Source organism: Arvicola amphibius, chromosome 3 (genome assembly GCF_903992535.2).
Source record: "Arvicola amphibius chromosome 3, mArvAmp1.2, whole genome shotgun sequence".
In the NCBI taxonomy this organism is placed as follows: domain Eukaryota; kingdom Metazoa; phylum Chordata; class Mammalia; order Rodentia; family Cricetidae; genus Arvicola; species Arvicola amphibius.
In genome coordinates this window covers 61,212,813-61,356,991 of record NC_052049.1, presented here as the reverse complement: position 1 = coordinate 61,356,991, position 144,179 = coordinate 61,212,813, and the positions used below count along the sequence as shown (strand labels likewise).

Genomic DNA, 144,179 nt, shown 5'->3' with positions numbered 1-144,179 from the left:
AGAGAGACAGAGAGACAGGCGTGTACACGCCAAGGGACAGGGAAAGAGAAGAAAGACTCTTCCATGATTTTTTAAAGATATATTTTCTGTGCCTTTGAGCAGGAATTCTTCTCTTTCTTCCATCTCTATTATTCTTAGGTTTGGTCTTTGCATGATGTCTCAGTTTTCCTGGACATTTCATGTTATGGCTTTGTTGGCTTTAATGTTTTCTTTGACTGATGAATATATTTCCTCTGTCATATCTTTAGCATCTGAAATTATCTCTTCCTTCTCTTGTATTCTATTGATCATCTGTGGTTCCTGTTCATTTACCCAGATTTTCTATTTCTATAATTCCCTCAGTTTGTTTTCTTTATTGCCTCTATTTCAATTTTCAAGTCTTGAACTGCTTACTTCATCTGTTTGATTGCTTTTTCTTAGCATTTTAAAAGAGATAAATTGATGTATTCCAATTTATGTTTTGTTTTTATTTTTCTTGATTTCTTTAAGGGATTTTATTTCCTTTTTAAAGGTTTCTAGAATCTTCATAAAGTTATTGTTAAGGTTTTTTTTTCTTCTGCTTCTGCTTTGGGGTGTTTGGGTCTTGCTGTAATAGCACTACTACGTTTTAGTGGTGCCATATTACTCTTAGGTTGTTGACTATTGCACTGATGTCTACCCATCTCATTCTCCAATCAGTGCAGGCTGTGTTTGTGTCTCTTGGTCTCATCTTTGCAGTCAGTGTCTGTGTCTCAGAGATCCTCTGTTGGACTTATATGTTCAGTCATCAAGATTGCAGAGGATGGGTGGGTTTGGAAGCAGAGTGAGACTTGTAGATTACAGGGTCTCAAGGAGGGTTCATTGATCAGCCTGACAGCAGGAGCATTGCCTTCTGGCTAGTATAGCTGGGATGGGTTGGGGAGGGACCTGAGGTTTTTTCCTCCTGGGATGTAGGGCCCAGATACTGGGCTGTCCAGCAGGGACTCCAGTCATTTATCTCTTAGTCCTATGGGCATAGTTGCTGTCTATGCCCTTGCATATTTCTTACTATTGGAAATTAATTTGGATGAACTTTCTATTCCTTTTGATGAAATTAACATATGAAATGAAGTTGTTTATATCTGCTGTTTGGAAACCATTGTTACAGTTTCTAAACAAACAACGATGGATGTGACCTTTAAACATGAATCTCTAGACCAGCAAGGAACCTGTTGGAGTTATATCCTGAGTGGACTTACCACACATGGTAGGTACTAAGTAATCACTTCTAAAACTAGCAACTATCTGACTTGACTTTATTTTTAATTTTTTTCTGTTAGCATACAAAATAATGAGTTTTTAAATGACATTTCATACATATGTATTGATACATAGCATGAAAGCAACATGGGTGCTATTTGCGTGGAGAAAGGAGATGAGTGGAAAAGGCATTGGAGGCAAGAAGATACAATGGGGGCATGAATGTTCAAATTCACAATTTCATGTACATATACATATTATACATATATGTGTACTTAAATCTAGATCAAACACATGAGAGAAAAACATTTATTCCTCCCTACCCATCTTGTTTTTACCTCTACCTTTCCTTTCGACTGTCCTCTTCCCATGTAATTTTCTTTCTACTTGCCATTCAGCATATATACATATGCATATATATTCACTATATATACAACATATACTTATATTTTGCCTAAGATAAAAGCAAGTGCTATTTGTCTTTCTTGTTATGGTTTATTTGGGGGGACTTCTAGGTTGGTTCCATATTACATTACAGTAAGCACTTAAGTGCAAACATTGCTTGCTGTTGATTTAAATTTCATTACATATATACCAGAACTGATATTGCTGGATCAGAGGATAGTCATATTTTCAGTTTGTGTAAGGACTTCTAGTTTGATTTTCATAGTGTCTGCATTATTTTACATTTTCTCCAACAGTGCAAAATGTTCCCTTTCCCCACAGCTTCACCAGCACTTGCTATAATGTTTGTCTGATGATAGCCATACTGAGTTGGGTGATATGGAATCACAATGTAGTTTTAAATTGTATTTCCTCAAATGCTAAAGATTTTGGACATTTTTTGTGTACTTATTGATCATTTATTGCTCTTCTTCCGAGAGTTGTCTATGCAATTCATTTGTCCATTTACTGACCAGAAGACATTTTGGTATTTATATTTTGCAGATATTTAAATATTCTTGGTATCAATCCCCTGTCTTATATATAGTTGGAAAGATTTTATGTCATTCTGTCAATAGTTTCTATACTTTGCTGTGAAAAAACTTTTTAATTTCTTATTATTCTTATCATCTCATTTGCCAAATCTTATTATTATTTCCTCAGATAGTAGAGTCCTTTTCTTTTCTTACTATGCTATTTATTTAATGTGAGTGAGCTAGTGTGTGTGTCCACACACATGCATGCACATGCATGCCCATGTGGCACATGGAGGCCAGATAACAGCTTGAGGGATTTGGTTCTCTTCTCCCATCATGTGGATTACAGGATTATAACTCTGACCCCAGGCTTGGTGGCAAGTGCATTCAGTTGTGAAGCTGTCTTGCCAACTCTTCAGTCTTTTCCAGAAGTTTCTTTTCCTTACCTCCATCTTGAAGTGAAGTGTTTTACTTAAGCTTTATTCTAGCAGTTTCAAAGTTCTGGATCTTATATCAGATCTCACACTAATATCTTTGGTCCATTTTGAATTGATTTTGCACATGATGAGAGACCAAATTCTAATTTCATTCTCTACCTGGGTATAAAGTTTGCCCAGCACCATTTGCTGAAGAAGCTATTTTTTCTCTAATGTGTATTTCTGCAACTTTTGTTGAAAGTTGGGTATCTTTTGCTTTGTGGCTTTTCTTTTCTTTATTCTTTTCCCTGTAACCTCTATTATGTGCCATTGGTGCATTTGTTTTGGGGACTGATGGTGTAAATCACAAACAATCCCACACCAGTTTGGATTATGATTAATAGAATGGCTATTTATTTAAAGGGGAAAAACTTATTGCTCTCTCTGTCTTGTTTCTCTTTAGATATCTTCTGTAACTGGTTTTTGTCCTCTTCATATAATGTGGATAACTTGTAAGTATCAAGGATCTTATCTATTCTTGGCTTTCAATCCTCATGGAATGCAGGTTTTCAAATTATTTCCCAATGGCTATCTGGTTTAGAAGCTGTTGTAGTGTTTCCTTTTCCATGTCTTATGTTATTAATTTGGGTCTTCTCTCTGTTCCTTTTCTTAGTTTGACTAAAGGTTTGCTAGTATTATTCTTTCTTTTAAAGAATAAACTCTTTATCTCATTGCTTCTTTGTATTTTTATTTTAGTCTATCTTCATTTCATTAATTTTTGTCTCAATCTTTGGTATTACTTTTCTTTACTTATTTGTCCACTGACTTAATATTTTTTAAAATTATGTTTTAATTGCAATGGAAGTACAACACTTTTACCCCTTTCATTTCTCTACCCCTTACTATCTATTCTCCCTTGAGCTCTTCCACACCCACTCCCAAGTTGATATTCCAAGTTGAATCCTTTTCTTTGATTATTGCTGTTACATGTACATGTACATATATGAGTGTCCATGTATATATATGCATGTATGTATACAATTGCCCAAATATATATAAATGAAAACTACTGAGTTTGTTTTTGTTGTCTGTATATATATGATTTCTGGTTTAATCACCACATAATGTGGGTGCTGGGTACTGGAATTGGGACCTCTGCAAGAGCAGTAAGCACTTTAACCTCTGAACCATCTTTTGAGCACAATTGACTTCTTATTTTCTGAAATCTTCAAGTACATCATTATTACTAATTGATTTTAATGTAAGCATTTTTATGTATAGACTCTCCTCCTAGAACTGCCTGTTTAGTTTTCCAGTGCTTCTTAGAAGATATGCTGTTATTTTCATTTGATCCTGTGAACTTTTCAATTCGCCCCTCATTTCTTCAGTAGTCTAGTTTTCCTTCAAAGTTATATTCTTGAACCTGTATATATCCACTCAGTGCCACTGATTTTCGTCGCTGAGGAACTGTGCGGTTGTAGAAGTGCCATGGTGGGTTGTTTTGTGTTTCCTTTGTTGTGTTTCGTGCACCCACTGGGATTGATAAGTCTTCCTTTTTTATTTTTCCCTTTGTTCCCACTCTTGCTTTTTGTTTCTCTCTATGTGACATTTTTGGATTTGGGTTGTTATTTATGGGAAGGAGATGGCTACGGTTTCCTAAAGTTATTTTCCCAGCATTATCTTTTGCATCCACCCCACTTGTATTCCCCGATAAAGTTCAGAGACACTTTTGCTTGTCTACTGATTGGTATAATACAGTTTATAGATTTTATTTTTAGAGTTATCAGCATTTGGGTAGTTAAATAAGAAGCAATACAGAAAACAGGATGTAAAGTATTAATGGGACAGAGGTCTGAGAGTAGAAAGACAGAAGTGGGGAAAAAAGATATTTTTTGTAGGTGTAGAAGAAGGGCAGCTATTAAATTCTTTTAAGGGAGATACAAGCTAAAAACAGTGGCATAATAACCACAGTCCAAAATTAAAATTTTAAGTAGAAATAAAAATGAAAACAACTAAAACAAAAAGTAACCAGTAACATGAAATGCCTTTGGTTACTGTTTTTCTATGTTGTGATATGTCTTTTCCTTCCTATTGGACTGTCATTTGAATAGTCTTGGGAGGCATGTGTCAGGGATGGGCATGCTTGTCTTAGCAAGTTAGCTAAGTTAAGCCATTCTGCTCTTTATAAGAAGGCCTTCTGTGACTGTAGTCACCATTCTGGTAGAATCCACTGAGGATCTGAAGAGATGAGGAAGGACCTCCCACTGCTTGAATACCTTTGTGTGCCTAGGATGCTGTGATGAGTCCCACAGCACAGTTTCAGCAATCTCATGTCACCTGCCCCTGGCGATGGCAGAAGAGGCAAGGATTGCTTTTCTGACTGGCTGTTTAGTTTGGGTGGTCACACATTTACTTGCGCTCATTCTTACCCTGCTTCTCTCTGCTATCCATATCTGTTTTATCAACAGACCTGACCCCCTTTCTCTCTGGATTTCCAAGTGCTGCTCCTATGAGCACTTAACCAGTGGGCTGGCAGCTGTATCTCAGCTGGGCACCATCGTGAGGCAGACCAGGTCCTTTTCCTACTTTATTGCACACTCTGTGCATGACAAACCCAGCTTTCTCATTGTGGGTCATAGGGTATGTTGAGTAAATCTGTAGCTAAAGCTGGTTAGTAGATCAGGGAGGTAGCAGCAGCAGCATGGTCTGGTGGCCTGGTAGCTCAGATTTTCTTCTAGCTATATCGATTCACTCACTCGCCATATTTTAATCATCCACCGTCTTTATTACATTTTAAATAACATTAAGCTTCTCAAAGTTTAATTTATGGCATAGGCAAAGCCACTTTAGCACCCCTGGAAGCATCAAGAACACACCTATCTTGTGCATTTTTAACTTATAATTACATTTTTAGACTCAGCATACACTATAATGTGACTTGGGGAAGTTCTCTTTCTTTTGTGTGCCCATTTCTTTCCCTATACTTGGAAATTTGCTTCTACAACTTCTCTCTTTCCTCCTTCTTAGAGACAAGTTCTCAGGTTGACCTCAAATTCGCTATGTAACCAAAGTCAAAGCTGGCCTTGAACACTTGATCCTCCAGGTCAGCCTCACAAGTGCTCGGGTTACAAGTGTGATCCATACCACCCACCTACTAAACTTCATTGAATACATTTTTCTATTCCTTGGAATAGAAATATTCCTCCTGCTCCATATTTATATTGGTCTCTTGGTTTAGTCTCAGAGTTCTTTAAAGTAGGAGTTCTTCTGGTTGCCCCTCTCAACTTGTGTGTGTGTGTGTGTGTGTGTGTGTGTGTGTGTAGGACAGACATCATCCTCAGATGTTATCTATCTTTTTTTTTGAGACAGAATACTTCATTGGTCTGAAACAGGTTGAGTTGGCTAGACTGACTGGACAGAGAGCTGCAGGAATCTTCCTGCCTCTGATTCCCCACTTTTGGAAGTATAAGTGCATGCTACTATATTGTAGTAAATTATTTATGTTTTAATAAATAAGGCTTGACTGAAGATCAGTGCAAAGCAGCTATACTAGTCAGCCATACAGGGCAGGCAGCGGTGTACACACCTTTAATCCCAATACTAGAGAAGAATGTAAAATGGGAGGAGGCAGCTCTCACACACAGTCACATTCTGAGATTCCTGGAGGTAGGATCGCCGTTTTCAGTCTGAGGTAGAGGTAAAAGCCATTGAATGGCAGCTTTGCTTTTCTGATCTTCAGGTTGAAGCCCAGTCTCTCTGTCTCAGGATTTTTATTATTTGTGTTACACTACTATGCCTTGTCTTTTAGTGTTGATTTTTGGGACTGAGCTCAGGTATTCATGCTTGCCCAACAGACGCTGAACTGATTGAGTCTCTCCAGTCCTTCCCTTTGCTTCCTTGTCTTCCTCCTTCTCATCCTCGATTTTTTTATTGAAATATAAATATAGTATTTCTTTGACCTTGTATTAGAGATATTCTTTTTCTGCTTAGTCTAGTTTGTTGGTGGTGTTTTTTCATTGTGTTTTTTGTTTATTGGTTGATTTCTTTTTTTAAAAAATTGTTTTCATTGAGCTATACATTTTTCTCCACTCCACGCCCTCCTGTCTCCCTTTCTACCTTCTCCTGTAACCCCACACTTCCAATTTACTTAAGAGATCTTGTCTTTTTCACATTCCTATGTAGATCCTTGTATGTCTTTCTTAGGGTATTCTTTGCTGTCTCGTTTCTCTGGGGTTGTGGCCTGTAAGCTGGTTTCTCTTTGCTTTATGTCTAAAAACCACTTATGAGTGAATACATATTATATTTGTCTTTCTAGGTCGGGGTTATTTCACTCAGTATGGCCTTTTCTAGATCCATTCATTTGCTTGCAAATTTCAAGATGTCATTTATTTTGCCGCTATGTATTACTCCATTGTGTAAATATACCACATTTTCTTTATCCATTCTTCAGTTGAGGGGCATACAGGCTGTTTTCAAGTTCTTGCTATTACAAATAATGCTTCTATGAACATAGTTGAAAACATGTCCTTATAGTATGATTGAGTATCTTTTGGGTATATATCCTACAGTGGCATTGCTGGGTCTTGAGGTAGATTGTTTACTAGTTCTCTGAGATATCGCCACACTGGTTTTCAAAGAAGCTGTACAAGTTTTCATTCCAACCAGCAATGTAGGAGTGTTCCCCTTACCCCACATCCTCTCCAGCATAAGCTGCCATCAGTGTTTTTGATCTTGACCATTCTGATAGGTGTAAGATGAAATCTCAGAGTTGTTTGCATTATTCTCATTTAGGTTGGTTTCTTTCTTTTTTTTTTTTTTGACTTTTTAAAATTTACTATATGTTTTTTTATTTTTAAAAATCACATTTTTTTGGTGAATTTCCCTTTAACATTGCTCAACTCTTTTTAATTTTTGAGTTTCTTGTCCAGGTTTTGACCTTATTGTCTTACTCCATTCACCTACTTATTTCTTCTTTGAAATCATAGATACATTTTATCATCAGATTTTGATTTTTTGTTTAGTGTTACAATAATTGCAGTGTCTTTGTGACTAGTAATTGAATTATAATCTTTGGGAGACCTTGTGTTACCTTCCTCTTTTTCATGTCTTGTGCTTTTGTTAATTTGTTAATTCAAGATCTCTTTCAGTATTAATTGGGCATTTTCCTAGAAACATTTTATTCATGCAGGTTCAGTCTCCACTACCACTGAGGTGAGGAAATAAATCACTGTGTAGCAATAACACCCAATGTAACAAGATACAGAAATAAAACAAAAATTAATTAAAACCAACAAACACACTTCTAAGTACCATAGACAGAACAGAAAATGGCACAAGTAATGTAAGCCTGCTTTAGAGTTAGTAATTATTTAGGATAAAATCAAGACTGAATAAAATAAAGGAAGGGACGGTAAAAGAGAAAACGAAAGAATTGCATGATTAAAGGAAACAAAGAAAAACAATACATTTTCATTATGTAGAAAGCAAGAAAGGAGCAAAAGTTAAAAAAAATGGATAAAACTTTTGTTTTCCTTCAATATACCTTAATTTAAATGGTTATTTAGTGAACCTTAAATTTTTTGATTATCTTTTATTTTTGAGATTATAACATAATTGCATCATGCCCTTCTTCCCTTTCTTCCCCATAATCCCCTCCATATGCCCCTTCTTCTAGGTCTCTTACAAATTCAAGGTCTCTTTTTTCATTACTTGTCTTTATATGCATATATGTGTTTGTTTATATGTATTCCTACATACAATCTACACATTTTGTATAATGCTAACTGGATGTATATTTTCAGGATTGATCATTTGGTATTACTTCCACTCTTAGAATTCCTAGTTGCCTAAGTTTGTAGTGTGGGGTTGAGGTCTTACGGTCCTTCTTTGGTTCACTTTGGTTGGGAGATTGTTCTTGTTCTTTTTCAGCTAATGTTTAGGCAGTTATGCGGGTGACATTTTCTGAGTAGAGTTTCTGACTTTACCAGGAGACACAGTCTCATAGCAAACTCTCTGTTTCCATGACTCTTAGAAACATTCTGCTCCATCTACTGCAATGTTCTCTGAGCATTAGTTAGGAAAGTTAATATATGTTGGAGGGAGAGGGCCCACTTGTTCGGTTCCTGGCTGCCCGGCTAGCTTAGATCTAAAATAACCACTCAGAAACTGTATTAATTAAAATACTGCTTGGTCCATTAGCTCTAACTTCTTATTGGCTAACTCTTACATTTCAGTTTAACCCATTTCTATTAATCTGTATATGGCCATGTGGCAGCGGCTTACCAGGAAAGACTCGGCACAGCTGTCTCTGGTGGCTCCATGGTGTCTCTCCCACTCTGCCTTCTTCCTCCCAGAATTCAGTTCCGTCTATCCACCTACCTAAGTTCTGCCCTATCAACAGGCCAGGGCAGTTTCTTTATTCATTAACCAATGAAAGCAATACACAAACAGAAGGACCTCCCATGACTCTTAGAAACATTCTGCCCCATCTACTGCAATGCTTTCTGAGCATTAGTTGGGAAAGTTGTTTTATATACATACATATATATCTATATCACATATGGGTGTGCATGTATTGGGCTCCATAACTGTTCATTCTGATTAGTTGTGATATTGTGTAATAGCCTCCATCTGTTGTAAAGGTAAGTTTTCTTGATATGGGGAGAGGACTATACTTATCCTTGGGTATAAAGAGAAAGATTTATAGCATAGTTGGGGGGATTACATTGGTTTGATAAAGTGGTGATTGTATATTCTCTTCCAAGATCCATGACCTCACCATTCCTAGGTTGCTGATTAATTGCCTCTTGCTGAGTGGGTCTTATGTCCAGTTAGAGAGCTGATGGTTACCACCGTGGTACACATGATGCTACTGTATCAGTAGAATTATCATTCCATACATCACTGTTGTAGTTCATAGGGGTCAGGGCTGCATAGGCCTGTTGGTTCCCTACTTTGGAAGCATGCATGGTAATTTTTGGTACCATAAAAACTAATTCTCAGGGAGGAAGCTTTCAGATTGCCTTCAGCTCAGGAGTCTCTGAACTTTGTGTTTGAAATACATGGTATAGTCCTCAGTAGGGACTTAGCTTCCACCTCTGAGGGCAACCAAAGTCAATAGACATAACATGTATGTCTGGGGAGTCTCTTGAACAACCCTGGGCAAGGACTCAAAAGTATATTTCCATGCCTGGTATTGGGGTTTTATTAGGTAATATTTGATCCATGGGAGGGACACTGTCAGCCCAGATGAGAAAAGTTCATTTAAACTGTACATGTATCTTTATACATAGATTTACATGTACTAAAGTTTTCTTACATAATAGTTAATAACATGATTCCTTTTGATGTTTTCAGACACCCTTACTATTATTTTACCTTTCTCCCTCCTTCTGCATTTTTCTCCCTCCTAGCTTTTCCCATTTATCCAAATAAGGTCACTTATTCCTGCTATTCCCTTCTCTTTAACTCTCCCACATATCAAATCCAGGATAGTTCTCTTTTCCTCTCCTTGTTTTTGCAGTTACCCCAGGGTATGTATTCACATCTGAAGATTTAGGACAAGTAGCCTCATGTGAGAGAGAACATGTGATACTTGTCTTTCTGTGTGTGGGTTATATTACTCAATATGAGCTTTCATAGTTCCATACATTTACCTGTAAAGTTCATGTTGTTATTTTTCTTTATAGATGAATAGTATTCCATAGTGAAATGCACCACATTTTCACTATCAATTCATTAGTTGAAAGACATTTAGGTTGTTTCCATTTTCTAGCTATTGTAAACAGAGAAGCAATGAACATGGATAAGCAAGTATGTGTGGGTGTCAAGCCCTTTAAACATATGCCAAGGAGTGGTATAGCTGGCCCATATGGTAAATTTATTTTTAGCTTCTTGAAAATTGTCCACATTGATTTTCATGTTACTTTACCAGTTTGCACCCTTACTGACAGTGTGTGTGTGTGTGTGTGTGTGTGTGTGTGTGAAAGAGAGAGAGAGAGAGAGAGAGAGAGAGAGAGAGAGAAAGAGAGAGAGAGAGAGTTCCTTTTCACTACACCCACTCTGTCCTTTGTTGTCAGTTGTTTTGTTGATCATTGCCATTGTGACTGGGAAAAGATAAAAATTTTAAAGTTGTTTTTGTTTGTATTTTCCAAATCCTTAGAAATAATGAACATTTTGAAGTATCTTTTAGCCATTCTGATAGTTATTCAGTCTACTAGGCTGGATGTCTCTGCCCGTCTTCAGTCTACATTGAGACCTGAGGAAGTAGGTTCTAATACCATCAAAGTAGATGGTAGATAGATGAACTTGCAGTCAAGAATAAAAGAAAATAGGCAAAAAGCAAAAGCTTCTTCTCTCATGTTCTTTTATGAAGGTTGTCACCAGAATGTATGGCCTAAATTTAAGGTAGATCTTCTGATCTCAGATGATGCAGATTTACCAGGTGTCTTCTTACCCCTTAATAATTATACCTTGATTTCAGTGACTACTTGAAAATTCTTAAAATTTTTTAATAAACATTTTATCATTTTTATTTCCCTAAAGTTTAAGTAAAAATATTGATTAATGTTTAATTCATATAAGTAAATATTTGTTCATAAATAAAGGATGAAGCTTCTATGGTGGTAGCTCACACCTTTAATCCCAACACTCGGGAGGTTTCTCTTGTGTTCTTTTGCTATAGATAAGCACAACACCAGGGAGAGTACTGCTGAATCAATAAATTTAAGGATATGGTACAAGTGAAACGCTCTGTAACAGAAACTTTCATAGTTAAATGGATCGGTGAATCAAACTTAATAAAGAGAAGTATAATTCGCAAACTTACTTAACCAAACTTAGTCAGGGGTGAACTGGCTACTATTTTACATGCGTTTAAAGTGATAGTAACTCTTTACCCACAATTCCCGTTGACATTGCCCTTTATTCTGTCTTTCTATGTTCTTCTAATTACCAGCTCTAGTGAGTCCACATGAGTAGAATTCAGGATCTTAAGAAAGAGGATAGAAAGAATAACAGTGACGTCTGTAAGCCGCCTCTTAACTCTCGCTACAAGGAAAACATACGTCTTTATATATTTGAGTTACGGTGCAGTCATGGTGATGGTAATTATTTCAGTCATGCTGGTAGCTGATATAATAATCAACTATGTTATATTTTTCAAAATGTTCTGAGATAGCTTTATTGATTATATTGCTGCCTCTCTATGTCTTTTGCATTCTTTTGACATGTGAGCTGCCATAACATAGCACAGAATCACGCATAACACTATCAACTGGCCAAAGTTTGGGATTCATTTCCTTAATATAAATCTTTGATCAGCTTCAAAATCTGAACGGCCATTGAATTAGACACACTTCCTGCAGATTGTCACAGCTTATGTATGATGTTGTTAGACACTTTGTAGGGAGCTAAAAGTGAGGAAGATCTACTCTGCCTCAGAGAATTTGTACTCCAATTCCAAATTTCGAACATAAAAATAGAGTTTGGTGCTTGGAAAGAAATAGGGGCTACTGTTTGGGGTAAGGGTAATGTAAATTCTTTATGGTTAGTAGAGAGATAGGGTTATGGTATATAATTTTATAATTTTAAATTTTATGCTAGAATTTAAAAGAAGGGCATTTACATATTCTATGAAAACTTTTGATGGTAGCAGAGGCTGCAGTAATATGGTTGGTAAAGAGGTGATTATTGGAGATGTTTACCAGCTTATAGTGTTTGGTAATCAGAGTCAAAATCCACAGATTCAAAGGGCCCAGGAATGCTGAAGAGTCAAACTATTCCCATGAAAATTTCCATGGTTGACAAAGAAATGAAGAAATGAGACTTGAATCTAAACTTCTATGTCTCCAAAGTCCAATACACAAAGCACTTTTGCATTTTGATGGCAGCCCACTGATGTTATCACATGCCACAACTAGGAAATAACAAGTGATAGTAACGGGGGTCAATTCAGTTTGCTTATTTTCAAAACTTCTACACATGATATAATAAGTCAAAATGTTAATATAGTAAGTAGTTCATACTATATTTCAAAAATATGTTCAACTTACTATGTGTGAAAATACTTGTTAGATATAAACCTTACTTTATATAAACCTTACTTTATATAGACCAGTAGCACGAAATCCCACGAAGGGGCTGAAGGTTCTCTGGTGGGGATTGCTATCAGCTTGGAACGGCTCTCCTGAACACGCACATGTACACGGACGTCGCTGTTATCTCCCTCTGCTCTTTCCACCTCTTTCCTGAAGGTTCCCTGGTGGGGATCGCTATCAGCTCCAAATGGCTCTCCTGAACACGCACGCATACACTGACGTCATTGTTATCTCCCTGTGCTCTTTCCACCTCTTTCCTGTTCCTCACCGAGTGTAAAGTTCCCCGGTCATCACTGTATAACGTAGGTTTCTGCCCAACACCTTCACAACCTCGCCTATCTATAACTGACATAGGTTGAGGCATCCGTACAAGAAATAGCATCAGGGCCATGGTGGTGCACGTCTTTACTTCCAGCACTCAGGAGGCAGAGGCAGGTTCTGCAAGTTTGAGTGAGGCCAGTCTGTTCTACATAGTGAGTTCCAGCACAACCAAGACTGTTACACAGAGAAACCCTGTCTTAAAAAAACAAAAAGAAAAAAAGAAAAAGAAAAGGAAAAAGACGCAACATGAGGGTTGAGTGAGCCGTCTTCTCTCTGCCTGCCTTGACCGGGTGGGGTTATTTAAAAGTGTTTTCAGGTTGGTAAACAGGATGGTGTGCTTCTGATTTCTTCCCACACTTGATTTTTTTTTCCAGTTCTGGAGTTTTCACAGGAATCTCACAGCAGTATGAGGAAATCATAAGAACTATACAGAACTGCCCATTTCTAATTGAATTATCAAATGGAGTCTGATGGTAATATGAAACATGGCTGCATTTATTTTGCTCTTGATGTTCCTCAGTAGGTAAGTTCTCATACACATATTTCTCTTTTTCTTATTTTTTCTCAGAATATCACTAGTCATAAGAAAATAACAGCTATTTCATGCCAAGAAGAATGGAAGGGATTTTGATAATCTTCTAAGTTTGATAATCTCCTGAAATATCATATGTTTGAAATTGCTTTAGCTGATCCCCAATCCCCGAGGCAGATAGAAATCACTGGCATTTAAAGTATAATTTTCTTCTGTGTTGTAATGCATATTTTGTTCACAAGTCCGATAATGAATTCTATATTAAAGGCATCGCTTATTCAGCCACAAGTCACTGGCTGTCAAAAGTGTCAGATTGCTCCTCTGAGACAAAGATATGAGTTCCACGTCTGAACGCAGACCACTGTTGGAATTTCAGAGCTCACACCGTTGGGAGCAGTATCATTAATTGGAAAATGCCTTAAGAACCATCACAATTATGCTTCAACAAGAGAAGATCCACTTACATTTTTTTTTGACAGGAAGAATAAAAGAAATAATGCGAATTTTCTCTCAGGACCAAACAAACTGGTGAGAACTGATTTCGTATGTGGCAAGTTTCCTGCCAGTCTAGCTGTGGTGGAGATGGTGCTACTCTGGACGATTCCCCACTTTAGTAAAGTCTTTAAAAGTGAACTCCTGCTGAGTCCCGCCACCTGCCTATGTCTTCATATTGAATGACTTAAAGATAAAAATGACCTCTTCCAAAAATGCCGTAAGGCCTTCTCAGTTCAGAAAGGGAGAGCTTGGTTTCCTCTGAAGGCTTCCTTCCAGTTGGTCTAACCAGCCTGCCTGTTCTGAATGACAGACAGTTGCTGTCCTGTGGTAATAATTCTGATAAGACTCTCTCTCAGATGGTGGTAATGAAGAATGCCTTTAATCCCAGCACCCTGCAGACAGAGGCATGTGGATCTCTGTGAGTTCGAGCTCATCCTGGTCTACAAAGTGACTTCCAGGACAGCTGGGGCTGTTATACAGAGAAACCCTGTCTAGAAAAACAAAAAAAAAAAAGGGAAAAGAATTCTCTGAATTAGCTTAGAATCATCATCATTTCAAAAGAGAAGTACTAGTGACCTATCAAAAAAAAAAAAGTTAAGTTCAAAGAAAAATCAGAAGACTTGGTAACTCTTTTCTCCCCCACCAGACGAGCTGAGCACACCCAGGGGAGGAAAGAGTTACCAAGTCTTCCGATTTGTGTGTGTGGAGCAGTTTTTTTGGCCTGAGACTCCCACATGTCCCTGATTAGCTATTCCCAAATGCTGTGCTTTGTATTTACCAATTAGAATTCAGTAAACAACCCTTTTCCTTGCCAAAGAAATCTGGGTGTGTAGTGGTATCTAGCTGAAAAATCAGTCATGGTGCAAATTACTAAGTAACACACGGTTTATGTGTTTAATACTGTAGAAATACTACTAAAAACTGACATACATATTTTCACTTCAGAACATGCAGATATAAAATATGATTCGGTTACAACAGTTTCTGTGGTGATCTTTTAGTCGTCCCTGATTTATGGGTAGAATCTTCTTTTTGTCCTTCACAAGAGTGATTGCCATTAGAATACTGCCCACTCATTCTTTAACAGGCTGAAAATTAAAAAAAAAAGAGATGGCGTTGCTCTCTCCTGAGTTTTGTCCTGGAGTGAAGACCTGGCAGCTCAAGCATTGCTTGTCCTCCCACTTTCCTTCGGTGGTCACTCAAGGTCTCAGTCAAAAGTGTCCAGTCTAAGACAATAGAAAACTAAGAGCATTTATCCAAAGCCTAACAATGTATCCATCTTGAGTTTTGCTGACTGAGCAGATTGCTTTTCGTGCTTGCAACTTTCACAGAACAGTCCCCAAAAATGAGATCCATGGCAGATCCTATAGAGTTGAAAAAAACCGAAGAGAGTTAGTGGGGAGCATTCAATTTGGCCAATAGGTAGAGTGAGACTGAGGACTCAGTTCTCACCCTTCCGAACGGCGCCTCTATCGCTACATCTACCCGAGTTCCCTCCTTGGCTGGGTTTTCTCATCATGCATCCACTCCTGCGCATAGGGCCTGGATCTCCTCCATTTAGTTATAAGTTCTAAGAAAGCAGGATTTTTGTTGCTGGAGACTCTCACTACCCTGATACTCACTATTTTAGTTCAGGCTGGCTTCAAACTCACAGCAATCCCCATGTTTCAGTTTCCAATGTGGTAAGACCACAGCCTTATATCACTATTTCTGTCTAACGGAATTATTTTTCTTTCATTATTTTCCATTATTATTCAAAATGTACATATGCTTGACACTGTGAGAGGAAAATGTGAAGTAAATCTAGAGCAAAAACCGGACTGCTGTGCCAAAGTAAATATAAAGTGTAGCTAACTGCTCTTAAGAACTGCTGTGGGACAATGGTCTTACACCCTGTAAGGTTTGTCAGTTGTATTGGTTTAATAAAATGCTGATTGGCCAGTAGCCAGAAACAAAGTATAGGCGGGGTGGCCAGGCAGGAAGTATAGGTGGGGCAACCAGAACAGGGGAATTCTGGGAAGAAGAAAGGCTGAGTCTGCAGTTGTCATCTAGATGCAGAGGAAGCAAGATAAAAATGCCTTGCTAATAAAAGGTACCAAGCCACGTGGCTGACATAGACAAAAATTATGGGTTAATGTCGGATGTAAGAGTTAATAAGAAGCTTGAGCTAATAAGCCACCCAGTTTATAATTAATATAGGCCTCTGTGTGTTTCTTTGGGACTGATCAACTGTGGGACCAGGCGGGACCAATAAAGCCTGTTAACAAAGAACCTGGGGAAGATTGTTTTATAGAGAAAGGAAAGTTATTCAACTAGGGGTTTGGTCATTGACATGAGACTGCATTCCCAATGACAAAGAAACAAAGTGAGCAAAATCAGAGAAGGGGAGTGTGCAGGACTTCTCTCATGTGCTGAGCCTGACTCAAATGTGAAGTTTCTGAGGAAGGAAGGAAGGAAGAGTACTGGAGAAGGTGAGGGACCGTTTGCAGAGATCCTGCAGGCATGCTAAGAAGGTTGGTATGATGCTATACTGCTAACTCATAACATTTCCAGACCACATGCCAAGTTGTTTCCTCATTTCAAAAGGAGAAGCAGTAGTGCTTAATAAGCAATTGAACAAGTAGGTTTAGGGGATGCATGTGAAGACCTTTTAATGTAAACTAAATGGAAATTCCTGATGCTACTCATGTTAGCTAACACTAAACCAAAATCAATCTAGTTTACATTTTACATGATAAAAGAGAATTCAGTGTCCCCTTGTACTGCTTCTTGGCATGTTGGGTCAGATCTGGAGTAAATGAAACTTGTGTTAACTAGTAACCATAGAAGCTATCGCATATTTCGTAGATTCAATTTTTCAGAAGCTGTTGATCTTGCTTTGTGGGACAAGGTTTCTCACTGGCCTAGAATTACCAAGTAGGATGAACTGTCAAACCCCATACATTTATCTGCCTCTGCCTCCTCAGTACTGGGATTATAAATAAACACAACTGCACCCAAATTTTTATGTGGGTTCTAGGATCAAAACCCAGACTCTCATGTTTGCATAGCACATTTTTTGGTGATTGAACCATCTGCCTGGCCCTGATATATTTCATTTTACTTTTTACTGTTCATCCATTCCCCCACTACTCTCTTCATCACCCCTTCCCTCCTCTTGCTGGTCCACTACTGCCTGCCAAGTAGAGCCACTTCTGCCCTCATGTCACAAGTATTCCAGTACTCTCATCTCTTTTGTTATCCTTACCCCTTAATTAAAATCCTTTCCTCCCCTCTCATCATCCACTTTCTAACCCCCCACACAAAGTGCACTTATTTCTAGAATCTGCATGAGTGAAAGCATGTGTCTTGGGCACTGCTCTGTGGCTATAGAGACACCATGACCAAGGCAGCCTACAAAAGAAAGCATTTAACTGGGGACTTGCTTACAGTTTCAGGAGCCCATGACAATTATGGTGGGGTGCAGGGGGCACTGATGCCCTAGCTGAGAGCTTACCTCTGATCCACAACATGGCAGCAGGGAGAGAGTAAGACTGGGCCTGACCTAGGTATTTGAACCCTCAGAGTTCATTCCCAGTTACATATCTCCTCTAACAAGGTCACACTTCTTAATCCCGCCTAAGCAGTCCACCAGCTGAGAACCAATTATACAAATACACGAGCCCAGGAGAGTCATTATCATTCAAACCACCACATTCTACTCTCTGGCTTGTAGCCATATTCTAATGTAAAAGCATTCAGTCCAATTTCAAATATTTCCACAGTCCTTCACAGTCTCAACATTGTTTCAAACTCAAAAATCTCTTCTGAGATTCCAGACAATCTCTAAACTGTAAACTCTATAAAAATGAAAAGTAAATTACATTCACAGATTCTACATTGCCATTCCAAAAGTTAGGAAAGGGGACATGGTGATGAAATACTGGACCAACGCAAGACAAACCCATCATTGAAAGCTCTAAATTCTGACTTAGGTGGCTCCTCAGATCTTCCACTTTCATCTTTGATGACTGCAAAACACTTCTCCCTCTCAGGCGAGTTCCACACCTTGTTGACTACTCTCCTTGGCAGTATTCCACAGCTTGGCATCTCCAGCATATTGGGGTTTCCAGTCCAATCCAGGCTTCATCTTCATAGTTTCATTCAATGGCCTCTCCAGGCCTCCATACAAAAACTCCCCTCCCCAAAGCTGGCCTCAGTAGCTTTTCTTAACCGTAGTAGAAGATTCCAAAAACCCTTTTAGTACTGTATCTTTCTTGATAAAGCCAGAAACACATGGCCGAAGATGCCAAACTCTTCCACTTGCTTGAGATGGAGTCTTAGCCCTCTCCTTGAATTACCCTGCATTAGCTTTGACTTGTTGATAGCTTCCCTTGCTACATAAACTTTATCTTTTACAACTGTGAGATTACCTGGGTGGAATTTTGTCCTGAGAATGCACCTCTTCCTTTGTTCCATTTCCCTTTAAGCCTTTCTTTAGTTAAACTTATATCCCTGGGCATGAGTTTACTGGTGCTCCTTTTCTATAAACTTCATTTAGTATTTCCATTTTTGCCCAACTTGCTCTTGACCAGGATTTGTCCCTACTGTTTGTACTGGTTTTTTAGAACCCATTCTCTTTGGAGGGATACCTTGCTCAGCCTAGATATAGTAGGCAGGGCCTTGAACCTTCCCCAAAGCAATATGCCTTACCTTCTCTGAGGAGTGGATAGGGGTAGGTGGGGTAGGGGAAAGTTGGAGGGAGTGGGAAGAGGGGAGGGAGTGGGAACTGGCATTGGTATGTAAAATTAGAAATGATAGTTTTTAAATATTTTTAAAATAAACTATCAATCAATAAATTTTAAAAAAGAAAAAAGAGAGATCATCAATAATTATGTGATAGAGTCAATCATAGACTAGACTGATTTGAAATCTTTGCTGATGGCATTAGTCTCAAACTCTTCAACTTAGCCTCCAAAAGATTTGGGTTTTTTTGTTTTTTGTTTTTTAGAAAAAGGTCAGAATGGTAGCAAAATTCATAGCCAAAATATCACAAAATGGTCTTTAGGACAGTTGCTATTGTTCCCCGTGAACTGACTTGACTTGGGCCTCCACAGTCCACATCACACTCAACACTACTGTCTTTCATGCTCCTATTGGGGTGGCCCATTAATCCCTCCCTGCTTACAGAATTCAACTGCTTTCTCTAATCCAAAGAACCAAAGTCTATAAAAGAAAACTTATCAGGTCTGTTGCAGCAATACCCAACTCCGGGTTCCAACTTCTCTCTTAGTCACTGTCTTATTGCTGTCAAGAGACACCATGATCAGAGCATCTTATAAAAGAAAGCATTTAATTGGGGGCTTGCTTACAGTTTCAGAGGGTTAGCTCATGTCCATTAAGGTGGGGAACATGGCTGCCTCCAGGCAGGCATGGCACTGTAGTTGTAGCTCAGTTCATCTGATTCATAAGATGGAGAGAGAGAGAGAGAGAGAGAGAGAGAGAGAGAGAGAGACAGAGACAGACAGAGACAGAGACAGAAAGAGAGATACGAGCCTGGTCTAGGCTTTTGAAACCTCAAAACTCACTACCAGAGCCACACTTCCTCCAACAAGGCCATACCTCCTAATCCTTTCTAAACAGTTCACGAACTGAGAAACATTCATATGAGCCTAAAGGTGCTATTCTTACTCAAATCCACCACAGTGGGTGCTTTGCCTTTCTGGGTCTGACTTATATCACATAACAGAATGATCTAAAGTTGCATTCAGGTTGCGTTGTTCATATTCATGTTAGAACACTAATGATGGAGTCAACAGTTTGATTAGAGTCCAATCCCTGACACTTTCTTTATATTTAAAACCTTTGAAAAGGAAATTTATCCATTCAATAACCCAGGTGCCTAACCTATCCAATCATAAGTCTTCACTAAATAGTCTATAATAATCTTTTAATGCCTTGTGTTTGGTTATGCCCTAATCTACTCATACGGTTTTACAGACAGCTGTGAGCCACCGTGAAGGTGCTGGGAACCTAACCTAGGTTCTCAGTAAAACCCACCCAGTACTCTTAATTACTGAACTATTTCTCCAACTCTATTACCCTCTTCTTAAATAAATTAAAGATCCCAATTTCTATTTATATTAGAAAAACAAAAATGGCCTTTTGCTAGTTTCAGAATTAAAAAAATGATTAATTTGAGGTCATTGTTTGCAATTGTTCATACTTACAGAAATGTGTGTGTGTGTGTCTGCGTAGGCTGAAATGTTTATTGAACAAGTGCCAAATTCCAGGCACTATGATCCCTTTTATGGAGGCAGTGATGAAAAACCACAGTGTCTCTTCTTTTGGATCTCCCATTCTGTAAAGGTAAAGAAGAACATCACAGTAACACCAAAAGCACAGACAATGCCTCTCACCCCAACCCCCTCAAAAAGATAATGATAAGGCTTTGGAGAGAATAAAACAGTCATAAGATTGTATTAAACAGGATGCACACACATATCATACCTGTCACACACATACAATGAGATTAAAAACAAAGATAACACATGGCAATGACAAAGAATCAAAGAAGACCACAAGACATCCCAGAGATCACCAAGAGTAAAGGTTATTATTACAACTAGGTTTATTGGGAAAGGTCAGATTACCAGATTCTCAGGACTACATTATCTGAAGAAACCTGGAGCCACAGAGCCAATACAGACACTTCTAGTCACAGAGTCAAGGCGAGAAGAGAAATTCCTAACTGTCAGCATGAGCACGACAACCGACCACATGTAGCAGGAGCCCAGATGACATGCCAGCATTGGCAGTGTAGCCTGTATTCACCAGCCCAACTACTAAACCTTTCAACAGCAGGTCAAGAAGGACCAGACCTAAAGTCATATAGTCCCAGACTAGCTTAAAAACAGAGGGGGACCAGGAAGCTGAATATTGATCGCAGGTGGTCACACCATGAGGTGGCACTTGAATGGAGACATGAACATGTGGAAGAGGCTGCGGGGGTCTGAGAAGAGTGTTGCAGACAGGGACAGTAAGGATTGGGCTATAAGTAAGAAAGACCTGGGAAGTCTGAACACATCTATGAAAACTGAATATAAAAGCATTAGCAAGTCTCCTTGAGAGTGCCCATGCTAGAGGTTCCCACAGTAAGGAATACGAGACTGATTATTATTTTACTAGTTTTTACTTTTGTCTTCTATATGTCCTATAGGTCCTTTGGAAACTGAGCATACTGCCTCAGATTTACTTCCAAATGTAGACAGAAATGGCAACTCTTGTATAGGGAGAGCACTGGAGTATGTCCTGCTACATCCCTTACTGTGTGCCAGCCTCAACCTTACCAATACATATGCTACATTAAGTAACTTTGTGAATTATATTTCTCTTTATTTGTTTAAATTGGATAAGTTTAGCAACACTTTTGGAAGATCAGTAAATAGAATCAAACAAAACAAAACAAAACAAACGTCCAACCAACCAAATGAACAAATAAAAAACAAAAAGCAAACAAACAATTGTGTTTCAGGATGAAAACTTCCAGTTTAATTCACTGATCAATTTAACTGTGAAAATTTCACGCATAGAACTTTCAACTTGAACCATGCACCTAAATTTATTGATTCAGTAATTACTCTCTCCCTGGTGCTGTGCTTATCTTTGGGGATAGAATACAAGAGAAACCTTCTCTTCTAGCAGCTGACTAAATTTTGGGTGAAAAAAATAAATCATCAAGTTATTCATTCCTTATTTTTTATTCTTAATTTGTGTGTAGATGATGTGGATGTGTGTACAATGTATATGCATGTGTGTGTATGTGTGTGTGTGTAGTCCGTGCCATACTAGTTTGGAGGTCTGATGACAAGCTTCAATATTTCCACTTTCTGCCTTGTTTAAGATGCTGTGATTACCATTAATGAATAAAGAAACTGCCTTGGTCTGTTGATAGGGTAGAACTTAGGTAGGTGGGGAAAACTAAACTGAATGCTGGGAGAAAGGAGGCAGAGTTGAAGAGAAACCGTGTAGGACCGCCAGAGATAGATGCCGGAACTTTTACCAGTAAGTCATAGCCGTGTGGTGATACACAGATTAATAGAAATGGGTTAAATTAATATATAAGAGTTAGCCAAAAAGAAGCTAGAGCTAATGAGTCAAGCAGTGTTTTAAATTATATAGTTCCTGTGTGATTATTTCGGGGCCGAGCACCTGGGAACTAACTAGCAGCCTCCTTACAACATTTTCTCATTGTATACACCAGGAAGGCCCCCATTTTCACTCTGATCTTCAATGAGCATACTATGATTATAGATGTTTGTGTACATGTTTGGTCTTAACACTGGTCCTGGGGATTCAAAGTTGGGTTCTCCCACATACACACGTTTACATACCAAGCCATCTTATAGCCCTGGAACGTATTCGTATTGTGGGTAATAGCATCTATGTGCATACAACCTTTGGTGAGTGTTACCTGGTGCTACGCCTTCCACTCTGACCTTTCTACTTCCCCAGGCTAAGGAAGGAAGGAAGGTCAAAATCCAGGGCCTCCAGAAGGAACAGACAACTCACCTACTTTTCCAAAGAAAATGGAGGAATTGTGTAAATATGACAGGATTTCCACACAGATCTGAAGGCAGATGTTTAAAACACAGGAAAGTATCAGTTAATGGTATAAAAGAGATACAAAATCAGAAAGAAGGAATATATTTTCAAAATTAAACTTGTATACTTTATAAAATACAGAACTCTGAAACACTCTTACCTTCCATTTTTGTTTAGAATTGCTAACCTTTTCAACAGAGAATATAGCTATACCAACACCTGGATGCTGGACAGTTACCTTGACTTTCAGCAACGGGATGTCTATTGTCAGAACACCACAAGGTACTCATAGGATAATGTTAGGGGGGAATACACACTTGAGGCATGTGAACCACAGCTAAGTGCAAATGGAGAGAGACAACGTGATAAGTTATTTTCGACCTTAAAGCTAAGGTCTAGGGTAAAAAAAAATGTAGATCTACTTCATTGCATAAATGTTTGTTATTACACAGTACATTCCAGTTGCCTGAGATTCTTGCCAGTGGGCAAGAAAATGGCTTTCTCCCTAGGATATATTTGAATCTTAATAATTGGATTGAGAACTAACAGGTTAAGAATGTTGACACGAAGGAGGCCATTACAACCAGGAGATTATAAGAGAATGGTTAAGACTGAGGTAAGTCATGGTGAGATATGGAACTTTAAAGGCAAATGCTGCTAGGGTGAGTACTCACAACATCTTTAAAAGGGAGCAACTGGAGAGAGAGAAAGAAAGTCAGAAAAGAATGGCATCATAGAAGCCACGTGGGTGGGAATTTGGTTAACCTGAAGTGTCAGGTTAGTCAGATCTGGGAGCCATCCCGTGGCTGAGCAATGAGCAGGTTATTAATGACCTGAGAGGAGATGGGGACTCAGGGAAGTAAAGGGGCATCTTTCCAGCAAGGAGAAGACAGTAAATATATCTGCTCCTTCCACGAAGCACGGCTATTGTGGGAAGCAGAAGATAGATGTGGACTTAAGAAAGTCCTGTTAAAAAATACCAGATTAAGAATGAACTAATAGGGTCATTCATATACAGGACAGGAAGTGGATAATTTATGAGATAGCATTCCTAAGTAATTTGTGGAAAATGGAATCCAGGGTGCATATACCTAGAAATTTCTTCCTCAGAACTCTGAGAAATGAAGCCTGAATTTGAACTCAAGTGTGTCTAGGGAGAATACAGACGTTATGGGTAGATACTCCTTGTGGTTTCTGCTTTTTTGAGGGGAGGAGGATCAATGAGAATGAGGACTTATGACTGAGGTCTTCTAGAGAATTGTGAACTTGTAAACTGAGTGCTGGGGAGGGAACTGCTTCCAAGCCCACCACAAGACCCACGGTTGATTTTGCAGTCCTATCAAAGTCAGAGAGACCAGTGTGATAGTGGTTCATTCCCTTGGCCCTTTGGATTTTCTCTGGAGTGCTTATGATCTGGAGGTGATCTGTTGTTGAATATAATGCTCTAAGTTGAGGGGAGGTTGGTCGCAAGACTAAGGGGTGAGAAATTCGGGATAAAAATTGTTTGTTAGATTTTCTGAGTTTTTTTTCTCTTTAACATCAGAAACCAAAGCCTGGAGCATTTCCTGTAGCTGCTGCACACTGACGTGCAGAGGTGAAATGACCTTTCAGAAATAGCACTGACCCTGTGTAGCTTGAAGCAAACAGAGAATCAGGGCATCAGCCCCAGTTAGATTGTTCTACAGATGTGTTAGGTCACCAGGAAGAGTGACAATTAAGACTTCCAGCTTTTCTCTTTGTTTCTCCTCTCACCCACCTTTCTGTCCCACCATTCTGTGACAATTTAATTGGGACTTATTTTAAGGAGGACCTTGATCTGAAACAGGGTGGTTATTTAGTGCTAAGACAGCTATAGGGATCGCTGCTAAAAAACAACTTTTAAGACCATGCGTCAGAAAGGAAGGATGAACTAAATATTGCTCAGAGCAATCTACATATATTCTAGTTCTTTCGGTTGAGTTTCAAGCGGTGTGTGTGTGAGCATGCATGTGTGCATGTGCGCGTGTGTGCATGTATGTGTGTGAGTATGTGTTTGTGCACGTGTGTGTGTGTGTGTGTGGTAAAGACAGGGTCTCTCACTAAATTGGAAGCTGGCCTGTCTAAGTAAGCTGGGAAGTGAGCTCTCAGATGGGCTTACCCAGTGCTCCATTACAGGCATTGACAACCATATCTACTTGTCTCATGGGTACTGGTGTCATGCATGAGTGTAAGTACCTGTACACTGAGCCATCTCATTAGCCACAATCATTTTTTAATTAAAATTTTTTTCTAGTAATAAACTGCGAAAGTAAAATAGTAAAATCTGACTTTTCAGATGTTCCTTATTATAGATAACTTCTAGTGCTACAGTTTCCTTTCTGATTATGTAAAATAGTCCACAGCATCGGAAGACCATCATGTTCCATCATGAAGGTATGTAGCTCATATAATCTCTGAAGATGATTCTAAGTCAACATGTGCTCATTGAATGCTTGTGCAGAGAGCCTGGGGTCCTGCTTGGTCCAGAGTTTGAGTTCCTCTAATGTGGCCTCTGCTTGTTACTCTGCAGTGTCTATATAAGCCACGTTTGGGTAGAATGGATTTTGCTTCCCATCTGTTTTCTCTGGAGAAGCCTCAGTGATTACATGTTATCCCTCTCCACTATGCCACACTTTATTTAAAAGATTTATTTTTTATCATTTTTAATTATGTGTACTTGTGTGGGTATGTGCATCACTGCATACCTGGAGAGGACAGAGGTATCAGGATTCCTTTGTAGCTGGAGGTAGAGGGAACTGTGAGCTGCCTGAAATGGGTCCTGAGATCTAAACTCCTCTATGAGGCCAGAGTATCTTTATCCATGAGCCATTGCTTCAGTCCCCAACCACATTTTAACTATCCCTCCTTTCTTGTATCCTCTTTTTATTTCTTTTGTTGTAACTTTGTCCAGATTGATTAAAGTCATATTTGGAAAAATTGTGGCTTCTCATTGTTAAGAGCTTGATGCCACATGCTGGCTGGTGTTTTTCAAAATTTAATTTAGCAACTGGAAGGTTACATTCTGAATTTTCAACAGTTGCAATGTAGTATATAATATGTTGCTAAATTGCTAGAAAAATAAAAATTTCAGGTTATTTACTTCAGTATATATGCAGATACAGATAATCTTGCTTCTTGCTGTTCCAATAAACTACAGCCATTCAAGATGAAGTGTAATAGGCTCCTTTAAAGGATTTGAGGATGTAATTTTCAAAACTGTATTTGTGGCAGAGGATAAACTCTTCAAATCTGCATATGGGTGAGATAACTTAGAAATGTGTCTATAGACATTTGAACTAAACTTTCACAATGTAGAAAAATAAAATTCTTAAAGTTGTACTCATGTTTAAGTAAGGGCAAAAAGGAATTTTCTGCTGTTGGATCTGTGTTAAAGTGAAACCACAGAGGAGAACTAGTTTCAGAATGCCCCTTGGAAGCAAAGATGAAAGAAAGTCAGAATGCATGATAAAAAAGGGAACTATCCCTGAAAAAATTGGCACTCCAATGTGATTGACTATATCCACCTTAAACCCGAGAAAGCTAGGAAGCAAACTCTAGATACAAAAAAACCAAAGTTTAGTCGCATTTTTTTCAGTTGGTGGTTTGCTGCGACTCACTTAAGAGAGGTCTTCCTGATTCAGTGGTAGAAAAAAAAAGAGGCTTCCTGGTTTGCCAGCAGGAATGGCTCTGGCTCTTAGCTATGGAGCACTTGAATGGGGTTTGTGAGCCCGGGTGCTTGTATACCTGCTTGGGAAAGTAGCTGAGACCATGTCCGCAGCTCAGCAACACCCACCTGGGCAGGCAGCTAGATCAGGTCTGCTAGGAGTGCACAGGCAGGAGAGCATGACGGATTCATTGCCAAACACAGAGATATTTCCATGCTGTGCCGTGCTCTGTATGCTGTTATTCAGATAAAAATGTGTAGGCCCATATTTCTGTATGGTGTGGCTACCAGGCACAAAAGCCTTAGGCCCGATCTGAGGTGGTCACGTAGCTCTGCAGACAAGCTGTCTCTTCCTAACAATAGCCAGGATGTGCTGCTCCTTCCACTTTTGTTATTAATGTAGATCTCCTGAGGAGAGGTATTAGCTGAAGCTGGTCAGGATGTTTGGTGCTTCTTGTTTTGTAATTTGGAGGATATCTCATAGAGATGCTAATTCAGGCCTACGGACAGCTAGCATACTCAGCAAACAGGTAGATGACAAAAGGTGATTCACCTGGTTGCCTAGGAGACAACCTAATGTATTTTCCCTGCTCAATTGATGTGATGATATATAAGCTGTTTGGATAATAAAAAACGAGGAGATCATCAGGAGAAAAGACCGTGAGATGCCCTTCAATGATGACCATGTAAGTTGTGTTTGATTATTCCTTGCATCTCCATACCAGTCTAGTTAGGAAAGACAATTTTTCTGTGTTGGAGCAACATGGGTTTCAACAAAAATGGTTTATATGCTTCACAGTGCTACTAAGAGTTGAGGTGGTGAGGATGGCTCCCACCAGGCAGTCTTAAAACCTGTGGTGAACTACCTCCACCATATTTAAAGCCCGAGAGAGGCAGAGGTAGCACCCAGAGCTACTGAGACCAGGCTGCCTAGCATTTTAAAAAGTACTCTTGGTCAGAAAAGGATTACTGATACACAATAAAGACAGATTCAGATAAAAAAGACCACTAAGTGGGTCACAGTGTTGGATAAATGTACATAGGCTTGGGAGAGAGAAGAAAAAAAGTGTAGGCAGTTATAAAGGGAAGTAAATGGATTTAAAAAATAGAACAAAGTCTTTAAAGAGACAGAGTACAGATAGTCATAGATTAAAGGAGTAAAGATAATAAAATAAATATTAAACTTGTAGAAAAAGTAATAGAGTAAAAATAATAAGCCACATAAAGATGGAAAATACACAGAGAGTCTGGATTATGTATATTATTGTGTTTTCTTTCATTTTTTGACTGTTAAAGAGCTACATAACAAGAGATATTTCATTGTATGGACTGCTAAGATAAACCAACATAAAGGCATTTTAATTTCAAAATTTGGGTCTAAGGATATATTGCTTTGGAAAAGAGGTTCTTTTGTTTTCATAGAGGATGAAAACCTTTGGAATCCTTCCAGACTGATGTGGTTTGATGGACCAAGAGCCCCTGAAAAATTGCCTTGAACACCCCTCAAACAGTTATTTCACTCAATAAACAGCAGGAAGCAGTTTGGAGAGAATTATACCCATATTACCAAATAGTGTTTGTAAATATTTATTTACATTTAAAGGGGGATATGCTATAGAGATTTGCATTGGTATGGATCTTAGTTTATTGATACAAATTTATGGTCAATTTTGTTATATGTATATTTCTGCTATTGGTTACAGCATTGTGTTTGTGCAGTTCATTTAAAATATATAATTAAGAAATGTAGGATAATGATCTTTAATAGTCAAGATTGTAGTCATGTTAGTTAGGTGTTCTAGGTATATAGAGATATATTTCAGTTAGATAGGTATTCTTCAAGTCTTTTAGAGACCTTCAGAATATGGCATTTAAAATGTTTAAGAACTTAGGACTTTTCATGACAATGAGACACATCTGCTTCTGGCAGCACCAATCTACTTCAAAAGGATGACAGGCATTAAAAGGGCTCCTTATGGAGTTGGCTAGCGATTTGGGCAAGAAACTGCTCTTGCCTGGACTGCTTGATATTATGCTGTGTGAACTAGACATGCAGGACCCACAGAAAATGACTGCTAAACTTGCTTAAAGGTGAGATGTTCTTTTGAGGTTTCTGCTTCATGAAAGGCTCTGCTAGACATTCTGAAAGACACAGAAAAAAGTGACTGACAAACTGCCTATATAGACGGAACTGTCTTTGAATTTTCCTGTTTCATGGAAAAGCCTGCTGCATATTATGGGTCTGTGGGCTGAAGACTGGATGCCCCAACAGTACAGAAGAACTTTGGGTGACTGTCCAGGCAGTGAGATGTCTCTGTCATTTCTAAGGTTTTGGAAGCTGCTTACAATGTACTTCTTGTTTACTTAGGTAATATTATATTCTTCTGGTGTCTTTGATGGCGTTGAAGAGTAGATAGTAATAATACAACTTTTCTTAGTTATGATAAAAGATAAAATAGATATAAATATTGTAACTGTAATTCTTGCTTGATACCTGCTTTATTATATGTAATTTTACTATGTTAAAGTTAAAACTTTCCTTTTTGTTTAAAAGAAAAGGGGAAATGGTGTGTGAAGTCCTTCTGTCTATGTGTTTCATTTATTTGTTAATGAATAAAGAATTGATTTGAGCCTGTGGCAGGGAAGGACAGAACTAGGCAGGAAAAGCTAAACTGAATGCTGGGAGAAAGGAGACAAAAATCAGGGATCTGCTGCTGGAGACAAACACGCTAGAACCTTGCTGGTAGGCCACGAGTTTTGAGTTAAAATATAAAATATTGGAAATGGGTTAAATTAAGATGTAAAAGCTAGCCAATAAAAAGTTAGAGCTAATAGGCCAAGCAGTAATTTAATTAATACAGTTTCTGTGTGGTTATTTCAGGAGATTAGGTGACCGGGAAATGAAAAAGCAGCCTCCTATAACAGCGGCACATCTTAGAATCTCCTTAGATGCTTATTCTGAAGTATGGAGGTGTAATATCTGTTGTTGTTAACCTTTAATTCCTGCCCATTTAAATCTGCTCTGTGTCATTTTAGAAGGATGTATTCAAATTTGAGAACACTGTATCATCTCTTATTGCTAAAGGCAGAAAACTTAGTCATTGAATTTATCTTCCCAGGATAAAATCAGAAGATTCAGCAGTTGTCATATTAGAAGGTTAGGAAATGCACCAAACAATTCCTGCATCTTGCTTTTATGTCATTTGAAAAAGGTATTTGTTTGTAACTACTGTGAGGAATTCAAAATGACTATTATGTGTTTTTAAATGATTCAATTTATATTAAGGTTGTAATTAATATTGAGATGTTCAGAGATTATACCTTCCTGTCATTCAGAGGTATGAATTCTCAGGACCTTTCATATTATTAATTTTGTGACAGACTTGAATTTTTCCCAAAGAAGAAGAAAATGACAAAAAAGTTCAAGAAGTAATGATGAGAATTCATGTGTCACTGTTTGACCAGGTAAAGGAAGTGGTTACATCGTGGAAGGTTCCCTCGCTTTAAAACAGTGCAGACACAACTTAGTGCACCTCGTTTATCTTGGATACATATTTAATGCACAGAATTAAATATATATGACTGTCTTTAAGTCAACACCAGACACAGGTTTAAAAATGTGTTATATTTCGAAGGGAAGTTTTTCCTTACTAAGCTGCAAGAAGCTTCTAAGCCTGGAAGCCATTAAGCTAAGTGTCGTTACTGTTGGGCCTCATGAGGCCTGGGCATGAGGCCCAGTGTAACTTCCAAAGCCTAATTTGAGTTTGATGAGGTCTAGTGTAACTTCCTGAGCTTAGCTCGAATTTGGAGACCTGTCTCTGGCTACTCAACCTAGGCCCGCCCCTGCCCAGCCACCTATAATGTGGCAGAATATTATTGGCCCTTGTTCCTTGCTCCGCCTTGGCCCATCCCAGGCTTCTCCGCCCCATCACAGCCCTTCTTGATACCATTAAATGACAAAAGTCTCTGCTTGATACCATTAAATGAAATCCTGCTTTGACAGACTCCTGACTAAGTGGGTGTGTTTCTCCTCTGTACCCAGGGGGAGGGGGCTGAATGGCGACACTCACCATCCCGTTCAACCCCAGGGAGAGTCCAGTGGTTCCAGCTCTGCTCCCGCTCTTTCTGCCAGAGACACCGGCAGTTGTGATTCTTTATAAAATTAATGACCTTATGCCTAAGAATCTGAGACTGTCTGAACAACTCACTTCTTACCTCATCTTTCAAGTGTTTCAACAATATATCCAGGATCTCTCTTTCTTCATTCTTGAAGTAAATCATCTTACTCATCAACTTAATTCATATCCTTGAGGTATCTGTTGTTTGTGTAAAGATTTAGGAATTTATTTATTGATATGTTAGTTAAAATTAATCAAATGAATACTAATGACTACTAAAATAATGTATAATTCTGGTCTTGGGTATTAAATCTACCAGAAGGTATAACATGTGTTCTGAAATGAATGTAATCTTACAAGGAAGCCAGTGCTTCCACACAGAGGGGGGCATTATTCAAGGGGTTCAAAAGAGGATGAAATTGGCAATCTGCTGATCAGTACTTAATTTCTACTCATCTCTTTGCCTTGCCCGCAAGAATCAATGAGAAGTGATTTCTTTAGAGGAAGAAGATGTTCACCTTAAGTCTGAGTAAGTGAGATTTTGTTTGTCAAGCAACCTCTGAGTAATTCTTGACTCTAGACACTTTGGTTGTCTCTAGGTATTGAAACCCAGATGACTTCCTGTGTCTTCTTTCAGAAGCCAGCTTCCTCCCCTGTGCAGTGGGGGAGGTGACCTGTGCAGTAGAGGGGGTGACCATAAGAGTTCATTCTAGCACCTACCTTAGGCTTTCTGCATGAATGCACAGAACTTTCAATACTGCCAGGATCTTCCCAAGGTTATCGTGGCAGGTTAGGTTTAAAATCTATAAAAGTTATTTTTTATACATTTCTGAGGATTTCAAAAGGGAATTATAAGGTAAAATAAATCCTTAGAAACTTGATGGAGCTAGTACCTTTTCTTAGGTTGCCAGAGTCCTAAGTATTGGGCTTCTCTAATCAGGTCTCTCTATGAGCTAAGTATTTGACCTCTCTAAGATCTAAGTATTGGGTAATTAAACTAGACTTCCCTAAGTTCTTATTGAATCTACTTTTATTTGATTCTTGCTTTCCCAGCATCATCTTCTTCAGTTCTCTCATGATGATTTACACCTGTGAAGGTGCTAGGAATATCTGTGCTCTCCATGACTATGACTTCTTCCCACTGCATCAGACTGATGGTTCCATCTCTGCACTGCTCTCTCAGGTTGATCACAGGCATGGCTGCAATAGGAGTTGAGAGAGTTGCCTCTGTCTTTTTACCCTCTGGTCCACGGTGGATGTTTTTTTTCCATGCTACATTTTCTTTTGTCTAATTGCACTAATGGAAACAGTAAATACACTTAGTAGTAATCCATAACTTGGTGATGGCAGACACTTGCCAAAGCAAATATTTATTTTCCCAAAAAGTAAAACCCAAACCCATATTGAGAAAGTGGACATCTCTTTAACAAGCAAATCCCAGTCTTTTCCTATGGAATCAGCTTTTCTTTGATCATAAATTATATCAAACATAGAGAATTGAAATAGATTATGATGCTATTTGTTGGTAATTTGGGCTGAGAAAATCTGGTAATCTTTTTCTAGGCCTCACCCCATACCTGCTGTCAGCTGGTATTTTAAGAGAGGTAGAGGTCAAAATGATTTTACTCACATGTCTTCAGGTTAACTTATTGTTATCTGGGGGATAGGACTGGGTTACATGTCTTTCATCACCTTTTCAACACCTATCTCTATCATCCAGAACATGTGTTTGTTTGCATGGCTGTACACATTTCTCAGCAAGCTAGCTCCTTTTTTGCAGTTCATCTATGTGGCAGCTAACAGTCCCCAGAACATGAAGAAGGCAAGAAAGGCTCCAAGCACAAAACATTTTCAGGTCTATCTTGGTGTCCCATTAACTAAAACACCACTCAGTAGTGAGAAGGCCATCACCAACTCAGTTTCAAGGGGTAGGTTCTTCTATGGATTAAAGGATCTAAATCAGAAATTCTCCTCATGTGGGTTGTGACCCCTTTGGGGAGGTCAAATGATTTTCACAAAGGTCAAATATCATATATTTACATTATGATTCATAACAGTAGCAAAAATACAGTTACGAAGAACAATAAAATTAATTTTATGGTAGGGAGTCATCACAATGTAGTGTGAAGCAGCGGGCTGTGTCCCACCACCCGGCTAGCTTTACCCGAAATAATTACACGGAAACTGTATTCTTTTAAATACTGCCTGGCCCATAGTTTCAGCCTCTTATTGGCTAATACTCATATCTTGCTTTAACCCATATTTAGTAATTTATATAGCACCACGAGGGGTGCCTTACCAGGAGAGATCTTAACCTGCGTCCATCTCGGAGAGGAGAAGCATGGAGACTCCTATGGCGACTGCCTGAAGCGTCTCTCCAACTCTACTTCCTTGTTCCCACAATTCTGTTCTGTCTACTCCACCTACCTAATTTTCTGTTCTTAAAGGGCCAAGGCAGTTTTCTTTATTAATTAACCAATGAAAGAAACATAGACAGATAACTCTCCTCCATCATTTCCCCTTTTTCTGTTTAAACAAAAAAGAAAGGCTTCAACTTTAACATAGCAAAATTACATATAACAAAACAGTTATCAAGCAAGTATTACAGTTACAATATTTAAATCTATTTTATCTTTTATCATAACTAAGGAAAGCTATAACTATCTATTTATTCTTCAACTCCATGAAAGACTCCAGAAGGATATAATGCTACCTAAGTAAACAAGAAATAAGTAACTTATAAAACTCTAGAAATGACAGAGACAACTCGCTGCCTGGACAGTCACCCAAAGTTCCTCTGTACCGTTGGGGCATCCATCTTCAGCCTTCAGGCCCATAGTGTCCAGCAGACTTTTTCATGAAGCAGGAAATTCCAAAGACAGTTCAGTCACTTTCTGCTGTGTCCTGCAGAACGTCTCGCAGACTCTTTCATGAATCAGGAACCCCGAAAGACCATCTCACCTTTAGGCAAGTTCAGCAGTCCTCTCTCTGCGGGTTTTTTGTGTCCAGTTTATGGAACAGTCCAGCCAAGAGCAGTTTCTTGCCCAAATGGCTAACAAACTCCATAAGTAGCCTCTTCGATGCCCATCTTCCTCTTGAAGTAGATTGGTGCTGCCAGGAGCAGACGTGTCTCATTGTCATGAAAAACCCTAAGTTATTAAAACATTAAATGCCATATTCTGCAGTCTTTGAAAGATATGAAGAATGCCTATCTGAAATATATCTATGCACATCTAGAAAATGACTAACATGACTACAAGCTTGACTATTAATCGATGATTATCCATTAACAACCTATATTTCCTAATTATACATTACATTCTTTAAAATGAACTACAATCACAATAGCTTAATCAAAATCAGAAATACATATACATATAACAAATTGACCTTAAAATCCATACCAATGCAAATTATTCATATCTATATCATATCCCCCTTTAAATGTAAAAGAACATTTATAAACAATATTTGGGAATGTGGGCGCAGTTATTTCTCTCCAAACTGCTTCCTGCTGAGTGGGGGCGTTGTTATTTAGGTCTTTCATGGTATAACCTGTGTGCTAGGTTCCTCTCAGTTGGCAGTTGAGTGAAGTAATTTTTTGAAGATGTTCACAGCAACCTTTCAGGAGGGCGTGGTCTATCATACCATATTGGGATAGAAGCAATCCACAGAGTCTCGTCCTCTGTGAAAACAAAAGAAGAAACTCTTTTCCAAAGCATCATGTTCTTAGATCCAAATCCTGAAGTCATACCGTTAAGATGTCCATTCTGGTCTAGCCTGGCAGCCCATATAATGAAATGTCTCTCTGTACTTAGCTCTTTTACAGTCAAAAAAATCAAAGAAAACACAACAAAATACATAATCCAGACTCTCTGTGAATTTTCCATTTTTACGTGGCTTATTTTTACTCTATCACTTTACTTCTTTTAATCTATAACTATCTGTACTCTGTCTCTTTAAAGACTTTAACCTTTTCTTTTTAAGGCATTAACTTTATTTTCTATATTTTTTTTCTCTCTTTTAAGCCTACGTGAGCCATTTAAAGGCCTTCTATGTCTGAATCTTTTCTATTGTGAATCTGTAATTTTTTACTATCCAGGAGCACTTCTTAAAAGGTTAACCACTTCTTAAAATCTTAAGTTGCGCCAGGTAGAGGTAATACGGTACTGCCTGTTTACAGCCAAGTCTAAACCTTAACTGCGCTGTTATTGTGGTAATTACGATAGATCCTGCCTGAGATCAGTACAGTTCAGCGTGGCGGAGCAGAGCCAAAGCCGCTCCTGCCTCAGTCATTTGGTGCCCCTGAGCCGCACACAGTTCCAGGCACACAGCAGTCGACATTGGAGCCGCACTCAGCAGTTTAATTCTAAGACTGAGCGTGCAGCACAGAAACTCTTTTCATCCAAGTTACAGCCAAATCTGACACGCAGAGCACCGCGCAGTCTGAAAACATCTCTATGGCGGCAGGAATCCGCCATGCTCTCCCGCTCGCCTAAGCCTGATTCCGCCATCTGCCCAGGTGCAGGTGGGGAGCAGTGAGCCATTGGCATCATCTCAGAGCACTTTCTTTCCGATCCCAAGCAGGCACACAAACATCCAGTCCATAAAAGCCATTGAAATTCTTTAAAGCCAGAGTTTGCACTGGCAGCACAGCACAAGGAAGCCGCGTTTTAAAATGACTCAGCTTTTTCTCTGTCGCTATTGCCGAAACAGGAAATCTCTCTATAGTACGTCCAGGCAAACAGCAAAAAGCTGTGTTAAACACTCTCTCTCCTTTATTTGAAGCTTTTACAGGTTTTTACGTGGATTTAGTCACCACGTTGGAGCGCCAATCTGTAGTGTGAAGCAGCAGGCTGTGTCCCGCCACCCGGCTAGCTTTACCCGAAATAATTACACGGAAACTGTATTCTTTTAAATACTGCCTGGCCCATAGTTTCAGCCTCTTATTGGCTAATACTCATATCTTGCTTTAACCCATATTTAGTAATTTATATAGCACCACGAGGGGTGCCTTACCAGGAGAGATCTTAACCTGCGTCCATCTCGGAGAGGAGAAGCATGGAGACTCCTATGGCGACTGCCTGAAGCGTCTCTCCAACTCTACTTCCTTGTTCCCACAATTCTGTTCTGTCTACTCCACCTACCTAATTTTCTGTTCTTAAAGGGCCAAGGCAGTTTTCTTTATTAATTAACCAATGAAAGAAACATAGACAGATAACTCTCCTCCATCATCACAACACGAGGAACTATATAAAGGTCACAGTGTTAAAAAAAGTTGAGAACCACTGTTGACAGAGGTTTCTGTCCCACCAGGTCCCACAGTCATTCAGTCCCCCAAAATACACAGAGGTCTACATTAATTATAAACTGATTGGCCTAGTAGCTCAAGCTTCTTATTAACTCTTATAATTTGTATTAGCCCATAATTCTTGTCTGTGTTAACCATGTGGCTTGGTACCTTTTTTGGCATTCACATCTTGCTTCCTCTGTGTCTGAGTGATGACTGTAGACTGACTTTTTTCTTCTTCCCAGAATTCTCCTGTTCTCCTTGCTCTGCCTCTACTTCCTGCCTGGTCACCCTGCCTATATTCCTGCTTGGCTACTGGCCAATCAACGCTTATTTAAAATACAAGTGACAGGGTACAGAAAATTGTTCCACAGCAAACCCCATCTCTAAATGATCTACAAAATTATTGACAAAGCTGTGGGTGTAGGGAGGGAATGAGGTTGTGACCATTAAAAATTCAGGAAGACCCAGTGCTGTGCAGAGTAGAAACTGTTTTGTTTTGCTTTTTTCTGCTTAGTGTTTATCAGAATAAGAAAACGAACACATTATAATTTAATGGCTAGCCCTTTCTCTAGTTGTGGAAAAAGCCCAAATGGATAGTTTTTTACTTCTCCAAAATTTTCCTTTCGATGAAGGACAGGGAAATTAGAGACAGAAGAGTAACAGACTTGTTCTCAGCCACTTGTGCTGATAGAACCACAGCAATAGAAATGCTAAGACCAGACAGTGAGAGTGTGTGAGGCTGTACATGTGACGGTCGTGTTCACAATCACCCGAGTTAACACTGCACAGTTGAAGTCATTCAGTGGAAAAGAGTAACTCAGTCTGATAGTGACTCTCTTCTTTCATTTAAAAATATTTAGGTAAACCACAGACTCATACATAGAACACAAACCATAAGTAACACAGAAAGTTCATACAATTTGAGAGTCCCAGAATGCTTGTGTACGAACTTCCCTCCTAAAACATTTTTTAAAAAGGTAAATGCATGCCTAGAGAGTGAGGATCTAAGAAATAAAACACTAAGATTAAAAATGCAAACTTGAAAGCATAGAATCCAGTTCTTTGAGGTGTGTATGAAGGATGTAGAGGAGACTATAGTCTTGGAAGTCATGAGGTCGTAGGAGCTACGGGGGAGTTCTGAGAAAGGAGGCAGTAAGCTTCTCACTGCTGCCTGTGTACTCTCATGTTATCAAACCCTGCACGCATATTTCTCTACATTTGCCATTTAGCTTTTATCTTTCAAAGAGTTTGTGACAAATACAGGAGTAAAAAATATGTTGCCAAATTGTGCCAGAGCATGTAAGCTTCACTAATGAAACCACAATTTTTTTAAATTATGCTTTTATTGAAAGGAAATTAGGATTTACTCATTTGAATTATTTATTTTGAAAATGAAAAATCTATAAGACATACAATAATGATAGACATATAAGTATGTCAAAACCAAAAGAGTGCTATTAGATAGTTCCCTGTCAAAGTCAAAAGATAGTATTAGGGTGTGTGTGTGTGTGTGTGTGTGTGTGTGTGTGTGTATGTGTTTGTGTATGAGCAAATGAGACTGTGTCCAGTACTTTTGCAGTTTATAATTTGCTGATGTCCACACAAATCGAGCAGGGTCAAAGGTGAAGTAGGAAGCAATAAATGGATAGATGGACAGGAACTAACATGCTTTATGGAGCTTTGAGTTGGAAGGTTCAATCCTATAGGCACATCTGGACCACCTGTGTGCAGAACAAAGTGCCAGCTTTCTGAAGGAAAGGTTCATAGAAGAGATGGAATTTCACTACTTCTTTCTGTGAAAGACAGAGCAAGGTTTGGTTCCGACAGGAACTCTGGGGTCTTCTTTCTTCTGATATTGTGTAGAGCAGCCTTCATCTGATGCTCAGGATTTTTAGTGTCTACACGTTGGCATGAAGTTGAAAATGAGTAAGTAGTAGTGCAGTTGGAAAACACAGCGTTCCGGCTAAAACTGAGACTGCGGTGCTGTTTCTTCCTCTGCAGCTGCCTCCCGCACAGCTGCAGGTCTCAGATACCTGCCTGCCTTTCCAACTGTGTGAGTAACACAGGGCCCTTTAGAGAAAACTGCCCAGACCACCCTGCTGCTCAGGGAGTCTATCTTTGTGGATTTGGTTTCCCTACACATCTGTATGCAGTTCTTGCTTTTATCTTCTCAGCTAAATTAGTTCCTACTTGTTAAAAAAGGCGGGGCGGGGGGAGAGGAAGTGGTGAACCACCCCCACGGAAGACTTTATTTGGCTTTTAAATATGGGTTTGTTACGATCCTGTTGTGGTTATTATCGGAGACAATCTTAGCACATTGAGCTATGTGTTTTTCAGAGGAAGTGCTTAAAGGCGAATTCTGCAAGACTTGAAGGTTGCGCTTAAGCCCTATGCATTGTTGTTAAAGGTCAGGGTACGGTTTTGTGATGAACTGTGAGAGAATTCTTGGGGAATCCAAGTGGCAGGGATTAATAATATAACCAGTGCATGTATGCCCACACTTCCTTGTTCCTAATACTTAACTATCCAATCATCTCTGAATGTTTTCTACGCTTCGTTTCTTCAACAGAATTCTTGTTAGAAACTCCCGAAGGGCTTTCCCAGTGATCAGTGGGTACAAACAACAGCACAGTGTTATCATAGTGCAGACTGATGAGCGGCTTCCTACTCCTCCCTAAGTGACAGATTCTGGGACTTATATTTCCAACACACAAAATTCTTCAGTAAAATAAATATTAGTTTGTCCAGGCCATGCGTTATTGGAGTAAACTTATCTCTTAATGTTATATTTTAATTTGAGATCCCACACTGTTTTAAAAAGTCTAAATAGGTCTATTGGTGTTTTGACCATAAGAATGATATTAGTTGATTGAATTGAAAATTTCATAATTTGGCTGCAATGATTAAACACATTTTTCATTTGAGATTGTTTTTGTTTGTTAGTTTCTAACACTTACTTTTCATTTAAAGTTGTTTTTGTTGGTTAGTTTCTCTTCAAAGGACCATATTTTATTTTTACCATGAAAAAAAATCAAGTCATTTAACAACATGACTTCTTCAGCTCCCAGAACTGAGCTAATGTTCTGCTATGTTGTGGAGAATATTGTAGCCACAAAACTTACTGGTTTTTTTTTTTTTTTAAAAAAAAACTACTGATATCAATATTTCCTAAAATGTCTATTCCAAGAGAGTGAAAGAAAATTGACAACCTGAAATCTCCAGTAACTAACCAGCCTTTACAACAGCCATCATCACAGAACTAAACACACAGACCACCAGCAATGCTGTTCAGTGTAGGAAGAAGGCCATTTGTTCTTGCGTAAGCAGGCAGGAAGAACCCCTCCCAATACTGTAACTATATTACACTTAATAAGCTCTTTATTGCCCAGTCAATGTGCTAAGTGACTTACAACTGGAGTCTTAATCAATGGGTCACTGTGGTGGATAATGACATGATCTACACTTCACAAATTAGGCCATTTGAACACAGTGCGATTGACTTTCTTGTCTTTGAAATAATGATTAAACACAGACAGTGCCTACCCTGTGTATTTGATTTGCCGTATGATAGTAAAAGTTAATGTGCATAACTGTCAAGTTTTGTGTAGCTGTACTGCAATCTCAAGAAACTGCCTTGGTCCTTTAAGGACAGAAAATTAGGTAGGTGGAGTAGACAGAACAGAATTGTGGGAAGAAGGAGTGGGGAGACACTTCAGGCAGTCACCATATGCGATCGCCATGCTTCTCCTCTCCCAGCACTTTGTGGTGCTATATAAATTACTAAATATGGGTTAAAGCTAGATATGAGAATCAACCAATAAGAAGCTACAGATAACGGGCCAGGGGCCAGGCAGTATTTAAAAGAATACAGTTTCCACGTAATTATTTTGGGTAAAGCTAGCCGGGAAGCAGCCTGCCACAGCCCCGCCGCTCATTTCTACACTCACGGATGTTCTGCAGACCTCTGCTCCACTGCCTAAGCATATAAGCATATAAGCATATGCTTATTCCTCCTACATTCTATGAAGTCACCGTGCTGTTTATAGAGTGGCTTCAAGTTGTTTTACTATTGATGCCTCCTGATCCGCCCTTCCCAAGCTGCAAATCTGAGAAAGTAGATTTGTGCCTGTTTCAGATTTTTCAAAAAATTTCCCTGTTGTAAAATGTTCTTTAACAACTCAAACACGGGGTATTTTTCAAGAATCATTAACTATGACAATTATTATTATCATTCTTAATTTTTTTTTGAAAAAAGAGAACAGAAAGTGCTGATGAGGTCTCTGGTCTTTGGCAGGAAGGCACTTGGAAAAACAGAGTAATGGTTATGGTAGCGAACAGGGAAGGCGGCCTCTGCTTCCTTACAAGCCTCTGGGTTTGAAAGCTCCACACCTCCCTCAAAGGCAGGCTTCCTCTGCTGCTGCTCATGTAGATTTGTGCCCCACACGGCCTCTTCCGCAGCTCAGCGTTCTGGCTATAGCTGACTACATGCTCCCCGCCCCCACACACACACCATAATTCAAAATTCAGCATCCTGCTTTCTCTTTGTGACATTTTACACCACTACTCTCACTTCCTGTGTTATTTCTTCATTTTCAATCTGTCAGTGATAAAAATAGCATTTAACTTATTATTAGTTTCCTTATTTTATTAATATTTAATTTTATTTATGTTTGTATTTGATTTTGGTTAAATTATCTAAAAAACTCCTTAGGACAAAAATAACATGTCTTATTTGGTGGCTATAAAGGACAGATCTGAGTGCCAACAATCAATCACTGTTTGAATTATAGCAAATATAGAAGTCCTTACAGACTTTCCATTCTAGGTGGTTTCCCTGCTGTGCTGTCCCTATGGAAAGGATTGCTGGGGTTCTGTTTGGTATTTTCTTATTGAGATGTCGCATCTTCTTATCTCAGGTTCTTATCTTGACCCCCTTCCAAGAAATGAGTGGGCAGAGAGTGAAAAGCAAATAATGAGAAGTTACTTTCATTTGCAAAACAGGACCGGACAAAACGGGAAGTGGAAACTCAAAAGACCACCAGTGGAAGCAGAGCGGCCACCAAGAGAAGCGGGGACAGTTATAGCTCAGGGTCAACTTGAAGGTGCCAGCTGAGAGACTGCCAGCCAGTGTCACTGCTCTCAAAGAGTCTTGAGAGGCTGAAAAGGCAGAAAGTACCCCTGCCTGCAGTTGAAACCCAAGGCACGAAAAGCAGATCTTGAGTCAGGAGCAGTGCATCCCGGCATAGGAGCAGCGGGGACTGGAGTGAGCGCCCTTACACGTGGTGGCTTTGCTGCCAGTCTCCAGGGGGCGGGGTCTCAGTAATATCTACCTTTGAGAGTGTTTGGGAGCCAATCTCCATCCCCAGTCAAAACCAGGAGTAGGCAGAGATGACTCAGGACCAGGTCAGCCCTAATTCTGTGGGTCTGAATGCATTCAAATGAGATGTGAAATATTATAAATCAGAAATCAAACCAGGAAGGGAAAAAGAAAACGCGTCAAAACCTGAGCTATTCTCAGTCAGGGCCTCTGCTCTGTCCCCTGTCTCCATCCCTAGAAGGCACAGCTGAAGAGGGAAAGTGGGAGGAGAGAAGAGGGAAAGTGGGAGGAGAAAGCCGGGACAGACTCTGCTGGATTTCCCATCAAACAGCCTGTGGAGCCTGGAGGTTTGAGCCGTGTTCTTCCTGAAGGCAGCTAAGATGAAAGCTCTTGTCTTGCCCCTCCCAAAGTCCAGTTGAAAGTGGGAGGAGTGAGGATATGAGCAAAGTGGTCAAGACCACGATGGGGACGCCAGCTGAGACAGTCAACCTGAGCTAATGGGAGCTCACCAACACCAACCGAATTGGGAAAGAACAAACATAGGATGAAACTAGTTCTTCTGAATGTGGTTGACAGTTGCATGGCTGGGGCAGACTGAGGGGACACTGGCAGTGGCACCAGGATTTATCCCTACTGCTTGTACTGGCTTTTTGGGAACCTATTCTCTTTGAATGGATACCTTGCTTAGTGTAGACTTAGTAGGGAGGGCCTTGGACCTTCTCCAAAGTAATGTGCCTTACCTTCTCTGAGGAGTGGATGGGGTGGGGTGGGGTGGGAGGGTAAGTGGAAGGAATGGGAGGAGGGGAAGGAGAGGGAACTTGGATTGGGTATGTATAATGAAAAAAAGTTTGTTTTCCTTTTATACAAACAAAAACAAAAACAAAAAAGAAAGCTCTTATCTCTACCTGGGGTCCTCCAATGCCACAGCAGCCTATGAGGGGTACCTTCATTTTACTCTCCGCCTATTCCAAACTCACCTCTCTCATTCCCTTGACTAATCTGGGGAATCTGAGACTGTCTGGGTTGCCAGCCTTGCCCTGTACTTTAACTATACCTCCCCATGCCCTTCCTGAATCATCTGGACAGTAAGTGACAATAGGTTATCTTTCACAAGTGTGTATAGGATAACCATGCATTCTCTAACTTAACTCTTAATTATTTTTAAATTTTTGTATGCCTTTGCCACCTTCAGCATGTAGAGGCCAATACCTAAGTGTTCAGATGGGATGTAATCTATTATGTAGCTATTATTTGGTGTCGTAGAAGTATTCTATTTCTCATTTATTGTCTTCCTTACTATCAAAGTCTTCTGCATTTTGATAGCAGGAAATAATGTTTAGTCTCCCAATGCTTGGTTTGACTTTTGATAAGTGAAGAGGAAATTCTGGCCAGAATGCTAAGTCTTTAATTCCCCCTCTTTTTAATTCCTTTCCCCCCAGTTCCGGTCATAAATAAAATTGCTAAGAGTGACTCATAAACTTCTTTATACATAGGAAATACCTCTCCTCTGGTCAGATAATGCTACTTTAAAGAAGAGCACCAGCTAAGTCAAGTGCAAGGTTTGCTAGGAGTGTAGAATTCCAGAAGCCTGTCCCTAGATTTCCGGAGCACAACTCTGGACAATTAAAATACATCAAAGTGGGTTAAAAGGGCAGAAATCTACTTGAGTTTCCTTCTGACCACCTGCGTAGAATATTGTCACCATTGTGGGGTCACTGGCTTGTGGCTTCCTTCTCTGTTTAGTGGAATGACTCTGGGATGGGTTTGGTATGACTTTGTTCATTTCCCTTTGTCACCTCCAGAAGCCCTGATGTGTTTGTTTTATCTGAGACTGTCTGCTACCTTGCAAAGCCCGGCTTCCTGTTTGCAGTTGACCTCTTGTCACCTGGACTGAACTCAACTGGAGGAAAGTCAGCTGAGAGCCTAAAAGTCTGCTGAGGTTTTAATGACTTCCTCCAGCATCTCCACTTACTCTTCAATGCTGACATCAGCTGGAGCGCAGAAGAATGGATGATGAATGTAGGTATGATGAAAATAGTGTTCTGAGCATGGAAACAAAAGTCCTGCTCTTGGTTGACTTTCACAGACACTCCCGAGGGAATAACTCTTCCTTATTCTCATGAGAATTTTGAAGAGTTTTCTTTCCTACCCATGCCTAACCTTTGTTACAAGTGAGTCTTAAAATATGTTTTAATTATTTGTCTGAATAAATGTGTGTATTCATGTGGGTAGGCACACTTAAGTGTGGGTACTCACAGAAGGCAGAGGTGCAGGATTCCCTGAAGTGAGTTAGGGCAATGGCTGCTGGGAACTGGACTTGGGTCCTCTGCGAGGACTGCACGAGCTCTTAACCTCTGAACTATCTCTCCATCCCCAAGAGATTGCTTTAGGAGGATTGGTATCTGTTGGAGCATCATGGTGCTGGAAGTACTTTTTGAGGATTCTCCCACACACTTACATCTCTGAGACATCACAGGCAAACTCAGACACAATGGGCCAGGCTCCAGGGATTGGAGGGCAAACCAATCCCCCAGGAAAACAATGTGTGCAATATGAAAGCAAGAAGCACCTCACATACACAGATGCTGCCACACCCCCATCAACTTGAGAATTGCGTCTAAAGTTTGGGTTCAGGAAATTACAAAACTACTACTACTGTTGCTGTGACTCTACAGCACACTGACAGCTGAATGTCAAGTTGCTTTACTCATTGTGTGAGGCATTTGTTCCTTATGGATCAAAACTCCTTAGCATCATTCATCTGTTTAGTCGAATTTCCTGGTTTCTTTCCAACAGAACTGCACATCAGAGCTCTGGAAATCTGGCTTTTTTCCCCCAAAACCATAGTTCTCCCTCCCTCCCTCCTTCCCTCCCTCTCGTAGCAGAGTCCTTATATTGCTTTTATGGCAAAGCAAAGAACATACACTTACCTTCTGTATCACTAACGGCTACTTAACTAGGAAATAATGCTGTCTAAATTTATGGCATAAACAACTCTAGCTCTTAAGGTTATAGGTGTGTCTGTTCACCCAAGGAGTAAGCCTATGATAACAGTGACTCTTTTTCTATTTTACAACATTTAAGGCAGAAAATAAATGATGGGAAAATGTTCAGTATAATCTTAGGCAAATACAATGATATAATATGTGGATATTTTAATATGGAATATGTGTGCATTAAGAGCTGATGGTCAAAACATGAAAGCATATGCACTTTCGAAAGTGTTGTTTTGCCCTTAATGACTATTTAATACTGAGCCTAAGTATGCTGAAATAACTTTTTGAGGTCAGAGGCCTTAGAAATAGTGGTGATCCAAGAATTTCTCAAAGAGAAAAGAAAAAGAGCGACTAGAAAGATGTTTACATGCAATGTATAAGCAGCTGCAGTGTTAGCAGAGGCCAATACAGTGCCAAGGTTAGCAAAACCCTTAAGACTTTAGTGTAGAGGTAAAACAGAAACTTCCGGGCTCAAGGCCCACTCTTTGAAAATGTGATAAAAAGTTCTTACTTCAAACGATTAAGGGGGATGAAATGAGGTTGTATATGCAAAGTATATCAAGCAATCCTTGACCTCGAGGGGGTGGGGTGAGGAGTAGCAGTTCTTACCTGTAAAGTACGTACATTGCAAATTAATTTCCTGTAGTCTGTTTACACTCTCATTAAAACATTCAAGCATAGAGGGCACGGTTCTTAGCTTCATTTCACACATCCTGTGAGAAGGCTCAGCAGGTGAAGGCTTTCCCTGCAAGCCCAGCAAGCTGAGTTTAACCACTGGTCCATGGAAAGGAGGAAGAGAGAACCAGCTCCACAAAGTTATCCTCTGAGCTCCACACACATGCCATGGCACACTCCCCCAATAATAAATAAAATACAGACAAGTGAAAGTGTAAAATTTATAATAATGCCAAAAGAAAAGGTAATAAAAGCTAAATATGTGAGTTGTCCAAATGCCTTGGGAATAGGGTCTGTGCTTTTGTTCCCTTTCTTATGTGTCCTTGTAGCTCCTTGAGATCCACCTGTGCCCACAGCCATTTGATTCTGCACGTCATCTTAGTGTTCTTGTGAGAACAATCAACAATCCTGACAGCCTTTACAACTGTAGTTCATCATGAAAGAGTGTTCTGGGGAGTCATGGCCCTCTCTCATCTCTCCATTTTAATGTTTCCTTCGTCTCTCATCTTCTTAACTTTTCTGTGTTTAAAGTGAGAATTCTTTTCAGCTTTTTTTTTCTGTAAATAAGACTCATAAAGCAACAAGTACAACAGAAACAGAGTCACTGCAGGAATCCTTTTTGGCAACCAAGTCTCCTCACTAAAGAGATATTTTCATTTTAAATATCATTTAAAACACCATCACAGATGCTGTTTTAGTCCTCAATATCCTGACTCTCTACTGATAAGCTCATCGGTCTTTGATCTGGCATCACTTAATTTACCTGAATGAATAAAACAGACTTCAGGACCCTTTCTTGTCATTTGACACAATAAAGAAATGGTTCAAAAGTTTACAGTTACATATGCATTAATGCCATGATGTTAAAGGGGTAATAAAATTCTCAAATTGGTATAAGCGTACAGTGTATGTTCTTTATTATATATATTATGAAGTCTTAGGAGAGGCATTTTTTTTCTTTAAACTAGTGACAAAATGCCGATCAGCCTTACAAGGTTTGTAAGCTTTAAAGCTTAGTTCAGACATGTGTTACAGTGTCATGCATTAAATTACAGATCTGGAAGGTATTCCTTATGGTTCTTCTGAACCATAAGAAATAAATGTGCTAATGAAACATTGTGGATTCTGGAATGTTGTGTATTGATTCAATTCAATTCAATTCAAGTTGTGTATTGATCAACTAATGCTAAGGAGGTCCATGTTTTATGAGATCTTCCAACTGACTTAGAGGTTGACATTGCTATCTTGCCTGGGATATTTTACTGCTTCAGTGCCCTGTGAACTTTTTCACTCCTCAGTCTCCTTTGGGTTTTTTTTTTTAATTTCAAAGTTCTGTTCTGAAATATTTCAGGAACCACACTCCATTTAGACATTTAAAAATGGCATCACACTAGAGCTTCAGTCAGGAGGTCGCATCCCAGGGCATCTGCAGAGTGTGGCCTTTAGATAAGACTGATTGGAAAATAGCTGAAAATCCTGAATATTGCTTGTCTTAAAGAATAATTAATATGCTTTACATTTTTAAAAAATAAATTGATTTTTCTGGTTTAGGGAGATGATTGCCCTGCCAGTGATGTGCTTACTTTGAAAACACAAAGACCCGAAATCCATTCCCAACAACCTCGTGGAACACAGGGTGTGAGGACAGTGTGCTGTGGTCCCTGCTCCAGACAGATAAGTCAAGAGATCCTCAAGGCTCTCCTGCTCTTCCCTAACTAGAGATAGGTCCCAGCGAGAGGCCCTTCAGGACAGCTCCTGAAGAAGGATACCAATGGATGGTATCTAGTTTCCACATGCAAGCACACGTTTGTGTAGCTTTGTATGTGTGTGTGCATGCACATGTGCACACAACAAAATTTTGGTTGTTTCCACATCTTCATTATTGTGAATAATTGTACAACATAGAAAATAGTACTAAAACCACTATATTGTACACTTGAGGTTTATAAAGAGAGAAGATATTCATTGATCTTACAATACACAATGACATATGCATATACAGGCATTAGTAGCCATGTGAAACTATGAACACATTAGACAACTTAACCCTAGTAATCAGCTCACTATGCATACATGTCAAAATTTTATACTGTTTACTTTAGAAACATATGCTTTTTATTAAAATATATTCCTGCAGAACAACGATCTATCTTTCCACTATTTTTAGTATTTGTAAAATTCTTCTACTTTTTAGCCGGGCTGTGGTGGCATATGCCTTTAATCCCAACACTCGAGAGGCAGAGGCAGGTGGATCTCTGAGAGTTTGAAGCCAGACTGGTCTACAAGAGCTAGTTCCAGGACAGGCCTCAAAGCTACAGAGAAACTCTGTCTTGAAAAACCAAAACAAAACAAAACCCTTCTATTTTTTAATGACTGTATAGTATTCCACTGCATAGAAGTACTAGACTTTTCCCACCCTGTTGATAGTTTAGAAAATTCTAGTATTTTGAGCTTACAGTGCTTCTGTGAATAAACACGGTTTGTCACACACAAATGAGCATAAATCTTCAGAAGTAGAATTTCTGAGCAAAAATTACCTAAACAAACAAACAAACAAAATTCCCAATTTCATTTTTCGGCCTGACGCCTTGTTATCTTACAGTCTCAACACCAGTGAGCAGTATTTTCTTATCTTTCACACAGACTACTTTCTGAGGCTTAGTGGTTTTCTTAATTTACTAGGCGAGAAGCTGATTTTCCTTGTTTTAAGTTACTCTTCCTATCATACACTTAAGGGTTTTTTGCATTTTATTTTAGATTACCATTTATTAGTATATCCTGATAACTGTCTATCAGGTCACCATATCTTCTGACTGCTTTTTAGAATGTTCGTACTATGGATATTGATCTTTGATACGTGTTGCAAAGTATTATTTTGTCATTTGTTTTGTTCTATTTATAGAATTAAATGTTTTCTCTTCCTTCTCTTCCTTGTGCACGTACTTACCAGTATTCTCTCTTCCTCTTTCCTCTTTTCTTGCATTATTTGCCATTATGTCTTCTTCATAATAAGGTAAAGGAAAACATTTTCCTGACCTAAGATTAGGAAATTTTGTTAAAAAAGAACCAAAATAGAGACCCCCAAAGAAGTGAATAATGAATTGACTGTCACAATTTAGAGCATGCACTATGACAAGTTATACATATATAATCAGTATGCCATGTAAGTCTTAAAATTGTGCATAGTTTTTATATTTCATGTAACATTAAAAAATAAAAAGTGATATAGAAAAAAAACCTGCCTCATATGAAGTGAATAATATAGTTGTCAGAAGCTTAAAAGAATTTTAAAGTAATAAAATATGAAAAAGACCACCAAGTTTTGAAAAAAGTGGACAAAGATTTGAACAGGCAAGTTCAAAAAGGAGGAAATTCAAATGGACAGTTAATGTAAACATGGGTGAACCACACTGACCTAGAAATGCAAACGTGAGCACATGGGTCAAATTTCCACTCAGTTTGCAAAAATGAAAAGTTTGAAAACATCACATACAGGATGTCTGATATTCTTGTGAATGCCACCAACATCAGTGTGAGCTTTGATTCCCTTATCGGTGTGTGGGGAAGCATAAGCCTTTCGCTGTGCTCCAGGTAGATATTTGTGAGCTACGCAGTTGTGAATGTCACTGTTTTTATCTGAGGCGCACTCAGCTGCTCTAACACATTGATTAAGCAATGTTTTTCCACAGAGACATGAGAGGTTATTGTTGGGTATATTTAGCTCTGTTAATGTAATGCAGGCCATACAGTTTTAGATTGTGTGATAATATTCTGTGTGCTGAGGATAGCTACTGTTGTTGAGTCATGGGGCATTCATTCCTAGGCAGCAGCTGTTTTCTGCTGGTCATGTTCTGGCTAAGCAGAGTGGGTGGTCACCACACAGGATTCTCTGGGCTGTTGCAGAGGCAGACTGTACCCACAGATATTCCTTCCAGTACTATCCTTCTGTGAGACCCCTCACCCATTACCCACCATGGCCGTGACTGTGCCTTGAACTGTGGCTGGCTTGCTGAGCACCGTTCTTCTGCTCCTGTGCACTGTGATTAGGGTTTCTCGGGTTCACGGCGAGTCTTCTCTCCTCTTCAGAAAGCTGTGTTTGGGCTAGTGTACTTTATGGAATGCTCAGCAATCCCTGCTTCTGTGACTCCTCATTCACTCCTTCAGGATTTTTGCCTCATCTTATTATTTTTCTCATAATTTAAGATTGTATTTGGGAGTCTACAACTTACATGTTTTATTTTTTTTGAAATATAAAAATGGTACTTGTAAACTCTGGGTTGGTGTACACTTTGGAAGAGCAGGCAGAGGTGAGGAGAGAACGTTCACTGGAAAAGTCAGCGTAACTCTCTGCACAATGTATTTATTTCAGGTGGCAGGGATTTCAGGTTGGAGTGTGGAATGCTTCACTGCACTGAATGCTGCTTGAGGCCTTGCCATGCCTGGTCTCTTTCTGCAAACCTTGTCCTGAGACTTTCTCCCTCACAAACACGTGTCTGGAGATCTTTGTGAACAGTACTTTTTTGTTGATGCTTCCCTCACTACCGCAGCACCTGACGTTTCCTGGGCCAGCACTACCCCACGGTTCTACTCGAGCTTTCGTTGTCTTAGACCATAGCCTCTGTAGCAGTGCAGCAAAGACCTTTGCGAATAGTGTGGTCCTTGAATGTTTCCCAAAGAGCCAAATGGTGAAGGTTTGTTCACCAGGCTGAGGTGCCACTGGGAGGCAGAAGGTATTTTAAGAGTTGGTACGTGCCTTTATTCCCAGCACTCAGCAGGTAGAGGAAGGCAGATCTCTGGGTTCCAGGACAACCTGGTCTACAGAGTGAGTTCTAGGCTACACAGAGAAACCCTGCCTCAATAAACAAAACAAAGCAGAATAGAACAGAAGACGACTTTGGACCTATTGGATAGAAGTTAGGTCACTGGCGCTCTACCCTCCAGGGAGAAGTTGTGGTCCTTGACATTTGCTTGTCTGTTTCCTGACTGAGATGAGGTGAACAGGTAGTGTAGGGAGACGTGGATATAACCTTACCAGCCGAGCCTTTTCAACGCCTCCCTTCCCCCTTGAAGTTGACCTCAGGCATTTTGTCACACTGATAGGAAATGACCATCGTATTCTCCTAAGATGCATTACTACGACTGTGCCGTCGACCAAAGGAAGCAGCTGTCACTGCGAGTGCGTTTGTTGGTGTCCATCAGAAGGCACAGACGCTCTCGAGAACAATTCTGCTAACACCGATAGAATCCACAGTGTGATCTGTGGTAACATTTGCTTGGAGGTGAGAAAGGAAATGTGGTTCTGCGGTGCTTCTGGCAGAGTCTCTAGTCCTCAGCACGGCACCAGGCTGAGCTGCTCCTGTGTGCTGTCAGATGGCTTAGCCGCTCTCCACACAGCTGTGATGCTCAGTCACTGGGGGACAGGTTACAAAGAAGGTGGATTGGAAGGATTATGATTGTATAAAATGGAAGGCTCTGAAGATCAGCTTCTCATAAACTGGATTCCAAGATCTTGCATTATTTCTGGGGAGGGAAACACTTATCAAGCAAAGAGCATCTAGAGAGGAGTGACAGGATGTTTAAGAATAGTGATTCTCAGATTTCCTAACGTGGAGACCTTTTCATATGGTCGCTCATGCTGTGGTGACCCCCCCAACAGTAAAAATATTTTTTGCTACTTCATAATTAACTGTAAATTTGCTACTGTTATGAATTGAAACAGAAATATCCATATTTTCCAATGATCTTAGGCAACCTCTATGAATGGGTTGTTCTACCCACTAAAAGGTTGCAACCCACAGTTTGAGAACCACCACTTTAGAGGGCTTGGGGACTTATACAAGAAAGTTGTGAAATATTTCAAATATTTAGTTTAGAGAATAAAATCCTAATTGCAAATAAGAACAAATAACTAAGTGTCTTATTAGTTTCAAGTTCCTCAGTATGGCCAAAGACATAGATTCTAGAATAATAAGGTCAGTGCCCTGCTGGAGTCCTTGGAGTCAGTGTGAAGGGTGTGACTGCTTTTGGGTAGGAGTGGAGTTGTATGTTGTGTGGTGAGGGACCATCTCCGGGAGGAAGCATTGGAGCAAACACAGGGATGAGCATGTGCAAAGTGTAGGATTCATATTCCAATACATTCCTCCTTTGAAGAAAGACCAGGTAAGAGCTAGGAATGGTCCTCTTCAACCACATGCACAGGTACTATACACACACACACACACACACACACACATACATTCATACACACAGATAAATACTACATGCACACATATACTGTATACACACATATATAGGTAGTGTGGGAAGTTTTTCTGTGTATGTGCTGCTTTTATTGGTCAATGAATAAAAAAATCTATCCTGGCCTGTGATAGGGTACAGTAGAGCTAGGCAGGGAAAACTAAACTAAATGCTGGGAGAAAGAAGGCAGAGTCGGAGCAATGCCATGTAGCCACTGCCAGGGACAGATGAGGTTGAACCTTGCCTGTAAGCCATGAACCTTGGGGTAAAAATATAAAATGGAAGTGGGTTAAATTAAGATATAAAAGCTAGCCAATAAGAAGCTAGAGCTAATAGATCAAGCAGTGATTTAATTAACACAGTTTCTGTATGGTTATTTTGGGGCTGAGTAGCTGGGAACAAATAAGCAATCTCCAATAAAAAATTGGCATTCCAACATGTGTTAGATAAATCCACATAAAAGCTGAGAAGGCTTGGAAAGGAATTCTAGACACTAAAAAACAAAGTTTAGCTGCTTTTTTTTTTTGGCGGGGATGGGCTCTGCTTGCTGGCAGTGTGCCACAGCTCCTTTAAGAGAGGTCTTCCTGATTCAATGGTAGTAGCAAAAAAAAAAAGTGTGGCTTCAAAATGGCTTCCTGGACTGTGTGGCCAGCATAAACTCTGGCTCTTTCAGGATGGGGTTTGTGATTAGCATATTACAAACTGCTTAATGGTGTGACATAAACCTGCTACATACCTGGAACTGGGAAAGTGTACATGGCTCGCAGAAATGGTGAACATGCTTATGCCATGTTGGATTGGGCAGAGCCAAAAGGCAAGGCAGCCTTATTCCTAGTAAGGCTGTTTAACATTTTAAGAAGTGTTTCTGGACAGAAAAGATTTCAGATACACAATGGGACAAATCCAGACATAAAAATCCTCTAAACAAGACACAGTGTGTTTAAAAAATGTACAGAAGAAAAAGAGTAAAGAGGCAGTAAATGTGATATAAAAGAGTACAGTCAGTCATTAATTAAAGGACTAAAGATAATAAAATAAATACTAAGCTTGTAAAAAAAGTAATAGAGTAAGAAAAATAAGCCATGTAAAGATGAAATATACAGAGAGAGTATGGATTATGTATACTATTGTGTATTTTTTTAATTTTTTGACTATGAAGGAACTAAGTACATAGAGACATTTCATTGTATGGGCTGTTAAGCTAAACCAACCTACATATTTTAAAGATATCTTGATTCCAAAATTTGGGTCGAAAGATTTGTTGCTTTGGAAAAGAGCTTCTGCTTTTGTTTCCACAGAGGATGAGAACCTGTGGAAATCTCCCAGACTAATGTGGTTTGATGGACCAAGACCTCCCAAAAGGTCACCAAGAATATCCCCCTAATTATTTCGCCCAACAAAAAGTAGGAAGCAGTTTGGAAAGAACTATGCCCAAATGCCCAAATATTGTTTATAAATGTTTGCTTACTTTTAAAGGGGGATATGCTATAGAGATTTGGATTGATATGGATCTTGGTCTATTAATACAAATTTAAGGTCAATTTTGTTATATGTATATTTCTGTTCTTGATTAAGGTATTGTATTTGTGCAGCTTATTTAAAAATGTAATGTATAGTTTAGAAATATAGGTTAATAGATAGTCATCTCTAATAGTCAAGCTTGTAGTCATCAAATCTTTCAGAAACCTTCAGACTATGGCATTTAAAATGTTTTAAAGAAAAAAAAATAAAATGTTTTAAAGAAGTTAGGACTTTTTAGGACAGTGAGACACATCTGCTCCTGATAGGCATTGAAGAGGCTTCTCATGGAGTTTGTTAGCAATTTGGGCAAGAACCTCTTTTTGTCTGGACTGCTTGATGAACTGGACATGCATGACCCACAGAGAAATGACTGCTGAACTTGTCTAAAGGTGAGACCATCCTTAGGGGTTTCTGCTTCATGAAAGAGTCTGCAAGTCATTCTGTAGGATACAGAAGAAAGTGACTGACAAACTGCCAATATAGGCAGAACTGTCTTTGAAATTTTCTGCTTCATAGGAAAATCTGACAAATACTATGGGCCTGTAGGTTGAAGATGAATGCCCCAACAATACAGAAGAACTTTGGGTGACTGTCCAGGCAGCAAGATGTCTCTGTCTATTCTAGAGGTTTGGAAGTTTCTTACAATGCACTTCCTGTTACCTTAGATAATATTATATCCTATGGAGTCTTTGATGGAGTTGAAGAGTAGATAGTTATAATTATAGTTTTCTTTAGTTATGATAAAAGATAAAGTATATATAAATATAATTGTAATTCTTGCTTAATACCGGTTTCATGTAACTTTCCTGTGTTAAAGTTAAAACCTTCCTATTTATTTAAACAGAAAAGGGAAGGTGATATAGGATTCCCCTCTGTATGCTGTGAATACTATTGGTTAATAAAAAAACTATCTTGAGCCTGCACAGAGCAGAGTAGAGGTAGATGGGGAAAGCTAAATTGAATGGTGGGAGAAAGTAGGCAGAGTCAGGGAGATGCCATGTAGCCTCCAGAGGTTAAAGACGTGAGCTGCGAGCTGGAACCTTGCTGGTAGGCCACAAACCTTGTAGTAAAATATAAAATAATGGAAATACATTAAGTCTAGATGTAAGAGCTCGCTGGCAATATGTTTAAGTGATTGGCCAAGCAATGATTTAAATAATATAGTTTCTGTGTGATTATTTCAGTTCTGGGCAGCTGGGAACAAACAAGCAGCCTTCTACTACATATAGGTATATACATATTATAATATATTAAATTGTATACATTACACGCATATGCATTATATATATATGTAAAATATAAAAATAAAGCTAACCTAGCATTTGCTAAGTGCATTGTGAAAACAGTGCGATGACCAAGCAAGTTGAGAAATGTTGTGATTGAGACTCCCTGTCTTGGAATGTTATTGATGCACTCAGTAAGTCACCATTAGAGAAAACTGATTCTCTCTTTGCCAGGGGGATCATTGCAAATTAGATAGGGGTGCAAGTTTGTGGAATCTTACCTTTCTCAACACTTCAGCTGGGCTTTTGTCTGTTTTGAATCTATGCAGGTCTTACGTGTAAATTCATATGTGCATCAGTTCTGTTGTGTCTGCAAGACTATTTCCTTGTAGTCATTTACCACCTCTGGCTTTTAAAATCTTTCTACCTCCTCTTTTGTATCAATATCTGATCCTTAAGTGCGTGTGGGGGTTGGTGGGTGATGAAGACATCCAATTTGGGACTGAGTGCTCCAAATACACTCTGAATGTTCCAGGTTATCCAGTTGTGGGCTTCTGTGTTAGTTCCCATCTACTGCAAGAAGGAACTACTCTGATAAATGCTGAGTGATGTTCTTGTCTATGAAATAGCAATATATCATTAGGGGTAATTTTATCGTTGTGTTTATTTAGCAGAAAAATTGTAGTAGGTTTCCCATAGGCCACTAACCTATGTAATCTCAGGTTCTTGGCTATTTTAGCAGTGTAAGATATTGATTCCATCTCATGGAGTAGGCTTTGAAGCCAATCAAAACTGGCTGATTACTCCCATAACATTTGTGCCACTTTTGTACCAGTGTATCTTGCAGAGAGCTTGCTGCTGTAGGCTGCAGGGTTCGTAACTAGGTGATATTGACAATTACTTTTTTACTTCAGTAGCATGAAGAATAAATTCCAGCACAATGAATGTTAGTCAGTAGGTATGCTTGCTAATTTTCATGTTAGCTTGACACAAATCAAAGCAGTCATAAAGGAGCAAACTTCAACTGAGAAGATGTCTGCATAACATCTGGCTATAGGCAAGCCTGAAGAACATTTTCTTAAATAGTGATTGGTGTGGGAGGGGCCATTCCATTGTGGGTGGTGCTACTCCTGGCCTTGTAATTGCAGTTGCTATAAGAAAGCAGGCTGAGCAAGCAATGAGGAGCAAGCCAGTAAGCAGCACTCTGCCATGTTTTCCACATCAGCTCCTGCCTCTAAGTTCTTGCTCTGTTTGAGTTCCTGTCCAGACTTCCATCTCTGAAAAACAGTGATGTGGAAGTGTAAGCAAAATAAACCCTTTCTTTCCAGAGTTCCTTTGGTTATGGTGCTTCATCACAAAAATGGTAACCCTAATGAAGACAGTAGGGGTGAAGCTTCGAGTTGGGTACCAGTTTGATTTCTCCATGCTCAATGGCATAAGGAAGTGTTGTGAATTGGGCCTTCCATCAGGTTGCAAAGAGTGAACAACAGCTTTGGAAATAGCTTATTGTTGTTGTTGTTGTTATGGTGGGCTTTTTGTTTCTTTTTTTGGTATTTTAAAAATTATTTTTGCTTGTTTGATTCTCAACTTTTGTTTATTTTTTAAAACAGTGGGGAAGGTATAGAAAGGTGGGGTGTACCTGGGAGGAATTGGGGGAGAGGAAAAACATGACCAAAATATATTGTCTAAAAAGTTTTAAATTAAAGAAAAATTTAAAAAAGAAGTCAAAGAACATAATCAAGGCTTGTAAATATGCAATAAAAAAATCTCCATGCAGACTTGTAGAACATAGCTACATCATGCAGTTATCCAAGGTAAGCAGCAAGGTGTTAACAGCTAAAGAAAATGTGATGAATCTTCCCAAAGAACTGCTACTAACCACAAAATAAATCAAACCACTCCAGGACAATAGATAGAAGAAGGGATCCCCAAGTTAAATGAATTAAATCAGCCTACAAATGGAGATGGCATATGCTTTTTCTTGTACATGCAATATATTCACATACATTTATCTGCTCTACACTTTATTATTTTGTTATTCAATTTCATACATGATATAAATGCATTCTACTTTCTTTCTTACTCCCTCTCCCTCTTCCTCTTCCTTCCTCCTCCCTCCCCCCCCCCGTGTGTGTGCGTGTGTGTGTGTGTGTGTGTGTGTGTGTGTGTGTGTGTGTTTGGAGAGTATTTGAGAAGAAATACTATGTGGGGGGGGTGGAAGGGACAGGTAATGGTGGATTGGGTGAATGTGATAAATAGGATAACAGCACATTGTATATATGTGTGGACAGGAAAAAATGAAACCAACTATGTTGTATGATTAATAAATGATATTAAAAACTTTTACTGAAAAGGTGGTTATCTTTCATGTCAAACTGTCATGTATTGTTAAGGGAGCTGTTTCTATTACTTATGTATTGACAGCCTTTGAGCTGTGGCAGAATGTAGGGTAGAATGGCACAAATGCAGGGTGTTTTTTAAATACTGTCTTCCTAGATACCTTAGTTGCTGTTCTATTGCTGTGAGGAGACATTTTGTCTAAGGTAAAGAAAGCATTTAATTGGGTGCTTGCTTACAGTTTTAGATGGTCAGTACATGAGCATCATTGGGTAGCAGACAAAAATAACACTGGCAAAGTACCTGAGATCTTTACATCGGTCCTCAGACTGCACAGAGTGATACTGGGCCTGGTGTGGGCTTTTGGAACCTCAGAATCCACCCCTAGTGACACACCTTCTCCAGCAAGGCTATAACTTAACTAACAAGGCTTTACTTTCCAATACTTCCCAAACAGGTCCTATTTCTGGGTCCACATATTCAAATACATGAACCGTTGGGAGCCATTCTTATTCACATCACTGCAACCGTGCATCACTGAACAATAAACCTATGGGAGCCATTCTCATTTACACTACCACAATAACCCATCACTGAACAATGAGCCCATGGGACCCAGTCTCATTTACACCACCAGAAAAATGCATCATTGAACAATGAGCCTATGGGAGCCTTTCTCATTCACACCACCAAAAAAATGCATCACTTAACAATGCTTTTTGTTGTTTAGGTTCAGCAGTGACGCACATGGTTCTGTTCATGATGATCTGTCCTTCTGTGGTGATTTTTTTTAATTTATTTTTATTGGAAATAGATTTTCATGTAATATATTATTATGGTTTCTCCTCCTCTGACTCCCATCTCTCAGATCCTTGTACCTCCTTACCCACCCAAATCTCTCTTCTCATTAGGAGACGAAGAGATATCTAAAAACAATAATAAGAGAAAGTTAACAAACAAACCTGTATAGGACAAAACAAGCAAATGAATGTAAAAACAAAGGGTCAAAGACAAAGTACAAGAAACACATACAGGCACAGAGCCACACATATTGGCAAACACAGAAAGCCCACTAAAACACAAAATTGGTAAGCATAATATATAATCAAAAGACTTGTACAGTAAGAAAAAGAAACCTCCAAAAATATGATTAAGTTTGTTTTGTGTTGGCTTTCTACTGCTTGGCATTGGGTTTGGTCTTAAAGAGTGGCTTGTATACCCAGAGAGATTCTGTTAGAGAAAACCACATTTTCATCTGTGGGTGTTTATCAACAGGGACTGGCTTCTGGGTTACAGGGGGTGGGCCTGTTCACTTCACCTCTCAGCACTGGGACCCCACATGGCCTAGAGCAGTGCAGTCTATGCTGCCACAGACTCTATGACATCATATGTGCATCAGCTCTGCTGAGTTCAGAACGCCCTGTGTCTGTGTTATTCTGGCTCTCACGATCTTTCTGCCTCCTCTTCTGCAAGGTTCCCTGAGTCGTGAGGAGAGGGACTTCATGGAAATGCTCACTTAGGACAGAGTGTTCCACAGTTTTTTATACACTGAACAATGTCCTGCTGTGGGTTTCTGTACACATTCCCATCTACTGTAGGAGGAAACTCCTCTGATCCATGTCTGAAGAACTCTGATCTATGAATACAGCAAAATGTCACTAGGAGTCATTTTGTTGCTGTATTCCTTTAACAGAACAGTAGCATCTGATTTTTCTCCTAGCTCTCTGGCAGATGTAGTTTCAGGCTCTTTGTCACCTGAGCAGCATTGAGAACGGGTTCCATCTCATGAAGTGGAACTTAATCTGATCATATATTAGCTGGTGTCTTTGGGTTTCTATTCTTGTGACAAGACACCATGACCATGACAATTCTTATACAAGAAAACACTTAACTGGTGGCGTCTTACAGTTCAGAGGTTAAGTCCATTATCATTAATGTGGGACATAGTAGTGCGCAGGCAGAAACGTTGCTGATGAAGGAGCTGAGAGTTCTACATCTTACAGACAACAAGAAATAGTCTGAGACTCTGGAAAGTATTTTGAGCATATATGAGACCTCAAAGCCGACCTCTACCGTGAAACACTTTCTCTAATGAGACCACATCTACTCCACAAGGCCACACCTCCTAATAGTGCCACTCCCTTTGGGGGGCCATTATCTTCCAAGCTTCATGGTTGGTTACTCTTCACAAGCCTTGCCCCATGATTACACCAGCAAATCTTGAATGCAGATCACCAATGCAGTTTAAAGGGTCTGTAGCTGCATTGGTGCTTACCGTTCTCTTTTGGTAGGCTGTGGAGTGGCTTCCAGTAAACTGAGATGGGTTTCTGTTTCAAAAGAAGTTGGGAAAAAGTAACAGATACACATGCGTATGCTTTCTCTATTTAAGGAGCAAAATATGATTCTCACATGAATGTTTGCACGAAGCACTTCTTGTTCTTTGTGAGGCATATGGTTTTCCTTCATCTGCTTCAGAATCCATGATTACCCTTCAGAGTCTTCAGGAAAATGGAATATGTGTATTTCTGACTTGTTTTTTCTCTCTTTATTTTTAAGTATTTTTTGTTTTTTAAATTATAATACAATTACACCATATACCTCTTTTCTTTCCTCTCTCCCATATATCTTTTCTTGCTTTCTTTCAAATTCATGGCCTCTTTAATTGTTGTTGTCACATACAAATATGTATTTACATGTATATTCCTAAATACATAAGAACAATCTCCTCTGTCTGTAAAATTTTGCACATATATATATATATATATATATATATATATATATATATATATATGATCTCAAGATTGACCATTTGATTCTATAAAATCAATTGATGGTAGAAGAGTTCTCCCATTCTCAGCATTCCTTAGTTTCCTGTTACTCTTAACAGTGTTGTGTATTGATGTTGTCTTTGTTTAGGTTAGGTTTAGGCTGTCATGCTGGTGAGACTTTATGTGCTATAGCTTTTGACAGTCTCAGCAGACACAATCACACTTTGTTCTCTTCCCCCTCCTCCACACAATCCCTAAGACTCTTTGTTCTACTCAGCAAAGCAAAAGATGTTACCAGAAATATTTTCTCCATAGTCAAGAAATAAAATGTTCTTTTTATGCTGTTCTTGTTGTTTTATTTTGTTGAGTTTTTTTGAGACAGGTTTCTCTGTGTATCCCTGGCTATCATGGAACTTACTCTGGATACCAGGTAGGCTGGCATCGAACTTGGAGATCCACCTACTTTTGTCTCCAACTGCTAGGATTAAAGGTGTACACCACCACCACCTGGAGAAATAAAATCTTTTTAAGGCATGAAAAGTTCTAACTTTTTGTTACATTATGTGATGCTATTTCATGTGATGGCTTAGAGGTAAATCCAAGGTGTGCTCTCTATTATAAATGGTTAGAAAGACAGGAAATGTACTTGAGTCATAACAGTATGGGCTCTGTTTTATTTACTATAATACATCACTTTTTTTCTAGTGTTAGAAACCAGTGAACAAATGCTCAGAAACTGCTTTTAAAATTGGAGAGAAATCCTGCCACCTTCAGAAAAGTGCTGGTTCTCATCACAGAATTTTGACTTAAATATAAAAGCACTAAAAATACATCTTTCTATTCAATTATAGATTTTCAATATATAATATAATTCATAGGACTAAAATGTATCTACAGCATGCTTCTTTTTATGAGTGGTAATAATTATATTATTGAAAATACAAATTATTTAAATGAGATTTATTAGAGAAAGAATTTTTTAGTATATATATATATATATATATATGTGTGTGTGTGTGTGTGTGTGTGTGAATGCATTTGGTGGTCCTTGTTTGTGTATATGCATGTGTGTACATGTATGGAGGCCAGAGGTCAGCCTTAGGTGTCGTTTCTTAGGATCTATCCATCAGCCTTTGTGAGATAAGATATTTCATTTGACTGAAGCTGGAGAGTAGGCAAGAGTAGCCAGCCATCAGGATTGAGTGTTCCTACTATGTCCATCTCTTCAGCCCTGAGAGATACCACCATGCTCAGTTTAAAGAGATATTTTTGTGGGCTCTTAGGATCCAACTGGTCTTCATGCTTGGAAGTAAACATATTACTGACTGAGTCATTTCCTTGCTTAAATTCCATATTTTAAGGAAATAGTTCCATGTGTCCATTTTTTATGCTTAGTTTTTATTTTTTGTTTGATTGTCGCCTTTAAGACTTTTTTTGTTTTGTTTTTGGGACAGGGTTTCTCTATTGCATTGGAGCCTGTCCAGGAACTAGCTCTTGTAGACTAGCTCACAGATATCTGGCTGCCTCTGCCTCCTGAGGGCTGGGATTAAAGGCATGTGCTACCACCGCCCAGCTAAGAATTATTTTTAAAGTAGTTTTTATGTTTTTTTTCACAATGAACTGACAGGTATTTGTTATTTTGTAATTTTATTCTGTAAGTATTAATGTTAATAACATTTTTAGTATTGTAATAATAATTAAGAATCCAAATAATCTGACTCCCAAGTAAGACTGTCAGTTATATTTCATTGAAGATGTTTAAAAATGTTTGAATAAAAAAGATTTTATAAGGAAAAACTGTTTCTTAAATGTATACATATTTATTTACATTATATATTTTATATAATTTATATTTAATTTGAGTGATGGTCTGTCTGATTGGGGAGATGAATCACCTGACCACTCATTTGTTTATCCCAGAAATATGCTTTGAGTGACGATTGGATGTCTGAAATGATTGACAAAGCCTGGTCTTGAGGAAGGATGAGACGGTTATTTATATAGAACCATCCATCCTTTGTTTTTGTGGCCCCCTTTTTTATAAGTTTGTTCCTCTCTTTAGGTTGGTAACAGGACTGATAGGAAGGTATTAAGAACAAAATATGTTCTGTTGAGTCTGAGGAGCTGGAGGCCAGCCTCTGGGCCACCAAGTCAGCCTTGGCATTGCCTAAGGCCACTGGTGTCCCTGACAGTGAATAATGGCTACTTCTGCAGGGAACTGGAGGGCCTCCAAAAGGTTGGCTATAAGGGGTCCATTAACTATGGGAGTGCCCTTGGTAGTAAGGAAGCCCCTTTCCTTCCAGAGTGCAGAATGGGTATGGGCTATCAAGAAGGCATATTTATAGTCAGTGTAGATATTCACCCTTGGCCCTTAGCTATTTGGAGTGCCCTAATCAAGGCAATTAATTCAGCCCTTTGTGAGGAGGTTCCCATTGGCAGGCGGGTCACTTGGACTCTGTCAGTGAAGGTGACCACTGCATATGCTGCCTGGAGTTTTCCTGATTTATCTATAAGGGAACTTCAGTCAACAAACAGGGTGAGTTGGGGATCTGTAAGTGGCTGTTCCAGAAGACCCTGCTGAGGTGAGGTTAAAGCCTCTATAGCCTCTGGGCAAGAGTGAGAGGAGGTGCAGAGAGGAAGGGAACAGGAAGGAGAGTTGCAGGGTTTAAGGCAGAACTGGAAGCCAAAGTAATTTGGGGATTTTCTAGAAACAGTAAGTGAAAAGCCTGGACTCGTAAAGTCCAAGAAGGGAGAGAGAGGAGTATCTCAGAAGGTCTGAGAGATGATGGGTGGAATATACCATGACTGGCCCAGACAAGGAGATCTTGAGCCCCTCCCTAGTGACTTCGGCTGCTGCCCCAGGGCTCTCAGGCATGGTTGCCATCCACAGATGGTGAGGCCCAGTTATTTGGATAAAAAGGTGACAGCCTGATTCCAAGGCCCAGCTTGTTGTGTTAGAACTCCTGTGGCCACTCCTGACCTCTCTGTATAGAAATGGTAAGGCTTCGTGGGGTCTGGAAGAGCAAGGGCAGGGGCTGTTAGAAGGGCTTCTCACAGTAGAGAGAAGAGGCAGTGGACGATGGCCGGGTGGGAGAGAGGTCCTGTGGGCTTCTCTCTGGCGGCCTGGTACAGAGGCTTGGCTGTAATGGCAAAGTTAGGGATCCAAAGGTGAAAGAACCCTAGAAGACCCAAAATGTAAAGGATCTGAGCTCCCGCGGTTGGAGGCTGTAAATCCCGCAGTGCAGTGCCTGGAGCCTGTCAGAGATGAGGGTCTTAGATCCTGGGCTTAGTTGGACACCCACATATACCACTGTAGGAGAGCACACCTGAGCCTTATTTGGTGAAACTCGATATCCCAGGGATTCGAGGAAGTTCACAAGCACAGAGATGGCCTGTTGGGACAGAGACAATGTAGGACTGCAGAGAAGTAGGTCGTCCACGTACTGGAGGAGTGTGCTAGAACCTGCATCAAAGTTTGAGAGATCTCAAGCCAGAGCTTGGTCAAAGAAATGGGGGCCGTCTCGAAAACCTTGAGGGAGAACAGTCCATGTAAGCTGTCTGGAGGACCAGGAGTCAGGGTCCTCCCAGGTGAAGGCAAAGAGGAAGTATGAGTCAGGGTGTAAAGGGACAGTAAAGAAGGCATCTTTTAGGTCTAGAACTGTGAAGTAGGAGGTGGTAGGAGGGACTTTAGACAGGAGATTGTAAGGGTTGTTAACCAGAGGGTGAACTGGAATGATTGCCTCATTTATGAGGCAAAGGTCTTGAACTAGGTGGTAAGCGCCAGAGGGCTTATGCAAAGGAAGAATTGGTTTGTTGCAAGGTGAGTAGACAGGAATTAAAAGTCCTTGAGATAGGAGATGGGTGATAATAGGTTGAAGGCCTTGGTGGTGGGTTTCAGAAATAGGAAACTGGGGTCTGGAAGGGAAGGACACAGGGCCTTGAAAGTGCACTAGCACCGGCTTGTTGTGAGTAACAATCACAGGAGTAGAAGTGTCCCACACTTGGGGATCTACTGGATAAGTAGATCAGTCTCGGGTAGGAACCTGAGAGGCTGTTAAAGTGAGAAGAAAGTGTGACTCAGGAGAGTATGTGGGGGATAAAGTGATTGTGGCTCTGAAGCGGCTGAGAATCTCAACCCAGTGCAGGTGCAGGGCAAGCGGATATCACTAAGAAAGAATGAGAGAAAAATTGCCCTGCAAGAATGCAGGGCAATGGCAAAGTCTTACTTAAGTGGGGAGGAATGGGTCCCATCCACCCCCATAACTGAAATTGGTGATGGGAATTTAAGGTCCAAGTGAGACGTTAGAACAGAATAGGTAGCTCCTGTGTCCAAAAGAAAAGTAATGGACCTATTTCTAACACATAACAGCATTATTTGTAATAGCCAGAACCTAGAAACAACCTAGATGTCACTCAGCCAAAGAATACATAAAGAAATAGTACATTTTCACGATTGGTACAATTACACAATGGAGTATGATTTAGTTGTAAAAAACAATGACTTCATGAAATTTGCAGGCAGATGGGTAGAACTAGAAAGATGTAGGCCCATATTTCTACATGGTATAGTGACCAAAATCTCAGGCCACAGTTTGCACCTGCCGCACAGGAGGTGGTCAACTAGCCTGTCGCCATCCCTAACAAAGGGTCAGGATGTTGTTCTGCTCCTTTGTAATGTGGAGGATGCCTGGGATAGAGATGCTAATTAAGCCTACGTGACGGAGCTGGCATACAGAGCAGGAAGATAGGAAGACTTGACAGAGAGGGCAGAGAAAGATGTGGTGACTAAAGTCATTCACCTGGTTACCTAGGAAACAGAATACTAATGAATTTGCCCTCAGTTTACATTTTGGTATAAAGGCTGCTAGGAGAATAAACACAGTGACCTTTCAGGATGTGAACTCAGGATTTCATGAGGGATTACTGGGAATTTCCCTCCCGAAAAAGCCATGTGAGTTGTGTCTTTAATCTCACGTCTTCCCTCTGGTCCAGAGAAATAATTTATGATCCAGGCTGGCACACGGCAGAAAGACAACATGGTATGTACTCAAACATAAATAGACATTAGATATAAAGCAAAGGATAACCAGACTATGATCCATAGTCTTAAAGAGGTTAGGTAACAAGGAGGACCCTAGGGAGAAGAAATATATGAGGTCTCCTGGGTAAACTTGGGGTAGTGAGGCATAGAGTGGAATGGGTTGTGATGAAAACATTAGGGAACAGAATGGTCAAGTTAGGGGAGGGAGAGAATGGGAGAGTAATGAAAAAAATCTTGATAAAGGGAATCATGAAGGGGTTAGGGAGAAACCTTGTCCTAGGGAAATTCCCAGGAATCCACAAGTGTTAAGTTGGGAGCGTAGACCCCAGCCCCTTGCATCTATCCCAGGCCTGAGAGTTGTATTGGTCTGAACTTCAAATCCCTGTATGCCAGGTCCACTTCCACAGGGTATTTAAATGAACCCCCCAAAGAGGAACACATAGTCTCTTTTCCTTCCTCCTGGTAGGCGCTTGTGGCCTCCCAGTTTTTCCTTGGGGCCACCTGAGAGCACAGAACTCCCATTAAACCTGGATATTTCTTATTTTGGCTTGTTTTTATTTGGCTTGATTGGTATTTTGCATTGGCAGAGAGCTCATGTTAGGAAAAAAATTCCTAACAACAAGGATGACCCCAGCTAAGATTCCTGGCAATACTAAAGAGGGTTCCTGAACTGGACTTCCCCTGTATTCAGATTGGTGAATACCTTGTCATCATAGAACCTTCATCCAGTAGCTGACGGAAGCAGATGCAGAGATCCACCACCAAACACCAGGCTGAACTCTGGAAGTTCAGTCCAAGAGAGGGAGGAAGGATTAAATGAGCAAGGAAGTCAAGACCATGATGGAAAAACCCATAGAGACAGCTGACCTGTGCTTGTGGGATTTCATGAACTCTAGACCCACAGCTGGGGAGCTGCCTGGGACTGAACTAGGTGCTCTGCCTGTGGGTGACAGTTGTGTAGCTTGGTATGTTTGAAGGGCCGCTGCCTGGCAGTGGGACCAGAATCCATCCCTAGTGCATGAGCTGGCTGTTTAGAACCCATTCCCTATGGTGGAATGCCTAGCTCAGCCTTGATGCAGTGAGTAGGGGCTTGGTCCTGCCTCAACTTAATGCACCAGGCTTTTTGACTCCCCATGGAAGACCTTACCCTTTCTGAGGAGTAGATGGGGAGTGGATTAATGGGGAGGTGAGAAGAAAGGGAGGAAGTGAGGGGGAGCAGTGGTTGATCATGTAAAATGAATAAAAATTTTTTAAAAAAGAGTGACATTGTGTCTTCACAGTGTTAGAACAGTGACTAAGGCAGTCACTTAATGTTATGATACCTAGTTCCATCTATTTTCCCAGAAATGATATAATTTTATTCTCCCTTATGGTGGAATATTATCCGTTGTGTATAAATACAACCTTTTTTTATTTGTTCATACATTTTTTAAAACTTAAATTTTTTTATGTGGTTTGTGCGTGTGTGTGTGTGTGTGAGTGTGCATGTGCACATGCGCTCATGCACACATATAAATACGAATACCTCCAGAGGTCAGAAGACCGCATCAGCTTCTCTAGACTGAGAACCATAGGCAATTGTGACATGCCCAATGTGAGTACTCTTCTGAAAGAGCAGCAATCTCTAATTGCTGAATCACCTCTCCAGCCTCATCCATGGATATCTATGCCTTTGTGGATAGTGCTGTCATAAATGTGAGTATGCAGGTAAATATGCCATATGTCTACCTAGGTCAGAATTCTTATTCATGATTCTATAAGTTGATAAATGAATGCTAGATTCATATTGATTATAATTTAAATTTTGAATTTACTATTGTTCACATTTTAATATATATGTAAAGTCTTACTTTGACTTAGGTACAAAATTTGAGATTTCAAGACACTGATGATAGCTTTTAATTTATTATAATGTTGGAAGGAGCAGGGCCTCTTTTTTATCCCTGCCGTGGCTAACTTAGCCCCCGAAATAACCACGCAGAAACTGTATTAATTAAAGCGCTGTTTGTCCCATTAGCTCTAGTTTCTTATTGGCTAATTCTTACATCTTAATTTAACCCATTTCTATTAATCTGTGTATCACCACGTGACTGTGGCTTACCGGCAACATTCTAACCAGCGTCCGTCTCAGGCAGAATATCCATGGAGGCATCTCTGACTCTGCCCTTCTTCCCAGCATTCAGTTCTGACTTCCCCACCTACCTAAGTTCTGCCCTATCAGGCCCAAAGCAGTTTCTTTCTTTATTAACCAATGAAAGCAATACATGAACAGAAGCATCTCCTATACCATTAACAGAAAAATTTTATAATATCCTTGTAAACTAGATATATATTTAAATGATGTAGGAAGTCCTTCTGATTGTTACTCTTAAGTGTCTGTTATGACATTGCTCTCAAAATAAACATGTAGAATACGGACACTAAATCTATCTCTCACTCTATTCAAAATCCATTCAAAGGGCATCAAAGACTTCAGAGTTAGGCTTGCCCTTTGAAACTGTAAGAGGGAAGATTTAAGAAAAATACTTGTAGATAAGCAATGACTTACTGAAAAATTGCATAGCTCAGGAAATAGGAGCAAGTAGTAGCAAATAGATTTATGTCACATTAAAAATGTTCTGTATAGCAAAGGAAACAGTTAACAGTGAGAAACAGCTTATAGAATATGAGAGAAATACTGTGAGCTATTGTTATGACACAGAATTGATATCTAGAATTCACGGAGAACTCAAAAAGTAAAACCCCCAAACAACTGCCATAACAGATCTTCTAGATCAACAAATGAATATCAGTTGTCAAAGGAAGGACACATGGCCATAAAATACGTGAAAAATGTTCAAGCTTCTTAGTCATTAAAGAAGTGAAAATCATATTCTGGTGTTTAATTGAACCCCAGAGAAAATGGTTATCATGAAGAAATAGTTGTTATGTTGACAAGTATGTGTTAGTTGGGTTAGGGAGTATGGTTTATGTGAGAAAGGACTTTTATACATTGTGAATTATTGCAGCCTCTAGGGAAGAAGCATTGAGGCCCTCAAGAAATCAAAAGTAGAGGTGCCTTTGATCTAGCACTCCTGGGTATCCACTGTAACAAAATCTAAGTATCCACCCAATAGAGATACCTGCACATGCGTGTTGATGGTGGTTCTGTTCCCAATAGCCAAGGCATGGAAGTTGCATAGACGCTCCTTGGTAGAGTTCTATTCATCTACACAGAAGAACACAGTCATGTTTTCAGGGACATAGACTGACTTGGCATCATTATGGTAAGTGAAAAGAAGTGAGACCCGGGAGCAGTATTGCTTGACTTATTTTTTAAAGGTATATTTATTTTTATTTGATGTGTATGGGTGATTTGCCTGCACATATGTGTTTGCATCATGTGTATGCAGTGTCCACAGAAGTCAGAAGTAGACATTGGTTCCTCTGGTACTGGAGTTGTAGACAGCTGTGGGTGGCCATGTGGGTGCTGGAACACAGGTCCTTTGCAAGTGTGCTTAACAGCTGAGTTATTTCTCCAGACCCTACAATTTCTTAATAAGAACATAGTGTTTTTAAAGGCTTGAAATCAGAAACTAAACTATTAAAGAAGATCAAGAACAAGTGAGGAGAATGAGCAGGGTAAATAGGCTTAAAACACATTAGTTTTTGTATTAAGTGCAGTAATTAGAAGTAAATTAGGATATACATTATAGTAGCCTAGGTAATAGACAGGAAGAATACTTACTACCAAGTGATGATCAATTTTTGTCCCATGGACTGTGTCTAAGGTCTGAGAAGAACAAACATTCATAGTAGGGCTTCAGAATTGATTCAGTTGGAGTGGTCAGGGTAGAGAAATGACAAAACCGTTTAAACCAGGACAGTTTAAAATAAGAGTGATTCACCATAACAGCACAGTCACGAGAGAGGGATTAGTTAACAATAAAGATGGCGCTGTAAAACCCAGGGGCAACAGAAGTATAAGGAGCAGCTTGCTGTCTTATGGAAGGCTGAGGCTGCTGAGCATGGCTAAGCAAGACCTTTGGTGCTGAGATCCAGATCCTCCTGGAGAGGGCGCACCAACGTCATCACTGTAGTGCCTTGTAGATGGGCCTTGTTTTGGAGGTAACCTGAAGTCGGCCCTCTATGGCTCTTAGGACAGTTGATCTGTCAGAAGTGTCCACAGAAGCACTCTTACACAAAACTGGGCCCAAAGGAAAGCCTGCAGGGCACTGCCAGAAGCAAGTAGTCGAGACAGAAAGTAACTCAGGAGTTAGGTACTGGGAAATCCGCCTTCCCTTCGGAGCCTCATCCCTGGAAAAGCTGAGCACATTAAAGACAAGCGTGGTAAGTCATTAAAGCGACAAAAATTTATTCTCCATTCGTGAAAGTCAGTTCTAACACCTTGGGCCGAAAACAACTTAGCGTCTCGTGGCACTGCAAATGACACCATCTGTAATCACAGAGCAGGAAGTCGGGGGAGAATTGGCCCAAGCAGCTTATGCAGAAATGTTTGCTTTAGAAGTATAATTTTCTTGAGATATATATAATCAGGACGGGATTTGCAAGGAAAGTCTGGATGAATTTTCCACTCTGCATATTCCTAGCGTGGCTGTGTACGCCTCCTCGAAAGCCACTTAGCTGAGCTAGCCTTCTGCCTGCTCATTCATGTGAGGCACGATATTCCTGGGTTTTAACAACGAGACTGTGCCATGCGTCTAGCTCTCTGTATTTTCACCTCTTCTCTACTAATAATTTACTCTTTAACTTGCTCCATTTCTGGTTCCAGCGTCTGCTCCCGCAGCCTCCAGGAGAGGGAGCTCATGCTTCTCTTATTCCCTCACAGGCACTGAGGAACACTGCTCCTGTCAATCCTCTGAAAAGTGGAAAATCACCGAGAACACCTGAAATGGCACAGTGTCCGGTCTGGAGTGTGGCGATAGCTGTGTGACAGGAGATACAGCCCGGAGATTGTGATTTTGCTCTGCTAGGGGAAAAAGAGAGGTATCACCATTTTCTAACAAACATATACTTTACCCATGAAAAAAAATTTTGATGTATCTTTAGAATTATTTCTCACTCTGCTTTACCTTGATTGAATAATTTTTTTTTTTTTGTAAACTAAGGGCTTCAGTGGTTGTAGGCATGTGCTGTACCAATGTGCTAAAGCCCTAATTCGGATTTATTGGTTGTTATGAGTTACGAATATAATGCATAGTTGATGCTGTTAAGAGAAAAAAATAAGTGAATAAGCAAGTAATACATTTCACCATCATTTAAGTTAACCAATCATTTTTGCTTGATGTAAATCATTTTAAATTATTTCATATATTTTAATTCTTGTGTTTTATTCTACTTGTTTTCTAGACATGGAACTTGTGTTAGAGCCACTACTGCCACAAGAGAAAGAAAAATATAACTCAAAAGAATTTGTGTTTTCAGAGCTGAAACCAGAATTCAGCATGCTAGTCACATTAGCAGTGCTTAGCCTCCAATTTCCAAACTTTAGTAGCTTCTCATATTTAATTTCACTACTTGATACACATTCAGTGTAGATAAATGTGACATTTGCTTTATTTACTCTTACTGGGAAATTACCCAGGAACAATTTTGAATGTAGCAGACTTCATTACATCAATGATTTTTCATTATTCCTGTGAATCAGCTGAAGCTTCTCTTTCTGAGCCGCATGGTCTTCTGTATGGCTGGGGCTCAGCCTCTAACTGATTTTTGCTCTTAATTGAACATTTAATAACTGATTTTTGCTCTTAATTGAACATTTAATAAAGATTGAAGGTATCAGTTTGCTTTCCCATGAACGATGTCAGTGGCTGTAAATAATGCTGTGTTTTCTTTCTTCATTTAATATTGTTTCACTGAGGTTCAATCAAATTAAGGGAGGCACACTTAGACTGATATAAATGGCCTAGATATTTCTATGTGCAAAACGGCTAACTATACTTCTAATATCATCTTTTTTGTGTGTTTGGCCTAGAGTTTAAAGACAGATGTATCAATAATTGTTGTGGGACAATGATTTTACCCTGTAAAGATTTGTTTCTTGTACTTGTTTAATAAAATGCTGATTGGCCAGTAGCCAGACAGGAAGTATAGGTGAGGTGACCAGGCAGGAAGTAGACACAGGGCAACGATAACAAGAGAGTGCTGGGAGGAGGAAATGTCAGCTTGCAGTTGTCACCCAGGCACAGAAGAAGCAAGATGAAAATGCCTCATTGATAAAAGGTACCAAACCACGTGGTTAACACAGACTAGAATTATGGGTTAATATGTAAGATATTAGAGTTAATAAGAAGCATGAGCTAATGGGCCAATCAGTTTATAATTAATGTAGACCTCTGTGTGTTTTTGGGGGGCTGAAAGGCGGTGGGATAGAAACCTCTGCCAACAAATAATTATCCCAAATGTTTTTAAAAGTTGGATTATATTAACAGAAGTGTTTGGCAAAGCTTAAGGAAATAATGAAATTGACATTGATTGACGTTTTCTCTGCTTTGAAGACTGTCAGCTGATCTACTTAATAAAAATCAAAAGTAAATATTGTACTAATCTGTGATTTTAAAAGGATACCCAATTATAATATTGCAAGTTTCCAAAAGAAATATTCTCTTGAAAAATCAAAACAAATATAATATAACAATGCAATTTTACTGAGGTTAAAAAAATTGAAGAATTTGGATATGCACTAAAGGCTTATTCTAATAGAACTCTTTGGACAAATGAATGTCTCCTAATTTGACGTAGATCATGGGTAGTTAGTTAGGATTTTTATTGCTGTGATCAAACATGAAGACTACAAAGAAACTTGGGAAGGAACTCAAGGAAGGACCCTGGAGGGATGAGCTGAAGCAGAAGCATGGAGGAAGGATGCTACTATCTTGTTCCCTGCTAGCTTCCCAGCCCATTTCCTTACAGCACATAGAATGCCAGTACTCCCTGTATAGGAATGACACCACCCACAGTAGGCTGGGCTGTTGGGCACCATGAGGCTCCAGGTGTGAGACCCAGTGTAATTTCCTGAGCCTAGCTTGAGTTTGGTGAGGCCTAATGTAACTTCCTGTGCCTAACTCGAGTTTGGAGACCTGTCTCTGGCTACCCGACCTAGGCCTACATCTGCCCAGCCACCTCTAGTGTGGCAGAATATTATTGGCTCTTGTTCCTTGCTCAACCTCCACCCGTCCCAAGCTTCTCCACCCCCATCACAACCCTATATAAGTCCCTGCTTGATACCATTAAATGAGATCCTGCTTCAACAGACTCCTGACTCAGTGGGTGGGTTTATCCCTTCTGGCCAGTGAGGGAGGGCTGGGTTGTTCAACACTCACCATCCAATTCAGCCCCAGGGAAAGGTCTGGCTCTGCCCCTGCTTTCTGCCAGAGAACCTGGCACTGGGCCCTCCCACATCAAACAGTAATTAAGAAAATAAGACTTTAATTAAGACTTACCTACAGGAAGATCTTATGAAGAAGTTTTGCTTTTTAAATTGAATAATACATTTATAAAGTTTAAGCAATAGAGTTACTAAAAGACACATAATATTTCTAGCTTCATGTCCAGAAAATTCTTGATACTTTGATTTCTTAATCTTTGATTTTCACCTCTTTAATCCTTTAAGTTCACAAGGCTATGTGTTTGTGTTTGCATTTTTTTGTACCTTTGCTGTAATCTTGAAGTCTGAGACAATAATTTGCTAATATTTTTGCATGCTCCCCTTATGTTAAGGAATCAGGATTGTGTTGTCTTTTAACCAATATCTGATACCAGTTTTAAAAACTATTTTTCTATTGTATATTTTTTAGTATTTTGTGAAAGTCTCTGTGGTAGGTGACCTGATCATCCTGTGTAGAGATGAGGCATTTCCTGAAGAACAGAGTCATTGGTAAAGAGAAAATTTTATATTAGATTTGATGTCTGGGTCAGATTTTCTACAAGGATCATAATAAAGTATTCAGGGCTAGGTGTATTTTCATCCATGGAGCAGGAATAATCTATATGTATTGCTGAGAAAAGGGGGGAGATTGTTCCTAGTGAGTCCAATGTTTGATTTTTATGCAGAAATCTGGCATAAGCCCCTTATATATATATATGACTTGAAACATTTGACTCCTCTTTTGTCTTTACTTAAGGTGCAGCCTCAGAGCTCTGGCCTCATGGACCACAAAACTCCAATTCTGCCCCTCTATGCCAGTTCTCAATACCTGGGCTCTAGCTTCTTTTGGAAGTCAACTTTGGAAAGTTGCATAGCTGTGAAATTTGATAGTTTTTCCTGTAAAATTGTGTATTTTTAAGGAAAGAGTATGTTTTCTAATATTAGGGTATTCTTCCATTTCAGACCTAAATGTTCCAAAATTTTTACACAAGAGGATATTGTTATACATAGAAAATATTCCAGAAAACTGTGTAGGGTCTTCCCCATAAGTCTTTGGCAGAACATATATATGTACATGTAAAGTTAAAAAATCTATTAAGCTAACTAAATAAAAGCTGCCAGAGATAGAAGAAATTAAATATGAGATGAATACTTCCAGACTTAATAAGAGTAAGGAGTTATTTTGCATTTATACTAACCATGAAACACTGAAAAGGTCATGCTTTAGTTGTGAAAAATTGTTTACTTAGAGTTAACCCTAAAATAGCTTATGAACAGACTTGAATATATCAACTTATTTACAACTTGCATTAATGCCTAATAGGGAAAAAAAACAGTATTCCCTACGAGCACACAACAACATCATTTAGTTTTCAGTAATGTAAACTCACAGTGTCTGGTATGTAAAAAAAATGACTAGCATATTAAAAAAGAATAAAAGTGTAATTACTAACCAGTAAGTAAATGTGTCAGTGAAAAGAGACATAGAAAAGAAATATGATGGGGTCAGAGACACAATTTTAATAATCTTACATTCATGAATAACCTGCATTTGAGATGCAGGGGAAAAGATTAATGATTTTGAAGACATGGTAACAGAAATATTAAAAATTACATAGGAATTAGCAAAACACCAACAGCTAGAAATGTGTATGAGTGTGAGAGTTTTTCACTAGCATACACGTGTTCTGGAGTGTCATCACTAGTGTAGCAAAGAAACAAAGCAAACAAAACAAAAATGGATATGTGAGTGAATATTAGTGCTCATGCACATGTATATGGGGTGGTGTGTATGTGTACCCGCTCATGTGCATGGGTGCACCTGCCTGCCTGCCTGTCTGTTTCCTATTAAGACAGGGTCTCACTATGTAGCTCTGACTGTCCTGAAACTCATCATTTAGATTATGCTGTTGTTCATCTCTCCAATATCCATTTGCCTCTGCCTCAGGTTGTGGTTCTAAAGGTGTCCATCCCACACACTTGGCCAAGCTTTTTATTTTTAATTATTAACAAATCTTCAACTGTTTAAGCATAACAGCAATATTTTACAACATTCTGAGGAACAAAATGTATGTATCAGTCATAGACAAAATGATAGCAGTCACACAAAGGACAGAAAAGACAAACAGAAGTATATTATAGTTTCTTGCTTATGAATCTTGTAACTATCTGACTAAACTGACAAATTTATAACTGACATATTGATAACATCAGAAATATTCTAAGAAATCATGAAAATAGGCTTAATAATAATGGAATTTTGAAAATAAAATGAGTAGCAATAAGAATTTTTATAAAATATGTAAATACATGGAAAATATAAGATGCTTCATTTAAATAATTTTATAGTTATATTAAAATGTTAATATTAATTTGTAAATATCCACAAGATAAAGAAAACATCATAAGGGGACATTAAGAAAAAAATTTTAAATCATATAAAAATAAAAGTGAAAGCTGGCAGTGGTGGTCCACAGCTTCAATTATAAGCACTCTGGAGGAAGAGGTAGGTGTATTTCTATGAGGTTGAGGTTAGCCTGGTCCATACAGCAAATCCCATGAATAGCTCCTGGAAATGAATTAGTTCTTCATATGCCTCCTGGCTCACTATTAACATTACTGTCAATTTGAGATAAACTTGGGCTTGTACTGCCTTCCTACAGTGAAATAATGTCAATGACCCGACAGCAAATTTCCTGACTCATAGTGTAGTGTGAAGCGGCGGGGCCGTGTTCCCGCCGCCCAGTTCCCAGCAACCGGCTAGCTTTACCCAAAATAATTACACGGAAACTGTATTCTTTTAAAACACTGCCTGGCCCATAGTTTCAGCCTCTTATTGGTTAATTCTCACATCTTCCTTTAACCCATATTTAGTAATCTGGGTAGCACCACGAGGTGTGGCTTACCAGGAGAGATCTTAACCTGCATCCATCTCGGAGAGGAGCAGCATGGAGACTCCTATGGCGCCTGCCTGAAGCGTCTCTCTCCAACTCTACTTCCTTGTTCCCACAATTCTGTTCTGTCTACTCCACCTACCTAATTTTCTGTTCTCTTAAAGGGCCAAGGCAGTTTTCTTTATTAATTAACCAATGAAAGAAACATAGACAGATAACTCTCCTCCATCATTTCCCCTTTTTCTGTTTAAACAAAAAAGGCTTCAACTTTAACATAGCAAAATTACATATAACAAAACAGTTATCAAGCAAGTATTACAGTTACAATATTTAAATCTATTTTATCTTTTATCATAACTAAGGAAAGCTATAACTATCTATTTATTCTTCAACTCCATCAAAGACTCCAGAAGGATATAATGCTACCTAAGTAAACAAGAAATAAGTAACTTATAAAACTCTAGAAATGACAGAGACAACTCGCTGCCTGGACAGTCACCCAAAGTTCCTCTGTACCGTTGGGGCATCCATCTTCAGCCTTCAGGCCCATAGTGTCCAGCAGACTTTTTCATGAAGCAGGAAATTCCAAAGACAGTTCAGTCACTTTCTGCTGTGTCCTGCAGAACGTCTCGCAGACTCTTTCATGAATCAGGAATCCCGAAAGACCATCTCACCTTTAGGCAAGTTCAGCAGTCCTCTCTCTGCGGGTTCTTTGTGTCCAGTTTATGGAACAGTCCAGCCAAGAGCAGTTTCTTGCCCAAATTGCTAACAAACTCCATAAGTAGCCTCTTCGATGCCCATCTTCCTCTTGAAGTAGATTGGTGCTGCCAGGAGCAGACGTGTCTCATTGTCATGAAAAACCCTAAGTTATTAAAACATTAAATGCCATATTCTGCAGTCTTTGAAAGATATGAAGAATATCTATCTAACTGAAATATATCTCTACATATCTAGAAAATCTAATAACATGACTACAAGCTTAACTATTATCAATGATTATCCATTAACAACCTATATTTCCTAATTATACATTACAATTTTTAAAATGAACTACAATCACAATAGCTTAATCAAGATCAGAAATACATATACATATAACAAAATTGACCTTAAAATCCATACCATTGCAAATTATTCATCTCTATATCATATCCCCCTTTAAATGTAAAAGAACATTTATAAACAATATTTGGGAAAATGGGCGCAGTTATTTCTCTCCAAACTGCTTCCTGCTGAATGGGGGCGCTGTTATTTAGGTCTTTCATGGTGTAACCTGTGTGCTAGGTTCCTCTCAGTTGGCAGTTGAGTGAAGTAATTTTTTGAAGATGTTCACAGCAACCTTTCAGGAGGGCGTGGTCTATCATACCATATTGGGATAGAAGCAATCCACAGAGTCTCGTCCTCTGTGAAAACAAAAGAAGAAACTCTTTTCCAAAGCATCATGTTCTTAGATCCAAATCCTGAAGTCATACCGTTAAGATGTCCATTCTGGTCTAGCCTGGCAGCCCATATAATGAAATGTCTCTCTGTACTTAGCTCCTTTACAGTCAAAAAAATCAAAGAAAACACAACAAAATACATAATCCAGACTCTCTGTGAATTTTCCATTTTTACGTGGCTTATTTTTACTCTATCACTTTACTTCTTTTAATCTATAACTATTTATATTCTGTCTCTTTAAAGACTTTAACCTTTTTTTTTTAAGGCATTAACTTTATTCTCTATATTTTCTTTTTCTCTCTTTTAAACCTACGTGAGCCATTTAAAGGCCTTCTATGTCTGAATCTTTTCTATTGTGAATCTGTAATTTTTTACTATCCAGGAGCATTTCTTAAAAGGTTAACCACTTCTTAAAATCTTAAGTTGCGCCAGGTAGAGGTAATACCGTACCGCCTGTTTACAGCCAAGTCCAAACCTTAACTGCGCTGTTATCATGGTAATTACGATAGTTCCTGCCTGAGGTCAGCACAATTCAGCGTGGCGGAGCAGAGCCGGAGCCACTCCTGCCTCAGAGCATGGTCTCAGAGAACCTTCTTTCCGATCCTCAGCGGGCACACAAACATCCAGTCCATAAAAGCCACTGAAATGCTTTATAGCCGGAGTTTGCACTGGCGGCACAGTGCAGGAGGCTGCGTTTTAAAATGACTCAGCTTTTTTTTTTTTTTTTTTTTTTTGTGCCGCTATTGCGGAAACAGATCTCTCTACAGCATGTCCAGGCAAACAGCAAAAAGCCGTGTTAAACTCTCTCTCTCCTTTATTTAAAGCTTTTTCAGGTTTTTACGTGGATTTGGTCACCACGTTGGCGCGCCAATCTGTAGTGTGAAGCGGCGGGGCCGTGTTCCCGCCGCCCAGTTCCCAGCAACTGGCTAGCTTTACCCAAAATAATTACACGGAAACTGTATTCTTTTAAAACACTGCCTGGCCCATAGTTTCAGCCTCTTATTGGTTAATTCTCACATCTTCCTTTAACCCATATTTAGTAATCTGGGTAGCACCACGAGGTGTGGCTTACCAGGAGAGATCTTAACCTGCATCCATCTCGGAGAGGAGCAGCATGGAGACTCCTATGGCGCCTGCCTGAAGAGTCTCTCTCCAACTCTACTTCCTTGTTCCCACAATTCTGTTCTGTCTACTCCACCTACCTAATTTTCTGTTCTCTTAAAGGGCCAAGGCAGTTTTCTTTATTAATTAACCAATGAAAGAAACATAGACAGATAACTCTCCTCCATCATCATAGACCTGGGTGCCACCCACTGGTGAAATAGTTGATATGACTATTAGTATAAAGAAAATGAAGCTGCTTCTAAGGTCTGCAAAGACAAACCCAAAATCAGACTAAAAAGACTGGAATAGGAACTTTTAATTCCTGATTACCTTCATCTGATGTTCATGGAAATGCCATCGTATTATGAGAAGTGCTTATACTTCGGAGACACCAAAGAAAGACAAGCTTTACCTCGTCCTCCTCATAGCCTCAAGGTACAAAACAAACACAAGACATGAAACCAACCAATAAACCAAACAATCAGACAGACAGACAGATTACAAAAAACCAAAGCCTTTGTGAAATGGAAAAAATCAAAAATCAAATTGGAATCCTTGAGATAAAGAATTACACCAAGCAAAGTTTTAAAATGTGATACAAGACAGCAACAGCAGAAGAAGAGACCAAAGAAAGCTAATGAGCTCAAAGACAAGGCAGTTGACAACACGTAGTCAGAGGGAAAAATAATAGTCAGAAAAAAGAGGGCCTGTGAAAATTTTGGATAACAGCAAAAGCTTTGCAAATTGGTTGATAGTGTTTGAGAAGTACTTGAAAAGGTAAATGAGATAGAAAGTCTATTCAAACAACTCAAAACAAAAATTTCCAAACCCACAGAGGGAAGCAAATACATGGTACAGAAATGTCCTACGTTATTAGGCAAATGGAATTCATCTATGCCTACTGCAAATGTAATCTAGTCCCCAGGGATGAAAGATAACAACAAGGTCTTCAAACCTTCAAGAAAACCAGAACAAAAACCATGTGTGGTCTTCCAGGTAGCCTGGCTTCAGGATTTTACTCAAAACCTTATGGGCTAGGAGGGCATGTCGAAATTTCAGTGAAGAATAGTTCTCAGTGAAGGTTATCTTTTAGAAATTAAAGAGACAAGCAATTCTCAGACAAAAAAAAAGCTGAGCAAATATACACCAGATGTACACTAGAAGAAGGGTAAAGTCAAGTCTTAGGAAGAAAACAGGTGGGAATGAGTAGGAAGAAACAGGAAAGTGCCAAATCCCACTTTATTTATAAAAATCAGTTGAAAAAAATAATCCTGGTTACTTCTATCTAATATAAGTATGTACACAGACAAATTCAGAATGATCTAATATTTAAGTACAGAGCTGAAAGCTTTCATATATTTACTATAAAGATTGTGAAACAAAACCATCAAAATTAACAACTGCATGATCTAGGGTTATGTTTAGGATTCAATGTATTAAGGAGTAGACAACATATATTTCAGGAACCAAAATTTCAAAATGTAGAAAGGGAATGATCACAAGTATAAAGTTTTAAATAATTTAATGAAAACCCATAAAGAAATGGCAGAATAGTTTGTATTCTTAAACAAAAGAAGCCAGCCTTTATTTGTAGAAATTTCACCCAGTAATTGAAGAATACATGCTCTTTCAGCACACAAAACATGTTCAGAATAGACAACGTAGTATGTCATAAGCATGCCTCAAAAATCTTGGAGAAATTAAAGTCATATTTTTATTAATCACAATACAATAAAGCTAGAAATGAAAAACTTTTGAAACTAATAAAATATTTGGAAACTAAGCAACTTACTTTCTAACAACCAGTTAATGAATGAATAAATCAAAAGTGAATTTAAAAGATTTCTTAAAACAAACAGCAATGGGGATACAACAGAATAATGGCCAAAGCACTACCAAGAGGGAGGTTTACCATAAACAGTGCCTGCCTTAAAGGGGAAGAAAAATCTCACACAAACTACCTATTACTTGGTCTTCAGGAGGTAAGCAAATAAAAACAAAGAAAATAAATACCCAGTCATCAGAATGACAGACATTATAAAAATTAGGGAAAGAACAAATAAATTGGAAACTGAAAACAGTAAGACTTTAAAACACCACAAAAGATTATTAAAAGTGCCACTCTTTAGTAAGAAAACATAGACAAATCCCTTAGCTAGGCTAAGAGAAACATCTCAGAAAACATCACCAGGGTCAAAGGAGAAACATTAGATGCAGTGCCACAGGAACACAAAGAATCATTAGACAGTGCTGTGGTCAGCTACATGCAGAGAACATAGAAAATGGGAGAAATTCCTGAATACATACAGCTTGCCAAGATTAAATTATGAGGAAACAGAAAATATGAACAGACAACACCGAGTAACAAGAATTAATCAATAATTAAAATCTTCCAACACAGATCAACTCATAATCATACAAGATCAAGTCATAGAAATTTTTCATTATTTCAAAAATTAGAAGAGAGAATTTCTCCAGTCACATTCTAATGGATCAATCATAACATGCTATTAAAACCGAACTATTATACGTCAATAGTGACAAATCCTACTATAGGCCTGGGTCCTTGATGAACATAGATGCAAAAATCCCCAATAAAAACTAGCAAACTAGCCGGGCGGTGGTGGTGCACGCCTTTAATCCCAGCACTCGGGAGGCAGAGGCAGGCGGATCTCTGTGAGTTCGAGGCCAGCCTGGTCTACAAGAGCTAGTTCCAGGACAGGCTCCAAAGCCACAAAGAAACCCTGTCTCGAAAAACCAAAAAAAAAAAAAAAAAAAAAAAAAAAAAAAAAAACCTAGCAAACTGACTCCAACAACACATACAAGATTATTCCCTGGCTCAAGAAAGATTCATCTCAGGTATGCAAGGATGCCTCCATGTGAAATCAAGCAAAGTGAAGCACACTAATCTAGAAGATGAAAACCCTATGATTATCTCAATAGGTATACAAATTATTACTTTCTCCTACAATATTGGTGATTACAAAAAAACTAAAATTCTCTACCATTGCAAAGACAGAGAAAACAAACCTGCATGCTCTTCTAGAACTATAAATTAATGCAATCATTGTGAAAAGTAGAAAGGCTGCTGTAAAAAGAAAGAAAGAAGAAATCTAGTTGCCATTATGGTTCAGCAATGCCACTGTAGAACTAGGAAAGAAAGTCGGCATTTTGAAGAGACCATGGAAGCATTACTGCTAAGTTTTCACTTTGAGTGATGGAGAGGTTTTCTGTGTTGGATTTTTATCTGGAATGTGTATGAGCTGATCCTACAAAGTCAGCTAGGGTTCCTGCATAGTGGATCCTTGAGGCCAAAGAAAAGTCAGAAGAAACAGAAGATGGAATAGAATTGGGAGGTCTGTCTGGTCATGTCCTTGAGTGAGCAGCCTCCTCTCCAACTTGTGCTTGCTGTTCAGAAGCAGCCTTACTTACTATCTTGATGTTCCTGATATTGTTGTCAGCAGTACACTTTCTACTAGATAGAGTGTTCTTTTCTCATGGGTTAAATCAGAAGTCTCTCATAGCCCTCAAGGTATAAGAAAAAGTAGAGCAGGCAAGCTTGAACTCAAATGACATTTTAAAGTCAGAAATGACTCCAGACGGAAACTGAGTCACACATGGGCTCCCAAAATTTCCTCCTTTTAAATTATATCTTAAGGATCTCTCAGAGTTTCTCAGAAGACTGTGTCTGCCTTAGGGGTTCCTCACTTCACTCAAGTCTTACCCGTCATGGGAAAATAAATTCTAATGATCCATCTCCTGTTTTAGGTTGAAAAGAAAACTCACCCATATCTGACTGCAAGTCTCTGGTGTCAAGCTTTTAGGGAAGTGTGTGGAATTTTACTCAGTGAAGTTCTGAGCCCTCTTTCCACAGTGAGTTCATAATTAACTTGAAAACTACAGGTAAACAAATTATGCCCTAAAGAATACAAGCTTCAACAACTGCAATACTACTAAGAAGTGAAGTAAATGCTGACCATGGTTCCAGAATATCTTCAACTTCTTTATAAAAGAAGGTTAATTTAACACCAATAACACGGGTATGATCATTTACGTGAGAAATACAGTTAGTCAAAATACAATCAGGGCATGATATATTAAACACAATACCATTCATGGAGATTTTTATCTCTCCCCCACACACAAAAAACATAAGGCATTTTGACACGAGCCAAAAGAGTTCCTCTCAGGGGCAAAACAGGTTTTGAAGAACTGGATTGTTCTGCCACTTTTCCCATGGCAGCAGTGAGTTTCCAAATACAAGTTTGTAGAAATTTTGTACTGGAATACCACATTCCAGCTGGTAGTCCTTGGTCCCAAGATTCTGCTGTAGACAAAGGATCTTCTTGATTTCCAGACCAATCAAGAATGCACTGTGATATAGTGTGATGTTGTACTTTAATGGAATAATGCCAGTACATCATCTCCACTACAAAGTTCTATTAGACTCTTGCAGTTCCTTCATGCATGGAGGAAATCTTTGAAGGGGTGAAGTATCATTTACCCAATTACCTTGAGGAAGCAATCACTTTGTAAAATAAGTACATTATTTATCGTGTCTCATTACTAATTTTGGAAACACTCCAAGATATCCTTCCACAACAATATTCTTTGCTAAACATACAAGAATTGCTTTACTATATCCAACATGAGAAAATTTTCAAGTAATCAGGAACTCTTATACAGAAGGTTGATCTAAAAGATGTAGTCACAGCCAACAATATACATCTTTCCTTCCCAAACAGCAAGATGTAAAATAGGTGGATCAGGAACACAGGCCCAATTGGTCTCACTCTGGCTTTTCTTGATTATCATCAGCAACATTCAGGATCAGTATCTCTCTGCTCCACACATGATGTCAATTGAGCTTCAATTTCATCCTGTGAAAAAATACGAACATGCCCTCTCCCCATACTGAAACATTGTCGGGACCCTTTCATAAACAAGTAGATGGATCTTTCCGTTAAACTTGAGCAAATTATGTGGTGGTGTTTTCATGCTGGTAGTGCTCTCCTGCCAAAATCTATTCATGGCAGATTGCTCACAGACATCTACATTTAAAAATTTTAAAATAAAACGAGTATATGTTGATTGAGGGTATAACCTTAACTCCCTCTTTTTTATTATATTTTTAGTTAAGACTCCCATGTGCCCTTTCAAAATTCCTTGCCCCTGCATAGTACATCATCTCAAATCCTTGAGATGAGTTTGTTCCAGAGGCTGACATTGAGGTTTCAGCATTGTTAGTTAGTTTAATGGCACCCAGAGGATTACACTATGATGACTAGTTATTAACTTGTATTTAGGACCTCAGTCTTCCTTTCAGCTTTAAAGACCATGTTCCCCATAATTAACATAACTATTCATCAGTGAAGAATCACCCACCTTATTAATGTAGAAAATCAATCAGAATTACCACATGGTTAAATATTCAACATTTTTATAGTTTCCCTATAAACTCAGCATTGTACATAGATAAATTCTTTTTCCTGTATCATTTCAGTCTCTCGTTTGCCCCTTGTCCTTCAGACAAAATGCAAATTTCCATCAATGTCTCCTCTTGTGAGTTCTAGCAGTCCAGAACATTGTATAGATACATTTCAAACAAGAGCCAATATTATATATATAAAACATATATTATATATATGTATCACAATAAGAATAATTTAAATTTGCATTAACATATAAAAATGTGTACCAGTGTGAAACTTTTGAAGCTAGCAGCAGTTTTCTTTATCTTAATAAATAGTAATTTGTACCCAATTTCCTTTAAAGATGATAAGTATTTGTAACCCATTGGATCTGAATGATTAAAACCCATATATTTTTCTTTTCCTGTGAAAACAAAAGCATAATTTTCCTCAAACATAATACATCTTTAACTTTTACTTTAAAAGCAACACTTTCCAAATTACACAGAATGGTATAATTCAACATTTTTTTCAAGCAGACTCTTTCATGAAGCAGGAACCCCAAAGGACCATCTTACCTTTAGGCAAGTCTAGCAGTCATTTATCTGTGGGTTCTGTGTGTCCAGTTTTTATAGTATAACATGAAACAATCCAGGAAAGAGCAGTTTCTTGCTCAAATGGCTAACAAACTCCATAAGGAACCTCTTCGATGCCCAGCATCCTTTTGAAGTAATTGGTGCTGCCAGGAGGAGATGTGTCTCATTGTCATGAAAAGTCCCATTCAGAATTAGAAAGTAAGAATTGTAGATTTCTCAGACTTTAATAATGATAAAAGATAGTATTAATATTAATATGATAAGAAATTTGAAATTTTAGATAATATGGGCAACTTTAATGAAGGGGAGAAAAAAATAAAAATTACATCGACACAAACATCTATATATAATTAAAAATAAATCTCAGAAATGCTATCATAATACTAATAATGGAAAGAAACTTTTCAGTATGACAAAAGTTGCTTTTGTGTGTGTGTGTGTGTGTGTGTGTGTGTGTATACACACGTACATAACACTTAGCAACTAAAGTCAGAACCACTATACAATCAGAACACACAGTCTTAGCAGTTTAGGAAGGATATATGAACAGGAAGTAGAAAGTAAAATTGTATTTACTCACAGAAACATCAAACTATATATTGACAATCTTAAGCATTTAAAGGATATTTCAAATCATTAGATTAGTTTGTCAAGGTTGCAGGATGTAAATTTAATATAGAAGACTCAGTTATATTTCCATGTAATGAACAGTCAGAAACCATTAAAAATTATAATAAAAATTTATATAACATATAGTAATCTTAAAGTAATGAATGATGTAAGAATATGTAATAAATGTTATAAGCTAAAAGATGAAAGTAACTAAAGTTTCTAAATACTTAAGAGATATAAAATGTGATTAAGACTTGCTTATACAATCAGTATATTATAAACAAACCTAATTAAAATTTTATTCAGTTTTATGCTAGAAATCAGGCTTTATAAAATATTTACATGGAAATGAAAGTACTTTTTGAAAGATGAACACATTTTAAAATTTCTATTACCTGTCTTGAGTTTCATGGTCAAACTGCAGTAATCAAACAATGTATTTGCATAAAGATAACTATATACTAAAAAGAAATAATATAGAAATAGTTTAACAAATATCATGCTGTGTTAGTATTTCTATTAAAACTCTTAAATAAGTTTTTTGTAATATGATTGTTTTGTTCTCTACTTTAAGTGCAAAATTCATTCCCTGTGAAAATAATAAAATTTATTTCAGAATCAAGCACCACACGGGGGCACTGTTGACCCAGAAATTGCTAAATGTATGTATGAGGCTGCTGAATGGCTAGTTTCTGTGTCTTCCTGTGTTTTCAAATAGGTCATCTATAGCAGAGGATAAATGCACACTATGCCTTAAGTGCAGAAACAGAAAGTTTTCTTCGTTATATGTGTTTATGTATAAAGAACATGCTGCAGCACCTGGCCAGGACATGGAAACACTTTAAGTATGGTTGAATTTTATTTCTTGTTTGTTTCTACCTGCTTACAGATGGAGAACTCCAGAACAAAGCATGGAATAAACTTTTGTTGAAGGTCAGACTTTGCCACCGACATTCATTTTGAATACACATAACACTGGTGTGTGTGTGATGGTGGAGCAAAGCCACAGTGCTTCCCGGTGAACAGCCAAAGCACTTACACATGAGGTGTCACCGCAGGCCTAGGCACCAAAAGAAAGGCTCGGGAAATCTTGCTCTAGTGATCTCGTCACTCCCATCCCACCTTCCGGGCTAAAAACTCTTCACCAAATATTTTCTATCGTGTGTAAATAAAATATTTCTTTTCTGAGATTTTAAATGTGTGTATACAAGGTTTGGGAAAGTTTCATTGTATACTTTCTTGCTCTCGAGTAACATCTATCCTGAGTGAACATCTAAGTCATTATCAAAATTGATACCTTGGGGGCCGGGCGGTCGTGGCGCACGCCTTTAATCCCAGCACTTGGGAGGCAGAGGCAGGCAGATCTCTGTGAGTTCAAGGCCAGCCTGGTCTACAAGAGCTAGTTCCAGGACAGGCTCCAAAACTACAGAGAAACCCTGTCTCAAAAAAAAAAAAAAAAAAAAAAAAGAATTGATACCTTGGCACCCATAAGATAATGATGTATCTGATGCTTTTCTTTATTTATATGATACATTCAATAAAATGATAATGGCAGTTATAGGCAATAGGATGAATATTAATTCTATAGGAGATGATGTTTTATACATAACTTGAGATGATTCCTGCTGAAGAATTGAAGCTCAGTTCCTTGGCAGCAAGTCCACAAGCTGTAGCAGAGGAGGGTCTTCATCTCCTAGACTAACTCACATACTTAGTTACCCACGGAGTGTCAGATATGACATGGGGGCCCAAATATTTTTTTTTGGAAAAGTCTCATACAATCCTGGTTAATCTGAAACTCATTGTGTAATCCACATTGATTGGAATTTTCAACCTTCCTGTCTTGGCCTATTGAGTACTCAGTTTATTTGTATGTACCCGACACTCAGATCAAAAATATTTGGAACATGTACATCTTTGAGTTTTTTTCAACATAATCAAAAGTTCACTTGTTAAGGGTGCCAAAGGATTATGAGTAGAAAAAGTTGAAAAAGCCCTGCCCTAAAACATAGCTAATTTTCTCAGGACTAGTTAGACAACTCATGGGGCCCTTGTTAAGACAAAATAAAAGAAAACAAAACAACTCTTGAGTATTTCTAGAAGGAATTAGCCCCAACACGGTCTAAACATCCTTAAAGCTGATCCCTGTTCTTGTTCTTCATCCAGGTGGTGTAGAAGGTTCTCCTTAATCTTCAGAAACAAATGAAACTGTGAGGTGTGTGTTTATCTTAAGTTCCAACTACCAATGTCTTGGTAAACAATCAGAATCTAGATTGTGCTTTTTCTGTGCTTCTAAAAGTGTTCTAATTGCCAAGCAAATATATTTATATATTTTGGTAGCATTTAATAACATCCTTACGAGAATGTGCCTACCATTTAAAAAGGACTTTGCAGAGCAGAAGGAGAGAGAACATGAGAAAGAAAGTCAGGACTGTGAGGGAACCTCCAGCTGGCGACAGATGGGGAAGGTGACTGAGCCCCACATTGGAGCACTGGACTGAGCTCCCAAGGTCCTGATGAGGAGCAGAAGGAGCGAGAACATGAGGGAGAAAGTCAGGAACGTGAGGGGTGCGTTCACTCATGGAGACGGTGGGACAGAACTAAAGGGAGATCACCAACTCCAGTTGGAATGGGACTGATGGATCATGCGACCAAACCCGTCTCTCTGAATGTGGCCAACAGCGGGGGCTGACTGAGAAGCAAAGGACAATGGCTCTGGGCTCTGATTCTTCTGCATGGACGGGCTCTGTGGGAGCCTTCTCAGCTTGGTCGATCACCTTCCTGGACCTGGGGGGAGTTGGGAGGACCTTGGTCTTAGCATAGAGTGGGGAACCCTGATGGCTCCTTGGCCTTGAGAGGGAGAGAGGGGAGGTATGGGTGGAGGGAAGGGGAGGGAAGGGGGAGAAGGAGGGGAGGAAAAGGGGAGGAGGAGGGGAGGGAGGGGGGAGGAGGAGGGAAGGAGATGGAAATTTTTAAATATAAAAAAAAATAAACCATGAGGAAAAAAAAAGAAAAAAAAATAAAAATAATACCAATCAAAAAAAAAAAAAAAGGACTTTGCAAAACTGGGACATGTTATTTTCTTAACTTAATCACTTACATTTTATTCACTGACGTGTCCTAGATTGCTTACTTTTTTATGGAAACTTAGGCATATGAATGAAATTGCTAGCCATTAGGTTGACTTTTTTGACTGACACATCTTTGATCTGAGTTCTCTATGCTTTAGGCCTGGCTGTTAGCCACACATGGAAAAGCACATATAAAACTTCAAGTACAGTCTATTTTGGAATTCTCTTGGTGGTACCAAGTTTACTATGAAAACATATTTTCATGCTTCTCTGCAAAGCACAGAGTAAACTATGCCCTGTTCTGAGCATAGAATTATCTCTTCATGTGGTAACATAGAGAGCTAATGAGGCTAAGAATAACTTCTTAATGCTGGTTGAGGGATCGTGGAATTAAAATGTACTAAAGGTGAGCAGTGTAGCATTGTGTTTTGAACATTATGACCATAAAAGCAAACTGCTTCTTTAGCTTCTCATTGTATTTATTTCTCATTTTTTAGGGAATGTTACTTGCAAAACCTGTAAATGTAATTATTTCATACGGCACAAAATACAGTATACAGTATAAAAGTCATTCAATGGTTCTAACTTTGCAATTATAGTATATAAATAATTATCTCAGGAAAAGGTTACAGACCCACTTAGGGAGTGTGTATTCTGGATACATTGGCTGGATTGTGTCTGGCCCATAATTGCCCCATGGGTGTGAACAGGCTACCCAAAGAACCAGCATGATACTTAGAGTTCTTGTAAATCCTTAAATCTTAAAGGAACAGGACAAAAAAAAAAAAAAAAAAAAGACTAGAGCTCAGTAAACATAAGTCCATAAGAGACAAAGGAAAGCTTCTACTCTATTAGCAGCCTTAGGGGAGAAAGAAGAAATAAATGACAGACGTTTATGTGTGCATCTTGAATGAGTTAGAATATTTTTTGATGATTTTATGTGGAACCAAGATCAACTTTGTAACTAGTAAACTGCACAACAGTTTTTGCTACTTAAATGATTAGTTAACATCTATGTCCTCATTATAAGCTAGAAGTTTGAATTAAGCCCATACTTTGCTAATTCATACATATGTAAAATATATTTGGAGTTGTGTTTGCTTGGCTCATTGAGGGTGAAGCATGCACAACACAAATTGAGCTAACATGTGGCAAAGCAGTTAATAATAAATATTTGTCTAAAAACTAATTAATGCACAGTTCAATAGAGACAAGAAAAATGACAGATTTGACTTTTTAAGGTAATACCCCATGGTACGTGACTCATGATAATCTCTTATAAATATTTATTTAATATGGTGACTGGTGGGGATTTGAGTTCACATTTTGAGACTTATCTATAAAATATCACTTGTATCATGTTGCATATTAATATCCCGTGCTTTGTCTTAAATGAACTATACCAGCCTAAGCTAGCAACCTCCACTACACCACGCCCAAGCCAGTGATCTCCACAGGAGCAGGCCGAAGCAAGCGACCTCTAGGGGACCAGACCCAAGCAAGCCACCTCTACAGGAATAAGTATGCCAAGGCCTGAGCCAGCAACCTCTGTGGGACAAGGCAAGAGCCAGGGAACTCTGTGGGATCAGGCTCAGTAGCCTCCATGAGAGCAGGCCTGAGCCATGGACATCCGCAGAAACGGGCCCAAACAAGCTACCTCTTTCTGGAGCAGACCTGAGCCAACCACCTCCTCTAGACCAGGCTTGAGTCAGCAACCTCGATGATTGAAAGCCCAAGCCAGTGGCTTCTATGGAAGCAGGCCCAAGTCAATGACCTCCTCTGGAGCAGGCACAAGTAACAACCTCCACCTGAGCAGGCCAGAGCCAACCACCACCACAGGACAAGGCCTGAGCCAGCGACCTCCACAGGAGCAAGTCCAAGGAAGCAACCTTCATGGGAGCAGGCCCAAACAACCTCGGGAATTGCAGAGTGACATCCAGGAGCACTGAGTAACCTCCAGGAACTCTGTGTGACCTCCAGGGTGACTGGAACAGTTGCCCTGACTTCACCACAAGGAACAACCATATGAGACTTGGATCCACTGGCACCTGGGAGATTGATTACCAGAGTGACAGACAGCCCCCAACTACACCAATCAGAGGAAAAGAAGGGTAGACAAGGTAAGAACACACTCAACACCACAAAGAGCAACAGAACACCAAAAAAACTAGTGGCCCTAAAATAGCAAGACTCGAACACCCCAATATAGATAAAACAGAAGAAAATGACCTAAAAGATAACTTTAGGAGAATGTTTGAGGCCCTTTAAGAGGAAATTAAAAGTTGTCTCAAAGAAATGGAGGAAAAGACAAACAAAAATTGGAAGACATCCCTTAAAGAAAACCAAGAAAAAGCAATTGAACAAATCAAAGAAATAATTCAAGACTTGCAAACTGAAAAAAGGGACAAAGAAAACACAAATCAAGGGAATTCTGGAAATAGAAAATATGAGAAAATGATCAGTAACTACAAATGCAAGCATAAACAACTGAATACAAGAGATGGAAGACAGAATCCCAAGTGTTAAAGATATGATAGAGGAAATATATGATAAAGGAAGATATGATAGACTCATCAGTCAAAGAAAATGTTCAATCTAATAAACATTTAACAGAAAATATCTAGGAAATATAGGACACTATAAAAAGACCAAACTTAATAGGGATAGAAGAAGGAAAAGAAATCTACCTCAAAAGCACAGAAAATATATTCAACAATATCTATCACCATGCACAAAACTCAAGTCCAAATGGATTAAAGACCTCAATATTAATTTGAACACATTGAGCTTGATAGAGGAGAAAGTGGAAAGTACTCTACAACAAATGGGCACAGGGAACCGTTTCCTACGCATAACCCCAGCTGCACAGACTTTAAGGGCAACATTGAATAAATGGGACCTCCTGAAGTTGAGCAGCTTCTGTAAAGCAAAGGACATTGTCACTAAGACACAAAGGCAGCCTACTGACTGGGAAAAGATCTTCACCAACCCTGCAACTGACAAAGGTCTGATCTCTAAAATATATAAGGAACTCAAGAGACTAGACGGTAAAATGCCAATTAACCCAATTAAAAAATGGGGCGCTGAACTGAACAGAGAATTCTCAACAGAAGAAGTTCGAATGGCCAAAAGACACTTAAGGTCATGTTCAACCTCCCTAGATATCAGGGAAATGCAAATCAAAACAACTTTGAGATATCATCTTACACCTGTCAGATTGGCTAAAATCCAAAACACCAATAATAACCTTTGCTGGAGAGGTTGTGGGGTAAGGGGTACACTCATCCATTGCTGGTGGGAATGCAAACTTGTGCAACCACTTTGGAAAGCAGTGTGGCGGTTTCTCAGGAAATTCGGGATCAACCTACCCCAGGACCCAGCAATTCCACTATTGGGAATCTACCCAAGAGATGCCCAATCATACAACAAAAGCATATGCTCATCTATGTTCATAGCAGCATTATTTGTAATAGCCAGATCCTGGAAACAACCTAGATGCCCTTCAGTGGAAGAATGGATGAAGAAACTGTGGAATATATACATGCTAGAATACTACTCAGCGGTAAAAAACAATGACATCTTGAATTTTGCAGGCAAATGGATGGAAATAGAAAACACTATTCTGAGTGAGGTAACCCAGACCCAAAAAGATGAATATGGGATGTACTCACTCATAATCGGTTTCTAGCCATAATTAAAGGACATCGAGCCTATAAATTTGGGATCCTTGAGAAGATAATAAGAAGGTGAACTCCCAAAAAAAGATATAGTAATCCTCCTGGATATTGGAAGTAGACACGATCGCCAGGCAAAATTGGGAACTTGAGGGTTGGGCAAGACTGGGCCAAGGGAAGATGGGGAGAGAAAAGTGTGAAGGGGAGAACGGGGGGAGCTCGGAGGAATGGGGTGCTTGGGATATAGGAAGGGTGGATATGGGAGCAGGGAAGCATATATCTTAATTTAAGGAGCTACCTGAGGGTTGTCAAGAGACTTGACCCTAGAGGGCTTCCCAGGTTTCCAGGGAGACGCCCCCAGTTAGTTCCTTGGGCAGCTGAGGAGAGGGAGCCTGAAAAGGCCAGTTCCTATTGCCATACTGATGAATTTCTTGCATATCATCATAGAACCTCCACCTGACGATAGATGAAGAAAATGACAGAGCTCCACATTGGAGCACCGGACTGAGCTCCCAAGGTCCTGATGAGGAGCAGAAGGAGAGAGAACATGAGAAAGAAAGTCAGGACCGTGAGGGAACCTCCAGCTGGCGACAGATGGGGAAGGTGACTGAGCCCCACATTGGAGCACTGGACTGGGCTCCCAAGGTCCTGATGAGGAGCAGAAGGAGCGAGAACATGAGGGAGAAAGTCAGGAACGAGAGGGGTGCGTTCACTCATGGAGACGGTGGGACAGAACTAATGGGAGATCACCAATTCCAGTTGGAATGGGACTGATGGATCATGCGACCAAACCCGTCTCTCTGAATGTGGCCAACAGCGGGGGCTGATTGAGAAGCAAAGGACAATGGCTCTGGGCTCTGATTCTTCTGCATGGACGGGCTCTGTGGGAGCCTTCTCAGCTTGGTCGATCACCTTCCTGGACCTGGGGGGAGTTGGGAGGACCTTGGTCTTAGCATAGAGTGGGGAACCCTGATGGCTCCTTGGCCTTGAGAGGGAGGGAGGGAGGGGAGGTATGGGTGGAAGGGAGGGGAGGAAAGGGGGAGAAGGAGGGGAGGGAGGGGGGAGGAGGAGGGAAGGAGATGGAAATTTTTAAATATAAAAAAATAAACCATGAGAAAAAAAAATCATAGAAGAAAACTCTCAACCTAAAAAAGCTATGCATATGAAGATAAAAGAAGCTTATAGAACACCAAATAGACTAGACAAAAAAAGTCCCTTTGCCACATAATAATCAAAGTACTAAACATACAGAATAAAGAAAGAATGTTAACAGCTGCAAAGGAAAAATTCCAAGTAACATATAAAGGCAGACCTATCAGAATTATACCTGACTTCTCAATGGAAACAACGAAAACCAGAAGGTCCTGGTCAAGTGTTATGCAGAACACAGATGCCAATCTATACTACTTTACCCAGCAAAACTTTCAATCACCATAGATCACAAAACAAAATATTTTATGACAGAAACAAATTTAACCAAAACCTATCCACAAACCTACACAAAGTGCCAGAAGAAAAATTCCACCCCAAGGATGTTAGCTACATTCACAAAAACACAGACAATAGATGATCTCACAGCAGCAAATCCCAAAGTATGGAACACACACACAATAATGTCACCAAAAATGATAACTAAAATAACAGGAACTAGCAACCAGTAATCACTAATATCCCTTAATATAAATGGACTTTACTCAATATAAAAAGATAGAAGATAACATATTGGATATGAAAAGAGAATCCATCTTTCTGTTGCATACAAGAAACATACCTTATCCTCAAAGACAGAAATTGCCTTAGAGTAAAGGGTTGAGAAAAATTTTTCCAGTCAAATAGACCTAAGAAACAAGCTGGTATAGCTTCCTAATAATCTAACAAAATAGACTTCAAACTAAAATTAATAAAAAGAGACAAAGAATGGCATTTCATATTTGTCACAGGAAAAAATCCATCAAGAGGAAATCTCAATACTGAACATCTATGCACCATATATATATACAAGGGCACTTTCTTGTGTAAAGATACATCAATAAAACTTAAATCACACATTAAACCCCACACACTAATCGTGGGACACTTCAACACTCTACTCACACCATTGGACATGTCTGTCAGACAGAAAATTAACAAAGAAATAAGGGACTTGACAGACATCTATAGAACATTCCATCCAAGCATAAAGGAATATACATTCTACTCAACACTTCATGGAATCTTCTAAAAAAAATGACCACATGCTAGGTGACAAAGCAAACATCAACATATACAAAATATTTGGAATATCCCATGTATCCTATCAGATCAACATAGCTTAAAATTAGAATTCAACAGCAACCATAATTTCAGAAAACTCACACACACATGGAAAATAAACAATGCTTACCTGAATCACCAATGGCTCAAGGAAGGAACAAAGGAAGAAATTAAAGACTTCCCAAAATTCAACGAAAATGACCACACAACATACCCAGGTTTATGGGACACAATGAAAGCAATGTTAGGAGGAAAGTTCACAGCACTAAATGCCTACATAAAGAAACTGGAAAAATCCCACACTAGTTAGTTAGCAGAACACCTAAAAACTCTAGAACAAAAAGAAACAAACTCACCCATGAGGACTAGATGGCAGGATATAATCAAATTGAGAGCTGAAATTAACAGAATAGAAACAAAGGAAATAATACAAAAAAAAATCAATGAGACAAAGAAATGATTCTTTAGAGAAAATCAACAAAATAGACAAACATTTATCCAAATTAACCAAGAAAAGCAGAGAAAGAATATCCAAATAAAATTAGAAACAAAAAGAGGGACATAACAACAGGCACTGAGGAAATCCAGAGAATCATAAGGTCATACTTTGAAAATTTGTACTTTACAAATGATGGCAGATTCTCATTAGCTAATAAACAAACTGCCTTGGCCAGCCCTTAGGTGGGTGGAGTAGACAGAACAGGAAGAAGGAAGTGAGGTAGATGGCTCAGTCAGATGCCACGCCTCTCTTAAGTTAGACAGACCACCCGTGCCTCTGCTCAGAGAGATGCCAGACGCGATGAAGCTCCAGCCCAAGATGGACGTATGCTAGAATCTACCTGGTAAGGCACCACTTTGTGGTGCTACACAGATTATTAGATATGGGTTAATCAAGATGTGAGTAAGAGGCAGAAAATAATGGGCCAGGCAGTATTTAAAAGAATACAATTTGTGTGTTGTTATTTCGGGTGTAAAGCTAGCCCTCCGGGAGCCGGGCGGCGGGAAGCCAGCCCACAGCTCATCACTACAGAATGGCACCCAACGTGGATAACTGAATCCACAGAAAGCTTGAGAAAGCTTGGGAAAGAATAGAGTAAAGCATGGCTTCTTGGTAGCAGCAATTTCTCGGGTCTGAACGTGTGTTTTTCGGTTTTCAGCCATAGCCAAAAAAAAAAAAAAAAAAGCTATGCTGTTTAAAAATGCCGGCTTTCTGGGCTGTCCTGCCAGTGCAAACTCTGACTCTTTGAGGCAGGAGGGCCGGCTACAGAGAGAGGACTTGAGTGTTGTCTGTGGACATACTTTTGCAGCTTGCTTGCTGGCAGGGACCATGAAACACCATAGAGTTGTGGCCATAAACATGGCTACAGCCGGTACCTCTGCCATGAGGCTGGAAAGCTAAGGAATGGGCTGGATCTAGCTGTCAAAGCCACGGCTTCAGTCTTACCGATATTGTTTGGTAAATTAAAGACTCATGTGGTCACAAAAAGAGAGATATACAGTAAAAGAAAGATTCAAAGTCGAAGAAAACATCAAAATGGTTTACAATGTGTTAAAAATATATGCAGGCTAAAGGTTAAAAGTTCTTAAAAGTAAAAAAGAAAAAGGAAGTAGCTAGGGTATGGTGGTACACACCTTTAATCCCAACACTTGGGAGACAGAGGTAGATTGACCTCTGTGACTTCAAGGTGTGGCAGGACACACCTTTAATCCGAATGCTTGGGAGGCAGAGACAGGCAGATCTCTGTGAGTTCAAGGTGTTGTAGCACACACCTTTAATCCCAGCACTTGGGAAGCAGAGACAGTAGATCTATGTGAGTTCAAGGACAGCCTGGTCTAAAGAGTTATTCCAGGACAGAGATATACAGAGAACCTGTCTCAAAAAATAAAAGTAAAAATAAAAGAAATAGAGGTTAAAGCAAAGCTGCACAAAGATGGAAAATACACAGAGAATCTTGATACTGTATACTATTATGCTCTCTTTGAATTGTTTGAATGCTGAGGAAGAAGCAACAGCTGCTAAAAGATATTTGTTTATAAATGCTGCTGAACTAATCCAAGAAAGATATTTTGAAAATACCTTGACTTCAGAATTTGGATCTAAGGATATGATACTTTGGAAAAGAGATTCTTCTTTTTTTTTTTTTTTTTTTTTTTTTGGTTTTTCGAGACAGGGTTTCTTTGCAGCTTTTTTTTTTTTTTTTTTTTTTTTTTTTTTTTTTTGGAGCCTGTCCTGGAACTAGCTCTTGTAGACCAGGCTGGCCTCGAACTCACAGAGATCTGCCTGCCTCTGCCTCCCGAGTGCTGGGATTAAAGGCGTGCGCCACCACCGCCTGGCTCTTCTTTTGTTTTTACAGAAAATGAAACCCTGTGGATTGTTTCTATACCAATGTGGTATGATAGACCACGCCCTCCTGAAAGGTTGCTATGAATACCCTCAAAAAATTACTTCACCCAACTGATGACTGAGATGAACCTGACATACAGGTTACACCATGAAAGATCTGATTAACAGCGTCCCCATTCAGCAGGAAGCAGTTTGGAGAGAAATAACTATGTCCATATTCCCAAATATTGTTTATAAATGTTCTTTTACATTTAAAGGGGGATATGATGTAGATATGAATAATTTGCATTGGTATAGATTTTGCTTTATTGATAGAGATTTAACGTCAATTTTGTTATATGTATCTTTGATACTGATTAAGGTATTATGATTGTGTAGTTCATTTTAAAAATGTAATGTGTAATTAGGAAATATAGGTTGCTAATGGATAATCATTGATAATAGTAAAACTTGTAGCTATGTTAGTTAGATTTTCTAGATATATAGAGATATATTTCAGTTAGATAGGCATTCCTAATATCTTTCAAAGACTACAGAATATTGCACTTAAATGTTTTAATAAATTAAGGCTTTTCATGACAATGAGACACGTCAGCTTCTGGCAGCACCAATCTATTTCAAGAGGAAGATGGGCATCGAAGAGGCTCCTTATGGAGATTGATAGCAATTTGCACAAGAAACTGCTCTTGCCTGGACTGTTGCAGAAACTGGACACAAAGAACCCACAGAGAGAGGACTGCTGAACTTGCCTAAGTTCGAGATGATTCTTTGGGGTTCTTGACTCATGAAAGAGTCTGCGAGACATTCTGCAGGACACAGCAGAGAGTGACTGAACTGCCTTTGAAATTTCCTGCTTCATGGAAATGTCTGCTGGATACTTATGGACCTATAGGCTGAAGATGAATGCCCCAACAGTACAAAAGAACTTTGGTTGACTGTCCAGGCAGCAAAATGTCTCTGTGATTTCTAGAGTTTTGCAAGTTGCTTACTTCTCATTTACTTAGGTAATATGTCCTTCTGGAATCTTTGATGGAGTTGAAGAATAGATAGATAGTTATAGTTGTTCCCTTTGTTATGATAAAAGATAAAATGGATATAAATATTGTAACTGTAATTCTTACTTGATAACTGTTGTTATATGTAATTTTACTATGTTAAAGTTAAAGCATTTCTTTTTTGTTTAAACAGAAAAAGGGGAAATGATGGCAGATTCTCATTAGCTAATAAACAAACTGCCTTGGCCAGCCCTTAGGTGGGTGGAGTAGACAGAACAGGAAGAAGGAAGTGAGGTAGATGGCTCAGTCAGATGCCACGCCTCTCTTAAGTTAGACAGACTGCCCGTGCCTCTGCTCAGAGAGATGCCAGACGCGATGAAGCTCCAGCCCAAGATGGACGTACGCTAGAATCTACCTGGTAAGGCACCACTTTGTGGTGCTACACAGATTATTAGATATGGGTTAATCAAGATGTGAGTAAGAGGCAGAAAATAATGGGCCAGGCAGTATTTAAAAGAATACAATTTGTGTGTTGTTATTTCGGGTGTAAAGCTAGCCCTCCGGGAGCCGGGCGGTGGGAAGCCAGCCCACAGCTCATCACTACATACAAATATGGAAAACTTAAAAGAAATGAACAATTTTTTGGATAAATATATTTACCAAAATTAATCAAGAACAGATCAGCAAATCAAGTAGACCTATAACTGCTAAAGAAATAGAAACACTCATTAAAAGCCTTCCAACCTAAAAAAGCCCAGAACCGGATGGTTTCAGTACAGAATTCTATAAGATTTTCAAAGAAGAATTAATATCAATACTCCTCAAATTGTTTCACACAATTGAAACAGAAGGAACATTGCCAAACTCTTTTTACAAAGCTATAATTACCCTGAGACCCAAACACACAGACACATTACTAAGAAAGAGAATTACAAACCAATCTCACTTATGAACATTGATGCAAAAATACTCAATAAAATATTTGCAAACAGAATCCCAGAATACATCAGAAAAATTATCCACCATGACCAAGTATGTTTCATCCCAGATATGCAGGAATAATTCAACACACAAAAATCTGTCAATGTAACTCACCATATAAATAAACTGAAAAAAAAAACCAAACAAACCACACAATCATCTCATTAGATGCTGAAAAAGACTTCTACAAAACATAACATGCCTTCATGATAAAGTTTTTGGAGAGAGCAGGGATACAAGGAACATACCTAAAAATAAGAAAGGAAATATACAGCAAGCCAAAAGCCAACATCAAACTAAATGGAGAGAAACTCAAAGTGATTCCAGTGAAATCAGGAACAAGACAAGGTTGTACATTCTCTCCATAAATATTCAATATAGTACTTGAGGTTCTAGCTAAAGCAATAAGAATACAAAAGAGATCAAGGGTATACAAATTGGAAAAAAAGAAGTCAAATTCTCACTATTTGCTGATGATATTATAGTTTATATAAATGACCCCAAAAATTCTACCAAGGAACTTCTACAACTCATAAACACTTTCAGTAATGTAGCAGATACAAGATAAACTAAAAAAATCAGCAACCCTCCTTTATATAGATGATAAGTGGGTTGAGAAAGAAATCAGAGAAACATCACCTTTCACAATAGCTACAAATAACATAAAATATCTTGTATCAACTATAACCAAATAAGTGAAAGACCTTTGTGACAAGAACTTTAGATTGTTGAAGAAAGAAGTTGAAGAAGACACCTGGAAATGGAAAGATCTCCCATGCTCTTGGGTAGGTAGAATTAACATAGTAAAAATGGCAGTTTTACCAAAAGCAATCTACAGATACACTGTAATGCCCATCAAATTTCTAGCAAAATTCTTCACAGACCTCAAAAAAATACTCAACTTCTTATGGAAAAGCAAAACAAAACCAAAACAAAACCAAAACCAAAACAAAACAAAACCACAGGATAGCCAAAAACAATCCTGTATAATAAAAGAACTTCTGGAGGCATCACAATCCCTTACTTCAATCTCTGCTACAGAGCTACAGTACTGAAAACAGCCTGGTATTTGCATAAAAACAGACAGGATGATGAATGGAACTGAATCGAAGACCCAGGTATCAATCACACACCTATGGACACCTGCTATTTGATCAAGACGCAAAAAGCATAAAATGGAAAAAAGAAAACATATTCAACAAATGGTGCTGGCATAACTGGACATCGATATGTAAAAGAATGAAAATAGATCCATATCTATGGCCATGCACAAAACTCAAGTCCAAATGGATCGAAGACCTCAACATAAAACCAACCACACTGAACCTTATAGAAGAGAAAGTTGGAAGTACGCTTGAACACATTGTCACAGAAGATCACTTTCTAAATATAACCCCAGTAGCACAGACACTGAGAGAAACAATTAATAAATGGGATGCCTTGAAACTGAGAAGCTTCTGTAAAGCAAAGAACATGGTAAATAAGACAAAACGGCAGCCTACAGAAGGGGAAAAGATTTTCACCAACCCCACATCAGATACAAGGCTGATCTCCAAATTTTACAAAGAACTCAATCGGTCATCAAAAACCAAATAATCCGGCTGGGCGGTGAAGGTGCATGCCTTTAATCCCAGCACTCGGGAGGCAGAGGCAGGCGGATCTCTGAGTTCGAGGCCAGCCTGGTCTACAAGATCTAGTTCCAGGACAGGCTCTAGAAACTACAGGGAAACCCTGTCTCTAAAAACCAAAAAAAAAAAAAAAAAAAAAACCAAAAAACAAAACAAATAATCCAATAAAAAATATGGATTGAAACAGAGAACTCTCAACAAATGAGTCTAAAATGGTTGAAAGACACTTAAGGAAATGCTCAACATCCTTAGCTTTAAGAGAAATGTAAATCAAAACAACTCTGAGATTCCATCTTATACTTGTCAGAATTGCCAAGATCAAAAACACTAATGACAGCTTATGCTGGAGAGGATGTGGGTTAGCGGTAACACTCCTCCATTGCTGGTGGGAACTGGCACAGCTGATTTGGAAATCAATATGATGATTTCTTAGAAAAATATTGAACAACCTACCTCAAGACTTAGCAATACCACTTTTGGTATATATCCAAGAATGCTCAATCATACGACAAGGACATGTGCTCAACTATGTTCATAGCAGCATTATTGGACATAGCCAAAACCTGGAAACAACCTAAATGCCCCATGACTAAAGAATGGATAAAGAAGATGTGGTACTTTTACACAATGGAGTACTACAGAGCAGAAAAAAATAATGGCATCTTGAAATTTGAGGGCAAATGGATGGAGCTAGAAAACATCATATTAATTGAGGTAACCCAGACCCATAAAGGCAAATATCATATGTAGCCACTCTTAGGTGGCTTTTAGACATAAAGCAAAGAAAATCCAGCCTACAATTCACAATCCCAGAGAACCTAGACAACAAAGAGGACCTTAAGACGGACATACATGAATCTAACCTACACGGGAAGTCAAAAAACACAAGATCTCGTGAGTAAATTGGGAGTGTGGGGGTAAGGGAAGAGTAGAAGGGCAGGGGAGAGAAAGGGAGGAGAGTGGAGAAAAATACATGGCTAAATAAAAGCAAGAAAAAAGGCAAAAATTATATTTGACTTTAAAAATAAAATATTTTAAAAAATGAAGTATATCTAAAATCAGTAATTCTGAAAATTAATGTTTCTATATCTGCTGCTAACATTGAAATATAGTTGAATTTTAGTCTTAACAATATTTCAGAAAATGACTGTAGAGCTCAACCCTTTTTGGAGCTTAGCCCTCAGGAGAAAATGTATTTTTCACCACCTTTTAATGTACTTCTAAATAGGAACACAGTGAGTATGAATCATGGAAAACAAGTATCTGAATGTTCATAAAATTTTGATACTAGCATCTTATCATGGACTTTGCTATTTCCCATCTGTAGTAAACAACACAAACAACTCATTTTACTGTGCCTAATTCCCTCCAACCCCTGGAAACTCACAATTTATATTTAGTTCTCCTGAGAGATAAAGATATAGTTTATTACTTATGGATGTTAGAGAAAAAAATTAAACATTATAAAGCACTTTCTATTATTAGAATTTTAGAATTGTTTTACATTAGAGATCACTTCTTTCTTTTGAAAACTTTCTTCTTGAATACTATTATGAATGGTGGGATGCCTTTATTTAGAATACAGGCAACATGTGAGGATACAGAAAGTCTTACAAAATTCAAGTATGGTGTCTATTAGAGGTTGCCCGCTTTTCTGGCCCCATCATTCTCAGCTCTGAGCTTTTCTGTTCAGATGAGCTCACTCCTCTGTTCTACAGTGTTCACTTCAGTCAGGAAGTGGAATAATCCCCACTTGCAAGCTCCACTCTTTCTCTTTTGCTTAAAGCCCCTTTCTCCTATCAGAAATTCCTGCAGCCATGTTTGTTTGATCTTTTCCTCTTCCATCCACAGCCCCCACCATAATTCTCGGCCCCTCTCAGTAAATTTAAGAAATCCTAGAAGGCAAATACTGTTAGACATCCTTTGAACAACTTTCAATTTTCTGACCTCCAAGGCATCAAGAGTTAATGGCATTGGAGAGGCTGTCAGCTCAAATCTCCTAATGTACTGGCACGAAGTCAGTCAGTTCCCATTCAACAGAATCAGGACTATCAAACTAATTACTAACATCCCAACCTTGTCACACCACCAGTTTGGCTGCTGGTAATTTGCAGAGTACACAAGCAAATACAATTCTTAATACATTTGTCCCTTCTCTGATGCTTTCCTTCTCTCAAGCTCTGGGGATCTTAAGGATAGAACCATCCTATTTGATAAATGTACTTTCCAATCTTTTTTAGGTTATAACGTGATTAATGCCTTTTATCTTCAGAGGTGTATATAAGCTGATTTTAAATATTCCATGGATATGGCAAACTCTATCTTTTCCACTAAAAGGGTAAACACTCTCTGTATACAATCATGTTTATGTTTTAAACAATATCTTCTTCATAACTTTACCTGATCAAAATTTTTGTTAGATTTGTTTGTTTCTGAAAATAATTTATCAAAATTGACTACTATACCTTTCTTCTTAAAGCTATATATACTTATATACTGCGTTTAATTGTCCACACATATTTATGAAACATTGCATTTGCTATAATTACCCAGTATTTCTCTGATTCCTGATTACAGCTTTTAATATTTGTAAAGGAAAAGTATGTCAAACTGATCCCTGTAAGAATATTCAAAACAGCTTTTTGTAAACAACTTTGAATTCCTGACGTAGGCGTAAACAATTTTCTGACAAAATAACGGGATTAAGATCTTTTGAAAACCAATTACTCAATGACCCAGATGGCTGCCCATCTCAGTCTAATGATTGTCAAACAGATGTTCTTTTTCTGTTTGTTTCATTTATAAAGTATTTATACATATAAATAAATGTTTTAACTGGCTTGTTTTATGTCTTCTTAGGAACAATCTTGCAATAACACTTTGATACTGTGGCAAACTTGTGGCAGGAGTTTTAACGTTTAGGGCATCCTGTATCTGATATTCATATAGTTATAGGCCAATGTTTAGGCTGAATATGAGTGCTCTTCATTGATGATTGTGATTGAAGTTTGACCCACAGATTTCTGCTCTAGACACGTGATAGAGCCTTCGGGAGGTGGACCTAGTGGGAGGTCTTTGGCCAGAAGAAAAGGAACAAATGCCTTAGGAAGCATATTTGTTTGTGTACTTGTGCTTGTAAGAACATTCTCTTGGACTCCTTGGCAGTTCTTATAGTTATGACATTGATAGCACTTATTCTGTCCTGGCTTCGTATTCCAGACTCTGGATGACTCCTTCTACCTGTGTTTCAGCTGTATTGCACCACCACTGGCCTCACCAAAGGTCTAACCAATTACAACCAATTCGACTTTAAACATCTAATTGTGGACCTGAGCTAGTCACTTAATTATAGTCATGAAAGTTGCCTCATACATACTGTTTACTCACTTTTTCTTTCTTTTTGTCATTTTTAATTTTAATAATAAAAAATCACATAACTGCCTTCTGTTGGTATAAGAGAGTGGAATGGGCATTAATTAGGTTTGTGGCATTCTCCAAAAGTCTGGTCTTAACAACAAATTTATTTGTAGTTGGTATGGTGAGTAGATATACCTATATACATTCATACACACACATGTTTATATATGTATCATCCCATCATGAGCTGGTTTCTGTCAGACTGACTAATCAGCTCTTCATTTGAAAAGAGCAGTTATATCTGAGTTCAGAAATGAACAAGGGTGTGGACCACAAGGAAGGTGATGAGCAGATTATCTCATCTTTTATGAAATTGATTTCTTTTGCACTGACACTGCTTTGCATTATCAATTCCTGATTGTGGCTGTATTGGGATGGAAAGGGGCTATGACTTATGGCAGAGAGGCGATAATTTATTTGTGATCTAACAAGTAAACCTTGCTGAAGATCAGAGTGTAGTGCTTAACTACTAGTTAGCTGTAGAGGTCAGGCAGTGGTGGCATATACCGTTACTCCAGCACAAGGAAGTCAGAGGCAGACAGACATGTTATGTTCGTACTCCTTTAGTTATCATAATCCCCAGTTATACCAAGTGTCTTCTCTCACTAGACTAGTGTGCCAAGCCTTCTTGATAGTCAGAAAGAGAGAGGACTCTTTTTACATAATGTGGTTAGTGAATAAAGGATTAGAAGCTAGCTGATGCACCAAGATGTCTATTAGTAGTCCCTTGCCAATTTAACTAGTAAGTATACATAATCAGAAATAATACCCTTAAAATATGATCTTCAGGAATTCAGATTTTTCAGGATATGAAGTCTTGTCCATTCTGCCAGATGAACTACCTGTATCAACAGAAGTACTTGATGTTCACATAAAATGGATAGTGTAGAAGAGAAAATGGTGATTTCTAACTCACTCACTGTAGAGTTGCTGAAGCAAGAAGATGCACAAAAGAGAAGAGGATGTCAGAGTTTACTACTCACAGTCTATCTACTGAAAAGAGGTGTTGGTTTCCCAAGAGGATGTAAATGTTTGCTGAGTCGATTACATGTGACCATCCCTTTCGACTTCCCTCAACCAAGGGAGCTTCCCTGGCTATGGTTATAATCCTGTACTAGGGCATTCCATGTCTAACCTCTGGTCAATGTATAAATTCAGACCCTTCTGCTAACTCAGGACATCTCTGAAATACCACTTTAGTTGTAGAGTGTTTCTAAGGAATGACTGAGACCTACTATATAAGAAGTGTGTCCTCTGCCTAATTCTGATTCTCCAAATCCATAAAGGTGCTACTTCAAAGTAAAGTCCGTAGAAAGCATTTGCACTTAGTTCTCTGAATATGTTTTCTAGAGAAATTGTGTCAGACTATTAATTTGCCTTTAAAATTACAGACAATTATATGTTTAGCCTTGTTTGTTTCTTTTGAGCCTTTCTATGTATCCCAAGCTGGCTATGAACTGTCCAGCTCCTTGTTTCATAAGTTAGTCTACTCTGGACTTAGCAATAGGTAGAACATGATGCTTATTAAGATCCTGTAATTCTGCTGCCTCAGTCTCCCACGTACTGGGATCATAGGTATGTCAAACCATGTCTCACTGATTGTTTGCCGATATTTCATTACCCAATATATACATGTATTTAATTATCATGTAGTATTCTATAAATATGTACAATATTTTATGGCAATTCAAAAAATTATATTGCATGTTAAAACTAGCTTAGCTCCCAAAAGTAAATTGAGCAATTGATTATTTAGTAAATGTAAGATTGTGAGCAATCAGAAAAGTTAATATACTCCTACTCACCTTATTTTCCCCCCTTTTGCCTAAATAAGCTTGCTTTCTTGATTTATCAAAGAATTCAGTCTATGGCTATACTACATGGAGCATGCCTGGTCTTGTCTAAAAAAAAAATTGATTCAATTTTCTAATTCCTAACCCATAAAAGTGTGCTGTTATCTTTCTGTCTGGATATCTTCTGACTAATAATAGATTGAATGGATTTTATCTTACTTTATTACTATAATTGACAGACCACTAAGTAGAACCTGAGATCGTTAATAAGGCACAATATCACCAAATTTGTTACAAGATAAACCTATTCCATTCAGGCTTCACACATTACTAATTATGTGTCTAGCTGCCTTTTTTTTTATGACAGAGTTATGGCTAGATTTGTTCTAAGGGACAAAGCCCTAAATGTTCATCAACCGGCCAGACGAGAAGTCGCCTTGTAAAACACATTAGTATTGTGTTAAGAAGTGCACACCACTGCTGGTCTCAACATTATGCTATAATACTTTTTGCTTGCATGTAGGAGGTATTGTCTCCTTATGTGAGCAAAAATCATGTGATCTGATAGTTTATTATTGTTAGTTCAGGTACAGAACAATAATAATAATGTACATTTCAAAAAGCTGGAAAAACAGATGGTCTTGAAGATGTTTGCATGAAGAGAAAATTGAGTTGTCAGGTCATAAATGTATTCAACTTAACTTAAACATTAGGCAATTGTATACATATACCAAAACAGTATGCGGAATCCTACTAATACTTATAGATTTTATATTCTTATGTATAGGTTAAAACAAATAGAAGAACAAAATAAATTAAGCACATAATTAAAAATAAAAACTCATGTAACTTTGTGAAATAATTACACTCGCACGCATTCCACAGAATTACCTTTAGCAATAGCTTATTTGAATTTATTAACACTGTAACTGCAAAGAAAAATTTTCCAAGATAAGATGATACGCAAGTAACACAGTCCATGTAGGATGAACTACAGATGTCGCAGAATGCAGAAGCAGACCATAATATACGTGGTCAGCTGATTTCTGAGAAACATTACTGTGTGTGCAGGAAAGAATATTTTATCTCTTCATTAGATGGCGTCTTAGCTTCATTTTCTGTTGCTGTGATAAAACACCACGGCAAAACCAACTGAAAAGGCAACAGGTTTACCTTGTCTTACAGCTAAAGGCTAGAGCTCCTCATGGCAGGAAGTCACAGCAGCAGAAACTTGAAACAGCTACTCACATCACACCCACAACCAGGAAGCAGACAGTGATGAATGCTGAGACTGCTCAACCCCTTCTTCAGCTTACACAGTCCAGGATCCAAGCCAGGGGATGGTGCCATCCAAATGGGTGGGTGTTCCCAGCTTAGTCAAGGCAATCAACATGATTCCTGAAGGTCCATGAGCCCATCACCCAGGTCAACCAGATTCTATGAAACTGACAGAAAACTGTCATTGATAGTTATTTGCTAAAAGGGAAAGAACCCTGCCTCCAACCTCGCACTGAATATCCAAAGTCTACTCAAGATGCTTTGCTGAGATAAAAGTGCCAGAGGAAGGAAAGGAAAAGGTTGATTAATTTATTAGAGCAAAAGAAAGGGGAGCAGTTTTTATGATAATGGCATATCCAAAGAAATCTTTACTAGGTCAGAATCTATTAAGCATTAAATGAGAAAAACATTAAAACTAGATTATATTAAGGTTATAATTATTCTCTTCTCCCTGTTTCCCCAGATCCAATCCCCGTATCCCCAGATCTGCAGCAGCTCACCTATGGCAGCCTTGCTTACCCCAGCTCCGATCTCTCATCTGTGGATCCCAGAGATCTTCTGCCTTCTAACCACCCTACCCCCACTCTTTGTTTTTTTCCCATCCCCAGATGACATCCCCTGAGAGCCATAGCTCCTAGGGTAATGAGTGGGCTGAAGGTGGATCCACATCTCTCCTGTTGCTCCTGATATCCAATTCTCCACTCTCACTTTCAGCTCTATAGCAGAAAGCTGCTGTGGTATCCAGCCTTTCCTCCCCATTCCCATTTGCAAAACAAAGAATCCCAAAAATCTTATCCTGCAACCTTCCTTCCCCTGTGTCACGGAATCAGATAAGCTAAACAAAGATCTTCACCACTTCCTCCTCACCTCAGAATCCAATTTCCTAGTCTTGTGCTTAGTACTGCAACAGGACACCAGCCACAGCCTTCTTCCTTCATGCCCATATCCCTGTGGATCCTACAGAACGTCTTCTAACCTTCCTGCTTCCACTTGTCACTTTATCTCAGCCCAGGCAGGTACCCCCTGCTAACCCAGTGGCCATGCCTGTTAGAGAAGCAGGCATGTTTTCAGTACCTTTACTTCTCCATCTGTTCCTCAGTTCTGAACCCCAAGTCTCATTTCCAGCCCTGTATCAGAACACATGTGGCAGCCTTCCCAGCCTTTCCTGCTTCCATCTCCTGTGGCTCACACAGAGCTTCCCTTTCTAACTTCTCTCCCCCAACTTGCTGCATTTCCCTAGTAGATGTTCCTGTCACTCCTCCTAGACAACAAGTGTGCTGAAGGTAGGAGACCCACACTTTTCCTACTGCTCCTGAGATCCAGTCCCCCAAGTTTTGTCCCAATCTCTGCAGCGGGAAACCTGCTGAGGTCTCCCTTTTCTCTCTGATCCCATCCCGAACAGATCAAAAAGACTGTCTTCTCTAACACTGAATCTCCCAGCTTAACCCAGTATCCCAGCCTCGGACCCCTGCAGGCATTATCTGCAAACACATCAGCTGAACAGGCAAGGAAAGCAGGTAACACACACCCATCACACTTTCTGAAAATCCTGAGAGGAAACAGAAACCAAGGAATAAAACCACCCATCCACCAAAGACAAAAGCATCTAGGGCTATAATTACCAAAATCCAGACTCCTAGACATGAGCATAAGAACACAATCAAGCTCTTTTCCTCCAGCGTGCTACCTAGGGTCCTATTGTCATCATGGGTCGCCGCCCCGCCCGGCGTTACCGGTATTGTAAGAACAAGCCGTACTCAAAGTCTTGCTTCTGCCGAGGTGTCCCTGATGCTAAAATCCGCATCTTTGACTTGGGACGGAAGAAGGCAAAAGTTGATGAATTCCCGCTTTGTGGCCACATGGTGTCAGATGAATACAACAACTCTCTTCCGAAACTCTGGAGGCTGCCCGTATTTGTGCCAAAAATACATGGTAAAGAGTTGTGGCAAGCATAGCTTTCATATTTGAGTGAGGCTTCACCCTTTTCATGTCATCCGAATCAACAAGATGTTGTCCTGTGCTGGGGCCGACAGGCTCCAGACAGGTATGCGTGGTGCCTTTGGGAAGCCCCAGGGCACAGTGGCCAGGGTTCATATTGGCCAGGTCATCGCGTCCATCCGCATTAAGCTGCAGAATAAGGAACATGTGATTGAGGCTCTTCGTAGAGCCAAGTTCAAGTTCCCTGGTCTCCAGAAGATCCACATCTCAAAGAAATGGGGCTTTACCAAGTTTAATGCAGATGAATTTGAAGACATGGTTGCTGAGAAGCGACTGATTCCTGATGGCTGTGGGGTCAAATATATTCCTAATCGTGGTCCCTTGGACAAGTGGCGAGCCCTACACTCCTGAGGGCTTTCACGGTGCTCTCCTGTACCCTACCAAATCATGTTCAGTAATAAATCTTACATACAGTCTGCTTATGAAAAAAAAAGAACACAATCAACAGACAGGGCAATATGTCTCCACTGGAGCCCAGCTATCCTACCAAAGCAGGCAATGAATACTCCAGCACAGCAGAAACACAAGAAAAGTACCTTAAAACCGACTCTATGAAGATGATAGAGGTCCTTAAAGAGAAAGTAAAGAATTCCCTTAAAGAAATCCAGGAAGAAAAAAAAAACTCAAAATTTGGAGGAAATGAATAAATCCCTTAAAGAAACTCAAGAAAACACAAACAATTAGTTGAAGAAAATTAAAAAAACCGGTTCAAGACCTAAGCATGTAAATCGAATCAAAAAAGAAAACATAAACTGAGGGAGTCCTGTAAATTAAAAGTTTAGGAATTCAAACATAATCCCAGGGTCAAGCTTGCCTAACACAGTACAGAAGATGGAAGAGAGAATCTCAGGCATTGATTAGAATAGAATAGATGAGATGGAGTTACCCACCAAAGAAAATGTATAAAGCTTCTGACAAAAAATATCGAGTAAATCTGGAACACTATGAAAAGATCAAACCTAAGAGTAACTGCTGCTATAAAGGAAAAAGAAAAACTACAGCTCAAAAGCCCAGAAAATATTTCCAACAAGTTTACAGAAGAAAAGTTTCTTATTGTACAAAAGAAAAGGCCTATAAAGGTACAAGAAGTACATATAACACCAAAAAAATTGGACCAGAAAAGAAGTCCCCTCACCATACAAGGACTAAAACACTAAACATACAGAAAAGAAAGAATGTTAAAGCTGCAATAAAAAAATCAAGTAGCATATAAAGGCAGGACTATTAGAATTACACCTTGAAGGTGCGTGGTTGATCGGCAGTTATGATTCACCAGACAAGCTTTAATATATATAAGTCAGTTTTAATAAAGGAAAAGAAAGGGAACTTACAAATCCAAGGTTCCAGCGAGGAGGGCAGGAAAACAAAGAGAAGGCAGGCCGCAGGCCCGCAAGATTTTATAAGTCAATATTAGCCTAAGGGGGACACGCCTAAGAGGGACACGCCTAAGAGGGACACGCCTTTAGACTAAGGGGGGCACGCCTTCAGACCAAGGGGGACACGCCTTACAAAACAAGGTTTTGGGCTAGGCTTCCCCTTCATCTCCCCCTTTTGTCTAAATAAGACAGAACCAAACCAAATACAACTATATTCAATAGGAACAAATAATAAATATAAAATTACAAACAATATTAAGAAGAAACATATAACAAAAGTTTTACTAAGCATTCTATTTCAAGGAGTCTAAATAATATAGAGGGTAACTACAATTATCTAATCTTCAACCCCATCAAAGATCTGAGAAGGGAAGTAATATTACTTAAGCAACCAGGAAGTACAAACAAGAAACTTCCAAAATGTGCAACAAATGACAGAGACAACTAACTACCTGGGCAGTCACCCAAAGTTTCGTTTTGCAATGTTGAGGCAACCAACTTTGGTTAAGGCCTAACACAACTGACATAACATTTTTCAAAGGCAAGGAACTTTTTTTTAGAACTGTCCAACCCTGTCTTGGCAAGATAAGACAATCCTGTTTTTATCCATTTACGGATACTCTGAAACTCTGTCAGTGGTCGAGGTATGGGCTTTTTCTTTGCCTAAAGGCCACTTCTGCCAAGAAGAAGACAAGCTCCCAGTGGAGTGTCTTTGGTGCTCAACATTCTCTCGGGAGTAGAGTGGTGTTGCCAGGAGTGATTGTGTCTCATAAGTACCAAACTCTAGGTTAGATTAAAGGCCATGTTCTACAGCTCTTCAAAGAGGTCGAAGATTATACTATCTATACTAAATATAATTTCTATGTATCTAAAAAACCTGAAAAACAACTGTGCAATAAATGAGGACAATATCCCCAAACGTAAACAATGTCATTATACAAATAATATCAAAGGTAGAAATGTACATTGCAATATGATAAATATCTCAATATAACAATTGTTTTAAACAGAGGTAGAAGCATACTCTCATACAATAGAGGTAGAAGCATACTCGCATACAATGTTCAATATACAAGAATCAACACCAATGCAATTTTCTAATAACAATAATTCACAAATACCAATCATCTCATCAAACCAGGTAATTCCCCCCCCTTTTTTTTTTCATAAACACCCCTGAGTCCATATAATACCTCCCCCATTCCCTCAACCCTATACCAACTACTAAATGATGTCCCTAAACCAGAGGGCAAACTCTGTTGGGAGAGGGGGCGTCGTCCTCTAAGATTGCTTCTAGCTGACATGGGGGCGACGTTCTTCTCAGGGGGTTCCATGAAAGCAAATGATGGTAAAATTCCCAGAATAACATTTTGTCGAGGAAATTGTAATTTCCTCTGAGTGTTTTGAGGAGGTCCGGCCAGAGTGTTGTCAAAATTGTACACCATTTGAAACTGTCTTGTGTAGTTGGTACCAAAAAAAAAAAAAAAAAACCAAAAAAAAGTCTAATTTTAGCGCTATTAAAAAACATGACGTCATAGTAGCCAGGTGAAATTGATGTTGTGGGGCCCCATCTTCATCCTGGAAACTTCAAAGATTACTGAAGGAAAATTTGTTGTTTGTTACAGGAAAGGTAAACATTATCTACAAAGACATATACAGACATATATATTCGATGGAAGGTATAATAAAGACAGACAGATATGAGGAAAGGCAAAGAAAGTTTATCAAGTATCATCATCATCATCATCATCATCATTATCATTATTATTATTATTATTATTATTATTCTGTCCCATTTCATGGCTCCTGACCTGAGACAGAAACTCTGAGATATCTCTTATAAACAGGCTTGGAATTGAAGAAGGACTGAGCCATAGTCCAACTCCAAAACCAGCTCTATATACATATAAATAAAGGCACAGTATATATGTAAAAAAATGTTTTATACTTACTAAACATATTCGGGTTCTGTGTTGATCCATATTAGGTTGTAACTAGTGTCCATGCATCAGTATTTAAATATCCAGGGTCCCTTAAGTTCTTTGAAGATGAGTGGTTTCCTGTGGAGATAAGAAAAGAACCCTGCCCCCAACCTATATGCTTTTCTTACCATCAGTATGATCATCATCCTTGTGAATGAATTATTTTTCTTCTCCAAGGGGCTTCTTCTCTTCAAACCGAACCTTTATTAATTTTGACGGTATCCACAATTTTTCCTCTCCTGTGGAGACAAGAGCAAAACCCCTTCCCCAACGCAGCACATCTCCTGGCTTCCACTGCGAGGTCAGCACATCCTTGAAATAAACTGGTTGATTTAATTCAGCAGACTTTTCCATTATCCAATGTCTTTCTGCAGCCGTTGTCCCCTTCTCATTAGCGTTGAGAAAATTCAAGGTTAATAAAGCACTATGTAACCTATTTCTAGGGGTATTTTCCACCCCTTTCTGTTTGTTTAACATATCCTTTATAGTTCTATTTGATCTTTCTATGACTGCTTGACCTGTAGGATTGTATGGTATACCTGTAACATGCTTAATATTGTAATAAGCAAAAAACTGTTTCATTTTCCTAGAGACATAAGCTGGACCATTATCTGTCTTTATTTGTGTAGGTATACCCATGATGGCCATAACTTCTAATAAATGAGTGATTACTGAATCAGCTTTTTCTGAGCTTAAAGCAGTTGCCCATTGAAAACCTGAATAAGTGTCAATGGTGTGGTGTACATATTTTAATTTGCCAAATTCTGCAAAGTGAAACACATCCATCTGCCAGATTTCATTCCTTTGAGTGCCCTTTGGATTAGCCCCTGCAGGCAGTGGTGTTTGGTTATAAAAAGAGCAAGTAGGGCATTTCTTTACAATTTCCTTAGCTTGTTGCCATGTAATAGAAAATTCTTTCTTCAAGCCTTTGCTATTGACATGATGTTTTTTATGAAATTCAGAGGCCTGCAGCACATTACCAATCAACAATTGATCAATTTCTGCATTACCTTTTGCTAGAGGACCTGGCAGACCCGTATGAGATCGGATGTGTGTTATATACATAGGGCAAAGCCTGTTCCTGATCATGTCTTGTACCTGGATAAACAATGAGGTTAGTTCTGTATCATCAGGTATAAATTCAGCAGTTTCAATATGTAAGATTACTCTTTCTGCATATTGTGAATCAGTAACTATATTAAGCGGTTCTTTAAAATCCCGTACCACCATAAGAATGGCATATAATTCTGCCTTCTGGACAGAATCATAAGGGCTTTGTTCCACCTTACTCAAATCTTCTGATTTGTAACCTGCTTTCCCTGATTTATTAGCATCAGTATAAAATGTACGTGCTCCAGTTATTGGAGCATCACGGATGATTCGGGGGAGAATCCAAGAAGTTCTCTTTATAAAGTTAAGCCTCTTGCTTTTCGGATAGTTGTTATTGATTTCTCCCAAAAAATTAGCGCAAGCTCTTTGCCATGGTTCGTTATCTTCCCACAATTTTTTTAGTTCATCAGCAGTGAAAGGAACTATAATTTCTGCTGGGTCTATGCCTGCTAGTTGACGAAGTCTCAATTTGCCTTTTATAATTAATTCAGAGACTTTTTCCACATAAGTTTTTATTTTCTTACTTGGTTTATGTGGTAAAAAGATCCATTCTAAGATAATATCATCTCTCTGCATTAAAATTCCTGTAGGAGAAATTTTGGAAGGCAATATGACGAGAATACAACTGAGCTCTGGATTCACCCTGTCCACATGTGTCTCTTGTAATTTCTCTTCAATCATTCTCAGCTCCTTTTCTGCTTCAGCTGTTAATTCTCTGGGACTGTTTAAGTCTTTTTCACCATCCAAGGTTTTATTTAAATGAATTATCATATCAGGTGTTATGCCAACAGCTGGTCGTAAGCTGGAAATGTCTCCTAACAACCTTTGAAAGTCATTGAGAGTCCGTAACCGATCTCTCCTAATTTGTGCTTTTTGTGTCTTAATTTTTTGTAAACCTATTTTATAACCTAGATAATTAACAGAATCTCCTCTCTGAATTTTTTCAGGAGCAATCTGCAATCCCCATTTAGGTAAAAGTATTTTTACTTCTTCAAACAGTCTTTCTAAAGTAGCCATGTTTGAATCAGATAACAGAATATCATCCATGTAATGATAAATTATCGACTTGGGAAATTGCTTGCGTATTATTTGCAATGGTTGATTTACAAAATATTGGCACAGGGTGGGAGAGTTCAACATGCCCTGTGGGAGGACGGTCCACTGGTATCTCCTTGTAGGTTGAGAGTTATTATAAGTAGGCACTGTGAAGGCAAACTTTTCTCTGTCTTTTTCTTGTAAAGGTATAGTGAAGAAACAATCCTTTAAATCAATTACTATGAGAGGCCATCCTTTTGGTAATAAAGATGGCAGAGGAATTCCAGATTGCAGAGAGCCCATAGGTTGAATAACCTTATTGATAGCCCTGAGATCTGTCACCATTCTCCACTTACCAGATTTTTTCTTAACAACAAATACAGGAGAATTCCAAGGGCTGGTAGATTCTTCTATATGTCGAGCATCTAATTGCTCTTGTACCAGCTGTTCTAAAGCCTGCAACTTTTCCTCAGCTAAAGGCCATTGCTTTGTCCATATTGGTTTCTCAGTCAACCATTTTAGAGGCAGTGCTGTTCGTATCTCTGAAGGGCCATCAATTGCTTTGCATTCTTGTACAGCCCGAACAGCCGGTTTCCACCTTCTGTAATATCTTTTAATATTTCCCTCGGTGATATAGGCTCTAGAAGCAGCAGGAATGTTAATTTGGGTATTCCATTGCTGCAACAGGTCACGGCCCCATAAATTCACTGCAATATTGGCTACATATGGCCTTAATTTTGCTCTTTGTCCTTCTGGCCCTATGCATTCAACCCATCTCGTGCTCTGCCTTACTTGAGATAGGGTTCCAATTCCCAGGAACTGAACATTTACATCCTGAAGAGGCCAATGCGGATGCCAAGATTCTGGAGTAATGATACTTACATCCGCACCTGTGTCCAGTAGGCCAGTAATAAAAACGCCATTTACACACACTCTCAACTTTGGTCTTTGTTCATTTATAAAAGTCTGCCAAAATACACGTAACTCATCTTTCAGGCCATTTTTGCTTTTAACAGCAGGCATGGGGCTTTCTAATTTTCTTGACGAGGCATGTTCTCGGCAGTAACTGGAAATGACTGGACCACATTCGCCATGGGGGCCTGCGAGAGGCCCCCCATTGAGTTTCCCAGTGGCAACAGGTTGCCTTGTCTATCTCTTGTTGACCTGCACTCATTTGTCCAGTGTCTGCCTTTTCCACATCTCCTACATATACCTGAAGGCTGAGTCCTCCTACGTCTGTTATTTCTAGAAGAGGCATTATTATTATTGTTATTGTTATTATTATTATTGTTGTTATTATTATTATTATTATTTCTGAAAATCCGTTGTCTGCAATTCCTTTTAATATGTCCCATCTTGCCACAATTAAAACATTTGGTAACTTGATGCCTCCTTTTTGCATTAGAAATTGCTTCTTCGACCCATGCTTCAGTGCCATAGTCAAATGATTCAACATTCATTGTATGTAAGACCCATTCGTCCAAGGGCGCTGATCTCATCTTTAAAGGCCCCAGGATCCTTTTACACTCCACATTGGCATTCTCATAAGCCAAAGATTCAATTATTATACGTCTTGCTTCTGGGTCAGATATCCCTATCTGTACAGCTTTAGTTAGCCTTTGTAAAAAATCACTAAAGGGTTCTCTCTGACCCTGTTTAACTCTGATATATGATTCCAGTCTCTGTCCTGGGTCTTGAACCCTGTCCCAAGCCTTTAAAGCTGCTGTAGTACATATGGATAAGGTGTGTTCATCATAATTCGCTTGTTCCAGAGGATCGGAGAAAAGTCCTTCACCTAGAATTTGATCTAGGGAGATCTCAATTCCCTTTGCTCTTTCCTGCTGTTCTAAAAGTTTAGCCTCTTGTCTGAACATGCATTTCCAATTTAATTGTGACCCACTCTCTAGAACAGCTGATACTAATTGTACCCAATCATGGGGCGTTGCCTTATTGCTTATAGACCAAGTTTTGAGCATCTCTCTAACAAAGGACGAATGTAGCCCAAAGTTCATAATGGCTTGTTTAATTTCTTTGAGATCATTCATACGGACGGGTTCCCATGTATATTCCTTGATGACTTTAGGGTTTTTGGAACCAGTCACCTTTTCTGACGTTACTATTGGAAAGGCAGGTAGAACTTTATGGAAATTATCCCGGAGAGTTTTACTCATTGACGGAGTTAAATTTCGCCTTTGTACCGTTTGCTCCTGTTCTATAATTTCCTCAATCTTTTCTAATCTGCTTACTATTCCCTTCTGTAAGGCCTGGATCTCCTGTCCAGAATTATGCTCCAAGGCCTTCATGGAGGATTCCAAAACATGAAGTTTGTCCAGTAGAGTTAGTATCTCATCCTTGGATAGAATTTTCATGGCATGAATTGTGCCTTCTTGTATTGACAATCTGTCAGCCAATCTGTCATATCCTTTAGTCAAAGTCCGATTTTCACATTCAGCAGTTTTAATTCTCTCTGATAATGTTTCAGACAGGGACTGAAGTTTACGATCCAAATCAGCTGTTCTCTCCTCCGCAGCAATGAATCTCTCCTTAATATCAGACTGTAGTTTTTCTAAATTTTGCTCATTTGACCGAGTCATATCAGACAAAGCCCTATTCCCTTCCTTGAGACCTTCAAACTCTTTCTTGGTGTCAGTCTGAATTGTTTTTGCAAATACCTCGACCGACTTAAAGTTGTTACTCAAAACAGTTGTGCCCTTTCTTAAGCATTCAACCTCTGTCCTAAGAATCCTGGTTTCATTCTGTAAGGACTTTATCATTTTTCTATTTTCAAACCATGTAAGGGAGAAACCAAATACGAGAAAAATTGCAAGCCCTATAAACATCCAAGTTATGGGAATATCATATGTATCCTGTAATATTTCTACCATAGTACAATTAAATAGACTGCAGAAGCTTTCAACGGTGATATGGTCAGACATTTTTTTTTTTTTTTTTTTTAATCAAAAGAAATTTTACCTGAAATGACCGTTCCCTGCCAGTAGGTTGCTAGGGCAATAACCGCTCGGCCAAACCGAGTCTGCAGTACCTGAGGAGCTCGAATGTTGGGACTCCGGCAGTAACCGCTAGTCTCTGGCAGGTCAGGGCCCAGGCCGAACTCAGCCGGGACTGGTGCTGCCTGAGGGGTTAGCGAGCTCGGACTGAGTCACCCGAGCACACACACGTCCTTTGCTCCGTACAAGCGGGGCTGGGACAGGCTAGTCTGGAAAACTGCTCTGAAGCAATCAAGAGCCCAAGGCCGAATCCCTGCCACGCAGTGTGGGAACTGGAGCTGAAGGCTCCCAAATGCCCGAGTTGGACGCCAAATGAAGGTGCGTGGTTGATCGGCAGTTATGATTCACCAGACAAGCTTTAATATATATAAGTCAGTTTTAATAAAGGAAAAGAAAGGGAACTTACAAATCCAAGGTTCCAGCGAGGAGGGCAGGAAAACAAAGAGAAGGCAGGCCGCAGGCCCGCAAGATTTTATAAGTCAATATTAGCCTAAGGGGGACACGCCTAAGAGGGACACGCCTAAGAGGGACACGCCTTTAGACTAAGGGGGGCACGCCTTCAGACCAAGGGGGACACGCCTTACAAAACAAGGTTTTGGGCTAGGCTTCCCCTTCAACACCTGACTTCTCAGTGGAGACTCTAAAAGTCAGAAGGACTTGGACAGATGTGCTGCAGATTCTATGATACCATCAATGCTAACCCACCCAGCACATTTCAGTCACCATGGATGGAGAAAATAAGATATTCTATGATATAGCCAAATTTTAACAATATGTATCTATAAATCCAGCCATACAGTAAGTGCTAGAAGGAAAATGTTAACCTAAAGTGGTTAACTATAGCCATAAAAACACAAGAAATAAATAATCTCGCACCAGCAAATCCAAAAGAAGGGAAGTACACCTACACGTTCCTCCCCACACACCACTACCACCACCAAAAACATTAATAAATAACAGAAATTGCAATCATTAGTCATTGACATTTCTCAATATCTAAATTCTCAAAATAAAAGGACACAGATTAACAGAATGGATGCAAAAAGAGTCCATCCTTCTGCTGCATCCAAGAAACACACCTCAGCATCAAATATAGGCATTATCTCTGGTTAAAGGGTTGGAAAAGATATTCCAATAAATGGATCTAAGAAGCAAGCTGATGCATCTATTTTAATAACTAACAAAATAGATGTTAAATCAAAACTAATCAAAAGAGGTAGTGAATGACCCTGCATATTCATCAAAGGAAAATTCACCAATATGATATTTTATTTTTTTGTCATCTATGTCCCAAACACAAGGGCACCAAATTTGTAAAAGAAACCTTACTACAGCTTAAACCACACATTGACTCTCACACACTGGTGGTGAGAATCTTTAATACCACACTCTCACCAATAAACAGGTCATCCAGACAAAAACAAAACAGAGGAATACTGGAGCTAACAGAAGTTATAAACCAAGTGGATCTAACAGATTTACAAAACATTTCACATAAATAGAAAAGAATAAACCTTTTTCTCAGTACTTCACAGAATATTCTTTGACATATTCAGAGACGAAGCAAGTGTCATTATATACAAGAAATTTGAAATAACTCCCTGCAGCCTATAAGATCACCACAGATTAAAGCTGGATATCAACAATAGAAGCAACAGGAAGCTTGCAAATGTATAAAAACTCAACAACTCTCAACTGAATGAAAATTAGGTAAAGGGTGGAAATAAAGAAATTAAGCATTCCCTAAAATTAAATAAAAAAATGACTACAGTGCATACTTATACTGATGGGTCTAAAGTGGTTCTAAAAGGCAAGTTCATAGTGTTAAGTGCCTACATTAAAAAAATAGAGATCACATACTAGTAAGTTAACAGCATTCTTGAAGCTTTAGAGCAAAAAATAAGCACATGTAAGGGAAAAAGATGATAGGAAATGATCAAACTGAGGGCTTAAATCAATAAAATAAAAGCAAAGTGTACAAAGAATCAATAAGATAATTTGTTGGTTCCTTGAGAAAAATAAATGAGGTAAACAAATCCAAATTAACTATAAGTCAGAGAGAGAATATCCAAATTATCAAAATAAGAAATGAAAATAGAGGACATAGCAATAGACACCAAAGAAATCCAGAGAATCAAAAGGACAAACTTTAAAAAGCCATAGACCACCAAATTGGAAAACCCAAGAGATAGTTTTCCTGATAGGTATCACTTACCAAAGTTGAATCAAAATCAAATGAACAGGTTAAATAGAACTATAATCTTTAGTGAAACAGAAACTGTCTCCAAAGGTCTTCCCCACATACAAAATGCTCAGTACCAGATGGTTTTAGCACAAAGAGGAGCTAACACCAATGCTTATCAAATTATTCTACAAAATAGAAACAGAAAGAACATTACAAAATACATGTTAAGAGGCCATAGCCACCCTGATACCCAAACCTCACAGTCAACAAAGAAATTAGAATTTTAGACCAATTTACTTTATGAACGTAGATGCTAAAAGCCTCAATAAAATACTTGCTACCCGAATCCAAGAACACATCAAAAAGGACATCCACAACGATCAAGTAGGCTTTATTTCAGAGACACAGAAATGGTTCAACATATGAAAGTAAATAAATTTTATCTACTGCATCAACAAACTTAAAGAAAGAAAAACCCCACATGATCATCACATTAGATGCAGAAATGGCCTTTGATAAAAATCCAACATCATTCCATGATAAATGTCCTGGAGAGACTAGGAATATAAAAGATATACCCAAACATAATAAAAGCAATTTACAGCATGCTTGATGTGGGATTCTCCTCTGTATGCTGTGAATACCATTGGTTAATAAAGAAACTGACTTTGCCTGATAGAGTAGAACAGATCTAGGTGGGGAAAACTGAACTGAATGCTGGGCACAAGAAGCCAGAATCAAGGAGAAGCCATGGAACTGCCACTGGAGACAGACGCGCTGAAACTTACCCACAAAGCCACAGTCACATGGTGATACACAGATTACTAAAGATGGGTTAAATTAAGAAGCAAGAGATAGCCAGAAATATGCTTAAGTCAAACAGTATTACAAATAATATAGTTTCTGTGTGATTATTTCTGGAGTCTGGGCAACCAGGAAACAAACAAACAGCTTCCTACAACACACACTTATAGCCAACATCAAATTAAATGAAGAGAAACTCGAAGCAATTCCACTAAATCAATATAAAGACAAGGTTGTCTACTCTCTCCATGTCTATTCAGTAAATATGTGAAGTCTTAGCTAGTGCAATAAGACAAATGTATCAAGGGGACACAATTTGAAAAGGAGTAAGTCAAAGTATTATTTACAGAAGTTATAATAGTTTACATAAGTGACCAAAACTTCTATTGGGGAACTCCTACAGATAACTGTTAACTCTTAAGCACATCTGCCCAACTGGAATTCACTGCACTGAGCTTATATAAATGAGATAGATGGTCAATGGACTCTAAAAGTTGTGGATGTACTTCACCCTAAATAACTAACTATAGATGGTGCCAATGTGACATCTAGAATCCTTCAGAAGTAACCTAAATCTGTAACAATAGTTTTTTTCTTCACTACTCTGAAATATTTATGGCATAGTTGAACAAATTCATTTGCTCGTGTACTCTGAAACTGACTACTTACTCTGTAGTCTCTCAGGAAATCCAACAAATGTGTTTGGCAAAGTGATGAGACAAAATTAACTCACAAAAATCAGTATTTTCCTGTATAAAAATGACAGACTGGGAAAGAATTCATAAAACGACATTCTTCACAATAACTTCTAATAATATAAAATATCTTGGAATAACTCTAATCCAGCAAGTGAAAGATTTGTATGTAAACACTTCAAATCTTTGAAGAAAGAAATTTAAAAAGATATCAGAAGATGAAAAGATCTCCCATGTTCATGTATTGGTAGAATTAACATAGTGAAAATAGCCATCCTACCAAAAGCAATCTACAGATTCAATGCAACCCCATCAAAATTTCAACACAATTCATTAGAGACCCAGAAACAATAATTCTCAAGTTTATAGGAAAATCATAAAAATCCAGGATAGTTAAACCAACCTGGAATAACAAAAAAATTGGTAGAGGTATCACGTCCATGATTTCAAGCTGTATTACAGAGCTTTAGTAGTAAAGCTGCATGGTTTGGGCCTTAAAAATAAACATGTTGATCACCTGGATTGAATTGAAAATTGAGGCATAAACCTACAAATATACTGGCATATAATTTTTTGATAAAGAAGCCAGAAGTACTCATTGGATAAAAAACAGATTCTTCAACAAACTGTGCTTGTCAAATTGGATATATTCATGTAGAAAAATACAAATTGATCTGTACTTCTCACCCATCATAAAACTTAACTCCAAATGGGTCAAAGATCTGAACATAAAACCAGGTACATTAACCCTGTGTAAAAAAGAAAGAAAGCAAGAAAGGAAGGAAGGAAGGAAGGAAGGAAGGAAGGAAGGACGGAAGGAAGGAAGGAAGGAAAGAAGGAAGGAAGGAAGGGCTTTGAACACACTGTCACAGAAGACAACTTTTGTTTTTGACCACTCTATTCATAAAGAGAAAATTAACAAGATCCTCCTAAGAGGTGCTAGGATTGCAATTTTACATCTTCTAAAATAAAAGAATCATATTGAACAACTTGTGTCAAACCACTGTCTTTTAGTGTTAATAATCAATGACATTTTAAATTTAATTTAATTTCATTCTCTGGTGGAAGTGGATTTCCTTTCTTCTTTTTATATGATGTAAAGGAACCATTTATATGTATATGGCTTGTGAAAGGAGGTGGAGTAATATATCATGAATGAAATAAAGTAATATGCAGTTTTCAGAAGCGAAATCTACCGAATTTTAGAGAGATATGAATTCTAAGCTACAGTCCCTAGTGTCATCTGTCATATTGCTTAATAGAATTTAATAAGATCTAGACAGTTCTGCATGCTTGATAACGAACAACACAGTTAAGCAAAATCCTAATATAGATTTTGCTGCTGTGTAGTCATTTTTGTTCCCACATTATATTAGTTTTATCTAGGTTAACAGCAGAGCAAGGTCCTTCATTTGTTCACTGTGGTACTTTAAAGAAAATAATTATATAACCAATTGGGAACAGGCTGTTTTTCACAGTTTAATAAACCAACTTGAGGAACACTTGAAGTCTTGACAAAAATGTTCAAATCAGGAAACCTCAGCTTTGATGCTTGTGCAGAAGAAAGACTAAAGGAATGTTTTCTAGAATCTTAAACAAGAAGGGGTGGAAAAATGTGTGGGTTTGAAGAGCAGGGGAGGTGCTTCGAACTCAGGAATGTGAGTTCTAATATAGCTTCTTAGGAGGTGTGTTGAGGAGGGTGAAATCACTCGGAGATTCACTGTTCTTACTAAGAAAAGCAGTAATGTCCAAAGCTCTCTCAGCATTTTACAATCTACTTTATTTGTTTCAATGTAAATAGGAATAATTTTTTTTTATTATTTTGGTTTATGTGTAAAGAAAGATACAATAAATTGTTAAAATATGATTACTTGCTTTGGGGGGCGTTTGATAACATTGGGGATTATTTGCTAACCATACAAAAATTATCTTCTGTGTCCTTATTACAGAAGAGTTTGGATTTCCTGAGAGACTACAGAGTAAGTAGTCAGTTTCAGAGTACATCAGCAAACGAATTTGTTCGACTATGCCATGAATATTTCAGAGTAGTGAAGAAAAAACTATTGTTACAGATTTAGGTTACTTCTGGAGGATTTTACATGTCACATTGGCACCATCTATAGTTATTTAGGGTGAAGTACATCCACAACTTTTAGAGTCCATTGACCGTCTATCTCATTTATATAAGCTCAGTGCAGTGAATTTCAGTTGGGCAGATGTGCTTAAGAGTTAACAGCAGGCACAGCTTACATCTGCCCAGTTGGGCTTTAAACCAGTGAGCCAGAAATCATGCTTTTACTTGCACAGTTACATTTTAAACACATAATATTCATGTTTATGTCTACTCTATATAATTGCTACAAAATCCTCCTTCCCTCCTGCTTTTCTTCTAAGATTTCATTATATAACACAGGGTGGCCTCAAAATTGCAATCCTTCTCCCAGAATCTGGGGATGTAGATAGACATTCCTACTTTATTCATTTCAGATTTAATATCTAGCAACAAAAATTTTATTAAGGAAATCTTAGCGTTTTGAATGGAAAATTGTGTTTCTAATGCTCAAGTACAAAGAAAACCTTATGATCGGACACCTGCTTTTGTGGGCACCATCAAGTGGAAAGTAAGAAAAGTGATTTGAGAGTGACATTAATGGATGAGACACAGACTTGTTTTGCATCTGTTTTGAAGAATCAGACTTTTTTTTAGCAATTTGTTTTTCTAGGTACAATGACTAAATTAGCTTGGAATATGTGACAATGTGCACATTTACCAAAACATTGTGATGGAAGAGGCGTATGTGTCAGAGGAGGAAGGGAAACAGGATGAAGAGGCGGCGGAGGAGAAGGGGCACATAAAGCTGAGAGCTCTTCAAAGAAAGGGGGACAACAGAGCTCGTGTTCCTTTTGGAAGAGAGCAACTCAGCCACATTTGGAGGCATTGTTTTTGCTGCACTCTGCTTATTGAGCAGCAGCTCCAGGGAAGGGCGTAATCATATGTGCTGTGAACGGAATTTAAGGAAGCAGTTGCTGACCTCATTCTCACCCACTGATTGACCATTCATTTCTTCTGTTGCTTTACCTGGTTTGAACAGTTCCTTTGGAACATAATGCCTTGACACATAATTCTATAAGCAGTGATTTATTGCTCTAGTGCTGTTTTAGTTTTTTTTTTCTAGCTAGTAATCTCTCAAAGTTTTTGGCTTTTATTTTCCCCACAACAGCATTTCAGCTTTAAACAACTCTCTATAAATGTCTCCATAAAATGCAGTGTATTACCCCATTTTTAGTAAACATTCTATATTATATATATGTACATATATTCTAGACCTATTCTAATTGCTTTTATGGGTTTGCAATCCTAAGATATGCACTTAATTTGTTGGCATCTGCTGATTTTTCCTTATAGATATTTACATTTTTAATAGGAGCTGTTTGAAAGTGCATCTCAGTGATTTGCATTTATAATGGTACTTTCTAAACTACAGGAAGCACATAAATATGTGTGCTCCTTTATATGCAGAGTACATCTAGAGACTTGATTTAAACTATTAATTCATCAAGTGAACTCAAGGAAGCCAACTTAAAAATCTTAAAATGACAAATGTTGGAAAATTCATAGACCGAGTCATGTAAAATTTCAACTCTATTAAGTAGAAATCACAAATTTTGAAGATTGGAGCTCAGTCTGAATCAGATTTTAACATTCTAATGCTCTTATTAACTCATTTTGTAGCCATAATTGTTTTTTCATGGTTTATTTTTTTAATTTAAAAATTTCCATCTCCTCCCCTCCTCCTCCCCCTTCCTTCCCCTCTCCTCCACCCAACCTCCCCCCTCCCTCTCCAGGCCAAGGAGCCATCAGGGTTCCCTACTCTATGTTAAGTCCAAGGTCCTCCCAACTCCCCCCAGGTCCAGGAAGGTGATCAACCAAGCTGACAAGGCTCCCACAGAGCCCGTCCACACAGAAGAATCAAAGCCCAGCGCCATTGTCCTTGGCTTCTCAGTCAGCCTCCACCGTTGGACACATCCAGAGAGTCTGGTTTGGTCGCATGTTCCATCAGTCCCATTCCAACTGGCGTTGGTGATCTCCCGTTAGTTCTGTCCCACCGTCTCCATGGGTGAACGCACCCCTCATTTTAGCCATAATTGTTTGCATAGTTCTTTGCTTCCTCTGAATACTTATGGGCGAGAAACTCTACCCTGCCCATTAAAATTTGGCACAAGTCCACTGGAGTAACTTCCTGCGACTGTGGAATTGAAGACAGTAAGTGAGTGTGACAGCTCTCTATAGATGCTGCTGTCAGGAAGATGCTTCAGTACCACAGGCCCCTTCCCTTAGCTAGCTGTTTGTCACCATAGCTCTTCCTCTGCACTCTTCTCTTCTACAGACTTGTTTGCTCACAGCTATCGTATTTGCTGGATGACCTGGTATGCTTTGCGGGTGGTGTCAAGCTTAGAGTATTGATCATATTCCTCTTAATAAATCCATGGTAGGGTTTTCCACTCCTTCTTCTCTCATAGAGTCTTATTTCACATATTGATGTTATATAAGAAAAAATGAGTCAGATAATTTAATAAGAAAATATTCTGAGTAATCAAGAGGGGAACTGATTCCAAACTCTTGTTTTAAATAAAACTAACTTCTAAGCTTACTGTTACTTGGAACAAGAGAAATGGCTTAGTAGTTAAGCCCAAAAACATGGTCCAAGAATATAGTAGTATCAGGAGAATCCTGAGTGCTTGTAAGAAAATTTCAAAGAAAAAAAAAATGTCAAGAATCTTGTGACCTCAGTTTCTTCAAAAGCATGGAATTGTTCTTGGAATGTACCTTCATGCCCCTCCCAGATACAGTGGACAGGAGTGAGTTTACTTTAGATTACTTATTTCAACTGGGTATTGCTATTTGTTTGCATGATTTGGAAAAATATGTTTTTGTTGGGTGTAACTTCTCTTCTATGTGCTGATTGTCCTCCCCGTGTAGCTTCCCTTTGTGACTGTGCACTTTACTCGTGCAACTCCTCTTAATACTCAAAGTATAAGGTGTCTGATGCTCTAAGTAAACTTGCATCTGATTGTTGGGTCCATTTTCCCAAGTACTATCCCCTTTAGAGCAATAAACACTTAAGGGCCCTGACTCTCTTCCAAAGGCCTCAGGTTTGATTCCTAGCACCCACATAATGGCTCAAAATCATTGACAATTCCAGCTACAGGTGATATGGTGCCCTTTTTCCAGCATCCATGTGCACCAGGGATGATGTGGCATAAAGACACACAGGCAGAGGTAACACCCATACAGGTAAAATCGGTTTTAAACGTGGAATCTTCACTCTAGTCTTTACTACCTATTTTTGTTGATCCCTCCAGGCTCTATTTATGTGTGTCTCTGTGTTGTCTTTACTATAATTTTCTTGTATATGGTCATTTTGTTAAAAGTATTTCTATTTTTCTACAAAATTTCCTCAGCCTTGAGGGGAGCTTTGATGGAGAAACACCATTTAGAGCTGAGTGTTCCAAGGTCTCTCACTCTCTGCACGTTGTCTGCTTATGGGCTTCTGTATTTGTTCCCATCTGCCACAGGAGGAAGCTTCTCTGATGATCACTGAGTGAGGCAGGATGACATTAGGGATCATTTTATTGTTCCGTTCCTTTAGCATAATGGTAGTACTTGGTTTTCCCCTATGTCCCTGGCCTATTCAGTTTCAGGTTTTTGGTTACCCAAACTGTAGTTGGTATGGGTTCTATTTCATGGAATAGCTTTATTTCAAATCAGATGTTGGTTAGTTATGGGGTACAGGCTTTTAAAGGACATCCTTATGATTCTCTGGATCTACTTGATGTCTTGTTATGGCTCCCATTTAATTTCTATGTAATATTTTCTCCTCTTTTAGTTAATGTGGATTAGAGTTTATCTATATTGGTTTTCTCAAAGAACAAACTCTATGGTTGTTTTGTTGTTGTTGTTTGTTTGTTTGTTTCTAATTTATTGATTTTAGCATCAAGTCTGATTATGTTTTGCCACATACTCCTTTCTGGTAGAGTTCCTTTGGAGCTTTCAGGTGTACCATTAAGTTACTAATATGAAATCTCTCAATTTTTAAAAATTGTTCTCTCCAAACCACAGTTTCCCCCTTCTCCCTCTTCTCCTCTCCTCAGTATCTGTACCCACCTTCCCTCTCTGCTAGATCCACCACTCTCTGCCTTCCTTCAGAAAAGAGCAGGCCTTCTAGGGACATTCACTAAACATAGCATAACCAGCAACCATAAGACCTGTCACATAGTATCACATCAAGGCTGGACGAGGCAACCCAGAAAGAGGAGAAGAGTCACAAAAGGAAGCAAAGAGTCATAGACAGGCCCTACTTCCACTGTTAGGAATCCCAAGAGAACACTAAGCTACCCAGCCATAGCATACATGCAGGGGACTGAGGTCACACCAGTACAGGCTCCCTGATCTCTACGAGCCCTTATGAGTCCATTGATTTTGTGGGCTATGTTTTCATGGTGTTACTGACTCCTCTGGTCCCTCTTATCCTTCCTTCCCTTCTCTGCAGGACTCCCCAAGTTCTGCCTAATGTTTGCCTGTGGGATTTGGCATCTTCTCCTATCAGTTGCTGGAAGAAGTCTCTCTGGTCTCTTTGATGAAAGTTCTGCTAGAGTGTTTTAAAGGACTATAGCTATACATTCTTCAACTCCATCAAAGACTCCAGAAGGACATAATATTATCTAAGTAAACATCTAAATGCATTGAAAGTTCATTGTAAGCAACTTCCAAAACTCTAGAATTGATAAACAACTCACTGCCTGGGCAGTCACCCAAAGTTCTTCTGTAATGTTGTGGGCATCCATCTTCAGCCTATAGGCCCATAATATCCAGCAGACTTTACCACTAAGCAAGAAATTTCAAAGACAGTCTCCCCTACATTGGCAGTTTGTCAGTCACTTGCTTTTGTTTCCTGCAGAATGTCTGGCGGACTCTTTCATGAAGCAGGAACCCCAAAGGATTCCTTTAGGCAAGTTCAGCAGTCATTTCTCTGTGGGTTCTGCATGTCCAGTTCATACAGCATAGCATCATAGCTAAGTTCTGCCTTGCTTAGGCCAAAGCAGTTTCTTCATTTGTTGACTAATAAAAGCAACACATAATCAGAAGGACCTTCCATACCAATAATGTAAGTGTTAGAATTGAAAATAGGAAGGCACTTTTAAAGAGAAAAAAATCACTTTTAAGGAAAAAAAGGCATTGAAAAGTATTTTTAAATGCAATTTGGAAAGATAGTTTTCCCTTAAGGAAAATACAGTTTTATTTTCTAAAGAAATTGATTTCTCACTCAAAGATGCATTTTAATTTTTTTCTATAATTTCTTTTCAACTTTAGAGAGAAGTTTAATTAATATCAAATGGTAACAAGTACTTCAGATTATGCTTATCAGATAAAATAGGTTAATTATGAGACAAGGATTTGTCAGTTGGACATGCAGAAGAAATAAACTCAGCAGTTAGAAGCACTTGCTGTACTTCCAGGGGACTTGAGATACACTCAGAACATCCAGTACCTCTTCTGGCCTCCTCAGGCACCAGAATAGAACCTCCCTTAAACATGCACATATGTAACTAAATACAAAATACAGTTTTGAAACAGAAGTATTTTATAACTTGACCCCAACATGAAAACATATTCATAGAAAATAAGTTGTTGACAGTCTCACCAAAACATTTGCCTCCCATTAAGTATGCCCAATATTGTCAATGCTTCAAAGCAGCTGAAGTGACTGAAATGAGAATGTGTGCTCCATTCTCACCAGTATGACTGTGTTGTTTAACACAGTTATATAACAATAAAAGTCTGTTAATGTCTTTGACCTTATAGAAGTTGGGGTAACCGATTGTTATTTAAAGCCAGTAGTACCTCCCACATGTTTGACTTAGAACATATGTCCTTCTCAATACTCGACTATAGAACAGAACTCTTTTATCTGCCTTTCTTGTAAATATGCGTAAGGTGTTTGTAAATTTTCTCATAATTCTTTAATAAGCCACTTATAAAAACTGTCTTAAAATATTCCTGTTTTTAGTATCTGCTTCTTTAATCTTTGTTACAAAAAGCACAGATGCTTGTGATATAAAGGGAAGAATAATTCTATATTTTTTATGATCTCTTATTTCCCATTATATGGCTTAATATCATGTAAATTAATAACTTTGTTGTGGTGATATCTTGTTACAAATAAAACTTTCCAGAAGATCAGAGGATAGAACTAGCTACTAGCTAATCACAGAGGTCTGAAGGTCTGTATGCACAGGCATGAAGTGATATGACTGGGCAGAAAGAGGAAGTGATAGGGCAGGAGGGGACAGGAACTCAGTCTCTTACTGGGTAGGAAATTCAGAGATAAGGTGGCTGTGGTTTTGCTCTTTTATCTCTATGATCTCTCAGCATTTTCCCCAATATTTGACACTGGACTTTTATTAATAACACCCATTAGAACCTATGCTACATATTGGTGCCCAATATGGGGCAGGAATTTTTGATAAAAACTTAGAACTCATGCTATATTTGGTTGTGTTTCTAGACTTTTTACACTCTTTTTGGAATTTAATTTAATCATTTCACAACGAGTTTGTATACTTACATATTTTGAAATAATGTCAAACTTAATTTATAAAACTACAAAAATGGTTCCATACAAAGTTATTGATTAAGTTAAAATATAATTGTCAAATGAAAAAGTTTCCCTATTTCTGACATAAAATTATAGTTAAGCATTTTAAGTCTAAGAGGGAAGATTAGTAATTGTCAGGGACAGCATCCCCTTCTGTCCAGTTGTTTGGATGGTGTAACCAGTGTTGTAAGATGACTAACTGTTGACAATGTTGCCAATTATTCATATGTGGTGATTTGAATAAAAATGGCTCCTATAAGCTCATTTGTTTGAATGCTTGGTTCAAAGTTCTTGGAAACATTTGGGAAAGATTAGGAGGTATGGCTTTGTTGGAAAAAGTGTGTCACCGAGGGCAAGCTTTCAGGTTTCCAGAGCTTCTCATCCTTCTATATGGGCTCTCTTGTCTCTTATTTGGGTTTTATGCTCCTGACAACATGCCTTTGTGTTGTCACCATGGACTTTAGTGCTCTGGTATCATAAGCCAAAATGAATGCTTTCTTTTATAAGCTGCTTTGGTCAAGGTGTTTCATCACAGCAATAGAAAAGTAGTTAGTACATTTATATTCTGTCAGCAAAAGAGGCTGGATGAAGGATTCTTATATATCTACTTGACATTAACTGTATGATAAGATATTTACATATATGATCTGAGCATGTTAGTCACACAGTCACATCTAGTTTCAAAGTATGCTTAGTAAAGTAGCCTGGACTATCACGTGTTCACTAAAAATTATACCACTTTATTTGACCAGGAAAGACCAGAGTAGACATTCCTCAGACCTATTGAAGGGTGCCACATTCTTCTGAAACCAAGCAGAAGCTTGAATAGGTTTCATTCTGATTTTCCTGTTTTCATGCCTATCTATGTGGGGTGAGGCATCCATATGACTGATAGAGCTGGCCTAATCAGAATCCATGTCCCCTTTATCCTGGTATCCAGTACTCTAGAATTCTCTGTCTGACTCCAATGTTTGAGGTGAGTCCTAAGGAGGAAGAACTACTAGCCACTTCTGGATTTTGAACAGGGTGTGGTTGAGCAGACTAGGCTGCATAAGAACACCATCTGCAGCTTCTCCCTCCCCGTCCATTTCATGCCTCCTGTGGATTCCATAGACATTACTCCTGGCTTCCCTTTTCCCCAGCCTTCAGTTTCAGCAACTGCTCCCCATGAACACACAAGCCTAACAGTTCAGTAAAACAGGCAACACACAGTTAGTACATATTCTGAAAATCCAGAGAGGAAATAAAAATCAAGGGGAAAATTTTTCACCCAGCAAAGACAAATGAGGAAATTGGCAACTAGACCTATAATCACCAAAAACTCAGATGCCTAGAAAAAAATAAAATTACAGCAAGGAATACATGTTTCTACCGGATTCCAGCTATCTTACTTCAGAAGGCCCTGAATATTCCAACACAGCTGAAGCACAAGAAAAAGATCTTAAAACCAATTACATGAAGATGATAGAGGTCCTTAAAGAGGAAATGAATAAATCCCTTAAGAAAATGTAGGGAAATACAAGCAGTGGGATGAAACGAATGAACCCCTTCAAGAAAGCCAAAAAAAAAAAAAAAGCAAACAAACAAACAAGCAAAAAACAAAAAACAGGTTAAGGAAACAAATGAAACTATTCAAGATATGAAAATGAAATAGAAGCAATAAAGGAATTGCAAACTGAGGGAGTTATGGAAATTAAAAATTAAGGAATGCAAACAGGAACTACAGAGGCAAGCGTTACCAACAGAATAGAAGAAATATAAGAGAGAATCTCAGGTACTAAAGACATGATAGAATAATGAATACATTGGCCAAAGAGAATGCTAAATCTAAATAATTCCTGACACAAATCAACCAGGAAATCTGGAGCAGTATGAAAAGACTAAACCTAAGAATACTAGGAATACAAGTGAAGAGTTCAAGAATAAGAATATAGAAATGTAAGTGCCAGAAATAAGAATGCAGAAATAAAGAAATATAAATTTGTAAGCCCAGGAGAATGAGAGCAGACTAGCAGCAGCTTAAAGATTAACTATCAACAGTGGGTTACTTTGTTTTTCAACCAGCAACTCTGTCTGCAAGGCTGAAGTAGCCCTCTGAAAACTGAGAGTCAGCCATAAGATAACCCTTGGCCCCTCATGACCAACAACTGATGTGAGCTCAGTTAACCTTAAAGTGATGAGATGCATGTGACTTTTTGGTTGTGCATTGTTCCATACTCTTCCCTGTTACACAAAGCTAGCATATCAGGGAAGTAGAGAGCTTCAGGAAACACCATCAGAAAGTACCAGAGAAAAACAAAGGGCCAAGCACAAACACTAGTTTAACCGAAAACCCTGTTAATGGAAATTATAAAAAGGCAATTCTTATCTGGGTTTTACTTTGAAATTGTAAAAATTCTTTTGTTCATGCCCAATGCTTGCTTTTTGGTATAAAAAGGCGAGTTCAGAAACTGTCCATTGCCAAGGCAGAGAAGCCCTATCTCTGTCTGTGGTCACAGCTATAGCTGATAAGTTTTGTGTGCCCCATGGAGATTTTGTTACCCTGGAATAAAGTTTGATTCTGGTTTAATAGAACTTGCTGCTCTTTGCACAATGCAAGCACCCAACAGAAGAAGAAGAGTAAACCCAGACAAAGCCCATGAAAATATTTTCAACAAAGTCAAAGAAGAAAATTTTCTTAAGATAAAGGACATTCTTATAAATGTATAAGAATCTTACAGAATAGCAAATAGATTGAGCCAGAAAAAAGTTCTTGTGCCATATAATAATCAAAACACTAAACACACAGAACAAAGAAAGAATATTAAAAGCTTAAAGAAAAGGAGCAAACAACATATAAAAGTAGACCTGTTAGAATTATACCTTATTTCTTCATGGAGGTGCTAAAAGCCAGAAGGGCCTGGAGAGGCATCGTCAGACTCTGTAAAACCACAGATGCCATCCCACAGATGCTACTATATCTAGCAAATTTTTCAATCACCATAGATGCAGAAAATAAGATATGTCATGTTAAAATAAATTTTATATACTATCTACCTGCAAATGCATCCCTATAGAGGGTGCTATAAGGAAAACTCCAGCCCAAGGAGGTTAACTACACCCACAAAAACAAAGAAAATAAGTAATCTTATAGCAAATAATCAAATCCCAAATAAGAGAAACATGAGTGTGCACGCACATGCACACTCAAACACACACATGTCCATCACCACCACCAGCAAGAGCAAAATAACAGGAATTACCAAGCATTAATCATTGTTATCTCTCAATATTAATGGTCTCAATTCTCCAATTAAAAAGACACAGACTAACAGGATCCATCCTTCTGATGCATCTAAGAAATATACCTTAATATTAAGGACAGATATTATCTCAGGATAAAGGATTGGAAAGAAGATATTCCAAGCACATGAACCGAAGAAGCAAGCTTTTGAAGGCATTTTAATATATAACAGAATAGATTTCAAACCAAAAACATTCAAAAGAGATGGAAGAGTGAAAGGACTGGTATCAGTTCAGGAACAATGTGACATCCTATGGGCTTCCTTTACTTTACTTTTGCAGCTCCAGTGCCCCCTCCTTTCTTCAGCCACCAGTTCAGTCACTCAGCACCTTCCATCATCTTTTTTTCTGGATTTTTCTCCCTCTCTTCCTCTCTGCTTTCTGGTCTTCATGCTCCAGGGCTTCTTGGGGAAACAGTATCTCACATTTTGTAGGAAATCTTGAAGTCAGCTCAAGATACCCCAAGACCAAGTTCTCAGCAGAGAGAAAATTTATTTGTCCCAAAAGGGCGGGGGCAGGAGATAAGAGAAAAAGACAGGCTACAGAGGATGAGGGAGAAGATGAAGGGATCAAGGGAGGGAGTAGGGGTATTTTTCAGGGACTGGGGGAGGATAAGATTGCCTCTGGATAGAGGGGAGACAGACATGACATATAGAAAAATAGTGCTTTATAAAGGTAAAGGAGGAAACCTTGTGTTAGGATAAGATGTCTAATTTTAATTAGGCATGTTAATTATGTGAGCCAAAGGGGGCTTTGGACTGCTGTATTTCAACACTTTGATAGCTGGACCTTGATTCTCAGCCTCAGGAGGAGGAAGTGGCCCAATAAGTGAATAAAGTTGGAGGATAGCTTTAAGAATCTAATCTAATTTTTTTTTTTTATCAAGACAGAGGTAGTGGGAAAGAAGGATAAAGGCAGACAGAACCATGTTTACCATGCTTGGGCTGGCTACAGTCCTCTTCAGGAAGGATATTACATCATCATAAAAAAATCCATCAAGATGACATTTCAATTCTTATCTTCTATGCCCCCAATACAAGAGCACCCATGTTTGTAAAAGAAACACTACTAAAAATTAAATAACATATTGACCCTCACACACTGATAGTGGGAGAATTCAATACTCCACTCACATACACACACACACACACACACACACACACACACACACACACACACACACATGTCACCAGACAAAAATCTAAACAGAGAAATACTAGAACTAGCAGATGTTATAAACAAAATGTCCTAACAGATATTTACCGAATATTTCACTAAAACACAACAGAATATACCTTCTTTTCAGTACCTTACAGAACTTTCTTTAAAACTGACCACATACTTGGACACTAAAAAAAATCTCATTAGATACAAGAAAATTTAAATAAATCTCTGCATTCTATTGAACAACAATGGATTAAAGCTGAATATCAACAGCAACAGAAGCGACAGAAAGGTTACAAACTCATGGAAACCGAACAACTCTCTACTAAATGAAAATGGACCAAGACAGAAATAAAAAATGAAATTTATTTATCGAAAATGAATATAAAATATAACCAGACTTAAGGGACAAAATAAAAGCAGTGCTAAGAAAATGAGAGATTGCATACTAGTGACTGAACGGTATACCTGAAAGCTCTAGAACAAAAAAAAGTAAGCACACCTAAGAAGAGGAGTCAACAAGAAATAATCAAACTGAGGACTTAAATCAACAAAATAGGAACAGAGAGAACAATATAAAGAATAAATGAAACAAAAAGTTGGTTCTTTGAGAAAATCAGCATGATATACAAACCCTTATCTAAACTAACTAAAGTGTAGACACAAAGAAAATACCCCCAAAAAGTAACAAAAACATGGTCATAACAGATATGTAGGAATATCAGAAAATCTTAAGGACATACTCAAATTCACCATTCACCAAATGGAAAATCTAAAAGAAATGGGTAATTTTCTAAATAGGTACAACTTACCAAAGTTAAATCAAGATCAGATAAACAATTTAAATAGAACTATATCCCTAGAGAAATACAAGCCATCATTAAAAGTGTCCTAACAAAAATCAGCCCAAGGCCAGATGGTTTTAGCATAGAATTCTACCAGAGTTTCAAAGAAAAGTTAGTTCCAGCACTCACTGAATTTTCTACAAAATAGAAACAGAAGGAACATTGCCCAATTCATTTTATGAGAGCACAGTTACTCTGATACCCAAAACAAATAAAGACTCAACAAAGAAAGAGAATTACAGACCAAGTTCCTTTGTGAATGAAGATGTAAGAAAATGCTCAATTAAACACTTGCTAACAAAAATCAAGAACGCACCAAAAAAGATCATCCAACATGATCAAGTAGGCTTCATTCTAAAGAAACAGGATGGTTCAACATATGCAATCAGTCAATGTAATTCACCGCAGAAATAAACTGAAAGAAAAAGCCAAATGATCATCTCTTTATATGTAGAAAAAGCCTTTGATAAAATTCAACATTTCTTCATAGTAAATGTCCTGGAAAGATTAGGTATACAAGGGACACACTTACATAGGCAGTTTGCAGCAAGCCTATAGCCAACATCAAGTAAACCATTACACTAAAATCAGGAACAAGACAAAGTTGTTCACTCTCTCCATATCTATTTAATATAGTACTTAAAATTTTAACTACAGTAAAAAGACAATTGTTAGCTATCAAGAGGATATAAATTTTAAATATGAAATAAAAGCATTGTTATTTGTAGATGATATATATATATATATGCATATATACATATATATATATATATATATTCCACCAGCAAATTCCTATACTGATAAATACTGTGGCTAGATACTCAATACAAGATGAACTTAATAAAAAAGAACGGAACAAAAGGAAACCTCCTATTTGCAAATGACAAACAAACTGAAAAAGAAATCAGAGAAATAACACCTTTCACAATAGTCTCAAATTATATAAATTATTTTGGAGTAACTCTAACCAAGACAATGAAAGACTTGTATGATGAAAACTTAGAGTCCTTGAGGCAAAAAATTTAAGGAGATATCAGAAGATGAGAAGATGCTCATGGATTGGTAGGATTAACATAATAAAAATGGCGACTCTACCAAAGTAATCTACAGATTCAATGCAGTCCCCATCAAAATTCCAACACAATTCTTAACAGACCTTGAAAGGACAATTCTCAGCGTCCTATGGTAAAACAAATAACTCAGAATAGAGAAAACAATCCAGAATAACAAAAGAACTGCTGCAGGTAGCACCATCCCTGATTTAGAGCTATTCGACAGAGTTATAGTAATAAAAAAGATGGGATTTGCATACAGATATATTAATATTAATAACATACTTTAATCAGTGGACTTGAAGAATCAGACATAAACCCACACACATATAGACATCTGATTTTTGATAAAGAAGACAGAAATACACATTGAACAAAAGAAAACATCTTCAAGAATGGTACTGGTCCAACTGGGTGTCTTCATGTAGAAGAAGAATGCTAATAGTTCTGTACCTAACATTCTGTACAAAATTCAACTTCAAATGGATCAAAGACCTCAACATAAAACCAGATACACTGAACATGATAGAAGGGAAGGTGGGTAATAATCTTGAGCACAATGGCCTAAGAGACAACTTTCTGAACAGAACACCAGAAGGAAAGAAGTTTATTAATCAACAATTAATAAACTGGACCTAATAAAGCTTCTGTAAGGCATAAGATACTGACATTTGGACAAAATGGCAGCCTATAGAATGCATTTTGTAGGATTTTTGGCTGAGAGGTTCCTGTGGAGATCCAGAAACAACTCAGCCTGATATAAGGGCAGAGAGTCACTCTCTGAAAACTGACAGCAGGGCCCAATTGCCAAGGACAACACCTACATAACACATTAAACACAGAGACGTCAAGCTGGTTCCTGTATGGAACCAATGCTCTTTGGTAGAGGAAGATAAGATGCAGGCTATGAACAGAGAAACCTGGATACCAATTCAGCCACAAAACCTTCACCCTACAGTGTGTCCTGCCTGTAAGATGTGCTGGAGCAATGGTCGCACAGAATTTGTGGGAAGTAGTCAAGCAATATCTGGTTTAATTTTAGACCCATGTCACAAAAGGGAGTCCTGCCTGATATTGCCTGGCAGGTCAGGAACCAGAAACTGGATAGTGCAAGACCTAGGATCTGTACCTTGTCTAGTCATCATCAGAGAGGCTTCCTTAAGCAGTAGATGTGAGGAAGTGCAGAGACTCACAGTCAGATACGCTGAAATAGAGTCTAAGCTGGGGGTCTCCGTAGGGTCCCTCCCTTCAGAGCTCAAGGAATCCTTCAGAAGAGGGGAAGGGAAGATTGCTGGGGTCTGAGGGGATTCAGGACACCAGGAGAACATGATCCACTGAGTCAACTATGTAGGGCTCATATGGGCTCACAGGGACTAAAGTGGTAAACACTGGACCTTCATGGTTCTGCACCAGGTCCTTTGTGCATGTTATGGCTGTTAACTTGATGTTTTTCTAAGACTCCTAACTGCTCAAGTGGATGTGCCTCTGGTTCTTTGCCTGCTTTTGGGACTTTTCCTCCTATTGGGTTGGCACCTCTAGCTTTGATATGAGGGCTCCTGTCTTAATGTATCTTGTTTTGTTGTCTTTGGTTGGTATCTCTTGGAGGCCTACTTCTTTCTGAAGGGAAATGAAGGGGGAGTGGATTTGAGGAAGAGGGGAAAATGAGGGGGATCTGGGTGAGATGGAGGGAGGGGAAACTGTGGTTGGGATTATTGTATGAGAGAAGAATCTATGTTTAATAATGAAAAAAGAAGCCGGGCGGTGGTGGCGCACGCCTTTAATCCCAGCACTCGGGAGGCAGAGGCAGGCGGATCTCTGTGAGTTCGAGACCAGCCTGGTCTACAAGAGCTAGTTCCAGGACAGGCTCCAAAGCTACAGAGAAACCCTGTCTCGAAAAACAAAACAAAACAAAACAAAACAAAACAAAAAAAAAAAACCCAAAAAAAACAAAATAATGAAAAAAGAAATTTTCTCTTGTAGAAAATACTATAAACAAGGAGTGGTCATCCCAAGTTGAAGAGCTATTATTGTTAGTGGTTGCTCAGGAGGGAGGGTCATTTTCTTTGGGGTCATTGGCATTTGCCTGTGTTCCAGTGAATGGTCCCACACCATGTACATAAGGGTAGCACTAATTGGACTTAGTGGGTTATTACAAAAAAAGGGCATGAATGGGGCAGATATGGGGCAAGGGTCTTTGGAGGGAGTTGAGTGGGAGATCAATGAATATGATTCAAATGTGTTATATATACATATGGATTTTTCCAAAGAGAAATATTAAATCACTCCCTAACAAAAATAAGGACTAGAGAGATAGGTCAGTTGGTAAAGTATTTGATGTTCAAGCTTGAAGACCTGAGGTTGGAATTCCAGGACCTGTGTAACATGCATGGTAGTGCACGTATGTAATCCCAGTCATCTCAATGTTTGGGATGGCATGACCCAAAGAGATAGGCAGATTCCAGCTGTTAGCAGGCTAGCTAGTCCACTAAAAAATGTCGAGTGACAGATTTAGTGAGATAGCCTGACTTATGAGGCAGTGGTTGCTCATGCCTGTACTTGGAGCACTCTAGAGATGGAGGGAGAGGCAGGTGGTTCTCTGAGTTTGAGGCCAGACTGGTCTACACATCAAGTTTCAGGACAGCCAGTGCTACACAGGGAAACTATGCCTTGAAAAAACCAAACCAAACTAAACCACAACAACAAGATAGAAAACCCACCAGTCCTACTGCAGCCTGCCTTCAATAGCCACTCCTTGAACGCTCCCACCATTCCCTGGACATTCTACTTCTTGATGAGGACTCAGGATCCACTTAGCTCTTTCCAGTCAACTCTCTCAGCCTTTCCTTCTAGTTCTACTCCATTCCTTAGTGTCAGCACTAATTGCAGAAACACTCTTTACCAGGACCCCACAGTGACTACATTGGTCTGAGGTAGGCAATTTGTATTACCCTACTGTTCTTCCTAGACTAATATGGTCTTCCTAGACTTACTCTTAGTTCTTTTGAAGCCTGGCTGCAGGAGCCCCTCCTTCCACCCTACCTCTATTCCTTGAGGACTCCACTTACTGGTTCTAGCCTATCTCCATTTCTTTGCATCACTTGTCAACCCACAGAAGGACTTTACCAGGGACCCCACAACTACCACAGTTACTTCAGATCTATTCTTTGGTTGCTATAACCAAACATCCATACAACAAAGACAAAACCAAATACCTACACCAAGAAACTCCCCAAACATCTTAATTTCAGATCCCAGTGACAAAATATAACAGGAACCCTCAAAACGATATGGATCTTCCAGATTCAGTAGACCCCAAGAAAAACATAAGAAAAGGACTTCAAAACAGCAAGTATTAATATATTCAATGACCTTAACAATGACATAAATAAATCACTTAATGTAGATCATGAAAACAGTTGAGTGAAATAATTGAAAAAGAAATCAAGACAAGCAAATAGAAACATAATTAGTTAAGAAAGCCCAAACCCCCAAAAACTCAGGGTGTACAACCACACTAAATTTATGTTAAAAATAAATGGGTTTTTAAAAAAGTAATATGTGTATTCCATGAGATGGATTTCAGCTCCTTTTAATAAATTACAGGAATTTTCAATTTAAAAAGAGGCATAGAGCACCCAAATAGACATGACCAGAAAAGAAATCCAGTGGAACATGCAATAATCAAAACACTAAAGGTACAGAACAAAGTAAGGTTATTAAAAACTGCAAAAGAAAAAAGAAAAGTCACATGTGAAGGCAGAGCCATTAGAATAGTACCCAGCTTCCCAGAACAAACTCTAAGAACTGGAAGGTTCTGGACAGATGTTTCATAAGGTCAGAGAGACCACAGATGTCAGCCCAGAATATTGATAGCAAAATTATCCATCACAATAGACTGTAAGAAAAATATTCTACAGTAAAATCAAATTTTAGCAGTATCTATTGTCTAAACCAGCTCTACAAAAGGCAGTAGAAAAAAAATTAATCTGAAGAAATTAACAATATGAAAGAAATCCCAAACAATAACTTATAAGAGGGGGACAACCAACATCCTAACCACAAAATAACATAAATCAATAAATCCTGCTCATTAATGACTTTCAATATTAACAGTCTAAATTTCCATATAAAACTAATAAATTGGATATGAAATCAGAATATTTTCTGTAGCATCCATGAAACACACTTCACCAATAATGGGTAGACATCACCTTAGGGTAACATGATGACAAAAAGCATATGGACCCAAGAAGCAAGCAAGTGTAGCTAAGCTAACACCTGACAATTTAGACTTGAAACAAATCTGATCAACTGAGAAAGGGAAGGACAGCACAGTCGTGAAAGGAAGAGTCTACAGAAAGGATATTGCAGTTCTAAACACATGTGTACCAAGACAGAGACACCCAAGTTCCTAAGAGAAACACGACTACAGCTGAAATCATATAGTGACTCTCGCATAGTGACAGTGGTGACTTCAGTGCCCCATCACCAACAGGCATGTTACCCAGACAAAACTGAAAAAAAACGTTGGAGCTAAATAATATCAAAAGTCAAATAGACCAGTAGATATCTATGGAATATTTTATCCATGCACAAAAAAATCTATTTTATTCTCAGAAGATCATGAAACTTGACCAATCAAAAAGTCTTCCCTTTTTAAATCAGGTCTTATCATGCCTGTTCCATAAGACCTTTCATAGTAGACTAGAGAATGCCTTAGTCAACCAAATTTATTTACTAATAGCAACTAGAAAGCTACTTTTCTCTAGAAATTCTTCCTCCTCTATTTCTTGTGTTGGAACCCTTCCTGTTAAGCTTAGCTTTCATATCACTGAGGTCGTCTTGATATACTCAGTGCCCATTGCTTTAGTACTGGCAAGAAGAGCTCCTTCCTATCCTAGGTGTTCTATATATTACATTAGTCCTGGAAATGGTTACCAAACTAGCCATTTAGCTCTGCAAAGTCTGCAATGGCTGGACGTTACCCCAAGTACTAGGCAATGTTAGAGTTGCTTAGTTTGAAGTGCCATTGGTTCCCAGTTGCTTTCTCTTTCTCAGTTCCCTTCCCATAGATTCACCGCAGGCTTTAAATAGGCTGTGTCAAATCCTACTTACATTCATTTGTCCTGGAGTTATATCAGAATAGTACTCTTGGCACTGTCCCACAAGCTTATAATTGGAAGAGAAAATGCCACCTCCTTCTACTATCTTAAATAATAAAATTCTGAGGTAAACTTTTTCTGACAAACCCATTTACTGACCCAGGTTTAAGCTGGTGCTGCTAACTTTGTCCCTACGAAAAGTTTTCTCCTGACATCACTTTCCTTTCCTCTTACCTATGAATCATCCTCATTAGCTCAGAGGAATGGCCTATTTACTTTTAAATATAAAGGAAAGAGTCTACTGCAAGTAAATCAAGTATTGATTTTTTCCAAACAAGCCTAAGTTGCTTTTTTTTTAAAAAAATATAAGCAACTGTCTTTATAATATGTTCTCGAATTTTAATCAGTGTATCTTTACCATGAATATTCCTTAAGTAGATGCTATATGGTGACATGCTACATTCGTAGCAGTGGCAAACCCATACAGATTCAGGCTCTGATGAAATTTATGGTATGGAAAGACAGAAAATAAACATGTAATACACTTGCAGTTATAAGTTCGATAAAATAATGCTGGAGGAAGGGGGGCACTGGGTATGTGTGTGTGGGAGTAAGGTAAGAGGAGCTGGTGCTTTCCATAATCAAGCAGGGGAGGAGCAGCTAGTCGGGGACACACAGCCAGAGTTGAAAGCGAATGGTGCAGGAGGCAGAAGTAAGAACAGAGCCTTGATAAGCACAAGTCAGTGCTTGTGTTGTGTTTTACAGTCAGACTCTGAAACCGGTAATCAACTGAGGCCTCTCAGATACATGTGTTTTGACTTTGTCTCTGAGTCGGGTGAGACCGAGTTGGTGATTGGAGGCAGGAGAAGAATGCAGAGGAAGGAAAACTCTCTTCTTTGTGATGCATGTTTGAAATTTGAACAGCAGAGTTGCAACAACTCTGTCCATTGGTCAAGGTTTGCTCCAGTGCTGTAACAATGTGCAGACGGGCCTGTGCGGTTATACCACTGAGAACAAGCTGTGAGAATGTTCAGTTTTCTCACATCCATAAACAATTCCAAAGAGTCACGTTTATAAACTTTCAGACGAGTCACCAATTTCCAGGCAAAGCAATGGAAGGATGGTGCAATGGCCGCAGATCTCACAGGCTCACATGGACAAGCAGAAAAGTAATCCTAATGGACCAGAAACATCTTTGAAGGAAAATAATCTAAACTCCAAATTCCATCAGTTATGTAAGAATGAGGCTGCCTATTTCCAGCCATTTCTCAAAATCTGGGTAGACTGCCTGTAATTAATTACTGCTACGCTGGCATTTGGCCATCCAGCCTACTGTCATTACTGCACCCACCCGCAACAGCCTCCACACAGCTGTGGGCCATCGCTCCGATCGTCGTTTTTCCAGGAGGATGAAGCAATTTGTCAGAGAACAGACATCTGCAAAGAAGCCTATGTTAGCTCAAACGCGTCTTCAGTTCTCTGAGGCACACTGCCTCTCTCCAGACCTGTGATCACAGCTCATGTCCCACATCACTTGAGGCGAAGCAGCATGGCAGGAAGAACATGGAGTTTTAAATGCAACACTCTATTCATTGTGAAGTGTGCTGAATAAAAACTTTGGAAGATGCATTTGTCAAGAACAGCGATATTAAATTTTTGCACATATTGACAATATAATAAAAATGACAAACTGTTTTTTGCTCTTTACAAAGGGAGCAATGACATTTTACATCTTTGAAAAATTAAATTTGCATATATACAGTATGTATGTATTTGTTTGGTCTAGCCATCATCTTTGAAACACAAATCAGTCTTCACCGACATACTGGTATATTTCTCCTTCATATAATATATATTGTCTTGGCATTTTTTTAGTATTAAAACATATTCATAACATCTGTTTGTGGCTGTATTTTGCTATTTCATTTAAAATGATGTCAAACATTGCCTTTGCTCCCACTTAAAATACAACTGCAGTTCTAAGTTTATAAAATAATCACACGATCACGCACCCAGCACTAAATTCTCCACAAGCTCTCTGCCACTCTCAGTAGAAAGTCCTGAAGTCTTTAGTAGACGGTCGTCCAGATTTTCTTTGGTATAATTTCTCAAACATATTTGCTATGGCTCAGAGGTGAAACGCACCTCAATGTTCATGGAGGAATAATTGGGTTATGAGGGTACTGGTCTAATCAGCCCACCAGCTGGATGGATTAATAATCAAATAGAATATCGGGAACTGCTGGGAACTGTGGAAAGTGGGCCTGGCTGGCTGCAGAGGCCAGTAGGGGTGTTCCTTTGATGGATGTATCTTGGCCCCTGGTCTTTTAATTTCTTTCTCTGCTCATGTGTTAGGTTAGCAGCTTTCCTGTGACACATCCTCTGACATGTCACGCTTCATCTTAGGTGCATCAAAGGAGTGCCAAGTGAGACTATGGGCCAAAGGAAACCTTTTGCCATTAATTAATTAATTAATTAATTGTTATTTTGAGACAGAGTCTCTCTACATAGCCCCGACTGACCTGAAACTCACTATATAGACCAGGCTAGCCTTGAACTCACAGAGGTGCACCTGCCTCTGCCTCCAGAGTGCTGGGATCAAAGACGTGGGTTGCCCTGCCAGGATCTAGTCTCATTTTACGTGGTTTGTTTCATACATTTTGTCGCAGTGCCGTTGTCTGACATAATAAATAGCATAGCCTCTATTAACTTGGAGTGACCTGATTTTTGTTAATCGATGATACCTTGTCCTATGTTTCTCCAGTGATTTTCTTTTTGGACTTGAGTAGTTGAATTATCTTTACTAGGCTCACAAATTCTTACGCGCTTCTAAAGAAGGTTAGAATTAGTTTTTTGGGCTTTCCAATCTTGACACACCTTACCACAGCTACTGATTTGTGTTCCCTGTTTGAGCCTCAGAAAATACTTCATCCATAAAACAAACAAACAAACAAACAAACAACCAAACCAAACCAAACCAAACCAAACCAAACCAAACCAAACCAATCCAAACAACAATTCAGTTCCTCTGATCTAGTCCAAGTAGTCCATGAGAGAAGGGTACCTTCCTTATCATATCTGGATTATCAGCTTTTAGCAAAGGTGCTAGCACATAAGAGGTATGAATTTATACTTACTGAATGGTTAATAAATGGCCATGAAGACTTCTTTTATCTGATATCAAACTGTATTATATTAAAAGTATATTTTATAGATGACCTTAAAACAATTACAGATAAATAAAAGCTCTATTTACTATAGACGTAGTACCTGATGTGGAGAAGGTAATATGGCAAGTGTTAAAAGGAGAATCAGATGAGATTTCAAGGAAAAATAATGAGACAACAGCTAAATATTTGTATCAGAAAAAGATGATATTTAAATGTCACTGACAAACTTCAGTTTTAGTCATGGCTAAAAGTTAAAACCAAAACCAAAAAGCAGACTAGCCATCAGGTGGCGCTATTCAACAAGAAATCAGATTCCCCCAGCTGACTCACTGGCGTTTCATTTGGCCGGCTACTTAGCAAAGGCACATTGAAACCGTTAAATCGTAAGGAAGTAAACACTGGGGATGCAGAGGGACAAATTACTAACTGCTCCGTCTACCTCCTTAGGCCACTTGAGTTTTTGAACCATCTTGCAAATAAATGAATTTGTGGTTTTCTAAAATTGGAACAAAGGCAAGGCTTGAAGACTCACAGACCACAAGCTTCCTGCTTTGGGTTAGGGTCGGCTGTGAGGTCCAGTGGTCAGGCGAAACGGCTGTGAGGTCCAGTGGTCAGGCGAAACTGCACAGCCCTGCATCAGGATAACGTGAAGACAGAGCTTCTCTTCCTGTGGTTTGCATCTGTCAACTTTTCCAGTGGGCAAGGCACCTACCTCTAAAGGCTTGGCAGAAAATAACTGGACTGAGAGAAGCATTGACGGATTTATATAAACGAGAAATCAAATGCTTAAAATATTTAAAATGGGGCACAGTGAAGATCAAAAAGATTAGCTCTATGTTAGTAACTAAGAATAGTCGTATCAATTTCGAGCCATTTGAAAACACATTTAAAATGTGTATAGTAAAATATTAGTTTTATTGATTTTTCTAAACCATAGGTCAAATAGTTTATGAATATAGAGTTCCCCTGAAGCCTGTTGGATTAAACCAACTTTGTCCTATAAAAGAAATAACCTTTGGTATGAGGCTGCAGAGGGAACGTCTCACAGAATACGCTCCGTTCCATAAAAACACACACTGTCAGTTGGGATTTTCAAAAACACTGCGAGAGAGGGAGGTCGGGAAATTCAGTTAGATTTTTGGAAAGGAAGCTCTCTGGAGGGCACACACCAGCATCAACAAAAACATGCAAAAGCAAGAAACACAAAAGAAGTTTTAGTTTGGTGCACGCTTGGGTAGAGAGGTCTGTGAAGTTTAGCAGAAGGATCGAACGGAACAGGGATCCTGTTACTTAGATAAAATGGTGAAACACAATTTTCTGAACAGTGGGCAGTCTATGTTCTCTTTAACCTCAAATCCCCAATGCATCCTGGCTGCTGGGCCTCCCTCGCTGGTGCTCTTCAGGCTCTTGCCTGGCTTTCTGTAAAGGAAGGTAAGACAATGGGCATTTATAAGAAGGGGCAGGTTTAAAAGAGGACAGCGAAAGAGAGGAAATTTTATGAAAGACAGGTTTGAGTCTCTTGGGTCCCTGACTGTGTCACAGAGGGAGAACGTATGCCATGTGCATTTTGGTTCTGGGTCCTCCTTAAGCGGTGACCCTTGTTTTATTCTTTTCTTTGAAGCTTCTAGAAACGTACCTGTTTACTTATGTTCCGTGCTGCACTAGCTATTTCCTCTTCCTGTTAAAAATACTCTAACAAAACTTAAGGGACAAAGATCTTCGTTTATGATTTCAGGGTACAGTCCAACATGGCGGGGACTCCTGAGAAGGGGAACTGGAGGCAGATGTCACATTGTGTTTGCCTGTGGGAGAATCCTACTGTCAGTGAGGTAATGAGGAAGAGGCAGCCATTTCCGAAATGCCTCCAACAGAAACATTTCCGAATCCAAATGTGAATTGTGTTACAATGTATAACTTTTCCTCAGTTGTACCTTCAGGACACTTTCCCTGGGACTTCACTCTTTTTTAAAATCATAGTTTTTTTTCACAACATACCCCAGGATTTGCATGACTGAGTGTTTTCTTCTCTGATGCTATTGCTGCGTCAACACCACCTGATGTGTT

General features: G+C 38.8%; 1 pseudogene; it reads left to right on the top strand.

Annotated features, from left to right (window-relative positions):
- The first annotated feature begins 106,356 nt into the window (after positions 1 to 106,356).
- On the top strand, positions 106,357 to 106,999 carry LOC119810445 (annotated as a pseudogene).
- Positions 107,000 to 144,179: the final 37,180 nt, after the last annotated feature.